The 110,943-nt window shown below is 43.8% G+C and overlaps 5 protein-coding genes across 19 annotated transcripts; 3 read left to right on the top strand and 2 right to left on the bottom strand.

The window, feature by feature from the left end:
* Nucleotides 1-11,106: 11,106 nt before the first annotated feature.
* GFRA3 (GDNF family receptor alpha 3) lies at nucleotides 11,107-29,230 on the bottom strand. Of its 2 annotated transcripts, none has more exons than XM_081181055.1 (8): nucleotides 28,967-29,230; nucleotides 21,863-22,141; nucleotides 20,579-20,671; nucleotides 19,419-19,746; nucleotides 18,066-18,175; nucleotides 17,256-17,390; nucleotides 14,989-15,128; nucleotides 11,107-14,524 (listed from the first exon to the last, which is right to left on the bottom strand). In XM_081181055.1, exons 1-8 carry the CDS (start codon nucleotides 29,010-29,012, stop codon nucleotides 14,384-14,386), a joined length of 1,272 nt encoding a protein of 423 aa, XP_081037181.1. In that variant the 5' UTR covers nucleotides 29,013-29,230; the 3' UTR covers nucleotides 11,107-14,383. The 2 variants fall into 2 exon arrangements, with proteins under 2 accessions (XP_081037181.1, XP_081037180.1); XM_081181054.1 differs by lacking the exon at nucleotides 28,967-29,230 and adding an exon at nucleotides 23,540-25,047.
* A 14,074-nt stretch (nucleotides 29,231-43,304) lies between these two features.
* On the bottom strand, nucleotides 43,305-69,710 carry CDC25C (cell division cycle 25C). Of its 5 annotated transcripts, XM_081181083.1 has the most exons (17): nucleotides 69,639-69,710; nucleotides 66,576-66,675; nucleotides 63,848-64,059; nucleotides 61,718-61,800; nucleotides 59,493-59,526; nucleotides 55,991-56,024; nucleotides 55,754-55,843; nucleotides 55,431-55,529; nucleotides 54,543-54,671; nucleotides 53,437-53,517; nucleotides 51,952-52,107; nucleotides 50,453-50,554; nucleotides 48,040-48,102; nucleotides 45,704-45,802; nucleotides 45,350-45,483; nucleotides 45,104-45,215; nucleotides 43,305-43,727 (listed from the first exon to the last, which is right to left on the bottom strand). In XM_081181083.1, the coding sequence occupies exons 1-17, from the start codon at nucleotides 69,641-69,643 to the stop codon at nucleotides 43,587-43,589; spliced, it is 1,674 nt and encodes a 557-aa protein (XP_081037209.1). In that variant the 5' UTR covers nucleotides 69,644-69,710; the 3' UTR covers nucleotides 43,305-43,586. The 5 variants fall into 5 exon arrangements, with proteins under 5 accessions (XP_081037209.1, XP_081037210.1, XP_081037213.1 ...); XM_081181084.1 differs by lacking the exons at nucleotides 66,576-66,675; nucleotides 69,639-69,710 and adding an exon at nucleotides 66,075-66,228 and having other exon boundaries at nucleotides 55,991-56,027; XM_081181087.1 differs by lacking the exons at nucleotides 66,576-66,675; nucleotides 69,639-69,710 and adding an exon at nucleotides 66,075-66,202 and having other exon boundaries at nucleotides 55,991-56,027; nucleotides 63,848-64,053.
* On the top strand, nucleotides 66,378-72,594 carry LOC308579981 (oocyte-specific histone RNA stem-loop-binding protein 2-like). 4 transcript variants are annotated; one of them, XM_081181090.1, is made up of 6 exons: nucleotides 66,378-66,619; nucleotides 67,269-67,346; nucleotides 68,663-68,740; nucleotides 69,710-69,814; nucleotides 70,068-71,152; nucleotides 72,319-72,594. In XM_081181090.1, the coding sequence occupies exons 1-5, from the start codon at nucleotides 66,570-66,572 to the stop codon at nucleotides 70,228-70,230; spliced, it is 474 nt and encodes a 157-aa protein (XP_081037216.1). In that variant the 5' UTR covers nucleotides 66,378-66,569; the 3' UTR covers nucleotides 70,231-71,152; nucleotides 72,319-72,594. The 4 variants fall into 4 exon arrangements, with proteins under 4 accessions (XP_081037216.1, XP_081037215.1, XP_081037214.1 ...); XM_081181089.1 differs by having other exon boundaries at nucleotides 66,379-66,619; nucleotides 69,707-69,814; nucleotides 70,068-71,148; XM_081181088.1 differs by having other exon boundaries at nucleotides 66,379-66,619; nucleotides 69,707-69,814.
* Nucleotides 72,595-74,230: 1,636 nt separating this feature from the next.
* FAM53C (family with sequence similarity 53 member C) lies at nucleotides 74,231-93,019 on the top strand. Of its 6 annotated transcripts, none has more exons than XM_081181627.1 (5): nucleotides 74,231-74,251; nucleotides 78,315-78,562; nucleotides 87,169-87,226; nucleotides 90,471-91,207; nucleotides 92,585-93,019. In XM_081181627.1, the coding sequence occupies exons 2-5, from the start codon at nucleotides 78,485-78,487 to the stop codon at nucleotides 92,855-92,857; spliced, it is 1,146 nt and encodes a 381-aa protein (XP_081037753.1). In that variant the 5' UTR covers nucleotides 74,231-74,251; nucleotides 78,315-78,484; the 3' UTR covers nucleotides 92,858-93,019. The 6 variants fall into 6 exon arrangements, with proteins under 6 accessions (XP_081037753.1, XP_081037752.1, XP_081037751.1 ...); XM_081181626.1 differs by lacking the exon at nucleotides 74,231-74,251 and adding an exon at nucleotides 74,321-74,341; XM_081181625.1 differs by lacking the exon at nucleotides 74,231-74,251 and adding an exon at nucleotides 74,401-74,537.
* Nucleotides 93,020-95,316: 2,297 nt separating this feature from the next.
* Nucleotides 95,317-110,249, top strand: LOC308581434 (C-terminal-binding protein 2-like). Of its 2 annotated transcripts, none has more exons than XM_081183804.1 (9): nucleotides 95,317-95,591; nucleotides 98,645-98,799; nucleotides 99,348-99,492; nucleotides 101,138-101,344; nucleotides 103,212-103,426; nucleotides 104,327-104,457; nucleotides 104,574-104,701; nucleotides 105,320-105,440; nucleotides 105,954-110,249. In XM_081183804.1, the coding sequence occupies exons 1-9, from the start codon at nucleotides 95,543-95,545 to the stop codon at nucleotides 106,120-106,122; spliced, it is 1,320 nt and encodes a 439-aa protein (XP_081039930.1). In that variant the 5' UTR covers nucleotides 95,317-95,542; the 3' UTR covers nucleotides 106,123-110,249. The 2 variants fall into 2 exon arrangements, with proteins under 2 accessions (XP_081039930.1, XP_081039931.1); XM_081183805.1 differs by lacking the exon at nucleotides 95,317-95,591 and adding an exon at nucleotides 96,310-96,538.
* The last annotated feature ends 694 nt before the right edge of the window (nucleotides 110,250-110,943 follow it).

Below are 110,943 nucleotides of genomic sequence, written 5' to 3'. Positions count from 1 at the left end.
TCCTGCAGGCTTGAACAATCTAAGATTTCCCCCCTCTTCTCCTGCTTCCAAGAGGGGTTTTGATGGTTATAACTGAAGGAAACTTAGTCCTTTATATACGACTTTCCTGACTTTAGCTTGCAAAGTTTTGCTTCAGTCTATTTACAAAAGCGGAAGGGGGACTTCCTGTTTAAAGCCTTCCCGCTTCGGTGCCAAATTAAAATGTTTCGTTGTCCAATTTTCCGTTCTACTCACGGGTACTTGTTTAGAGTCCAATTGTCCACAGGAAAAAAGTCAGCGCTCTCCGGCAACGGCTGTGCGGCTTCACTCCGTAAAAGTAGCGGCCGATTCAAAACACTGCGCCGCTCACCCCACGCCGCTTCGGATCCCCGAAAAAGGGTTTCCCTGCGAGTAGGGGAGGCGCTCTTGGTGTCAGCCGAATCCCACGTTCCCAGGCTTGTGTTGGATAAGTTTCAGTTAAAATAAAAAAATTCCTTCCGGTAGCACCTTAAAGACCAACTAAGTTAGTTCTTGGTATGAGCTTTCGTGTGCATGCACACTTCTTCAGATACTTCTTCATGCACACGAAAGCTCATACCAAGAACTAAGTTGGTCTTTAAGGTGCTACCGGAAGGATTTTTTTTATTTTGACTATGGCAGACCAACACGGCTACCTATCTGTAACAAGTTTCAGTTAGTAAGACTCAAGGATGTGGACAAGTTGCTTGTATCAGGGCAACTACTTGCCCCTCTTGGCCGAGGCTTATAAAACTAAGAGTGAGGGGGCCAGGGAGGTGATTAATGCCTCATTGTGAGAGGGTGTGGTTCATGCCTGCTTGAAGGAGGCAGTGATAAAACCACTCCTCCAGAAACCCTCCCTGGATTTGGAAAATCTAAGTAATTTCTGGCCATCTGTCAATCACCCCTTCTTGGGCAAGATCATGGACCAGATGCAGGTGCTTTTGGAGGAAACTGAGTTTGGAGCAGCTATTTTTCTACATTTTGGCAATATCCAGTTATTGTTTATTAGAAAGAAATTCTGGATAAAACAAAGGATTTATCCAGAAGTGAACCATATTGCACTATTTGGAATTATTGTTTTGCTGCCCGTCATCTACAATGTGATTAGTGGAAAGTTGGAAATCAACAACAACAAAATTTACCCTTGGAGTGTTATGGATATGGATAAAAGCTTTACTTAAGAAATTCAATTATTTTAAAATTGATAATATAGGTAGATCATCAAATAAGGTTGAAGAACGCTGAGTTTTGTTTTCAAACCATTGGAACCCAACTTTTCAAAGTAATCTTTGTTACAGTGCAACATTTTGGTAAGCATCACTGCCCCTCAAAAAAGAAAGGCAAGTAGGATATTGAACCTGGCTCCCACAGCACACAGTGCTGTATTTGCTGCGCAATAGTAGCCACAGATAAGGTACAACTGCCAGACATCTCAGATGTTTGGCATCATACCATCAAAAAATGCTTTTCTCATCACTACTGAGATGTGATCCATTTGTCTTCTCCCTGCTCTGCCTCCTGCTACGTGGCAAACGCCATATATCTCCACAATTCAAGGTTGAAATGCAGGGGGCGGGATTTGCCAATGCAGACAAAACCCAACCGCCACTGCAAAACCAGAGCTTTGTACAGGAACACTGTGATAAAACAAATGGAAAGCAGCGCCAAAAAATTTGTTAACTTTTATTTTGCTTACAGATAACTAGTGATTTGTCAGACGAGCCCTTCATTATAATTTTATCTCCATGCTAGGAAATGCATGACGTGCTAGATTTCTGCATGCTATGTAGCTGCTACAAGTACAGTACCAGCAAAGGGTAAAACCATCACAAAGGATAGGGCAGGAGACCCAGTGGCGTAGCGTGGGTTGTCAGCACCCGGGGCAAGGCAAGTAATTTGCGCCCCCTAACCCATGGATTTGCGCGAGGATTCCTAATTCAACAAAATTCAATAAAAAAGAGAAAACAAAATGAGAAGAAGGATAAGATTTTGGAAAAGATAAAAGAAGGAGAGAAGAAATTGAGATCTAAACCAAAGTCCCAGGAGATTCTGAGAGAGATTAAGTTATATCAGACACAATATATGGAATTGATGAACCAAGAGATTGAATGGAAGATAAAGCAAATGAGACAAAAGACATTTGAATCTGCGGACAAATGCGGTAAACTTCTGGCCTGGCAATTGAAGAAAAGACAGAAACTAAATACAGTTACAAACCTAGAAGTGGATGGAAAGAATATATGTAAACCTAATGAGATTAGAAACTGTTTTTTGAGTTATTTCAAAAAATTATATTCACAAGGACCACAGAAGGAGGAGGATATAGATAAATTCCTTAAAAAATATGGATTACAAAAAATCTCTCATCAAAGTAAAGTGGATCTAAATCAGAGAATAACAGAACAAGAGATAGAAGGTGCCATCCAAAATATGCAACTGGGCAAATCTCCAGGACCAGATGGACTGACTTCCAGATATTATAAAGCTTTGAAGGAGTGGCTGATACAACCGTTAAAGGAAGTCTGTAATGAGATCTTAGAGGGGAAAAGGGCACCAGAATCGTGGAAAGAAGCGTATATTACACTCATACCAAAAACAGAGACAGAAAAGACTCAACTTAAGAACTACCGCCCAATATCATTACTTACTTGTGGATTACAAAATCTTTGCAGACATTTTGGCAAAAAGATTGAAAAGAGTGTTGATGGAGAAGATTCATAAGGACCAAGCAGGCTTTCTCCCAAAAAGGCATTTATCAGACAATGTGAGGAATATAATAGACATTTTGGAATTACTAGAAGTGAATATAAACACTAAAGCGGTTCTGATTTTTGTGGACGCGGAGAAAGCCTTTGACAATATTTATTGGAGTTTTATGAAAAAGAATCTTCATGGGATGGGGGTAGGTCAAGGATTTGAGAATGGTATGGGTGCTATATACTCTGAACAAAAAGCTAAGTTGATTGTAAATAATGTGATAACTGAAGAATTTAAAATAGAAAAAGGGACACGACAGGGGTGCCCAATTTCCCCATTACTTTTTATCTCTGTTCTGGAGGTGTTGCTTAATATGATTAGAGATGACCAGCAGGTTAAAGGTGTACAGGTCGGAGCTAAACATTATAAGTTAAGGGCCTTTGCAGACGACTTAGTACTTACTCTACAAGAGCCAGACACTAGTACAAAAAGGGTGTTGGAGTTAATTCAAGAATTTGGTCAAGTGGCCAGATTTAAACTGAACAAACAAAAGACTAAGGTTTTGGGAAAAAATCTAACAGTCATGGAGAGGGAGAAGTTCCAGAACGAAACAGGTTTGACAGTGGTTAAGAAGGTGAAATACCTAGGGGTTCATTTGACATCTAAGAATTTGAATTTGTATAAAGATAACTATGAGAAATGTTGGTCAGAAGTTAAAAAAGATCTAGAAATATGGTCAAATTTGAAATTGTCAATGTTAGGCCGAATTGCAGTTATTAAGATGAATGTATTGCCTAGAATGTTATTTTTGTTTCAAACATTGCAAATTCTTGACAAGATGGACTGTTTCAAGAGGTGGCAGAAGGATATTTCAAAATTTGTCTGGCAGGGCAAAAAGCCCAGAATAAAATTTAAAATATTAACAGATGCAAAGGAAAGAGGGGGATTTGCCCTGCCGGACTTAAAACTGTATTATGAATCAGCAGCGTTTTGCTGGTTGAAAGAGTGGATGCTCCTCGAGAATACAGATATCTTGGATCTAGAAGGTTTTAACAATGCATTTGGATGGCATGCATATCTATGGTATGACAAAGTTAAGGTGCATAGGGCCTTCAAAAACCATATTGTCAGAAAAGCATTATATAATGTCTGGATAAGATACAAAGATTTGTTGGAAAACAAAACCCCTAGATGGTTGTCACCTTTGGAGGCTAAAGCGTTGAAAAAACTCAATATGGAAGCCGAATGGCCAAAGTATTGGGAAATTTTGGAACAAGAGGGAGATAAGTTGAAGCTACAGAGTCACGAGAAATTGAAAACCAAAGTACGAGATTGGCTCCATTATTATCAAATAATGGAGGTTTACAAACAAGACAGGAAAATTGGATTCCAGGTGGAGAAATCAAAATTAGAAACTGAACTGTTAGAACCCAATACTAAGAACTTGTCGAGAATGTATAACTTGCTGCTGAAATGGAATACACAAGACGAAACAGTTAAATCAGCTATGATTAAGTGGGCACAGGACATTGGTCATAACATTATGTTTGCTGACTGGGAATGGTTGTGGAACACCGGGATAAAATTTACGGCATGTAATGCCTTAAAGGAAAATATTATGAAAATGATCTATAGGTGGTACATGACCCCAGTCAAGCTAGCAAAAATCTATCATTTGCCTGATAATAAGTGTTGGAAATGTAAAGAAACTGAAGGTACTTTCTATCACCTTTGGTGGACGTGCCCAAAGATTAAGGCTTTTTGGGAGATGATATATAATGAAATGAAAAAGGTACTTAAATGTACCTTCCCTAAGAAACCAGAGGCCTTTCTCCTGGGCATTGTCGGCCAATTGGTGCCAAAGAAGGACAGAACTTTTTTTATGTATGCAACAACAGCAGCAAGAATACTCATCACAAAGTATTGGAAGACACAAGATCTACCCACCCTGGAAGAGTGGCAGATGAAGGTGATGGACTATATGACATTGGCTGAGATGACTGGCAGAATCCGCGATCAGGGGAAAGAGACGGCAGAAGAAGATTGGAAGAAATTTAAAATCTATCTTAAGAACTACTATAAAATGGATGAATGTTAAAATGTCGAGGTTTTGAGAAAGAAAAGGAGATTACAGCGACATAAGATTAAGTTAAAGAAAAGAATAAGAAGAAATATATTTGATAAAATTATTTAGGATTTGCTGAAATAATTTTGGAAATTGGGATGTAGGAAGGGGAGGTTTGGGGGAGTCCGAGAAGTGAGGGATATGAAAAAAAGGTTATGAAATTATACATGTTTGTATGTCTGTTTATTTGTTTGTATTGTTAAAAAATGTTGTAAAACCAATAAAAAATTTATTTAAAAAAAATAACCCATGGATTTGCGCCCCCTAACCCATGGATTTGCACCCCCTAGCCCTAACCCCCAGATGTTGCGCCCGGTGCGGCCGGCCCCCCCTGCACCCCCCACGCTACGCCACTGAGGAGACCCAGTTCCCTCTGCACTGATCATCTGAGCCACGGCTGCACTTTTCTGGACTCTGTTTATATTGATGGGATGTAGCCGACGCACAACGCTGCTGAAGGTTAACTTACTAATTAACTTTGATTCAGTTGCAAAATCAATATAACATCCCTTAGTTTATCCATCTCTGCATGTGCTTCAAACTGAGTATCGTTGGCTTTCCTGTTTCCTGCTCGCACACAGCCTCTGAACTTGACACTGTGTTTTTCTGTGGTGTGGAGCTTCTACTTTCCTCAAGGCAGAAGCAACCGGTGCATCTTCCCACCCAAAGCCCCTTTTGCTAAGTCATAAATTCCTGCCAGCAGATGCGTACTATAAAAATTTAGAACCACATCTGACTTTTATTATATCACCTTTTACCAACGGTATGCTTTTAAAAAGCCACTTGGAAGAAGACTGAAGCCAGGAATTATCTTGTTTAGACTTTGATGGATAACGTCATCTTGCGCCAATTCTTTTGCCCATAGGTAAAGGCCTAGTTATCTTTATCATTTATCAGGTACACCATTTTAGTACAACTGTTTAAAAAGTAGGACAGAAACCCCTTTCCACCTTAATCAGACAATAACTCATTGACTCCAAGTGAGCCTTCATCTTCTAATTATTTAGTACACAATTTAATGTCATTAAACATCTTTTGAGTGGATGGAATTGCTCTAAAAGCCTTCACTCCAGAGTTCTAATATTAGGTTCTTGGCAACCATCCCTGTGTGTGAAAAGCAGCCAGTTTGTTTACCAGGAATTCAGACTTGCATTACAGGGCAAATTAGCAGCCAGCTATTAGTCTCTGATTCAAGCACTTAACAATTACTGATCATCTCCTCCCGGTCTGTGGATAATGGAAGAGATCAGCTGCAAATGGAAAAGATGAAGGACTGTTTGCTTGTGGGCACTGGAGAGAGAAAGCATGGCACAGAGTAACCTTCCTTGACCCTAAGGCCCAAACAGGAAAAGGCATTCTGGAGGACCGTCTCCATTAGTATCCCAACCAAGTGGTCACTAAAACAGACTCTCCTTTACCAGTGTAAAAGTTCAACCACAGCACCCAAGAGGCAGGCCTGATTCATTGCTCCTGCTGTCAAACTATGGGACTAGGTAAAGGTAAAGGGACCCCTGACCATTAGGTCCAGTCGTGACCGACTCTGGGGTTGTGGCGCTCATCTCGCTTTATTGGTTGAGGGAGCCGGTGTACAGCTTCCGGGTCATGTGGCCAGCATGACTAAGCCGCTTCTGGCGAACCAGAGCAGCGCACGGAAACGCCGTTTACCTTCCCGCTGGAGTGGTACCTATTTATCTACTCGCACTTTGATGTGCTTTCGAACTGCTAGGTTGGCAGGAGCAGGGACCGAGCAACGGGAGCTCACCCCGTCACGGGGATTCGAACTGCCGACCATCTGATCGGCAAGTCCTAGGCTCTGTGCTTTAACCCACAGCACCACCCGCGTCCCTAACTATGGGACTACTTCCCTGAAAATAACTGCAAAGCTACAGTAACCATATGTTAGTCCATCTGCATCTCTGTAAGGTCCTTACAGAGTGTCATATTGTGTCGGTTTCATAAAGCTGCACAGAATAAATTACGGATGTGGAGACCACCTCTTCAATATCACCTCCACATCTCTGAAAAAGTTATTAGTGGGGTAGTCACCTCTGTCTCAGGAGGACCCAGTTAGGACACACAGCTGGGGGCCAGGGGAAAGCCAAGGCTGCACCTGGCAGCTCTCCATCTATATCTGCAGAGGCCTGCCTCAAACTTACTTGAAACAAATTACTGGGAAATAGTAGAAAACTGCAGGTTGGTGTTTGACTAAAAAATAGGTTTAGTCCCTTATGAATACTACGGAGTGCGTGGGCGCTCTTAGGTTTAAATAATTGAGAACTTCCACATTCCATAATAGGACTGTTTTGGTGGGTCAGCAGATAACTCCTTAATTGCTTATGGATCAACAGTTCACCTACAGAGCCCAAAGGGTTGTCTCTGGTAGTTTTTGCTGATAGTTATCAATAATGAATAATAAAGGGGCATTAAAAAACAAACCAATTATGGAACAATCTGCTTGTAAGTAGCTTCCGGAAGAGATTTAGAAAAAAATTAATCGGCCATCTGCCCTTCTACATAATGACCATTACCTGACCTATTTGAAAAGAAAGTCAAAATATTTCTAGATCCTCATGACCACGTGACACATCATGTAGCCAGATACCATCATGCACCGCTCAGGATTAGGGATGTAAGGAGGCATAGTTTTCCTTTCTTCCCTGTGTTCATCACACGCAGCAGTGTTTCCGTTCTGCTGCAGTTTATCTTCTGTCGAAAACTATGTTACACCTCTCACTGCGATGAAATCTTATAACTTACATAAGTTATGTTGCCATCACATTATTCCACCCCATTCATTTCAACGCAAAGGAAATGCAATGCAGATTATCGTTTGCAGAGTGAAACCAACAACAATCAATGCCAATCATATTCACTGGACATGAGATGAATAAATGAACACTGGCAATTTCTGCTTTAATTTCTGTTTTCATAAGAATTCTCCTTACTTGGCATAAACTAGACAGGGAGCTGCTTCCAATCTGGGCTCATTAGTGAGTGCACTTGTGTCATGAAACATGTAATTGTGAACATATTTATATTAGATTATAGCTAAGTCTGTGTCCAAGCCTGTATCTAATTGTATTTTATTAATATGATGTATTTATATCCTGCGTTTTTTAATAAAGTCTTCACAAGGTGTCATACAGTAATTAACAAATGAAGCGAAGTATTAATTCTTATTAATAAGTTGAGCAATTAAGTATTGATTTATAAAGCACTCCAAAGCAAGTATACGTTTTAAAAAGTACATTTAAAAGCATATTGGATCAATTGGATACACAACCAAAAGCATTGTGTGACATAACAACAACAACAACAACAACAACAACAACAACAACAACAACACCCTGCCCTGGGTTGCCCAGATACTGGGTGGCTTCCAGCATATATAAAAACATAATAAAACTAATGTTTTAACATAAAAACTTCCCTCTACAGGGTTGCATCCAGATGTCTTTAAAAAGCTTTATAGTTACTTGTCTCCTTGGCTTGGGGGTCGCATAACTCCACACCCTCCAACATTTCTCTGATGAAAATAGGGACGTCCTAAGGAAAAGTAGGGCATTCTGAGATCAAAGAAGAAACTGGGACGGTTTCTGTAAACCTGTGACTGTCCCTGGAAAATAGGGACACTTGGAGTGTTGGGGGTGGGGGCTTAGTGAACTTTGGTTGCTTGCTGCCTTGTATTGTCATTGGATTATTAAGAATAATTTTAGAGAATTTAATTTCTTTCATTAAAGCATTTGCATTCTGCATTGAAGCTTTTCAAGCAACCAAGGCAGCTTATCAAGTAATAAAAACAAACAATAAAAAAATCAATCGCTGAAAAGAAAAAGCAGATAAGGGAAGCATAAAAGGGAGTAATAAGTAAGCAATAAGCAATCATCCGCTAAATGCATGGTCAAATAAGACAGTTTTAATCTGGCGCCTGAAGGATATAGAATGTTTGTGCCAGGCAACTGTGGGGACTCTGACCACAGCCCTCTTGAGGCCCCCCCCCCGGTCCCCAGCTGTTCAGGACTTTACAAGTTACAAAACCAACCCTTTGAACCACACCTGGAAACAAGCTAGCCAGCAAATATATTTTAGCACCCGTAAAATGGGTGCAGTGTAGTAGATCCCTGTTAGCAACCTGGCCACTGGAATCTGAGCCTACCGAAGTTTCCAAATGTTCTTCAAAGGAAAGTCCATGTGCAAACACCACAGCAATAATTCTTGCGTGTTACCAAAGTATGGAAAGTTGTGAGAAGGCTCTCTCAAAGATGAGGTGCAGCTGGCAAAGCAGTTGAAGAATGGGACTGTGTGCCACAGATGCTATTTGTCACACAAAGCCATTATCACTCGCTGTTGACTTAAATAGGACTTGCCAAGCCCTACTCATCAGCACTACTTCCATCTTGTCTGGGTTTAGCTTATTAGCCAACCTATTGTTTTAAGTGAAGGCATCTGTTCAGGACATCCACTGCTACATCTAAAGTATAAGAAAAGCAGAACTGGGTGTCATTGATACGCCAACAACACCTAGCTCCAAACTTCTCCTAGAAGTTTGCTCCATAGCCACAGATACCACTGCACAAAGCCAAAGTCCTCGCCCACCACTTTATGAGACCTGTGTGTTATATAGGAGTGGAACAACAGAAGCATAGTACAGTATATCTAATTCCCAATCCATATTGTCCCAAATACTAGGACTGATGGTATTGAAAGTTGCTGAGAGGTTAAGAAGACTCAACATCACATTTTCTCCTGATGTAGGTCATCTACCAGGGCAATCTGCTATGTCATGTCATCCAGAAACATCTGGAACGTAACCACCAGCAATGGTTAAGACTTTAGCAAGGAAGAGGTTAATTAGCAGATTCCCCTTTCCTGCCAATTCAATTTGCATTTTAAAAAACAACACAGAAAACCTGCATGTAGAAGATGCATGTCAGGTGCAGTTTGGAATGAATGTCGAGTTCTATGTTCCACAAAGTGCTTAGCAAATAAGACACAATGAACTATCTGTAACCTGTTGGTGTTCACACTGGGAATTAACACTCTGCAGACTCCTTGCTACCTAAACAGTTCCACTGGACTGCAGTGTATGGATGCAGTAGTGGTGGGGAGACTTCTTTCTTTGCAACTATCACCACCAAGTATGATCTAAAGTGAGATCTAGCCTGTGTTTGATCACATTTAGAACGTGCCTTTCTCCACTTACATTCTACTAATTATCCCTGCTGCTATTACTCCAAGTTCCCTGGGGTACCAGAAAGCCATTCAAGAGTGTGTACTTAGAAGAGATCACATCCGTTATCTGGTTTATCTCATTTTTTCCACAGATCAACCAGGGCTTTAACAGGAACACATGCCAAATCAACTCTCCCAAGGCTATGATGAAACAACCAACCTAACCTTTCCCCATCTCCAGAGGAATAGCGAACCTATGGAATAGTATCTGTTTAACAAAATTGGCACACTGATGAACCTATTTCTTCACCAAGTTCTTAGACTGGTCTTTGTTGGCAAGTGTGATGGAAGCATTATAGATACAGGTTATTGCCGAAATCCTGAATCACAAGAAATTGTATTTTCATAGCATGGCCTTGAGCAAGTGATTGCCTGGTCCCTCTCCTGCATCACCAGGGCAGTTTCTGCATGTGCTGTAGAGGGAAGTGAGGGGCAGATGGGGCTTGTCAACCTGAGAAGGTAGCCAGTCTAGAAGGAAAACTCTTATCCTAAACCTTTGCTGCCTTGCGGGCTATCTTTAGGAGAAGAAAAGGCTAAGGCGTAAACCCTACACAAATCTGGAGTGGAGTCCCTAAAAGGGCTGGATGCCATCTTGCATGCCTCCTTCTGGCAACTCCTGCAGCCAAGCTGGTGCTGAACATATTGCTCTGCTTGTCTTTGGACTATGTCTGTGAAGCCAAGAGGGGGTCGTTGTCTGGGAAGCCCAGGATCTCCATATACACCACCACGACTTGCACCCTGGGGAGGTTACTGGTGCTGCTAGCACAGCGGTTTGACTTCACCCCCGGAGGCACACTCCATTGTCTCTCGAGGCAGATGAATGCCAACACATAGAGAAGTTGAGGCTTGAGGATCAATGCTTCCTGTGTCAAGTTATATAAACATAATTGAATTCTAACACCATAGGTTGCCAGGAGAGACTAGACATCTCTCTCTGGTTTGGTTTCATTTTCAAACCTGTTGTGCGAGAGCTGCCTGCACTGTGCCATCACTAGATAGAACTGACATTTTGTGCATTTTTTGCTGAACGTAAAGGAAAGGAACTCCCAGAGTTGTAAGATAAACTTTATTTTGGATATTATAGTCTGAACCACATTTGTAAGATACTGCAATGTACATTACAGCAGCTCTCAATGCTCCTGCTTCCTCTGTTTGCCAAGAGACCCCAATTGTATTTTGAAGACAGATAACATTTTAGAGATTTCTATTGCCCTGAAGCTTTAACAAAGGCATGAGAGTTGCTGGTGTATTCAATAGAGACAAATTAACACTGTTACTATGTTAATTAGCAGGAAATAACGTCACAACATTGAAAAGTCAACAGAGACTCAATACTGTGTCACTTCAGCCAGATACGGAAAATGAAATTTCAGTGGAATGTACTAGAAATAAAAGCAGTTGGGGTGTGATCCAGTCCACTGCAGATCCAGCAAGCAGTTTTGCCCCTTCTCCCACTTACCCATGTAAGAGGAGAAAGGGACCACACTTCTCTACGACCATACAGCCTCTCTCCCTCCACAGAGCAAGTAGTTTATGTTCTGGAGCACAAGTAATTTATAGCAAAGTGACAGGGGGAAGCGGGGCTGAAAGAGGATGGTGAGACAGGTACGTGGACCTAAGAAGGCACCCACTTACTCTAACCAGGGAGAGCAAGAAAACAAAGCTCAAGCAAGGGTTGCCAGCATGCCTGCAAGCACCTCCTATGGTTCCCATGTAAGGTCTCCGTAAATAATCCCCTTAAAAATCCAATGCACAATATTTTGCTCAACTGCTGCTTGCACTGAGCCCCCCAGTCTAAAAACATGCCCACATTTCCATGGATGCCAGGACTGGACACCCTCCCTTACATTCTGAACAGAGAGAAGGTGCAAAGAGCTTCCCTCTTTGAATACCCAAGAGGCTGAGGTTTCCCCCCCCCCCCCCATTGATGGCAGGGCTGTGTGCACTGTTGTGGGCCACTCCCACGCCATTTTGTGGCCCTGTCTCTTTTTCTGTTCTTTTAGATGTGGCAGCCATTATATATTCTGCCATGCCCCAAGGTAGCCATTTTGTGTAATTTAAACACCTCTGGAGCCATCATTTTATGACTGGTGCTCACAGCAGTTTTTCAAAATTTCACAAGCATGCCCTGGCCTAAAAAGGTTGGTGACCCCTGCTCTACTGGGACCAATCCCACTGCACATGGGTACTGGACCTATTGCGGACTGGGTTGTGGACTTGAAATCTTACAATAAGTATGCTTCTTAGCTGGATAAAATTGCTGAATTTATTTTTGTAACTTGCTATGCTGTATAAGTAAGCCTGATTTGGAAACTGAACTAGAATAGAGAACAGTGTAGTGAAATGCAAATTGGCTTATGAGAAAGCATTTACAAATGAAGTTTAAGACTTCCCATGATTTTCCACTCAGGGCTTGCTTACCCTAAGGAATGCTGTAAAAACATTTGCACTGTTGCGAAAGCTTTCAGCTTATATGGATACTAAGCCTGTTCCAAGGTCTGGGTTCCCACAACACTTGAGGTGCCTGGATCCAATACATATTCTGTGCCAGTATTACACTGCCAAACCCAATATTTATTTTTTTCCTTGTTTTCTTTTTCTTAAAAAAAACCCAATAAACTTTTATTGTAACCCTTTCACATTCCTTGCCTTGTTTTTCAGAAGAAATGTTTTCAAAGTTATTTGTACAGCTACAACCAGCTACAAACATTTTAAAAACGCTAGTCATACTTCATGTTACGTTTGCTTCAGGTTGCACATTTTCAGGTTGTGTCCCGCGGCGACCCGGAAGTACCGGAAAGGGTTACTTCCAGGTTTCCCCGCGAACGCATGCACAGACGCGCAAAATGACGTCATGCGCATGTGGAGAAGCGGGAAATCACAAACTGTGTGTGCGCAGATGCGGGTTGCGTTCTTTTCAGGTTGCGAATGGGCCTCCGGAACGGATCCCATTCGCAACCAAAGGTACCACTGTACAAGCAAATCCTTTTTTGCCTTCAGTAAAGAGCTGGAATAATAACAAACACCATTACTACTGCAGAATGGATTGGCAGGCCTTTCCAAATGATACCTCAATGTTTGAGACAAAATCTACCAGTAAATGTACACAGAAACAGAGCCTATGCTGGTGGGCAGTACAGAGACCCCTTCACTGGACACAAATAAGTAACTCATACCTGGATGAGAAAAACATGAAATTCACAGAGGCATTATCGTCACTGGTTGATGTGGTAGAACATTCACAGAAAGATGGATTGTGCCCTTGTTCCCCACCCACTCCCAAATATAGGGCAGGAAACTTTGGCAACCACAACATTGTCTATTTTTCTTGGGGAGTAGGAGAGAAACAAGATGCAATACTGACTGCATCTTTCACAGCCACCAAACAGCAACACAGGGAGGTTGTAGCAGTTAGCTTGCTACCTCTTCCAAAAATTTAAGCCAGCCAACAAGGAAGTGGAGACACAATGGGGGTGTGAATTATTAATGTGTGCCTAAAAATGGACAACATTCCACTGCAGCACAAATGAACAGCAGTTTACACCACACAAATCTTTACATCTGGAATTATTACATTATGGATAAATGTCTGGTGCTACAGAATGTAAAGAAACACATGTGGAGGGATGCTTGGTAGCCACATATGGAAAAAAATATTTGCTCTGCAGCTCAGGGGAGAGACTTCATTGCTCTGAGGAAACTCTGGTGGGTAAAATCTTAGTAAGCCTGCATGCAAATTCCTATGAAAGCCTAGAAGGCTCATATAATACCAGACAGGAAAGTTACTGAGATGAATACAGAAGCCCAGCCAAGCTCTGAGGTGTTAAATGTCTCATGAGTCACAACAAAGGGGCAGAAAGGGTTAAGTGCAGAGGATACAATTTAGCATCACTGTCAAGTTTTGTTTTGTATGTCTAAAGAAATGGACATGCGTACACACATGGCCCTGAACACCACCAAAAAGTAGAGAATCCAGATTTGGGGGCAGAAGCCTGAAGCCAGAAATAGCATTTCATTTGCTAGTCTAGAGGCAATGGGTGCCTTCCTCTTAAAATAAAAAAAATTGGAAGGCAATAGGTCTCTAGAATCTCCAAGCTGCCTGCTTTCTTTTCCTTGTGGGCACTGGAAAGAGAACCAGCACCCCTGCTCCTTTCACAGGCATGCCAACATTGCATAGAACAGCGAGTGAAAGTGGCAGAGTTCTAGGCAGAAGGGGGTGAGCACTGGGAAGAGGCTTGCGGTGGTCAGTGCTTCCTCTTTGGCATGAAACAATGTCCAGTTTCACTTCTCATGGAAATACAAGCCAGGAGCAATGCCAGATGTATGATGTTATGGCGGACAAAGTAACAGAAGGAGCAGCGTGAAGGTCAAAGTGAGTGAAGAAAGATGAGCTCCAGAGTAGACAGAGTTAGGAAACGATCTTCCGTCTTGCATGAGGACCTCTGGCTGCATCTTACTTTTCTCAGCTTCCTAGAAAGGCAGAGAGAGAGAGAGAGAACTCATGACTGGATACATCTGCTGTCCGTCACAACATCTCATTTGAATCCCTCCTTTCCACACCAGCACCATTTCCACTTGCATGGTGTCCCCTGCTCTACTCAGAAGACCTGAGGACATCCCTGGGAACAAAGGTGCCAGCTTCTTTGCTCAACCTTCTCTCACAATAGAACACACTTAACTAAAGCAACCCTGTTATGCCAACCATTTGCTTTACAGGCGCATAACAACATACCTGATTCCACTTACGCTACAGATCAGGAATGGGAAACCTGTGGTCCTCCAGATGTTGCTGGACTGCAGCTGCATCGTCCCTCATTACTGGATGGATGGGAGCTTGGAGACCAGCAACTTCTGTGGGGCCACAGGTTCCCCATATCCCTGCTACGGATTCAGAAGAAGCTGGCTTTGTGTCAAACAGAAGGAACGGTTCGTACCCAACGCATTTCTGAAGTGAAAACTGTGCCATCTGTGCTGGTGGCATCTCCCTGGAAATTCAGGGAAGGTGTGAACTGCAGCTGCTCCTGAACCTCCATATTCCTCTGGTTTAAGATCATCTGAGACTGGATTGCACTTCCTGTAAAGCAGAGAACACGCAGGAGATTGTGTGAGGACCTGAATGCATGTATACAGAGTCAGGTTACACATTCAGGATAAATTATTGTAAGACAGCCATGCATTGGTGCCTGGAAATGGCCTGAGAGGGAGCCAGCAGACCTTTTCTGCTCAGCTTTGGCTATGCATGCATCTACTGCGGGGGGGGGGGGAGAGAACATCAGACCCAGGGGCCAAATGTGGCCCTCCAGGGGCCCTTCCAAACCCCATGAATCACCCCAAGCCATGCCCCCTTCCCAGGCCACACTCTCAACAGCCCTGCTCTGTGCTCTTGAGTGCTTTTCTCTGACTCAAATATGTCCTTGAACTGCACCATCGCCTCTTGCTTGCCTGAATGACAGAGAGAAGTGTTTGTGTAGTCATGTACAGTGGTACCTCGCAAGACGAATGCCTCGCAAGATGAAAAACGCGCAAGACAAAAGAGTTTTCCGTTTTTTGAGTCGTTCCGCAAGACGAATTTCCCTATGGGCTTGCTTCGCAAGACGAAACGTCTTGCGAGTTCTTGCGAGTTTGTTTCCTTTTTCTTAAAGCCGCTAATAGCCGCTAATAGCCGTGCTTCGCAAGACGAAAAAACCGCAAGACGAAGAGACTTGCGGAACGGGTTAATTTCGTCTTGCGAGGCACCACTGTATGGAATTCTCTGACTTTTTGCATGGCTTGAATACAGCCTGCTGAACCAAGTTAGGAGCCACTTTTATTAATCCACTCATTTTTGCCCCTGGCCCCACCCACTTATTGGCATGTGTGCCCCCCTCCCCCAAAGTTGCCTACGAGGGGATATGGCTCTTGAGCAAGAAAACACTGCACACTCCTTGTGTGATTGATTTTAGTGAATCAACAATTTTTTTTAATTGATTTTTGATTGCTGAAGCATGTGGCAATTAACCCACTGCAAGTCTACTCCGGAATTTGCCACTGTGCTTTAGGTGTCGTGATTTAGCTGGGCTGCTGTTTCCATGCTGTAGGGGAGCATACAGGGAACACAGACCAGCCAATGTCTGCAGGGGCATGGCTTATCTTCCTTCCAAAGGGGAGCAGCACGTTTGGTCAAAGAAGAGCCCAAATCTTAAGGGGGGGGGCATGAAAAACTTTTCCATAAATATAATCAACAGATAAGAAGCCGAGGTATTAAATGTTTAACAAGCAAGCTTTGGTTCTGTTTTACGTCCTCTGTGAGCTTTTACAGTCATAAAATATTTAAATCTTAGCAAGACCAAACATTTTAAGAGATGTGTTGACAATAATAGACAGAGAGGAGGACATGGACAAAGTTAGGGCCAATATCTGATTTTATGCTCAAGCAGCAGGATCAATGAGCTGATGTAAAGTCCATTGGACTAGTTAGAACAAATGAATTTGTAAATGCCGGAGTGATTAATTAACAGGGGTGGGGAGCCTCTGGTCTTCCAGATGCTGTTAGATTCCAACACTTGACCAGTCAACATGGTCAATAGTCAGGAGATATAGGAGCTGTAGCCCAATAATAACAAGTTTCCCATCCCTTGCTTGATGAGCAACAAGAACCCTAGAAGTACCCTAAAGGATCAGAAGAAAGGACCTTTGTTTCCAAAAGAGGCTGACTAGATGCCTCTGGTAAATTTGTATGTAGGCAAGAGGCCAGTAGCTAGATGGGAAGGGGTAACTATTGCTAGACTCCAACTCCCATCAGACCCAGACAATTTGCCCTCAGGGATGATGGGAACAACAGCTGGAAGGCCAAAGGTTTCCCACCCCGGAACAAGATGTCTCTGTTTGTAGCCAACTTCTGACATACAACCTCTAATATTATGGATGTTTCTAAACAACGAATAAGTTGACAGATCTTTCTTTTATGAACTTCTCTGATCCTTTATAAAACACATTATCTTGAGCGCCTTCAATGAAAAGGTGGATTTAAATTTAATATATGCATAAAATCCAGTGGCAGTGAATTCTCTGGATAGAGAAGTACTTTGTTTTGCCTGTCCTGAATCTGCTGCCAAATTAAATTAATCAGAGAAAAGTTGACTTCTAGTATTATTATGAAAAGGGGATAACAATTAATAGGGGTAGATGGACTAAATGTCTGGCATATGTTTGGATGACTTACTGAGGCATCTGTTGCTGGCAAAGGAGCTGAGGACTTGCTCACAATCCTCCTTCTGATTGCCACTGTCCTTGCAGGAGCACCACAGTGTGACGTCAGTACTGGAATTGCTGGCATAATTGGGGGTCATAGGTGTACCTATTTCAAGACCGAAAAAAACAAAGAGTCAGAATTTTCCCATATGGAATACCAATGAGTCAAAAGATACAGACCCACCAGTCTAGGCATGCTTTCCATAACCCCAGAATGTGCTATCTCAATCTGCTCAATTCAACATCCTGCCAATCTCAAACTCTTTCTAAGGATTTCTGATGTGAAGTAGCTCTGTGCTCCAGATTGGCGGGAGGGAAAGGTATAAAAATATATCTAATTTTAAAAATTGTAATTAACTAAAGCATAACCACACTGTTGCTGTGGTCAGCCAAATGCTTCATAGGCAGGGCATGAAGTGATCCTGTTTCTGGCATCAGTATATCAAAATCAGAGGTGTAGTGCTTCCAGACATGGATACTCCATTTCGTTACCATGACTAATAACCACCTAACATAAGAAACTGATGGTTAATGTTCCTCCTCCAACTTCAGAGTGAACGTGAAAGTGGAATAGTATTCAGCTGTAAGGGGAAGGAAGATGGACCAAGTCTTCAGAAGAGGGAGTTTCCTACAGCTCAGAGAACTTACGCTCCTTTCTCACTCTCTGTTCCATAGACAGGGAAGGCAGGACCTTACATTGCACACACACACACACCCAGGTATGTCTAATGGTATAACCCTCATCAAGCTCCCAGTGAATTCCTCTGGGCCCAGCACATACCAACCATCCCCATGTAAGCCTCCAGGCATGCAGCGTGGTTGTGCGGAGAGCAGCCATCTGAAGATGTGCCTGAAGGCTTGCATTGCTCTTGGAAGTCTGCCAGCCGGGATCTGGTGGAAGATAACAACTATCAGAACGAGGGCTTTCTTTACCACCACAGAGATTGCTTTATTCATTTGTCCTGTAGTTTATAAACCAAAGTCACTTTATATGCAAAGCCAAGCAACATCATAGATCTTCATCTTAAAAGTAATACAGTGGTACCTCAGGTTACATACGCTTCAGGTTACAGACTCCGCTAACCCAGAAATAGTGCTTCAGGTTAAGAACTTTGCTTCAGGATGAGAACAGAAATCATGCTCTGTCGGCGTGGCAGCAGCGGGAGGCCCCATTAGCTAAAGTGGTGCTTCAGGTTAAGAACAGTTTCAGGTTAAGTACAGACCTCCAGAACGAATTAAGTTCTTAACCTGAGGCACCACTGTAGCTACATTAGGAATGGGCAACTGATGGCTCATGGCTTACATGGCCCCTGAAGCAGTGTTTTCTGGCAACTGGCGGCTTAACCAAAAATACTTTATAGAACAGACATGTTAGTCCTACATCTCTCACATGTTTAATGTAATATACAAACGTAAAAGGGGACTGGGTGGCGCTGTGGTCTAAACTACTGAGCCTCTTGAGTTTGCTGATTGGAAGGTCAGTGGTTCGAATTCACGCAATGGGGTGAGCTCCTGTTGCTCTGTCCCAACTTCTGCCAACCTAGCAATTCAAAAGCCCACCACTGTAAGTAGATAAATAGGTACCGCTGTGGCAGGAAGGTAAATGGTTTAGTCATGCTGGCCACATGACCTGGAAAGCTGTCTGTGGACAAACACTGGCTCCCTTGGCCTGAAGCGAGATGAGCGCCACACCCCATAGTTGCCTTTGACTGGACTTAACTGTCCAGGGATCCTTTACCTTTTATAAACATACATATTGAGCATATGCTCTCCTTAAGAGCAAAGTCCTTCTTACTAGATGGTCTCCAATTTTATTATGAAACTGACCACCTCTGGCTCACAGACATCTGTCTGGAGAATAAAGTGGCTCTCAAGTATGTAGAAATTGTCCATCCCTGATTTAGGTGATGCTTTTCCTGATCTGCTGTTTCAAAAACATAAGATTGCATTTTAAAATTAAAATGTGTATAGACTGGTACTATCTAAATTGTTAGGCATTATGGAAACATATAGTTTTATTTCCTTCTTTTACTGTATCAAGTGTACAATCCGCCTGAGGATCCAGTTACTTGTGCCTCATACAACTAATAGCTTACTATGGCGGCCACCCCAACGCCCTTGGTGCCAGACCTACTTGCAGATATTGTCCTTCAGACAGGAGTCCAACAGGACGAGGCAGTTTGGCTTGCTGCTGCTGCTGCTCTGGAAAGAGCACTCCGGGACAATGGTATTCCAGCGCCGCTCACCACAGACCTCGTCTTGACAAGGGCAGAAGAGAAGGCTCTTGGTGAAATCCGCGCTGATCCTCTCAAAGAAGTGTCTCAGGTGTCGGTGGCATCTGCGCCGATCACAGGTGGTCTCTGTGCTGCAGGTCTGGGCATAGAGTGAGCGCAGACGCATGCACTTGTGGTTCAAGTGGCAAACGTTTGTGGCATGCAGGCAGGGATTTGTCCTATCCATAGCTATATGGGAGCCAACAAAAGTCACAGAAAGACAAGAATATGTAGTGGGTTCCAGAGATTATTTCCATGAAGATGTGGATTAAACACGAAGAAAATGTAGTCGAAGCAATTTCCAATATCACTTTGCAATTCAGAAATTCATTTATTTACACCTGCTTCCTTTTCCTTCATAGTTTGCCCTGTGTGAAGCTTTAGATTGTAGACTCCTTGGAGTAGGCACTTGTCCTTCTGTGCTCTGAAAAGCACCATGCACACTGGTGTTGCTGCCCTGGGTAATCTACCCAGATACTCTGTGCAGCATCAGAGTAGACTTGAAGGCTGGGGGAAGCAATCACATGGATGGGTTCTACCCTTATGCAGAACCTCATTTGGGAAGATTTTATACTAGGCCAGAGTTTTGGTGGGTGGCGCACTCCTATTCTCTGTGTACACACATCAAAAGGTGTGATACCTTCTACATACCCAGTGAGTTTTCTTTTGGCTGCTACTGCTGTTACCCCCCAGAAGATTCCTCTCAGACTAAAACTTTTTTTCTGTGGAAACTTTACCTCACAGGACTACTTTATCTTTGCGAGTCTTATACTTTCTGCTTTGTTACATTATAATAACAGTTATTTCTGCCTTTCAGATTTGAGTTTGTGTTTTATTTTTGGTCTATGCTGATATCCCTCACCTCTAGACCATATGTTTACCCTGGCATCCTAGCATTAGTCTGCTTGACGCTACCTTTAAATTGCTTATAAAACATTTCCTTTCTCCCTAAAAAAACTCAGCTGTAGTATGTAGGTCCTGAGGAAAAGAAAAGACAACCAAATGTTAGCATAGGTTCTACCTGAAATCCTAGTTGACAGTTTGTTGTAATTGGTCTTTGAAGAGTCTTCATTGTCTGCATCTTCATAGGGTGACACCTCTAAATGAAAGTCATCTGTGCAAAATAAATTTATTTACTTAGGAGTCACACTATAAGTTATGTGTGTAATGAATAAAACAGAAAATCACAAAATATGAATTCTTAAAAAAAGGTAACCAAGGCAGCAGAATGCAACTCTAAACATATCCATTTACATAAAAGCACAAGAGCAATACAAAGCTAAAACACATGTCAATCTAGCACAGATTAAAATTCTTTCAGAGCTAAATTAAAAACAATGATACAGCATTAAAAAATAATTTCATAAAAAACTGGGTGAATTGAAAACTATTTGCCTGGTACCAACATTTATTAATGTAGGTGCAAGGAAAACTTTGGAAAACCAATAAAAATAATTAGCAAAAAAGTGAAAATGCCCCAAGGGACAGCATGCCCTGTTCAGGGAAGTTTTTAATGTTTGAAGTTTTATTCTGTTTTTAATGTTCTGTTGAAAGCCATCCAGACTGGCTAGGGAAACCCAACCAGATGGGCAGGGTAGAAATAATAAATTGTTGTTGTTGATGATGATGTTATGCCATAAAGGAGAGGCCACAACAGAGAAGGCCCTCCACCTTCAGCGTGGGAGAGCACTTGCAGGCAGCTGCATGTGGAAAAGAAGTCTATCTACATGTTCCCAGTTGGCTCCTTAATGCGGGGGCCGGGGCACATAAAACTAAGCAGGAAATGCTTAAGATTTTAATTAACAGAAAGAGAAGAACCACACCTTAATATCCTGCTCAGTCTAAAAAACAATTATGAGGGATCTTTTTTGATTTTGACATCTATTTTAGAATATTGTCAATGTAAACATTCAAATATATATGTTTTTATTCTTTCTGTAAACCATCGTGGAAAATAAAATTTCAAGGTAGCAAAAATTAAGCAATGGGTTTCTAATAGCTTTCTATTCTTTGGGAGGAGCCATAGCAGAAGATCCAAAAATCAACCCCCAGCATCTCTGGTTAAAAAGAATTTCAAGAAACAAGGCTAGAGTAGGAAGCCTGAGACCCTGGGGAGACGCTTTCTAGTCAGCCAGACAATTGCTAGTCTTGACTTGGTGCAAATATTCTTGTTTTGTTTTTGCAATCAGGTCCAAGGGTCTTCTCCCAGATATTCAGGTATTGCTCTGGAGTGGGGCACACAATTCTTATCCTCCCGCCACCAGTGATAATACAAAATGAAAAGTGAGCAAAGCTTCTGTCTCACCAAAATGAACAGTCCAGTAGATGCGCAGGCACAGCTGCTCCAACTTTCGTGTGCGCCGGTGACACTTGCATTCCTGAAAATAACTGTTTCTTACAAATGTTCCTGCCGCGAAGCATCTGTTCCTGGTTTCTTGGTCAGGGAGGAAACTGCTCTTGGAAACAGACTGGGAACAGTTTTGCAAGGTCTGATAAGCGGCGCTGCAGGCAGGCTCAGCCAAGCAAAGGGTCTCTGCTGTTATACAGGTGTGCGGCTGATCAAGAGAGAGAACAAGGAGGCCTCCTGTTCAAGTAGAGAGAGTGTGTGTTAGCATTTCATAAATTCACATACTGCAGCCACTTTCTCATCCCTTCAAGGGCACAAGCATAAGCTCCTGCTTTTTGCTGAATTAAGCAATCTGGAATGTTTATACTGCCACAATCACTAATGTGGATTAGCACACATGTATGCTTTGCCTATCCTGTTGTTCATATTATCAAGGTGGTGGTGGTGGTGGGGAGATGTGTGGGATTCAAGTAACAAGTCCTACTGGAGGAAGCAAAGACAAGGACTCCAGCTAGTGCAACAGGACTTCCCTCACTGTCCCCCCCCCATTGGCTTTTTTTGGGGGGGGTGAGTTCAGTCAGAGCTGTAACTACGGGGAGGGGGGTAGTCTTTCTCTTCCCCTATGTTAAGCCTCCAGAGGACTCCCACTGAGGCTCCGTGTGTGTGTGTGTGTGTGTGTGTGTGTGTGTGTGTGTGTGTGTGTGTAAATGTAGGGGTGGGGGTGTGCCAAACTGGGCCTTTGACCCGGGTGAAATAAAGCCTAGTTTTGTCCCCGATTTGGAAGAAGTCTCAAAACAGTGTAAAGCAGGAAGAGAAAGGGTGTTGTTCCATCTGGCAAGCTGAAAAGCTTGTTGTGACAAAACAAACGCCATAGTGCTACACTTAATTCCTCCCATTGCTATAGTATGGTTTTTATTTTGATATTCCAACGGATGTGTATGAGAGTTCTTTTTACAAATCTACATTTATCTACCTCTTGCTGTTGGCAACTGATAATTGCTAGCATGTAAAGATCACCACTCCTTGAATTAAATGCTTTTTAGAAGAAAGGAAGATCTCCATACTTTAATCTATTCTTCTGACATAAAATCAAGAGTTTCTAAAGCCTTTTTTTAAAAAAGCAGCAGTGTCCAGTTGGGCAGGATTATACTTTGGTGTTGAATTTTGGTGGAAATCTACATTTTGGTAAAATAGATGGGCCCAGTCTTTGACAGCAGTGCTGTTTGAACCTCCAGTCCACTTCAGCAATTTGGCACCAGCTCCAAACTCACGTCCTGATATTTACATAAGTGACAGAAATGACAGCTACAGACAGACTTCCTGGTATCACGTTTGGCATCTTACTATAACCACTAATAAATAGACTCATTTCAGGTCCAACCAGTTACTGCAGTGGTTTCTATATTTGAATGTGAGCCAAATGGAGAACAGCGCAGACTGAACCATGCTTGAAGGGCAGATGTTCTTGTCCTTGAAAAATGGCAGTTGCAGAAATGAAACGCTCCTCAAATTTCTATCACATACAACAGGGGTGGGGGAACTCAGGCCCAGGGTCCAAATGTGGCCCACTAGATCTATCTGGCCCTTGGGGCTCCCTTGAGGTCTGAACTCCTCTAGCTTGGCCTTGTCCCTCACCAGCCTTGCACGGTGCTCTCCTCAAGTGCTTTTGTCTGTCTGGAATGTATCCCTGGATTGTGGTAAAGCTTCTTCCTTGCCTGGATGGAAAATGGAAAGATACGTGTGCATGAGGGCCTTTAGAAATCTCTGGCATGTGTGTGGCTGGGAATGGAGCTTTCGGTAGAAAAATAAGAGCCCCATCCACTTTTGTCTCCGGCTTTTCCCACCCCTCTCAGGTGTGTCATGAGGGAATGTGGCCCTCAAACTGAAAAGGTTCCCCACCCCAACATAGAAATATGGCCCCATTCTAAAACATTCATATTCCTGTCCACCATCTCTCATTTCCCCCAGTGTGCTTTTGATTTACATTCAGTGTTTCTCTTCGCATATTGATTTTCAATTTTTATTATGGCTTGGTTAACATCTATTGAATCCCAAGCATTCTTACTATACACTTAACAACAGACTTTATGAAATTCGGACAGATCACTTCCACAGCATACACTTAAAGCACATGGGCTTCCCACATAGAATTGTGAGAATTGTGACTCTGTGATGGGTAGATAACAGTTTCCAGAATTTTTTAGAGAGCCATGTGCTTTAGATGTATTTTAAATGTATGGCAGGGATTTGGCTATAGAGCATCCCACAGAGATATGCAGGGGAAAGGGGGCACCTGTCTTACAAAGTATAGCTGCTGCAACCATCTTCCATGTCTCTCCCACCACCACACCTCGTATGGCAGGAGGAACACAACCATCTGCAGGGATGCCACAACCATTCGTGTAGGGAAGGGAGGAAGGGCCAGGCAACTGTCTAATCAGGGCAATCACAGCCCACAATCCAAAGAGCAGCCAGGTGGATGGAAGTGTTGTGCCAGTGATAGGCTTACCCCTGGGTGTGGGGGAGCACTACCAACCACCAACCTTGTCCTACCTGGGCAGGAAGTCCCCTAAACCTTGGGGATGGGAGTACAGCCAACAGGAGTACAGCCCACTACAGAAACAGAAGCTGGCTGCAAATGAGACATGCACCAGGGAGGAGAAGCAGAAGTAGAGGAAGGGAAGTGGGGCCAGGATGGATAGCTGGCTGCCCAGGGAAAAAAGAGAAATAACAAGCAACAAGGGGTCAGGCAACAGGTCCTCTTTGCCCAGTGTGCCCAACAAGGACTGCAAAAGAGCTTCCAACACCAGCTGCTGGTGCACAACCAGTTTCAGCTATAGCACTCTCTGAAGCTGAAGTGGGACAGTTGTTCTACTGCAGGGTTGGCTCCTCACCTGTCATCTGGTGCCCAAGGCCCACAGCAGCTCTAATGAACCTTTGCAGTCTGGCATTAAGCGTAATGTCTTGGATCTGACAATGCTCGGCCTAGATCCTCTGTCGCTGCCTGGAATTTTAGGGTGCCACTTGCAGAAGCAAGGATGCAAGGAGGTAATGAGCGCCAGCACAGATCACCCTTTCTGGATCAATTAAGCCCAGGGGAACAGCTCAAAGGCAGGTAAGCAGATGAACTGGGGCAGGCATGGCCAAACTTAGCCCTCCAGATGTTTTGGGACTACAACTCCCATCATCCCTAGCTAACAGTAGGAATTGTAGTCCCAAAACATTTGGAGGGCCAAGTTTGGTCATGCATGAACTAGGGGTTTAAACCACAAAAAAGAAACTGAGCAGTTTCTCTAGAGAAAATAATAACCTTCACCATTTTTACATGGTGATTAAAATGCTACATGCTGCTAACTACCATACTGTTTACCAATGCCCTGTGAGATGCAAAAGGGAGAAGCAAGGGATATAGGGTCATTAGCTATGATGTTCTGCATAATTTCAATAGAGAAGTAAATGCTGACAAATATAATGCCACCAAATGCTGTTTCAATACACACAGAAAGTCAGTGATATAGCAGATGGGTAGTGCTAAACATCACATTTCACTACTAAATTACTCTTTATTACTCAATCAAGAATATTATCCATGCTGGCTATATACTACCTCCAGAATCAGATTCCCTCTGAATACCAGCTAAAGGGGAACAACATCAGGAGAGTGCTGTTGTGTTCATGTGCTACTAGCGGAGTTGCCAGAGACAGCTGGCTTGTAGATATGGGAAATGAGATGCTAGACTAGATGTACTTTCAATCTGATCTATCAGGACTCTTATTGTGTTTCTTACCGCTTGTGATGGATACTGATTCAACATCTCTCAGTACAGGTGGTCACACATATCTCCCAGGTCATTAAAAGTAGCCAGTGGTAATAAGGTAAAGGACCCCTGACAGTTAAGTCCAGTCGCGAACGACTCTGGGGTTGCAGTGCTCATCTCGCTTTACTGGCCAAGGGAGCCGACGTTTGTCCACAGACAGTTTTCCAGGTCATGTGGCCAGGATGACTAAGCAACTTCTGGTGAAACCAGAGCAGCGCATGGAAACGCCGTTTACCTTCCCGCTGGAGCAGTACCTATTTATCTACTTGCACTATAGGAGCCTGCATTCACTCCATAGGACGCACACACATTTCCCCTTCATTTTTGGAGGGGGAAAAGTGTGTCCTATAGAGCGAAAAATACGGTATTTATCTACTTGCACTTTGACGTATTTTTGAACTGCTAGGTTGGCAGGAGCTCGGACTGAGCAACGAGAATCTCCGTCGTGGGGATTCGAACCGCCAACCTTCCAATCGGCAAGCCCTAGGTTCAGTGCTTTAGACCACAGTGCCACCAGCATCCAGCCAGTGGTACAGCCAGTGGTATATCTATCTAAAATTAATATAATCGTCATTGTGTTATGTTTCTAGATTAAAGTTTGTGAACCAATTCTGTGGGGGATCCAAGGAAGGAAATTTGGTTTCCCTGCAAGTGAACAATGCATGTGGTTCCATAAAGGCTGACCCTACTCCTGTTTACCAAGCAGTATATTTTCATTTACTTGTTAAATTTCTTTATTGCCCTTCATCTAAGGATCACAGGGTGGTTTACAATATAAAAAACAAAAATGCATAACATAGTAAAACAAAAATAATAAACACCCATAAACACACACAGTTTAAAAGGCCATAGGTTGTTTAATAAGCCAAAGGCCTGAGAGAAAAGGCATGTTTTTTCCTGGCATCTAAAGATATGCAAAAAAGCAGCAGGTGAGCCTCCCTGGAGAGAGCATCTCACAAGCAGGGAGCCACCACAGAAAGGGCTCACTGTATCCTTTCTGTTGAGTAAATGTGCATAGGATTGTAGCCTTAAAACTCTATATTGCCTTATCCCAAAGGTAAGAGTTCAATTCTACCACGCAAACTAAAGATGAATACAAGTTTCAAAAATAAAAGAAGTCTTCATATTAGTTTAGTCTGGAATGAGTCACTTGTGAATTATGTTAATACAGGGTAGAAAGCAGAATAGTGTTTTCATGTTTGACAAAGCATTTTGACTCACTCCCATGCAATCTGTGCATGTGTTAATGTTGTTAATGCAGGAAAGTGAGCAGATTAGAGCTATTCTAACAAAAGCATGTTTTATATTTTCAGATCACAGATACAGTAAACACAACAGCCCTTTCTGTGATATTTTCATTCATGATACAAAAAAACCAACCCCATTACCAGTATTTCCCTAGTTTACAATGTCCTGTTCCAGGTGATTCAAGGACAGAGCAGCTGACAGTTAACCATGGACAGTACTGGACTCAGTTTGGTATTAGTTGCATGTTCAAACCCAGGGGCAGGTTAAGAAGCAAGGTCAAAGGCAATCTGAAGTCAAAATGTGAGATGTGGGGGAGGTCTTGAATTGAACAGCTAGGTAGACAGGGATGCGGTCATCAGGGCAATGGAGCAAATTTACGGCTACAGCACTTTGTGCCATGAATTGAATGATTTTTAGTCTGAGCACAGCAGCATCTGGGTTGCCTGAGGATTTGGTCTACTCGTGAATAGTTTTTTTCACACAAGTATCACTTTAATCTGGTGTAGTGCTTGTTCCTCAGGCTTGCACTCCAGTGCCTAACTAAGCCTGCACCTTCAGGTGCCTGTGCTTCCTAGGGCTCAGTGGCTGTCCAACATCCCCCGGCGCCTCACTGCCCCATGGCATGAGCTGCTTTGGAGAGCTCTAGGTCATCCTTGGAAGATTCCACCCGCAGCAGCATGACAGATAATGGCATGCTAAAATTCACATCAGATGGAATGTGCATTTCATTTTAAAATGGTCCTCTTCATCTTTCCTTCCTGCATTAGCAACCCAAGAGCTGTCCATGTTTGATTAGACCTTTCTATGTTATATTAGACCAAGGCTCCACCTAACAGTACTCTGTATCAAACAAATCTGTCTGGGAAGCTCACAGAGCTAGACGGAGATAGCTGTCCCCTGATGTTGCCCCTGACAAGTGTGAAACGCAATTTAAAAACCAATATAGCCAGTGTAGGATATGCAAATTAAATGCAGACCATACATATGCATATATTTAAAATATATATAAACGTCATGTGAAAAACCCTTCTGATCGTATTCCACAATCGGAACATACACAGATCTAATTTCGGGCCAATTTATAAGAACACGACCCCATCGAGCAGGCGAGTTGCACATTGCAAACTGCTCCTACAGCGCGCTGCGGAGCGGCTCTAACTCTACGGCTGAGGAAAGGGTCACAGCCCTTCTCTGTCCAGCAAACAGCTTGGCAGTCACTTGCCGAAAGTTTCTCCGACAGAGAAAGCAGCCTGGCACTCGAAATGGAAATCTGCGATCAAATCTTTATTCCGGCAGATCAGCTACCCCGTAAGCAACAGGCACTTTCTCCCCTCCGTTAGCAAGCGGCGGAATGGGGACTGCGCTGTTCCTCCGTAGCCTATTATATGATCGTACATCCCTCTTTCCTTTCTCTCCCAGCACCCATCAATAACGCCATCGGGGATCTGCCTAGCCTGAACACACCCAAAGTGATTAGCAAACAGGGTGGTCAGACAGTCCTCCCCGTCGCCGCCTGCAAATCCGAGACGCCGAGCGCGCGCTGGATCAGAAACCTGGACGACTGTCCAGACACCGCCCCGCCGAGAGACACGCGCAGCCCGATCCTGAACGGGCTTACATGGAAGCAAAGTCCGCTCAGGGGGCTCGCCTCGCAGCAAGACGGACATAGGATTCCAGACCCTCTTTGCCTTGGGACAGGAAAAAAAAACACAGAGAAAGGATGGTCCTATTAGAGACAGCGGGCTCAAAACAAAAGCTAAAAGGCGCGGATGGACACACAACTTCTCCCTTGACCCGCCCCAGAGTGTCCAATTCTCTATGCCCGCAACCCCAGAGCCAGCCCCGCACGACGGCGAGGGGCGCCAAGCAAGCCCCCCATGAACGGAGGTGGGGTAGGGTGGGATAGGGTAGAAAACATACAGCAGATCCAACACCGCCTTTTACCCGCACCGGACCCCTTTCTTAACGGCGCCCGCCGCCCACGACGCCCCATTACCGGTTCGGGAGAGCAGCAGCAGCCCCAGCAGCAAAGGGAGGCCCATGGCGGAGGGAAGCGCAGCAGGCGCAGCACGCGCGGTCACTCCACTCCGAGCCGGTCTTGCGAGGGAAGGGCTCACATGCTCCGCTAGTTCAGCGGGGACTGGGCAGCCTCGCGTGGCCACCTGCTGCCAGCCTGCCCTCGTCGTCCCGCCTTCGCGGGGACTCGCCTTCTCAGCTCGCGCTGGGCAGGTGCGCGCGCGGAGCTACAGCGGGAGGCGGGAACTCGCCGCCGGCGCGCGAGGGGAGGGGAGGGGCGCAGGAGTAGCGCCCTGGTGGAGCGCGGCAGGAATGGCCCGCCTCGCGCTAGGGCGCTTGCTATCACTGGGTGGGGTAGCGGTATGGATTGGGAGTAGGGGACGGGGTCAGCCCCGTCGTGGCCCTGGGGTTTGGTTTTTGGCGCTGGGAGGACGCTTCCCCTCACACAAGGAGGAGGAGCGGCCCCTGTTGCCTTTGAATTTTGTGAGCTGTGGAACCTCGTCCGGAAAAGCAGAGAGGACGGGTCTATTCCCCCCCCCCCAAGGTCTGAAAACGCCGCCCGGGAAAACGGGCGTGTCGCCTTCGCTTTTGTCGCCGCTCCGGCGTTCTTCTGGCGCGCGCACATTTCCTCGCGCCGTGTTGCTCTCGCGCTCGTGAGGGGTGCAAACAAATAAACGAGCTCAAAACCAACACTGTTTGAACTGTTTGCAAATATTGCTCATGCCGCACGCCATTTTAAAACATAAAGGAAGCATATAAATTTCACCCAGTCTTCCTTCAACACTTCAGTTAAATCTGAGAGGAGGGAGGAGGCAGATTTAGCACACAGCGTTATTGGTCCATCTAGACAAGTGTGGCTGCAAGTGTGGTTTGCCTCACAACAGGTTTACTTGAATTTCCAAAATGTTTGGGCATCCTTGAGAGGCTGGTGTAGGGATAAAATGATTTTCACTATCAACAGTATTCCACACCAATTTTCTATATGCACTAGTGTTCTGAAGTCAAGAATGAGCAGTGAGATAGCTAGGCTTAACAATGAAATCCTGTTTATCATGGAGAAAAACCAGGTATCTCCAAAAGAATCTCCCAGAACTGAAGGATTGGACAACAGAATGGACTATGAGGGCATGGGAAGTCCATACACAGTTCTACTGCAACAATACTACAATAAGCTTGATATTTCAACTGATCCATTATTCTTATTCACAAATATAATTTCAGCTCAGACTTATATTTAAGGTCCTTCATGGCTCAGGCTCCTCAGAAGTGACTTTATATCTTTAAAGCATTTTTATATACTTTCATTGAAAACCAGTTTTGAGTTTCCATTTTCGGCATCCTGCAGGTGTTACAATGTCTGAACATACAATGTCTGAACAGAAACTTTAAATACTGTGTGGGACATTGCCTCCCATCCTTTAACAAAGGCTTGTCCCCCAGGTATGTCACCAAAGTCAGTCCCTTAAGACATCTGCCGCCGCCACCCACTAAATAGTAGGACTCTCCCTTTATATTTTATGGGATGCTGGTGGCGCTGTGGGTTAAACCACAGAGCCTAGGGCTTGCCGTTCAGAAGGTCGGCAGTTTGAATCCTCATGACAGAGTGAGCTCCCGTTTCTCAGTAGAACATGGACAGCATGGCTCTGCCATTCACTTACCTAGTAGAGCAATTGGAGAGGTAAACTTAAGACTGTAATTCCACATAGCTGAGGGAACATTGCATTGAATTTAGTGGGACTTGCTTGTAAACATGCTTTGGATCATCTGCTGCAGACTGGGTCAACGTCTTCATTAACCTGTCCACTATGATTCCCAAAGTCTCACACTTCTAAATCCAGAGTTTCCCTATGCCAGAGCTTTTCAACCTTTTTGAGTCCATGGCTCCCTTGACCAATTACGTTCTTCCTGCGGCACCCCTGTGGGGCTCAGGAGCCCAGTTATGTCATCCATTGCCTGCAGAGCTGGCAGCCTCTTAGCCTTTTTCGAACACCCTCCCTTGTGGAGCATTCCCTCAGCCTCCTCTCATTTTCCCTCTCCTTGGGAGTCCTCAGGGCAGCAGTCTGCCTCAGCTCCTGGCAGTCAGCACCCCCTGGCCAGCCACAGAGGCACCATTTGCCTGGGGAGTTTGTAGCCAGGGATCCTGCAACAAACAGCCACAAAAGCCTTTGGGAGGCAGAGACAAGAGAGGACACCAGAGAAGGAAGGGAAGGAAAGAGGGACAGAGGCCTGTGTTGCCTGCAGCACCCTTGGACATCCTTCAATGCACTCCAGAGTGCCACGGCACACTGGTTGAAAACCCCTGCCCTATGCAATTGATGTAGATCTGGATTTTCAGGGCACAGGGAATCTGGATTTAGGGAGGAGAAAGAGTGGGACAGCAGTAGCTGGGAGGAGGACACTGCAAGGATGAGGGAGAATTAAAGGAAACACAAGTGGGTTCACAATCCACATTAAGCCAAGGTATGGACAGGCTCTTAATGGTCAAAACAGATCACTAACTGCTTGTTCTGTACTATTATTGTTCATCATCTTGTTTGTATTATTGTGCATTGCCCTTTTCATCTTTTTGCTCATTAGAGTACATTAATGGTATATTTGTGGGTCTTATTGCTCTTTGTCTTTGATACATAGAGACCCTTATTGCTTAGTGTACTGTCTGAATTGGCACTGGTTGTACTAATGCTTTCTCGTTTTAAGATCAGACTGATCAGATCAGAAATTCCACAAAAAACCATTTCTGTTTGTAGCAACTGTTTGCTCACCATTTCAACCTCTGTCCATATCATGTTGAGCTTACAGGCCTCCATTTCCTTCCAATGGCAGTGTAGTTTTAAAGGTTCTTATGTTTATGCATTGCCATCTTCCATGGAGCACAGGTTTACCTCCCCAAACACTTATTTGTGTCAGGAGATTCAGCCAGATTCTGATCAGGAGGAGTTCAGCCTTCGGCCTTATCAAGGTGATCCCTGCCTCCAAATCTGAAATGTGTTAGAACTGGATAGGCCACAGATCCTTGTAAGGAAAAGGCTATTTTAAATAAGCTAGCAGGCACCTTTCTTTTAACTTTACATTTTCTAGAATTCAGCCCTGCTGTTGAAAACAGATCCTGGGGCTCAGCCCTGGCACAAATGAAGCCCTGGAGGAACATGCGTTAACTTGGCTCCTGTTGCAGCCAAATAAAACTAAGTGTTCTTTAGCAACTTCTAGGTTCCACAAGTCTTATGAAGTGACATAACAGCTGCTGAAAGAAATTTGGAGCTCTTGTCAGCTACTCTTTCCTTGTTCCTAGTCTATTTATTATTATTGCTTAATATTTACCGTATATCTTGGCAACTCAAATAATTAGACAACTCTTTGAGAAGAAATAGCTTTAGACAGGGCATGTGCAGTTTCCTAACCCTGCTTCACGTGTTTCTTTGTCTACAGTGGACTGTCAAGAACAGAAACTTCTCATATTTTCTAACCGGCATGTGGCCAGCAGCTTGTGAAAAAGTTGATTCACCACCTGGCATGAGGCCTTTCTTGGATTAGGAGAAAGCACCTCTGAAGAAAATTCAGGAACTGAATTTGGGTAACTTCCCAGTATATACTTCTCATGACCTTTGAAACATGCACTACAGTGTCAGAGTGAGAAAGAGAAAACATACTACCGAAAGAAGAGGAGAAGCTTCATCATTTGTTAAGGTTTGTAAGAACACACTTTGAAAATCCATCAAATAGGAAAACTTGCATATGACTGCAGGGGTTTCTTCACAGAAGGCCAAGCTTTGCATGCAGTTCTTTTATAATATTGGAATGCTTCAAGATGCAAAGCTTCTTGCCCATAAGGCTTTTGTTTTCCCATTGTTTGTTGGCTGTGGAACTGCAATGGGCCATCCAGACAGTTGTTAACTTTTCATTCTTTATAAGTTTGGTCATGCTGTTTCACCAGTGGGTGAATCATGTTTTTGGAAAGAAAAGAGTTTATTCCCTGCCATTGGTTCCCTCATAATTCCCACCACTTCCCTCGACCCTCCCACATAGCTATTTGTGTTTGCTTAGCATTCATACACATGCTTAATACACATCCTCCTCTTCCTTCTTCATCATAAAGCATTTTCCAACCAGTATTCCAAAACCTTTAAATTCTGATTAGCCACAGCCTTTCTTCCTCTCCCCTTTTCTGTTTCCTTCTCTAATCACTTTGGCTCTAGCAAGTGGTATAAATGAGGCTTTTTTCTAACTTTGCACATGTACAAGAATGGAGCAAGGTATGGGAGGGATACCTACTGGAGAACTGAGGAGGTAGAAGGTTCATAACATAGAACCTCACTCTAGTATGTGGGAAGTGTTGCCTCTCCACATGAAGCTCCCTTTTTCAATTTAAAAATTGAGACACATCAGAATTCTGCAAGCCCCATTCCCACTGCCTGCCTTTTTATAAATATTTCAGTTTCCTGTGAAAAATAGTAAGTTTTCTGTTGACATATACACACTGCAATTTGCATTACACAATGGAAAACGTGGCCTGCTATCGTGTTTCATAAAGTGATGAATGTAAAATGTAAGTGGCAGATACTTCCTTATATTAAAGGTCAGGAATATTTACTATGGTGGGACCACTTGTCCACATTCACTCTTTGGGATTCTTGAGCAAAGAGTTCCTCAAAACCATTATTTGTAAAAGTAAAAAATGCCTGGCGCAAAACAGAATGGCTCTGGTATCAGGTGAGATGCAGCTAAAAGAGAAGAGGTGCAATCGGTGTTTAGCCTCCCAAAATACCCACATCAAAACCACACCCACTAAATCTGAGAAGTTAAAGTGTAAAGAAACATCTATATCTAAGGTCTGTCTAGAAACAGGAAAAAGGCTTTGGGGAAAAAATATAGAATTCCTGGAACCTTCTGCCACTGTGTCTTTTGGTGATGTAAAGCCTCTCTTTTGGCAATGCATAACTGGCCACCCGAGCTTTGACTGTGGTGTCTGGACCTTAGGATGAAAACACCGCTGGCAGCATGAAGCTGTTTGAACACTTCTCAACTTGAGCTAATACGATTTAGGACAATGTGGTTCTCTCATTATAGGGACAGGGACAGGCAGAAACACAAACACATACACACTGCAGTCAGGTATGCACTAGCATCTGTGCCACACAGTATTATTAACCTCCAGCAAACACCCCAGCCCAAGCAAATGTCAACATTCAAAGGACACAAACACAAGCACTCTTGTTTCTTAACATCTGTTCATTATATACCCCATAAAGCACACTCTAGAATTTAGTGCAAGATGTTAAGAAGGAGCATCTGCATTTTGGGCTTGAAATCCCTTTGCTTTTATCTTCAGATGGAAATAGATTAACCCCATGGTGCTAAATCTCTGGGACTAATATGCTGTTGTCTATTATGATTAAGTACCAGTTCCCTCCTTTCCCTAAACTTGCTTTCTCTTAGGAAGACACAGTATGAGTGAGACACAACTACACAAACAAAATTACAGTGCTTCCACAACGTATCACTGGACCCTTTTGGGAAGAAGTGCTGGATAAAAATCTAATAAATCACTGCCGCCGCCACTGTAAAACTGCAGAGAGCCATTACCAGTACAAACCCACAGTCTGTTGGTCAGGCTGCCACCAAATGTTTTTATTAATGCTAAGGCCACTCTGGATAAAACATAGGGCTTATGTGATGCTATGGAGTCTGGACAGTCCCTTGTCTTTTCTCTTTAGACAGTGGAACTGCTTATATGAGCCTGGACATCCTTTAACAAGACTGCTTCCTAAAAGAGTGGATGCTGTTTCTTTAAATCCAAAGGCAAAAGAAAAAAATATATTTTGGAAGTAAATAAGAAACACTTAGCATTAAATAAGTAAGACAATAATTAAAAACAAGTACTTTTCTCCAGCTGTGTCAGATGGTGGTACTACTGACAAGTAATAATATTTACACCCCGCTCATCTTGCTGGGTTTCCCCAGCCACTCTGGGAGGCATAGAGCATAGCTAAAAACAAAATGAAAACATCAAGCATTATCTTACAGTGTTTAAGCTAGAAATACTGAACCTATGGCCCTCCCAATGTATACCATAAGATTATTGTAGAAAGCTCTTATTCTCCCAGAGTTTTGACACATAGGCAGTATACACACCATACATTTAAAGTACATACATTTCCTCCCCAAATCCTGGGAGCTTTAGCTTGTTAAAGGTTTTGGGAATTGTAGCTCTGTGAGGCGTGAACTACAGTTCACAGGATGATTGAGGGAGGGATGTGCTTAAAATGTTGTAGGACTAGGGGATTGGTTTGAATTATGCCCATTTGTCCCAACCAAGTCTGTGTTTTAGGATCTCTTAGATGGGAGTTTGTAGCAAAAGGGAACCACTGACCTGGTCAAATCAGCCACTTTGTTAAGATAACAGCCCCACCTAGGTCTATAAGCACCTGCTATTTGCATGACTAATGAGTGGCCATGTTGCCATGGAGACAACAGGGTGATGATGTGCTTTCGGGAGAGGGAAATGCCTCCATAGACCAGGGAGCCAGCTTTTGTTCTTAGCCTGCTCTGAAACCGGAACTCACAGATGCTTGACTAGCTTGTTCTTGGTGCTGAATTCAAAGCTGTGGTTTTGAGGAATGCCCCCCCCCGAAACATAATAAGGAAGCAAGATCTGTGGGTGTGTTAATGCTGTGTGAGCCCTTCCGTCTTATGCTAGCTTGTACAATGTGTAAATAAAACCATATATCCTAAAGACACCACAGTCTCCATTGATCTTAATCCAAGGAAACTGAACCCTAAGTGCTAGCACCCCTGGAGTCTCTTGGCGCCTGGATATTGCATTGTGCGTATGCAGCCACAGCCTTTTATAAGTCCCTTGCCTTAGCCTCTCTTGTCACAAACCCAGAGAAACAGTACTGTAGTCAAGTCTTCTGAAATGGTAAAGGGCCATCTCAGTCACTGTGAACTCTTCCAGATGGCAACAGACAACAGACCCATCTATCTTGGAACAACTATCAATATATTTGAGCTCAGCAAATATAAACTTTAAGTTCCCTGGAACAAAAATGCAGTTAACAACAGAGGTCTAGAGGGATTAGTAATTGACTCCTGGATAACTAGGAGATATCTAGACTGTAGATAGCCAGAACAAACAGAGAGGAAAAGCAATTAGCATTCGAAAGGAACAATATTTTGCTTGAATCCCAGGGTGAATTGTCCACATGAAATCCCAGGAAGGATTTTATAAAACTAGCACAAGGGTGCTTCCTCACAGCGATTTATTCTAGGCTTGATGCTTGCAACTTTTGTGTAGCATCTACACAACATTGTCATTGTCAAAATGCCATCTCGTTTCTCTCCGCATTTAATACAGATTTACTGTTTCTGCAGGTAATCAGGTAATCCTCCAGATTTAATGGGAGGAAAATACAGGCTGCCATTTTGATAAGGATGGGATCCTGCAGACAGTGCAGAAAACTTGCATCCATGAGCCACACCAATAAACTGTCGTGTGGAAACACTCACATATATTAAAAAAATGTGAAGCTCAAATAATTATCACACGTGGACAAGGGGCATTTATAACCCACCTTTTTATCCAAGGAGATCAAGTTGGTGTACATGGTTCTCCCCTTCTTCATTCAACCCCCTTAACACCCCTGTGAGGTAGGTAAGGCTGAGAGGCAGTGACTAGCCCAGGGTCACCCAGTAAGCTTCATAGCCAAGTGGAGATTAAACACTGGTCTTCCAGGTACTAGTCTGGCACTCTAACCACTGCACCATACCGGCTCTTCAAAGGAAGAGTAGATCTGCCACCCCGCACCCCCCACCTCTTCTCTTTTGAACTAAATGACCTTTGTGGTCCCTTCCAACTCTACAGTTACTTGAAGCACTGCCCCCACCTATCTGAATTACACTTCTGCCGGTTTTACTTAAGAACAACCCTGCTTCTCTAAGCAAAGTGGGCTCCAAGTTAGCATTCAGGACTGTCAGGAGCAAGACTTGGGGTACTTCCAGACAGAGACCTGATATCACAAATGTAGCACTGGCAACAGGCTTTTTAAAAAGAAAAAGTTATCTAAGTTTTAGTGGAAAGGGTTAATTTGGATTAAATGATTAGAAATTGCAAGATGGCATTCTGATGCATGTGGACACTGCAAAAACAAACAAAAAAACTGCTTCAATGAGCGGCACCCATCTCAAAGCATCCTTAGAATAGATATTATCTAGGATGACTGTTCTGCTGATTTGTGAATTAGTTGTGTGTTGCAGGACAGTTTCAAAATGGCACAGCCAAGCCGTTTCCCGTAAGCCTCAGTGTTGGAACATAGTGTGTAAACATTCTGCATATGTTTCAGTTAGTTGACATTTGCCATTCGCAATGAGCAGAGCATGGCATTTTACTCGGAGCCATCGTTGGCTCAATTTTGAGGGTTTTTTGGCCAACTGACACTGGCACACTCAGAAAGAATTAGAGCAGACTCAGCAGAGTTAAGTTTGAATAAGTAGAATGCTTTTTGTATTGTTAACGGAAATTTCGAGGGTCCTCTTGGACAAAACAAAGACACCAACCAGGATAACTTGGAGCAAAACAGCAGCCTGTAGGCTTGGCCTTTATTGAACTGATGCATCAGGGTGTTCCCCTCACTTGCAGGAGAGAGGAAAGACCCAGAACAATGGGCTGCAAGACCTTATAAAAACTTTTGAAATTCCCCTCCTCTAGGTCAAGCCCACCCCCAGAAACATCATGCATACATTACAGAAAGGAGGGGTTGACATCATGCATACGTTACAGAAAGGAGGGGTTGAGGGAGGAGCTGTGGTGGTAACCTGAGTGTCCTGTCACCCAGCTGGTTCCTCCTTTCCCCCTCCCCATGAGTACTTTCCAGGTGACAATGGGGAGTTTGCAGTTTCCTGCCCCCAGAGGGAAGATCTGATCGTTGTCCATTGTTTCAGCCTGTGGTGAATCCACTGTTCTTTGTGATTTTGATTGTCTTCTGTCTGGGATTATCAGGGTTGACATAGCAACTGGGCAGGGCTCCTGTGGATGTGCTGGGATGGTGAAGGGATTATGGCTGACCAGAAACCAAGCACCCCCCTTTGATAGTCCTTGTCACATGGAGTAAAAAATGGAACAGTGCAAATCCGATGTATGGTTGATTTTCTATGAATTTATAACAGAAATGTGGCGTATGTAGTGTGTGAGTGTGAGTGTGTGTGAAGTTTGTGCAAACAGAATGATTGGGGTGGGGGGGTTCCTGCTACAGTATAGAACGGAGAAGCACCTGTGTTTCAGTATGCTCTTCTCTCCCTTGTTTTGCCTTCCCTCATCATATGCCCAAGTTTGCAGATGTGCCGTAAGTTTAGTGGCAACAGAGTGTCTTCCTTTGCCCAAGGAAATCCTGGGTGAGTGTGCACTGGGAGAGATAGAAAGTAGGGCCAGGGCTTCAGGACCAGCAGCTGTTGAGAGGGCTAGCGTTCTGTGCTGCCACTGACAATGAGCAGAAAGCTTAGAAGAAAAAGCCATCCTTGGCAGAACCAATGAAATTTTGGAAGCATTATAGAGTGCCATAAATTTATTCCCTATGGACATTTAGAAGTACAGTGGTATCTCTGGTTACAAACTTAATTCATTCCGGAGGTCCGTTCTTAACCTGAAACCGTGTTCTCTCTCTCTCTCTAATTTTTTATAACAATTAATGATACAAATCTCATTCATCATGTTATTTACAATTATTCTCCCTCCCCTCCTCTGGACTTCCCTCAACTCCCCCTCTGCTGAGTTATTTAGTTTTATTTATCGTATCCTGATTTTCCTGCACAACAATAAAATCCGTTATCATTTCTCTAAAATATCTGTTACTCAAATGAAGTTGTGAAAGTTTATTCAAATCCTGCCAGTGAATCCAGTCCATTCTGTTGTTTCTGCAGATAAACTGTAAATGGTTCCGAGACTCTTTAGAAGTCCTTTTTGTCCTTCTCTCATAGTTTGTCTGTTAGCTTAGCCAATTCTGCATAGTTCACCAGCTTTACTTGTCATTGTTCCTTTGATGATATTTCTTCCAATATTGTACAATCAAGATTCTTGCCACTGTTGTAGCATACATAAATAATGTCAGTTTTTCTTTTGGTAGCTTTTGGTTTGAGATACCTAACAAAAAGGCTTCAGGGTGTTTGACAAAATTTATTTTAAACATTTTTTCCAATTCATTGTATATCATTTACCAATATTTTTTAATGCATTTGCATTCCCACCACATATGATAAATTTTTTCTTCCTTTTCCTTACATCTCCAACACCTGCTATTTCCTTTCCTAATTGCCATTTTCACTGGTGTGATATATCATCTATACATCATTTTCATGTAATTCTCTCAATTGTATGCAATCTGTGAATTTTATATCAACTTTCCATAATTTTTCCCAACTTTCAAATTGGATGTTGTGTCCCACATCCTGAGCCCATTTATTCATAACTGAATTAACATCTTCATCTTTGGTTTCCCACTCTAATAAAATACTATATGCTTTTTTTAACAATTAACATTCTCTTCCACTATTTCTTTTTGAAATCTGGAGATTGTATAACTAAACCCCTTTTTATTGTCTTCCTTAAAAATTTCATTTAATTGCCTGTGGTGTAACCAACTTTGTAAATAGTCTTTCAGCTCATCATACTCTTTTAGTCTGAGTTTACCTTCTTCTTCTGTTAACTCTCTATATGTCAACCGGGTTACTTTTTTGGTCGACTTAAGTGAAAATGCTTCAGTGGGTGACAGCCACCATAGTGTTTTCCGCTCTAACAGATCTTTATATTTTCCCCACATGCTTATTAATGAAACCTGAAATTGTTCTTAACCTGAGGTACCACTTTAGCAAATGGGGCCTCCCGCTGCTGCCACCCCACCACCAGCGTGCAATTTCTGTTCTCATCCTGAGATAAAGTTCTTAACCCGAGGTACTACTTCCGGGTTAGTGGAGTCTGTAACCTGAAGTGTTTGTTACCCGATGGTACCATTGTAATCTGGTGGCTGTTATCAAACAGGATCACTGTTCCATGCAAACACAGAAAAGGAGAAAAGTCAAGAGCAGGTGATGCTGGGCTAATCTCTCTCTCTCTCATTCACACACCTGAACCAGATTATCACCTGACAACAGTGCTGTTTTTTGATCAGATGAGAACACCCCCTTGCTTACAATTAGCATGGACACCTGGAAAGGCAGCCGCGTAGAGGCAGCTGTTTTCCCATTTTCTTTATCAGCATAGCCAGATGCTGCAGTGACTTTAGCCAGAGACTGAGTAGAGGGCTTTCCCTTCCAACGGGACTTTGACCCTCAGCAGTGAAACTGCTGTGCACAGACGGGTTGTTGGCATGACTTCTGAAGCCCCCCCCCCCCGCTCCAGCCCCTAGCAACAGAGGGGCACTTTTGTTTTGTTATTTTTATTAAGCCCCCAGGCACACAGAACCAGCCTCCAAGAAGATGATTCTAGGTTCCAGTCACTATACAATATGTACTGAGCCAAAACAGATGGGACTTCACAGCCACTACCCCAAAAGACTTTGGAAACAGATACAGGCTAGAACCTTGGGAGATGGGACACTATCTGAGGACTCCGTTTGGAAGCATTCTTTCAGTTCGTGGGTTGGGTTACTGCTGGTGGGCTTCAGGAAACAAGAGTATTAGAGAAAGCAGACAGTTACTTCTTAGCGCCAAAGTAGTGCATGAGCACCAGGATTAAATGTTGCCTTGGGAGAAGAGCAGAGTAAGCAGGAGGAAAGAAACAGAGGACCAAATGGCGATGCCATTCTGCACAGCACTGAGTTTTGTCTCAGGTGCCAACATGTCTTGGGCCAGCCCCATCTTTAGTTGTGTGGCCACAGCAAAAGCAACAGAATGTATGGGGTGGCTGGCATGACTGACTACATCACAGTGATAGCCCCAGGCATTTTGCTGCCTGAAGCAAAGTCCCAATGCCCCCTCCACCCTGCATTGCTTTAAAAAGCCTTACCACCCCATGCCAACATTAATTCCTGCCTTTCACCGTTGCCAGTACTGCCTGAAGTAGGTTCCTTTGTCCTGATGTATGGCAAGGACCAGCCTTGCATATACCAAATTGGTGGAGAACGTTTCTGGTGGGCAGGCAACCCGCGTATCAATCACATGACATAATTATGACATCACACACTTGTCCCACCCACCCGTCAAATTCCCTTGTGCAGGTTTCCAAGGTGCCCAACAGCCAGCTGGCTGATGGGCATGTGGGATCCACAGTGCAGGGACTGTTGCCCCAAGCTCAGTGTTTTGTGAAGTGCTGAGCATAGGGGCCAGCAAAGCATTAGGAGTTTTTCTGCACTATCAATTTAATGAGCACCCAAAACATTAATTTGTGATTTGTATGCCTGCAGGGAGATGCTCCCAGATGTTGGAGGTGGTTTTCGCCCCTACAATAATGCACCAGTGATTATGTGAGCATATGAGTGCCTTTTGAAGAGCTTATCCATATGTTTGTTAAGCTTATACGAGCACAAATTAGAAGACAGCACATAAGGTAATTGATGTCTGCAGTGCCATCTGATTTGCGACTTCAATTTTGTGCTTGCTATTCATTTTGTTTCAGTTAGTTTTATATCAGGTGAATGGGTTAGGACATTATAGTTCCCATTAAATGCCAACTGCAGGACTAAAGGTACCAAGCAAAAGCAGAGTCAGAATATCCCTTTCTGCACCAATAACAGAAATAACTGTTGCAGCAAAACCAATAAAGAGCCTTGTGGCACCTTTAAAACAAACAGACTTATTGTAGCATAAGCTTCTTCCAGAGCCCATCAGATGCAGTGGGACCCTAGCCCACCCACAGCTTATGCTCTGATAAACCTGCTCACCTCTTAAGGTGTCTCAAGGCCATTTGTTGGCTTTTCTGCTACAGTTCTGTGCATCCCGACCCTTTACCAGTTTGCTTCTTGCTGTCATCATTTCATTCTGCCTAGAAGTTGCCACCCAGAGCTGACAAAGGATTTTCCCCCTCACTCAAATTTGGGCTTAAGCGTTGCAGTGGCGCCATCTGGTGGCACATCTCTTTTGTAGCAGGCAATTTTAAAAATCTGCAGTAGGGACCTTTCAACTGAAGCCTTCAAATCAAGGAGATGCCACTGCTTCATGAGGTTGCTCTTTAAAATTCCGTTAGACATTTAGGGAGCCCCCACCACACACTTAGGCTTTAAAGCTGCCTTAAACCCATTATCTTCATGTTGGCAATTGTCATAGATATATTAAGAGTCTCATGCTCTACCAAATGAGCTAAGGGTTGTGGGGTTTGAGCTACACATTGGGAAAAAGATCCCTGCATTGCAGGGAGTTGGACTAGGTGACCCTTGCGGTCCCTTCAGATTCTATGAGGGACGTGGGTGGCACTGTGGTCTAAACCACTGAGCTTCTTGGGCCTACCAATCAGAACGTCGACGGTTCGAATCCCCGTGACGTGGTAAGCTCCCATTGCTCTGTCCCTGCTTCTGCCAACCTAGCAGTTCAAAAGCACACCAGTGCAAGTAGATAAATAGGTACCGCTGTGGCGGGAAGGTAAACAGGGTTTCCGTGTGCTCTGGCTTCCGTCATAGTGTTCTGTTGCACCACATGACCCGGAAAGCTGACTGTGGACAATGTCGGCTCCCTCGGCCTGAAAGCGAGATGAGCGCTGCAACCACATAGCTGCCTTTGACTGGACTAGGGGTCCTTTACCTTTATTTATCTTATCTTCTTCCCTCAATGTCAGTAAATAAATAATATTCTAAGCAAACATGCCTATACAGTATATTAAAATACAGGGTTATAGCCAAGTACTCAGATTAGACCCACTGAAATTAATAGACCTAGCTTAGTCATGTCCACCAATTTCAAGGACTAACACTGGAGACAACCCACATGCTTCATCTCCCAGGTTTGTGTGGATCAGTTGCAACAGAGATGTGGTTTAAACTTAAAAGTTACAAAGAAACCCACCCACTCTTTGCATCCCTCTCAAACAACTTGCGTGCCTCTTATGTTTATATGCTATACAGAGCAACATCGACACCTTCACACGTTATGTATCCATACCCTTTCAAAATGTGGCTCTTTCGGGGGGGGGGGGTATTATTGGGTTATTGCTTTTGTTTTTATTTTATATACTGTGATCTTTTTATGTAAACTGCCCTGAGACCTCTGGGTATAGGGCGGTATATAAATTCAATAAATAAATAAGAAATAAATCTAGGAGATATTAGTTATATTTCCCCAAAATTGTAATATATTGGCCACTACACTGCACAGGAAGAAATGCATATGCAAAGGAGTAACAGATATTATGTTCCAGTACAGTTTATTCTTCCATTAAAACCAGACGCTTAAGTGCCAGTTCCCACTGAGCTCCTTTCCTAAATGAAAACTTGTGGAAACACAAATGACGCTTCCCTAACATTTCTGAGCTCTCCTTATTGCAACAACTGACACGCACTCCTAAGTGCTGGCTCCCTCACTTTCTGAGCCTCTGTGTGGCGCAGTCAATTATAGAGACCTCAGGTTATCCCTTTGTCAGGGAAGAGGCCTCTTAGAGCAGAATCCCTTCTCCAAGACTGCCTTTGTCCTCACGGCTTCATGAGACGTGCAACTTGACCCCTCCACCTCCGCTCTCCTGCCCATGTCTTGCTTCTGGTGCGGAACTTAAGCATCTCTGCCTTGAAGTCCTGGTGGCGCATGGGGCAGTAGCTCTGGGGCTCACACAGCTCCTAAGGGGAAGGGAGATGCAGAATGCAGCAGAATGCAAGGTCTGGAGCTTTTCTTTTAAAGCCAAAGACCCAGTGAATTCATCACAAACATATCAAGCTACAACTTAAGAAACCCCATACAGCACATTTCCAGCTCTTTGGCACATAGGAGGAGGAAAACTGAAGTCTTGTGGACTTTTTCAGTTAAAGGATGAGAAACCAAGAAAGGGTCTGGATGGGACTCAAGCAGATTCTTATATGGTTTCCTTTCCCTTCCATATTCTCCTGCTTCTATGAACAATTAGCCACTCAACATTGTTCCCTAGAGGAAACGGATTCTTTCCCCATCTAATTTCTTATGTCACATCAAAGGATTTCAAGTTCTACACAGGAAACATTACATCTATGTCCCAGGCCTCCTCCAAGGAGCTTAGGTTGAGTTGACCAGATTCTAGTTTAACATTCCTTCAGATTTGGTGCATTCCTGCCCCGTGATTTTAATGTGTGCAATATAGATTTCCCCAAGCTTCTTTAAGCACAGAATTCCAGGATTCCTGCACATCACTCAACAACGACAGTTTACCCACCTACATCCTCAGTGATGAGGCCGGGCATAATCATAATAGGCAGATTTTTTTTTTTACCAACCTGCTGACCAGCATCTAGTAAGAGAAAGCCCTGACAGTCTGCCCACAACACAAACATGGGAGCTATAATTTTTGAGTTCCAAGCAAGGCTACGACAAATGCATTGAAGACTGCTTTGTATTCTCATTTTGTATTTTCCTGTTGTGAACCGCCCTGGGATCTTCAGATGAAGAGCAGTATACAAATTGAACAAACAATGAACTTCAACTGGTCCAAAATACTGCAGCTACATGTGCTTTCAGTTGTAATTCAAAGTGCTGGTTTATACCTATAGAGATCTATGTTTGGATCAAGGAATCCAAAGGACTGACTGTGCCCATATTTGTTAAGCTTATTAAGGTGATCTTCCTCTGGTGTTCCTCTTTCAGAGGTAGAAGAGTGGAGACAGGACCTTCACTGAGGTGGCACCACAACTGCGCAACACCCTCGCCCAGGTTGTTAGTCTGGTGTATTTGTTACCTAATTTTAGGGGCCTGGTTACAAGCATTTCATTTGCCTGAGCTTTTTAAATGAACAATAATTGATTCTTGATTGCTTCTTGCTATCTCAGGAATTCAATTTGCTGCATTATAGAGACATTTTATACTGATCTTTTTAGGATTTGTTTTTAGTTATTGTTTTCTTGTCCCTCAAAACATGCACAAGAGGGTTGACAAGACATCATTATTTTCCTTTTGCTAGGAGAACCCAAATCTTGGAATGAGATGTTCCTGCATGGTAGGATTATGAAGTCAAAGTCTTGGCTGTTACCTTGTATTCTACGAAGAAGTCCTTATAGCCACCCTGAAGGACATACAGTTCAGGATAGTGCAGCGCAGGATACTCATTCATGGCTCTGTCTTCTTCCCTCAGATAGCGACACCTTCCAGTAACAGCAAGGCAGGAAGAGTAAGCAGAGAAAGGCAAGACAAAAGCCACCCTATCAAGCAAAGGACCTCCCAAACCCCACCTGTTTATCCTGCTCCCAAGAGCTGCCTCACTGAGACCCACACTCACATCTTTGGGCCCCTCTCTGAGGAATATTCACAGTGGAAAACAAGGATGAGGCGCTTCTGAGGCATTGATGAGAGAAGAGGCTTCCTCAGGAAGGATTCAAATAGATCATCTTCCCTGGGGATATTCAGAGCCCCCTGTAGTTAGAAACAGAAAACCAATTCTCAGAATGAGGTCTAAGGCATCAACATCAGCTGGTCTCGGTTGTCTAGCATTGATATGCAGAAGCCCCACCTGGAGGTGTGGGGGATTTAACCGTGACGTTTTGCATATGCCTTGCCCCTGAGCTAAGGCCATCCCATCATGCAGCCCACGAAAACCAATCACCACCCTTACTTAAGTGCATGATTCTCTCACCTTGATGTGTCCCCCATCATATTCATAGGGGTAGCGACAGTCAATAATGCAGAACTTCTCTATAAGGCTTTGGAACTGGCCTTGGAGCAGAGCAGCCATCTAAAAGAATAGCAGAACAAGACCCAAGTTCAACTCATCGCTATCTCTCAAGCCTTACCTACATCACAGGGCGGTTGTCAGGATAAAATGCAGCTAGAAATGGTGGAAGCATCATCTCTACCACCACCTTGAGCTCCTGGGAGGGAAGATGGGCTAAAAATGAAGTACCGTATTTTTCGCCCCATAAGACGCACTTTTTCCCCTCCAAAAATGAAGGGGAAATGTGCCTGCGTCTTATGGGGCGAATGCAGGCTTTCGCTGAAGCCTGGAGAGCGAGGGGGGTCGGTGCGTACCGACCCCTCTCGCTCTCCAGGCTTCAGGAAGCTCTGCGCAACCCTCGGGAGACCGGCTCCGAGGGTTGCGCAGAGCTGCCTGCAATCCCGGGACCAGCGCAGCTCTGCCCGGCCACCGGGAGCCGGGGGAGAAGCTCCGCCCCGCTCCCGGTGGCCCTGCAGAGCTGCCTGCGCTCCTGGGACCAGCGCAGCTCTGCCCGGCCACCGGGAGCCGGGGGAGAAGCTCCGCCCCGCTCCCGGTGGCCGTGCACAGCTGCCTGCGCTCCTGGGACCAGCGCAGCTCTGCCCGGCCACCGGGAGCCGGGGGAGAAGCTCCGCCCCGCTCCCGGTGGCCCTGCAGAGCTGCCTGCGCTCCTGGGACCAGCGCAGCTCTGCCCGGCCACCGGGAGCCGGGGGAGAAGCTCCGCCCCGCTCCCGGTGGCCCTGCAGAGCTGCCTGCGCTCCTGGGACCAGCGCAGCTCTGCCCGGCCACCGGGAGCCGGGGGAGAAGCTCCGCCCCGCTCCCGGTGGCCCTGCAGAGCTGCCTGCGCTCCTGGGACCAGCGCAGCTCTGCCCGGCCACCGGGAGCCGGGGGAGAAGCTCCGCCCCGCTCCCGGTGGCCCTGCAGAGCTGCCTGCGCTCCTGGGACCAGCGCAGCTCTGCCCGGCCACCGGGAGCCGGGGGAGAAGCTCCGCCCCGCTCCCGGTGGCCCTGCAGAGCTGCCTGCGCTCCTGGGACCAGCGCAGCTCTGCCCGGCCACCGGGAGCCGGGGGAGAAGCTCCGCCCCGCTCCCGGTGGCCCTGCAGAGCTGCCTGCGCTCCTGGGACCAGCGCAGCTCTGCCCGGCCACCGGGAGCCGGGGGAGAAGCTCCGCCCCGCTCCCGGTGGCCCTGCAGAGCTGCCTGCGCTCCTGGGACCAGCGCAGCTCTGCGCCGCCATCCCGAGCGGGGCGCTAAGTCCCGCCCCGCTCGGGATAGCGGCACAGAGCTGCCTGCCGTCGCGGGACTGCAGGCAGGTCTACGCCGCCATCCCGAGCGGTGCGCTAAGTCCCGCCCCGCTCGGGATGGCGGCAGAGATCTGCCTGCCGTCGCGGGACCGCAGGCAGGTCTACGCCGCCATCCCGAGCGGTGCGCTAAGTCCCGCCCCGCTCGGGATGGCGGCAGAGATCTGCCTGCCGTCGCGGGACCGCAGGCAGGTCTACGCCGCCATCCCGAGCGGTGCGCTAAGTCCCGCCCCGCTCGGGATGGCGGCAGAGATCTGCCTGCCGTCGCGGGACCGCAGGCAGGTCTACGCCACCATCCCGAGCGGTGCGCTAAGTCCCGCCCCGCTCGGGATGGCGGCAGAGATCTGCCTACCGTCGCGGGACCGCAGGCAGGTCTACGCCGCCATCCCGAGCGGGGCGCTAAGTCCCGCCCTGCTCGGGATGGCGGCACAGAGCTGCCTGCCATCGCGGGACTGGTGCACTTCTCCCCATCGCCAGCCCCACAAGCTCGGGGGACAGCGGGGAGGCAGAGCGTGCCTTCCCACTGTTCCCCGACCTGGTTCTTCCAGCCCCGCACCTGGGGGGGAAATAAAATTTTTTTTCTTTATTTCCCCCCCCAAAAAACTAGGTGCGTCTTATGGGCCGGAGCGTCTTATGGGGCGCAAAATACGGTAAACAAAACTACAAGCTCTACTATTTCTTCCCTGTCATTACATGGTTACCTATTATATCCTAAGGTGGAGGATAGCTCTAGCAGGTAACACTAAAGGTAGACTGAGGTATAGCTGGGGTCCTTCAGTTAGTGCACAAAACACAAATCTGTATTGGGGTGAGAAGGACAGCTATATCCCCCCCCCCCAAGTACCTTCTGGGATTTTTATAGAACCAAGTGTGGGTCAAGGAGCCAAAATTCAGCTGATGTGGAGGAAACCAAAGGGCCAAAGACACAGACGCACACAGATAACAGAAGAGGTGATTGCTCACGGTCTCTGAAGTGATGTATTTCAGGTCCTGATGCCTTCCTGCTACTGTTGGCAGTGAATACACCTAGAGACAATGCAGCCACATTCCACTTCAGGCTTTGCAATAGCTCCCAAACCCCCCAGATCTCCTAAGCCTCAGCAAGATAAATTCTAAAACCAAAGCTGTGATCCTAAGTGCACTTAATTGGAACGAAGCCCCAGTGAACTCCATAATCAGACCTACTTCTTAGAAAACATGCAGACATTTGGGCTGCAAGCACTGAATGTATCATTTGATTCCTGGTTCAAAAGCACTCCTTATGCTCTGAAAAGCAAAGTAACCACCTGATTGATCTTTATTTGCTAGGCTGCATTTTCCGCAAGATTACAAGGCAGCGTTGAGAGTTCTACAAGAAAAATCCTTTATAGTCTGAAAACTCATACCCTATTGGCAGAATTACACAAATTGGGGGGAAGTATACATTTTATTGGAATTGTCAGGGGCAGATTAACATGGGTGATGCCACAAAGGGATAACAACATAGGGAAGATGCCTGGAGTGTAGCCCTATACAACCTTGTAAAGAGCAAAACACAGCAGATTGTGAATGAAGGGAGATTATTTTTGTTCTTTTCATTTTCCAGTTGGTTTCTTGATAGTATGATTAATGGCATTTTATTCCACTTTTGCATTGGAGAAATGTACAGTACTGCTGTTTAACTCTTAAACACCAGAGCTATATTCAGCTTATGTGCAAGTAACGTTCCAGCAACTAGTTAAAGACGTAACGAAGGACAGCTATTTTGGCAACACTGAGAGGTTGCAAATAGGCTTTTGGGGTAATATGCAAACACTTTTTCTGAGGAGTGATGTTGCACTCCTGTTTGTAAAATGAATCAGGATGATGCCGCAAGAGACAAATGGGATAACCCATTCAGAACTTTCAGCAGACAGCCCCCATATTCTAAAGCTTCCCTGCAATAAGAATAAAAAGTGCCCCCCCCCCGTGACATATAATTCTTATTATTCAAAAAGAGAACTCCTATTCATGTGAAGGAAGCCTAAAAGGCCATTAACTGTTATAACTCATTATCGAATTGCCCCCCTTAAAAATCAAATTGCCCCCCTGTGAGGCATGTGCCCCACATTGGGAACCATGTCCTTAGAGTCAACGGATTGTGAAATTTTTTTTATCTGATTCTGTGCTACAACAGAAGTACTGTGTCCAGTTCTGGGCACCACAATTCAAGAAGGACACTGACAAACTGGAACGTGTCCAGAGGAGGGCAACCAAAATGGTCAAAGGCCTGGAAATGATGCCTTATGAAGAACGGCTAAGGGAGCTGGGCATGTTTAGCCTGGAGAAGAGGAGGTTAAGGGGTGATATGATAGCCATGTTCAAATATATAAAAGGGTGTCACATAGAGGAGGGAGAAAGGTTGTTTTCTGCTGCTCCAGAGAAGCGGACACGGAGCAATGGATCCAAACTACAAGAAAGAAGATTCCACCTAAACATTAGGAAGAACTTCCTGACAGTAAGAGCTGTTCGACAGTGGAATTTGCTGCCAAGGAGTGTGGTGGAGTCTCCTACTTTGGAGGTCTTTAAGCAGAGGCTTGACAACCATATGTCAGGAGTGCTCTGATGGTGTTTCCTGCTTGGCAGGGGGTTGGACTCGATGGCCCTTGTGGTCTCTTCCAACTCTATGATTCTATGATTCTATGATTCTATGAACAATTGGTAAAACAAGACTTGAGGGAATGAACGGCACAGTGGCATCTAGGCCATATTGTACTATAACATTCAATTCTCATTAATTAGTACAGAACAGTTTAACATGAAGAACTGTTTCTCCCATCCTTTTAAAGATAGCTGCTGAAGTTTTGATGGGATTGTAGGAACTGAAAGGCATTTTGACACATGGGCAGGGCAACCCATATGTCAGTCATGCGGCATCAGTTATGCCATGTGACTTACAGGTAGATTCGCCCACCCCATCTATCAAAGTTGGTGCACAGGGTGGAGCCGCCAGGGCCGCAAAAGTTCCCCACCCTTGAACTACCCCAATACAATTCTCACACATATGTGTACCAATCTGGTTAAGATCTTCTTGACTCATGTAGGGAGCTGCTTATAGAAATGCATTATTAGTTGGAACCCCACCCAAAACATGCAAGTGGTCTTATAGCTAGGTCACAAAATCAGGCGTGTGTGTGTGTTTGTGTGGTATATCAATATACACCCCAAGTCCACTTGTAACTCTGTGCCTGCCCTGCTTTGCCCCCAAAAGAGGATAAACTATCAACAGGCAGTTTAAATATGTAGAAAGCTTGCATCTCCCAGCATTGGTCAACAATCAAGGTAAGAAATTCAGCATCATTGGAGAGTGAAAGACAAAAGCCAGCCTTCCTGCCCCACAAAGGTTGAAGAAACCTACACAGGAGAAATCTCCAATTAGCTGCCTGAAGCTGTGGTCTTGATCCAGTGCTCTGACAATCTCCATGTCAGAGAGGGAGGCTGCCTTCTTCAAATGCATTACCTATATAAACAAAGCAGGCAGTCATCAGCAACATGTAAGCAAATGAATCCCTGCCCATCTACCTTGCTAGTTTCTCGCTGGTCACACAAGTGCGATAGTAGAAATTACATGTTACCACAAGATTGAGTGATGGCCTCCAATTTGGATGACTTTAAAAGGGTTGTGGAGAAATTCATGGCTATCAATGGCTTCTAGGGCTCCGTCTAGGCATCCTTTCTACAGTGGTACCTCGGGTTAAGTACTTAATGCGTTCCGGAGGTCTGTACTTAACCTGAAACAGTTCTTAACCTGAAGCACCACTTTAGCTAATGGGGCCTCCTGCTGCCGCCGCGCCGCCAGAGCCCAATTTCTGTTCTTAACCTGAAGCACTATTTCTGGGTTAGCGGAGTCTGTAACCTGAAGCATATGTAACCTGAAGCGTATGTAACCTGAAGCATATGTAACCCGAAGTACCACTGTACTGTGCATGCATCATGGTTTGTGCTCATGATGCTATCAGGACAATTGTATGCAATCAAACTTTCAATACCATTTGCGCACGCAAAAGTTCTGCTGATACTGCCTTGGCTGCAATCAGTGCACATCCTCAAGTTTCCAGCTAAAACCCCATAACTTTTTACACTACAAATGTTACGGTTCATCCTTTCACTCTTGCTGTTAATGTACTATCACACAAAAGTGCCCTGGCAATGTGCCAAAATGCATCTGCTCCTTTGTGACGTAGCCACTCTCATATCCCTCCTGTTAACGCCCAAAATTGGCATTCCTGTGGGTGTTTTCTTTTTAATGGAAATGAGCAAAACGTTTAGCACAGCAATCGCAGCCCGAATATAAAAACTGAAAAGGTGTTGAAATGAAAGTGTAGTGGCATGGCGTCATGGCATGACTAATTTGCACAGCTGGGAATTACGGGTAGCCGGAACACGAACAATGGAACGGGCAGAGTTGAAGTGTGGATGCAATGACGCAGGTGTGTTGGGGAAGCATCGCAAAACAACTGAGAAAACAGGGTGATGTTTGGATGGCTCAGTACAAATCCATTTCAAATGCACTATGAATCAGAAACACTTTGCTGCATATGTCCACAACTAAACAGTAGTCTGATGGCTATATGCTGCCTCAAGGAACAAAGAAATAACTGGTTGCTGGGGAAAGTAAGTGGGGAAGGTGTTGCAATACTCAGGTCCTGCATGTAACACCCCGCCTCCCTGGCATCTGGTGGACCACTGCAAGAGGAGAATGCTGGACTAGATGGGCTTATTATCTGCATCATCAGGTATGCTCTCATGACAGCAGCTATGCCCCGATAGCTACCTGTTGATATAGCACATGGGACTGCCATTCTGCTGTCACCACTTAGACCCAGGAACTCATACTTGAACCAAGCAGGATCTTACCCCATCTGGCTCCTCTTGGGTTGGGCTGTGCTTCTGTTTCACCTTGATGGGTGCTTTGTCTTCATCTTGGCTCTTTGCTGCCTTCTTCAGCACGGGGCTGTTCAGTTTCTCTGGCAGTGATGGGGATCGGAAGAGTCGAGTCTTGTTCATAGAGACCTGCTCAGAGTGGCACATAGGCAGTGATGAAAGTTGGAGAGCAGTGGGGAACTCCCTTGCTTCATTGACAAAGTTTCAGGGCTCCTACAAAAAAGGCTGATGGTGAGCAGCACCAGCCTCATCATCAGGTTTTAATTTTTGGTAATTACTAGAAAGATCAGGGATGGGGAGCTGAAAGAGCAGATTCTTATTTCCCCTATTCCCACCCCGGGCCCAAATTTGACAAGTAGGAATCCACCTGATGCCACAATGATGTCAGGTGATATAACATTCTAAAGCACAAAGGTCAGCTGTTTGGGGCGACTTCAAAGCACCTATCTTTTTACCTGTGCACACCTTGTGCCATTATTGTCAGATTGTATTGTCAAAAAGTATTGATCTGATGTGTAGAGATCTTTCCTGTTCTGCTTAGTTCAAGAGGGTTCTGGAAGGTTTCTTCTCTGTGTGAGAGAAGGTTCTTGTTTGGGTTATTTCTTCTGAAAAGCTGAGTACAGCTGGTTTAAACTGGTTCTATTAACTTTCTGTCAAGTTCATGCTGACTATAATAGTCAGGCCAGAAGGAGCCTGGGTTTCACTTACTTTCTACCTCTTTGTTTTGGTGTGGTGTTCTGTATATAGTGTTAAGTTTAGTCTTATTACCGTATTTTTCCACGTATAACACGCCCCTGTGTATAAGACAAATTAGCCAAGACACCTATTTTGGGGGACTCAAAATTAAGAAAATGGGAAAGATTGCCCCTGTGTATAAGACTACCCCCCTTTTAACATTTTTTAGTAAAAAAAACCTAGTCTTGTACATGGAAAAGTTTGGTATAAGTTATTATTAAGTTTAAGTTAAGTCTGCTGCAACTGGATTTCTGATGAACTGTGTCAATCCTGAATGTATTGGATTTGTGACCATTATGCTCAATTTCCTTCAGTAGCAGTAAAGCTCTGCTGGATGAAGTAAAATTGCCTCTGGTCTATTTTGGGGGACTCTGCAACGTGTTTAAGTCTTTCCTTCACACGCATGACAATTATGACATCAGGTGGTTGGCAGATAGGTGTGACTTGGCTAATCTGGCCTGGCAGGCCTGATTAAGCATGCAAGCTAGAGGTTCGCCATCTCTAACTTCATCTGAAGGAACATCACAGCTTGGAGAGGAGGGCTAAACCTCTGCTCCCTATGCGCTGTATCCTGAATTACCTATTCAGCCTAAGATTAAACGTTAAGAAATTGTTTAATAAACCCTGATGCAGTTTCTAATTACATTTTCAGGGTTCCCTCTAGTCTGAATCTTACTTGCCATGGGCAACCAAGGAAGGCTAGGTTTGCTATATGCTACTTGCCTCACTGACACTGATGTCCTGAGTAAGAAGTGGTCCCGAGAGCAAAATCGCCATGCTGGAGAGATGCCCAGAAAGTGGCTTCTAAGAGAAACATAAAAGAAGAATGCAGAACCCAAGCAGTATTTCACAGTATGAAGACAGGAGAACTTAAAACGGTTTCCTCTGCCCATAGGAAGAAACAACATGACCCTCCCCATAATTCAACTGACATAGTGTTTTTGTACAGAAAAAAACAGCTTATTAGTACTACAGATGCCCGAAAGCTTTACATACAAGCTTGCCACAGGGAGGAATAAATGCATATGGTGGTTCAGCTTTGGGGACAGATGACCAATAACAGTAGATGGAATAAGGGAACCTTGAGTTTTAGGGGTGGACAAGGAGTGTAATTCTGGTATGATAGAACAAAAATGGGACAAATAATCAGAACCTATTTTTGACAACCTTGCCTATAACTCCCATTAAGCATAATGTATGAAACCACTGTGTGATGTTTTGAGCCTTCCTCCATATAAAAACTACTGCACTTGGATCAAATATCCCTGTTGAGATCTCACAAGGAACTTTCGCATTTCATCATTTTCCTACTCTTAACCATTTACTGCAGACGGTTGGATGACTCTTGCGGAAATGACAATGGATGGAAAATAAACTGAATTGCATGTAGGTTTTCAGAAGTCACGATGCTGAAATCAAGACTAGATCATCTTTAGGGTAGCGGGTGAAATACAGAAGCTGCTCAGCACAGCTATGGCAACAGTGTGAAAAAATTCAGTGCCCATTGTGAACGCTTTACTATTACAGGTGTTGGGACACTTAAACATATACTTTTGAGCAAAATACCTACAAGTCTTCTACTGTTTCATGATGTTTCAGTGCAATAATACACAAGTCCATGATTTAGCCATTACCAAACCACACTTCTCAAAAGGCTCTAAGCTCTCTCTCCAACCACATTGGCAGCTTTGTAGTAGGAACAGATCCAAGACCACTGTGTTCTGGCAGCCCTGAGAATCATAACTGGTAAGATCTACTTTTCCATCTTCTAAGATTTCTTGCTTTTCACAAATGCCAATAATGGAGTGAACATATCACATTTGTCTCACCTCAGTCTCTTCCTGTTCAGGGCAGAGTTCTGGAAAGCCACCCAAGGACTCTGGTATTCCTGGTGGTGTCACTGCAGAAATTGGGCTGCCAAGATCTTTCATCTCATACTCCTCTAGATCACCTGCTTCCTGTCAAGAGAAGAAGCTCACAGCTGGCACCTATAGCTTCTCCGGCATGATATATGTGTGTGTATATATCTTTCCCCTAGAACTTTTATATATCTGTGGTTGGGTAATTTGGGTTTTATATTAGTTTTCTGTACTAGGAAATATTTGATTGTCCTTAACTGTTGAGAGGAAAGCACTTGTTCTGTTGGTATGCCTTTTTGACTCGATACTTGAATATTCCTGTAAGTGCACGTGCTATTTGTTAGTTTTGGCAATTCAAAATGTAACCATATATATAATTGCACATAAACTGATTCCCTTGGTGAGCCGCACCTCCCTTGTAAAGAAGGGACAAACGATGCACCCCACAATGATAACTGGCACCTAAAAATGACCAGCATATGGAGGCCAGCATCCATCACCATTACATGCCTTGCTGCTGGGAGATTAATTCTGAGTTCCCTAACCAAATGCTTTATCCCCATTCATGTCCAATGGAGAAGTTCCCTGCATCGTGAAGCCTGAAAGACTGGCCTGAACTGGACATTTAAGTGGAGTACTCTGTTAGACTAACACTCCCAATGAACAATGATTTTTGTAGAGGAGAAAAAATATGTAAACCCGCAATGCATGGATTCCCATGTATCAGTAAATCAAATTATAGTGTTGGCATACTGATAAGTGGTAGGTCTGACTACTACTTAATATCTATACCCACACATAGCTGAAAAGGTCCAAACCTAGTTCTATTTGAACAGCAAGTAAGCAGTATTAACTTACCAGCATAGTAGCATAGGTCTGCTGTGCATCTCGTGGTTTTTTCCAGAACAGCAGGGATTTGGGCATGCTCCACCCTGGGCGCTTAAAAGGGCTACCCTCCTGGAAGGAGATAAAGAAAGGAGGTGGCTTTTAGAGTTGAGAACTCTCTGGAATCAAGAACCTGGGGAAGTTTCAGGGAAGTTAAGCTAAGTATTATCACCATGAAGTGAAAAGAAGGGCCTAGCTTTGGTAAGCAAAGACTTCTGCCTGCCTGAAAACCTGGCCTGCAGCTTACTAATATGGCTGGAAACCCCAGCTTGCTGCAAAAATAAATAAATACTCACATTCTCTTTGTTCATGGAAGGACTGCTGATCACCCTGCTAATGTGTCGGAAGCAGCTCGGAGTGTCCGGTGTGCTACACAGTACCCGGGACTGGAAGACCATGCAGAGAAACACATTTTCAGTAAATTAATGTTGGTTGTGAATCTTAGGGCCCCTAGACCTCTGACTCACAGTTCTCTGGCAGCAGAATATTACAAAGAGGTGAATGAATTCCCTCACCAGACAGGAAATACTCACCTGGAGCAATTGTGAACACTGCCTCCCTGAAAGTCTGCTGGGAGAAAGAGACAACTAGTCAGAAAGCCTTCTCATTGAAAAAGAGCGGTCAATCTGTCAATCCCAATCTGCCTTGCATACACTTCCTAGAAGTCCACTAGGATGGTAACATTTGTCCAGCAGGAGGAGATTTCAGCCAATTTTTCAGTCTGAAGATTTGAGGCAAGGTCTCCTGGTCTTCCTGGAAATCACTTTAGAGTTCACCACCTGGTTTATTCACAGTTCCATATTTTATAAACTTGGTGTTAAGTTCATGCTACCCACTCACTTTTCATATTTCCAACATCTGGGGTCAACTTTCAGATGACACACAAAACTAAACCCCAACGTTCTCTTTATTCTCACAATAAACTAACCTAGCAAAGACCAAATCTTAAGAATGCTGGTGTACAAAAGAAAAAGCAGTGTAAGTCCTTTGTACAGCCATTTTGCTTATGAATCCTGATGGGCAAAAGATCATCAGTTGGACCAGCATCTTATAGATTCAGCACCCTCAGCTCAGGGACAGGGACTTACTGATGTGGGTGCATGAAAATTAAGCAATGGACCAACCACTCTCCACCTGCACTTGGGTTGGAATTTTCCAACAGAGAGAGACAGACATTTAGAGGGTAATGCACCCTTTCCCTCTACTGATAAAAACCCACATTCTAATCATGTAAATGAATCCGGCTACAGTAGTTCACCTGTACTGTGAATAAATCCATCTAAGGCTGAAAAGGTCTGGCTTGTATATCACTACAGTTTGGGTCAAACTATTGATATGAATGTTTGGGACTGCAAATATCAAGAGCTTTGGCAACTCAATTTGCCTGGTAGACCCAGATGGTGAAACAGGCACATATGCTCTACCTGTGTCCACCAGGCATGAAAGTTACGTCATATGCAACTAAAGCATGCAAATTAGTAGCAAGCTGTTCCCCAGTTTACAAGGCACTTCCAATGCATCTTCTTTAGCAATGAACAAATAAGTTGTCTTAAGGAAAGTGAGAAGAAAGGAATCTAGGGCCTGCCAGACTGTTTGGTAGAAAAGAAAAAAAAAAAAAAGCACAAAAGCCTCCGCAAGCATCTCTACAGTTTTCTAAATAAACTTTGGCAAACCCTAGAAAAAGACAATAGTGGTAAGCTATAAAACATACTAGGGACGTGGGTGGCACGGTGGTCTAAACCACTGAGCCTAGGGCTTGCCGATCGGAAGGTCGGTGGTTCGAATTCCCGCGACGGGGTGAGCTCCCGTTGCTCAGTCCCTGCTCCTGCCAACCTAGCAGTTCAAAAGCACATCAAAGTGCAAGTAGATAAATAGGCACCTCTCCGGCAGGAAAGTAATGGCGTTTCCGTGAGCTGCTCTGATTTCATCATAAGCGGCTTAGTCATGCTGGCCACATGCCCTGGAAAAACTGTCTGCAGACAAACGTCGGTTCCCTCGGCCAGTAAAGCGAGATGAGTGCCGCAACCCCAGAGACGTTCGTGACTGGACTTAACTGTCAGGGGTCCTTTACCTTTTTATAAAACGTACTTGCTGCCAAAGAACCCAAATATGAATTTGTATAAGGATAACTATGAAAAATGTTGGTCAGAGATTAAAAAAGATCTAGAAATATGGTCAAATTTGAAATTGTCAATGTTAGGCCGAATTGCAGTGATTAAAATGAATGTATTGCCTAGAATGTTATTTTTGTTTCAGACCTTGCAGATTCTTGATAAGATGGAATGTTTCAAGAGGTGGCAGAAAGATATCTCGAAATTTGTCTGGCAGGGCAAAAAGCCCAGAATTAAATTTAAAATATTGACAGACGCTAAAGAAAGAGGGGGTTTTGCCCTGCCGGACTTAAAATTGTACTATGAGGCAGCAGCTTTTTGCTGGCTGAAAGAATGGATGCTCCTCGGGAACACAGACATTTTGGATCTGGAAGGTTTTAACAATGCTTTCGGTTGGCATGCATATCTATGGTATGACAAAATCAAGCTGCATAGTGCCTTTAAAAATCACATTGTTAGAAAAGCATTGTTCAATGTTTGGATAAGATATAAAGATCTGTTGGAAAACAAAACCCCTAGATGGGTGTCACCAGTGGAGGCCAAGGCAGTGAAGAAACTCAATATGGAGGTCGGATGGCCGAAGTATTGGGAAATTTTGGAACAGGATGGAGATAAGTTGAAATTACAAAGTCATGAGAAATTGAAACATAAAGTACAAAATTGGTTTCAATATCATCAAATAATGGAGTTTTTCAAACAGGACAGGAAAATTGGCTTTCAGGTGGAAAAATCAAAACTAGAGACTGAATTGTTAGAACCCAATACTAAGAATTTATCCAGAATGTATAACTTGTTGCTGAAATGGAATACACAGGACGAAACAGTCAAATCGGCTATGATTAAGTGGGCACAGGATGTTGGTCATAACATTATGTCAGCTGACTGGGAATGGTTATGGAACACCGGTATTAAATTCACGGCATGTAATGCCTTAAAGGAAAACATTATGAAAATGGTCTATAGGTGGTACATGATCCCAGTCAAGCTGGCAAAAATTTATCATTTGCCCGATAACAAGTGTTGGAAATGTAAAGAGACTGAAGGTACCTTCTACCACCTTTGGTGGACATGCCCGAAGATTAAGGCTTTCTGGGAAATGATCTATAATGAAATGAAAAAGGTACTTAAATGTACTTTTCCTAAAAAACCAGAGGCCTTTCTCTTGGGCATTGTCGGCCAATTGGTGTCAAAGAGGGATAGAACTTTTTTTATGTACGCTACAACAGCAGCAAGAATACTCATCGCAAAGTATTGGAAGACACAAGATCTACCCACTCTGGAAGAATGGCAGATGAAAGTGATGGACTATATGACATTGGCCGAGATGACAGGCAGAATCCGTGACCAAGGAAAAGAGACGGCGGAAGAAGAATGGAGAAAATTCAAAAGCTATCTTAAGGACTATTATAAACTTAATGAATGTTAGAGTGTTGTGGTTCTCAGGAACAAAGGGATACAGTGATATAAGGTCAGAATACAGAGATGACTAAGATGACAGAGGTTGGAAAGTAACAATTGGGAGTTGCTATAAAATTATGGACATTGGGATGCAGAAAGGGGGGGTATGGGGAAGTCCCAGAAAAGAGGTTTATGAAAATATGTTTTGAAATTATACGTGTATGTTTGTCTTTTTAAGTGTTTGTTTGTTCTCTAAAATTTTGTAAAACCAATAAAAATTTTATAAAAAAAAAAAAACAAAGAACCCAAATATGTCTGTGCTTTGCTCAGGTTCACAGATTTCTAGCACTCGGGACTCAAAAAAGGAAACCACCTAATTGGGAAAGCATCTTCCCTCTCTCCTTCTATCATTCTCAGCTTTATCCCCCATTATTCTCAGCTTTGAAAGCAGATCAACATTTTAAACGAATGGTGGGGGTGGGGAGCTAATACTAATATGCTATAAGAATGTGATGGCATAACTTACAGCTTATTCTGGAGTCCCATTGAACCCTTCTGACCTGTAAAAGAATAAAGAAAAATCAGCAAAGACCAGAAAAGATCAAGGCTTGAAGTGTAAGTGACAAGATAAAAGCCAGAAGTTGTTCTTACCTGTAAAAATGGCTTAACCACTGGTTCCCAAACTTGCCAGACCACTTACCGTATTTTTCGCACTATAGGACGCACTTTTTCCCCTCCAAAAATGAAGGGGAAATGTGTGTGCGTCCTATGGTGCGAATGCAGGCTTTTGCTGAAGCCTGGAGAGCGAGAGGGGTCCGTGCGCACCGACCCCTCTCGCTCTCCAGGCTTCAGGAAGCTATCCCAAGTCTTGCAAGCCCGGCGGGATGTCCCGCGGGCTTGCAAGGCTTGCGGGCAGCAGCCTGCACCCAAAAGCTGGGGACAGTGGGGAGGTGCAGAGCCGCCACCCCGCTATTCCCCGACCTGATCTGGAGGCTGGCGGGGGGAGAAGCAAGCCTGCTTCTCCCCCCCCCAGCCCCACAAGCTCGGGGGATAGGGGGATGGCGAAGCGCCGCCATCCCGCTATTCCCCGACCTGATCTGGAGGCTGGGGGTGGGAGAAGCAAGCCTGCTTCTCCCCCCCCCATCCCCACAACCTCCAGATCAGGTCGGGGAATCGCGAGATGGCAGCGCTCTGCCATCCCGCTATTCCACGACCTGATCTGGAGGCTGGGGGTGGGAGAAGCAAGCCTGCTTCTCCCCCCCACCATCCCCACAACCTCCAGATCAGGTCGGGGAATCGCGGGATGGCAGCGCTCTGCCATCCCGCTATTCCACGACCTGATCTGGAGGCTGGGGGTGCGAGAAGCAAGCCTGCTTCTCCCCCCCACCATCCCCACAACCTCCAGATCAGGTCGGGGAATCGCGGGATGGCAGCGCTCCGCCATCCCGCTATTCCACGACCTGATCTGGAGGCTGGGGGTGGGAGAAGCAAGCCTGCTTCTCTCCCCCCACCATCCCCACAACCTCCAGATCAGGTCGGGGAATCGCGAGATGGCAGCGCTCCGCCATCCCGCTATTCCGCGACCTGATCTGGAGGCTGGGGGTGGGAGAAGCAAGCCTGCTTCTCCCCCCCCCAGCCCCACAACCTCCAGGCTTCAGGAGAGCCCCACCGCCAGCCCCACAAGCTCGGGGGACAGCGGGAGAGGCGCAGCGCGCCCTTCCCGCTGTCCCCCGACTTGGTTAGAAGGCTGGCGGGGGGAGAAGCCTGCTCCTCCCCGTCGCCAGCCCCGCAAACTCGGGGGACAGCGGGAGAGGCGCAGCGCGCCATTCCCGCTGTCCCCCGACTTGGTTTGGAGGCTGGCGGAAGGCTTCCTCCTCCCCCAGCCCCGCAAGCTCCCAGAGCGATGCCAAAGCTGCGCGCAGCTTCGGCATGGCTCTGGGTCCCGTTCTGGGGGAGGGGGAAGCTCAGGCTTCCCCGCCCCAGCCCCGCGCCTGGCGGGGGGGGGGGATAAATTTTTTTCCCTTTATTTCCCCCCCCAATCTAGGTGCGTCCTATGGACCGGTGCGTCCAATAGTCCGAAAAATACGGTAATGGATTTTTCTTCCTTTTGTAGCAATTGTAACAGCTGTGCTAGATGGTGACTTTTAATTGCATTTTTAAATTGCTTATTTTATTTAGTATATTGTATTTTATTGTATTACAATTTGCATTCCATATAATTAAAGTTGGAATACAATAAAATACAACCTAAGAAATAAAAGAAGCAATGAAAATACAACTAAAAACCAATATTAATATTTATTGCAATCATGCCACAGACCACCTGAATGAAGCTTGTGAACCACTGGTGGACAACAGGCCAGTTTGGAACCCCTGCCCTAGACTAACCAGAAAACAAATCACAAAAGCTTACTGAAAGCACACAATGAGGGGTGCGGCTTGGGAAGAGAGCTTTCCCAGGGTTCTAATAAAATGGCAGTGGGAGAGTCCAGGGCACTTGTTTCCACAAGTTACCTGGCATGTTAACATGTAATCAAATTATCTGAGGGGGCTTGGTTTACTGACAATTTTATGCTGCATTTCTTATGGTTATTTTATTTTAGTGAGCCATTCAGAGAATGTTGTCATTGGGCAGCCAATATAAATGCCCTATCACATTAGCCATTTGAACAGAGCTACAGGAATAAAGACAAGCAACAGCATGCAGAGAATTGTGCTGCTGGCAACAACTATTACCAGTTTCCAATGTACCTGGGGACTGGCTGAAGTTGAAGGCAGTTTCCTCTTCACCATTGCTGAGATTGGACAGATCTAGGCAGCGTCTTGGTGTATCCCTGCATGAACAAAGTAACAGGAATGCTTGGGAGAAACACACACATCTTATACAAATTAATACAGGACATAAAAGACTGAATTTCTGATTGAAATATAAAGTTTGTGAGTGTTTTCTGGTCTGTGTGCTTCTCTCCTAAGACAGTAATCACAATTAGTAGACAAATTGCATTCAGCTGCCATTTCATCAGTTTCTACTACACATGATCAGGGGATGACAACCACCTTAGAATGCTGCACCAGAGAAATAATTACTAAGGACTTAAATCAGATTAGCATTTAGATTAAGCGAGATGCATTTAAGACTCACTGACTACCTTAAGCCCCATTTGCCAACTTCCAACAGGAGCTTAACCATGTCTACTCAAAAGTAAGTCCTATTGAACTCATTGAGGCTTAATTCCAGGTAACTGGGTTACGTTTGCAGCCACAGTCTGGCTCCAGCACTACATCACTGCCATAGGGACACCATTTAGAGAGCACTTAAGTTGTTTTTATTATGATCTGCTTTTTGATCTAATTTTTATTATGATCTGCTTTAGAATTAGCTGCTGTGTTTTGATTAATTGCAGCCGCTATTTTTTTTTAAGTGGCTATCACCTGTGATTTTATATACTATTGCTTTGCTATGAATATTTTGGGTGGTATTCAATGCACTCATTCTGTCACCACAAGGACTCAATGGATTTTTCCTCTTCCTTTCCTCATATGCCCCCAAAATCTGGTCCAGGTCCCCCACCCAAATCTCCAAAGCAAATTTGGGGATGGTGTGGGACACACACAAAGAAGAAGAGGGCGTGTTCTGTTGCACCAACAGAACAAGTGCATTGGATGAATTTTCTCCACATTGTCGGTGTCATTGCCACCATTTGTACTTTTCATGTACAGAGCAAAACAGCATGTTTCAATGCAAATAATATTTTATAAATAATGAAAGAAAATTTGTGACTAATTAGCACAAGCCAGATTTAATTATGGAAGGGGGGGAAATCACAATGTATGCTCCTCAGCACTAAATACAAACTAGGTCAAATGCAATATGGTTATGCTGTCAGTTCTCAATACAGTGGTACCTCAGGTTACATATGCTTCAGGTTACAGACTCTGCTAACCCAGAAATACTACCTCAGGTTAAGAACTTTGCTTCAGGATGAGAACAGAAATTGTGCTCTGGCGGTGCGGCAGCAGCAGCGGGAGGCCCCATTAGCTAAAGTGGTGCTTCAGTTTAAGAACAGTTTCAGGTTAAGAACGGACCTCCGGAACGAATTAAGTACTTAACCTGAGGTACCACTGTAATTATTTCACCAGTATCCATGAAAAAGACAGCCACCCAAAGTACAAGAGATGAAAATTGACATTTGTTTTTATGCCTTTACCACAGCTTTCAAATAATCATAGTTGTTTGGGCTGTAGCCTATTTACCTGTTATTTCCCTAACAAATGACATTCTTGCCAAGGCCATTAAATTTCCAGCAGTTCAACTGATTTAGCCCTCTCCTTTTCAAACCCGTCTTACAATAATAAATGCAGGTCCCGCTATACAAAAATTCACTTATGTTCATGTTAATACTCAAACCTTACTATACATACTGCAGATTCAGATTTCCAAACAGAACAGTGTGTAGTACTGTAAACAAATAAAGCCTTAAACAAGCCTTGTGTTTTGCTGGTCCCCACTGGCCATTTTGCCAGAGACAACAGTGGTAGAAGAGATTGGACAAACAAAGCGTTTTTCCTTCCTTGTTTGCCTTTTGCAAGGTTTCAGAGTTTTTTGTCATTTAGGATTCAAAATTCTGTGGTGGGGAACACATTTTCCCATAGGAATTAATGGAAATTGTTGACTCATTCTGCAAACATTCACCTAAAGAATGATTTCCTGTGACTGCATTGTGTTTGGATAGCGATAGTGTGTAAGTTATATGTGCATGCATACTTCGCAGAGATAGTCATCTGAAAAATTAATTACACATTTGGAACTACCTAACGTGAACCAGATTGTATCCACTCATTATGCTGCTAAATTAAGGAAATTTGAAAAGAGAAACTTACCCGGTTAATGCGCTAAAGGTCCTGAAACCCTGAGTTAGGCTAGAGATTGGGGTAAGAGGTGCCTCTGGAGTAAAGGGTAGTGAGAACTCAGCATCCTGGAACATAATCATCCGGCATCTGGATCGGAACCCAAGACACAAATGAGAAGCATCAGCTTCTATGGGGGGAAAGTTCTCAGACATGGTTTGACACAGAATCCACTGAGCAGCTGCCTGTGGAGAACAACAATTACTATTTACATCCTGCTTTTTATTATAACCAGACTATCTTTCAACATAAACACAAAAACTGCAATATAAACAGTACAGTAAATTATAACATACATAAAACAAACTTGACAGCAGTGAGGTTCAAAAGAACCACTCAAAACTGGTAGTGATAGGATTAAAATAAAATACATAGTAAGCCTGCAATTTATGCACATTTAACTTGTGTGCATTCAGCTTTATGCATTTGGCAATTAAAAATAAATAAGGAAGGAGTAGAATGCAGGTGGGCATCCAGGAAAAGCCTTTGGCAGTCCCACTTGCCATTTCACTCAATGTGTTTTGACAATACACAATTTTGGCTTTGGGAGTGAACCCTGGAACATAACCCTCATGCAAATTAAGGTGTTATAAAATTAAAAGATTATAAACCCATCAATATACAGTGGTACCTCGGATTAAGCACCGTATTTTTCGCTCTATAAGACGCACCAGACCACAAGACGCACCTAGTTTTTGGAGGAGGAAAACAAGAAAAAAAATATTCTGAATCTCAGAAGCCAGAACAGCAAGAGAGATCGCTGCGCAGTGAAAGCAGCAATCCCTCTTGCTGTTCTGGCTTCTGTGATAGCTGCGCAGCCTGCATTCACTCACACACATTTCCCCTTACTTTTTAGGAGGGAAAAGTGAGTCTTATAGAGCAAAAAATACGGTACTTAATTTGTTCCGGAGGTCCGTTCTTAACCTGAAACTGTTCTTAACCTGAAGCACCACTTTAGCTAATGGGGCCTCCTGCTGCCGCCGGAACACGATTTCTGTTCTTATCCTGAAGCAAAGTTCTTAACCTGAGGTAGTATTTCTGGGTTAGCAGAGTCTGTAACCTGAAGCGTATGTAACCCGGGGTACCACTGTACGCATCTTCCATTTCCAAAGCTAAGCAAAGGTCAAATTCTGGCAATTTATGATTAAAGCCAATTCTGTCATACATGGCTTGAATCAAGCTTATGGGTTTGCGGAGGAAAGCATCCTGCTGTTGGTAAATTATCACCAACGCAGCCGTGTGTTCCTGTTGCAGTTTGTCACCCAGCGACCTCACCCTTCCCTGGCCCCATGCATGTAGGAATATCTGCTAGTTTCCTGCACCCATCTGTCCATGGAAGTTTAATCCCTCACAAAGCTGCATTTCTTCAGGTTGTCTGAAGACTCTTTCCTCCAGTGCCAGATTTACGTATAAACTAAACAAGCTATAGCTTAGGGCCCCACTGTCTTGGGGGCCCCCAAAAGATTTAAAGGGGAAAAAATTGGATGTACATTTCAAAAATATAAGATAAATAAAATAGAACCTACATACAGCAACAGTGTTTTGTGTTGTGTAGGCTCCTATGATGTAAGTAATGGGCCCTGCCTGCTAGCCTGCTCCCTAAAATATCACTGGTTTGCTATTATTATTTCATGTTATAGCATGTTTCTAGAGACTAGATAATGAGTCTTTGTAAATTGTGTTTCTAAAGGAACTTTTGTTATTGCCAAATGCCAATGTGTTTGCATTATTAAGTTTGTTATGAATAAAAAATCATTTTAAGTTAGAGCTTAATAATTATTTCACTATTAATATACTTCTTAATTGTATTTCAGTTCAACAATTACGTTGATAAAATACATACTTTTGTTATGTGCAAATGGCTTCAGATACCTATTAGGTCCATAAATTACCATAATAGCATATATTCAACACAAAAAACAGCGACAATTTGCTGTTGACAAAGGAGAGCTGGACATATAAAGGGCCCCATTACGTACCTTCAGTAGCTTAGGGCCTTATCACACCTAAATCTGGCTCTCCTCTCCTCCAGACTCCCTTGACCCCATACTGCAAACATACAAGGGCAGCCAAAACCTGCAGCCGCAGGCAGAGACAGCCTCGACTGCTCCCCACCAAGGGAATCTCTCCGTCCCCTCGAGATTCCGCCACTCCGAGCAGAGCTCATCCCACCGCACCGCTCCCATTCCCCCAAACTCACCTGCTGCCCATCGACGCAGCCGCGCCGCTGGCCCAGCCCTTCCCTCGCCAGTCTGAAGGGACAGGCTCGAAAGCGGACAGCAGTCTGGGAACTTAAACTTGCCGCCCGAGCAGCCAGCGAATCACAAACGCCGTCTTCTTCGTCAACCAACCACCGAAGCGCGGAGGAAGAGGAGCCCTAGCTACGGCTTGAACAGCTTTTCAATTGGTCAACATAGCCACGGGCGTCAAAGGCGCTCCGGAGCACCTATTGGGAGAGCGTAGTGGGGGTAGGCGGGGCTTTGCTTACCACGCTTGTTATTGTTCCGCAGCGGCTTTCCGCCTTCCTTTGTGCTTTTCCTGCAGCCAATCGCTTAAGGAGGGCCCGCCCCCACTACCACGCGATAGGTCAGGAGTGTGCTGCAAGCCCCGCCCTTCTGAGCTACTGGAGGGCGATTTAAATCCCGGGAAGATTCTGCTCTGCACCTGACAGACACGCTGCTGTTCCATTTGAGTCATGCACTTTGGGAGTGCTGTGGGTGATGGGTGGGCTCCCGTGAGCGACAGGTGCTTGTTCCTGGATTTCTGGAGTGGGTGGAATGCGAAGCTCAGTTTTCTTCCTCCTGAAATGTAACGAGAAGGAAGCTGCTGTTAGTTGGCTGCTTCGTTCTGTTCTGTTTCTTTCCACCCGAGTATTGGTTACCAAAGCTGGTAGGAAGAGTGCTGCAGAGCCACGGAATAAATGGTTTCCTTGTAGCACAACATTTTAAAAAATATTGTTTTAAATTTAGCTGACCACTCAGTAAAAAAAAACTAGGCTCAGCACCATGTCAATTTGTCTCCCGCCCCCCATTTCCCGGGCTCAGTTTTATTTTGTGTTAGGACTAACTAACAGCTCTGATCCTCCTATTTTCTGAACTCGTATGGAAAGGCTAAATGCGGATAACTAAAAACCTCTTATGCAAACGTGTTATGTTTTGCTTTGCTCTGCAAATGTGGCTTCATGCTGCAGGGGTTTTGCTGTTTGCGTGTTATGAATGAGATGAGAACTGATAAGAGCGTAAGTGCCTGGAAACAGTTTTCAGTCCACTCTCGTTAGCTAGAATATCCGTATAGGCTAAGATCTGTTGCTCCCCTCTGGGAGGTTTTTGGGATTGGTAATAGTCTCGTCTGTAGAATATTTATAACAAATTACTGTCTTTTAATCTGCCCTCAGTTCTCTGTACTATGGGTCATTGGTTTTCAATCATGGGGCACTTGCTGCTGGGATGTCGCCTGTGTTTCAAAGAAACAGGTAGGTAACAATTCAGTGGGGGATGGGATGAAGTAAGATATACCTTATTAGCAGCAATGAAGAAACTTTTTCCAAATAATAAGAGTCAATTCATTAGTTACGTGGATTATGATTCACAGAGGAAATCAATTGGGAATTCTGGTGTAATGAAGGCACCAGTTTGTGATACAAATCAGTAACAAATGTCTTTGAAGAGGGTTAATTGTTTGATCTCAGCCAATGTCTGATGCTTTAGAATGGAGCTTGAGAGCAGGATGAATGTAATATTGAAGGGAATGAACCAGAAACCTTTTTCAGCCTCTAGTGGTCATATTAAAGCATTTAAATACAAATGAAACAAAGATAAAAGCAGCAGATACTGCATTTGCTTAAGCATTTAAGATTTGTTTAAATTAAATCAGTTTAAATGCCTCGATTTTTTAAAATTTTGCCTGGTGCTCCAAAAGATAAGTGTTGGTCTCTGGCAAGGAATGTGAGGGACCATTGGGGACCACATTCCCTTGAATGAGTATTACTATGAGAAGCATAAGATACTTAACAAAGAATAAAATAGTTAATGTTTTCCAAGGCATTGAAAACTGTCCAAGATTTTTGTGTTATGCCTTATTTTTATTTTCTTTTGTCATTCATGGTCATGGGTTTACTCATTACAATAGTGAACAGGTTCCTTCTGAGAGCAATTAATGACTGCTGAGTTGGAAATAAACACAGTAAGGAGACTACCTTGTATATACTGTAGTACATGAATTGGGGAATGAAGCTGGCAGCAACTTGTACCTCCTCTAATTATAGACTGCTTGAATGATCTTCAACTGGCTATGAAAGTTGTATGGTTGCCTTGCTATTGAGTTTCAACCATTAGTTCCTGGAGACAGAAACCTTTTGCAGAAACCATTTATTAAAGGAATCCTGATGCGTCAGCTCTATTTTCCAAGAAATAACTGCTATTTGTACATTGAGACATCCTGTTATGCAGCTCTTAGTTGGAAAAGTGTGCCCTTTAGGCTGCTTTTGTGGCTTCAGATGGCAGTAACTACAATACTTAAAGGTACACTTTACTGAATAAAAGATCCTACTGATTTTCAGAGGCATGTTTTAACCCAAGAATACCTTTCAGTAGTGACCATGGTAGATTGGGGGTTGTGGGATCTTGCCATAGCTGGCTCTAGCCTATTTTTCATGCTTTGTAATCAAAACAGATGATAAACAGTGAAGTCATATTTGAAGGAGACGCACTTAAGTCAATAGATTTAAGTAACTCGGCCTACTCCGAGTATGACTACCATTGGATATCGCCTCTCATTTTCCTGGAACAGGCCTTCATCCCAAGTCTTTCCTGTTGGAATGGTGAGCGTGGGTGTGGGCACGAGTCCAGAAAGGACAACAGAAACCAGGTAAGTTTTAGTAGGAGTGCAGCTATATGTTTTGAGGATGTTTTAATTGCATTTAATTGGGGGGTAGAGAAAGGACAACCAAATCCAGGTAAGTTTTAGTAGGAGTGCAGCTATATATTTTTGAGGATGTTTTAATTGCATTTAATTGGGGGGGTGGGGCAGCTTTTATGTCATAAACACACTTACTACAAACTTATGCCTATATGTACATTCATTGATATAGTTTACATGTTGTTCACATTCTATTTTGTTCACATGTTCATATCCTGATTTCTTTCTGTCTTTTAGAAGACATCTGAAAGCAGATGTTTAGGGAAGTTTTTAATCTTTGATATTTTATTGTGTTTTAATGTTCTGTTTGGAGCTGCCCAGAGTGACTGGGGAAACCCAGCCAGATGAGTGGGGTATAAATAATAAATTATTATTTTAATTATTTTATTATCATTATTATTTTATTTCCTAGTTCATATTGATTTCATATTAACATATATACATCTCTGTTCCCCTAACCATCTAATAATTTCTACCTTATCTCATATTCTTTGTAATAATTCTACTTTATAAAGCTTCCACTTTCCCTACGATGTGCACTCATTTAAAACCAATTTTCCCTATATTGAGCTGCCATTGAGAAACAAGACCCACGAACCTCTCGTGATAAATAATTTCAAAATGTCATCTGGGACCTCTCTCTGTCAATCTCTGCACCACTTTCTCATAGGCACTTTTCTTTATCTTTTCTTACTAATCAGTAGCATCCCATATAGTTAGCTTTTGCTTATTTGCTGCTGCTAATTTTTCAATTTAAATAAAAAACAAAATTTGCTTTGATTCCTCAAAAAATGTTTATTTGGATATGCTGAAAACACGGCATTCTTAACTACATCAACTCATTCACCTCATGTGTTCTAATATTGTTTATTACTGATGAAGAATTTGCATTTAGCATTACATCTCTTCTCTCAGCAGGTCTGGCGTGGAAACAGATGTGGCTGTCTTGCAAAGGAGGCAGAAGCAGATAGACTATGGGAAAAACACCATTGGTTACCAGTGCTTTATCCAGCAGGTGCCCAAGTGAGCAAAGCTAGTTGTTTATCTACCAAATCTTTATCTTCACATAGCAGGGGCTTGGAGTCCACAGCTTTCCTTTCCAAACGGTGGCTGGCAGCAGTTCTCTAAACCTACTTCAAGGGACTGGCATTTGAGACATTCACTTTGGCATCTGCTCCTGATGAACCATTGGGAAAGGTTACTACTTTTTTGGGAGGTGGGGGCTTAATGTGGTCTTAAACGGTAGAACCCAACAAGTGTTAATGCTTTGTTCTAGGGCTGCTCGGCAGCCAGGTGTTCACCCAAGAACTCCAAATAAATATAAGAAGTACAGTCGCCGCTCCTGGGACACGCAGATCAAACTGTGGCGACGGGCACTCCATGGCTGGGACCCTCCTGGACTTGAGTTTGCGGGAACTGGACAGGGAAGTATTTGCTAGTTTCTCTTAGCTATTCCTGGATAATCTGGGGAAATAAGCTTTTGGAGATGAAATATGGACATGTATGTCCAGTTTTCCCTGCCCAAATCTTTTGCTCTAGAGAACTTGCTAATGGAATTCATTCTTTGACATACTCCTGTTGAACCTTGGTTCCATATTAGAAAGTAACTACCTTTTCATTATGGAGCATTCACTGCCAGCAGCCCTGTGACCCATTTATAAAGCAATCTTAACACACTCTTCAGGAATTGCGGGCCTAGTCTATGTAGGCTCTCTCCCTGGTATTCCTTATCACCATGGAGACAGGGTTAATTGTCAACACAGCTCTTGTGCTCCTTGCTGAGAGCAAATGGCTCTTGGGCTTATCAAAGTCTGGGAGTATTTTTGTACACTGTTGTGTGAATGCCTATGTGGTGGTGGTCACATGTGCATTGATAAGAGGGAGAAATACTGCTGTGGTATAGAAGTGAGAAAGATGCAGCCAACTTTATATTTTAGTGGATTTCAATCATTGCCTATATTTTGGCAGTTGGTGATCTCCCCAGAAGTGTATGTAGTGAAGAAGAATTTAGTCATTTGAGTTCAGTTACCATCAGTGATGAAAAGAGAAGCCATACACTTCTCTTTCAGTATGGTTATCATGGGGGGGAGATTTCATCCTTGGCGTCCAGGGCAACGTGGGACTTCTAGGTCTTTAAATGTTACTTCTTATCAACCATGGTTCGAGAATTGTACACAGGTTCCTTATGCCTGGTCTGGGATCTAAAGACATCTAATGCTATCTGCTGCCTGGTTCAGTGTGAATGAAATTCTGTTTGCTTGCAAGGCAGGAGCTGGTGGGTCTCTGCCTGCTCTTTCAAATGACTGGCTTGTTGCCCAAGGGACTCTGGAAAAACTTTGTAAAGAAGTCTTGCATGGGCAGGTATTTAACATTATTCAGTTGTGCTCCTTATAGCTTTATTTTGCCATAGTTAAAAACAGTGCTTTTTTCCCCTGGGGGGATGTAGGGATAAGCATATCCCTAATCATTTTGTGAATCTAAGTTTGGCCTCAATGAGGGGCAGTATTTCAATATGAGTAGGAAAATGAAGTACCCCTAAACATTTTTTTGGAAAAAAGCACTGGTTAAAAGAACAAAATATTTTGACTTGTATTACAAAAATCATTCATAGGCTTGGGGGGAAAGCATAATTTCCTTAAACTACAAGTTCTCCATCACAGTTCTGTACAAAATCTTCACTACCGTTGAAAACCCTTTGGGAATGGGATATTATTGGTGACTCTGTAGACAAGATCTCTTGGAATAAAATATTGGACATGTTCTCCAATTGCTCTTCCTCTGCTAGAGTTCACTAAAAGGCCCTCAAATTAATTTACTGGTGGTGCATGTATTCTTCACTACTAATAAATGCAACTCGCCCAGCTACCTGCTGCAGGACCTGTGGCCAGCCTCCTTTTTCCACATATGATAGATAGGCTCCTTAGTGTCCTCCTTTTGGGAACTGGTCTTTCACAACCAAACAACAAATAGCTATAGCACCTGATAGCCTTATAACTGTTGGCTTACCTTTTTAAGAACTTACTATACAGCTTATGATAGCAGCTAAAAACTGGAGGACATTGAACATGGACTTGTATGAAATGTGACTGGCACAGCTGTGGGAATTAGCCCTAATGGACAAGTTAACTAACAGAATGAGAGAACGCAGGAGTAACAAGAAAAAAAGACACTTTTAAGAAAAAACGGTTTGGCTTTATGTCATGCACTCTCAAGGAAGGATGGATTAGACAACATGACCATTTATGGACTGATACACTTATATGAAGTTATAGTTAAGATGGAATTTACATTTCTTCTTCCTATCCAATAAGTGCAACTGTTCTGTTTTACTGATAAAATACAAATAAACTTGGTGGTTGTTGTTGTTTTTTAAAAAAAGAAACATAAATTGTAGAGTTCTAGATGTTCATGTGCGATTCAATGACAGATGGGGTGGGGAAAATAACTTTAAAGGGGGGAAAAGGTTTGTTACTACGAAATCTCATTTTATTAGACTACTCATTTAACACTGTCTCTTCTGGTTTTAGTTTGCTGGTTTGTCATCTTCTGACCACTCTTCTGCTTTGCTGCGTCATGATGATAACTTTATGGAAGATACAGAAGATCATCCATACTGCTTCTGGGTGTGAATCATATCTTCTGGAAACCCAAAGCACCTGGTGCCCTAGAAGAGGCAGCATCTTTAATATAAAATAAGAAGTGGAGAGTGGGAACCTGAGCTATCTTCAAGCTTTTTTCCACTGTGGCCAACTCTTGCTTCCCTAGATTGCTGCAATATTTTGTAATACATTAATCTATTTCCATTCTTGAGTAATTTGCTCTATGCAGTTTTCACACAGAGAGCACTTGTTACTGCCTCTGCTTCACCCACTTACTTTGAAGAAGCCCTGTTTGTATCATTGACATTTCTATTGTTGAAGCATGGGTGGAGGATGTAAAGTCAGTAAAGTATGTTCCAGAAGTGGAATACTTGGTGACAGTACCTTGCATTGGAGGGGAAAAGGGGGGAGATGATAACCAAAGATGAAAAGTTTGAGCATGAATTACTTTAGAAGGTAAGCACCCAGGATCAGCTTATCACTGAGTTCCTCATTGGCCTGGCTTGTTTAGATCTACTTGACACAAGAAGAGAAGAAGAAGAGTTTGGATTTGATATCCCGCCTTTCACTCCCTTTAAGAGTCTCAAAGCGGCTAACATTCTCTTTTCCCTTCCTCCCCCACAACAAACACTCTGTGAGGTGAGTGGTGCTGAGAGACTTCAAAGAAGTGTGACTGGCCCAAGGTCACCCAGCAGCTGCATGTGGAGGAGCGGAGACGCGAACCCGATCCACCAGATTACGAGACTACTGCTCTTAACCACTACACCATACTGGCTCTCACAAGTACAGTGGTGTGAGGAAAGCCTCTTTTGTACTTGTTCTCAGTTAAGATCCTTCTGTTGCTTAGGTGAGAACATCATCCCCAAACCTTGGGTTGGAGGTAGAGAATTCATAAGCATGAAGCTTAGTAAGGGACTAAGGGTTGTTTTTTTGTTTGGGTTTCTTGGAGGGGGTCCTATCAAATGCATAAACCTTGGCCTCTTTCTGTTTAAAATGGGGGGAAAGGTGCACCACGAAGCGCTACCTGCTTCCCCCCTGCCCCACAGCAGGGAAAAGCTGTAGAGTAGGGATGGAAACCTTGTGGCTCCTCATATATTGTTCGTCTCTGACCATTGCTGAAGCTGCTTGGAGCTGGGAGTCCAGCAGCATCTCATGAGCCACAGGTTACACATGCCTGCTTGTGACCTAAGTATATGACTGTTCCTATTCATTTATCATTTAGTCATGAGTGTGGCTTGGTTACGAAAACATGACCTTTACTTTTCTGATTATGCACCTCCAGCTGGTCACTCTCTCAGTATATGCCATTCTCTTCTCTATATGTGTTGCAGCTTATGAATCAGGGCACAAAACATGTTTCATAGGTTTTATCATTGATCTTCTGCAGCTACAACCTGTCAAACTTTGCCAAAAGTTGTTCATGCATTCATACTTAGGTCTAGTAGTACCAGAAATACTGCTTGTGTTATGAGGGGCCAGGGCTCAATGCAAGCAGTGGCTGTCCAGGTTGGCTAATAAAGAGCTCAGGTGGAGAAAGAAAGGGACTGTTGACATCATTATGGTATATATATGTTTAGTAACAATATATTTCACATTTCATGAGGCGGAGCCCTCTCGCTGAAAGGTATTTATTCTGTAACCGAGGCTGGCTTAAATTAAGCAGTGGAAAATGCCTCTGGGCCATAGAAGGAATGAGCCAGAGGAAGGGGTAAAACGCTATTCTCCCAGAGCCTCACTTCGAACTACATATCCCGTCATGCTTTGCCACTTGGTACGGTCCGTAGAAGGGGGAGAAGAGGAGGCTAGCGTTGGGGCAACCCAGGACGACAGCAAGCCAAGTCCCTGCCGTGCTGCAAGAGGGGTTCGTAGTGGGTGGTTGTGGAGAGGCGAGCCCCTTCCTGAAATTCCCCTGTGGGTCGCAGCTGATCTATGGGGCTTCACCGCCCCCCTTGTGAGTTGGGTGGTTTGTCCTGAGCAGGTCGATCCACTCCCGACCGAAGGGGGAGCAGAGGCTCCTGGCGGGGTGGTGGTGGTGGGGCTGGGAGCCCTGTCCGCCGGGTTGGGGGTGGCAGCTGGACCAGGGAGGGCCGGTGGATGCTGGCGTGTCGGGGGAGCCCTGGAACGAGGTCTCCCCCCACACACGGCGGGTGGGTGGTCTCGGTGCTGTTCAGAATCGGGGGTGGGGGGCGCGAGAGAGAAGGGGGGGAGCACAACTGCCTGGCTGCGGGCCCCGCGAGGAGGTGCTGTAGCCGCCGCCGCCGCTGCCGCCGCCTTCAGCTGGCGCGGTGGGTATCGCGAAAGGTGGCAAAGCGGGGGGGGGGGGCTGCGGAGCTCGGGCGGGTGTAATGCTGAAATTTGTGGGGTGTGTGTGCGCGCGGTGGGGGATTTTGGTGGTTCCAGGTGTGTGTGTGTTTATGGGGTGGGAATCTTGGGAGTCTCCGGCGAGGGAGGGGGGTTGTCTTTGTGAGGTGCCTTGGTTACAGACGTCTCCTGTTGTCATAAAAGAAAAAAGGGGGAAAAGGAACCCTGCAAGGCAGAGGTTGTTTTGTTTTGCTACATTATGGGCGCTTGCTTCACTGGATTGGATAACGTTGGGGTTTCGGCGGAAGATGTGGGTTCAGGGGCTTGCCTGGGCGTGCAAGGGAGCGCGTGAATCTATGGGAATTTGGGGTGGAATGGAGGGCCTTGGTGGAGAAAGGGGGGGGGAGTGGTTCCCTCCGCGGAGGCTGGGATGGTTCTGCTTTGTTAGGTATTGCGTCCCCTGTGGATGCATTCCTAAAACTAGGTTGACGGGACCCATTCTTAAAAACAGCAGAATCGCACTGCATGGCACAATCCTGTCATGGAGTCTCGCGCTGTCTCCCTATCGCACAGGCTCGAGGTTGCTTAAGGCCTGCTTGTGTTTGGGTGTTTTTTTTAAATAATTAGATCGCTATATAAACGAAGGAATCAAGTATTGGGCGCATCGTGTAGGACTGGAGGAGGGGAAGCAGCTGCAATGAAAACCCAACACTTTGCTAAGCTGTTGGAATTTTTTCTACACTAGTTTTAAGGTGTCTGGTAATGGGGCTTGGTGGATCAGTGTTTTCTAAAGGCTTGTGGCCTGAAGCTATTAGAATAAGTAGGCGTGGAGGAAGATGCATAGCAAAGTATTATAACTAATTGCCTGAGGACAATACATGAAGGATAAAAATAATTCTAGCACGTCCTTTACAGTGAAAAACAGCCACAAGATTTTGGGCACATCTTAGGAGACTTGTTCTTAGTTATTCTTGCAGACTTCCCCCACCCTATCCTTGAGGCCCAGGGTTGATTACAGTTCATCTTTTTATCTTTTCTCATCACAACAGTCCTGCAGTTAGGTTGTTACTGAGAGATACTGACTTATCCAAGGCCACCCAGTAGGCTTCATGACTGAGCAGGGGCTTGAACTTCCGTCTTTCAGATGCAAATCTATTGCATGCTATCAGCTGCTAAATTAACCAGGATTAACGTGGGGAAAGAAATTGTTCCTGGCAGAAGCTCTCTAGAACAGAGTCTATGGAGTATTTTAAGTTCAGAGAAAGTTATGTGGAGCCTTCAATGTATGCAGTGTATGCCAGGGGAAATATTAATTGTTGACTAAGTTGCTTGTGTAAATTGGAAGTGGCAAAATTAAGCTATTTCTCTGTGTGCAGCGTGGTCCTATGCACATTCACTTAATCCCTAGCAAAATGCATAGGACTGCATCCTTACTAGATTTATGGTCAGAAAGTGCTCTGGCATCTGTAAAAAGCAGTAGAGGAAAAAAGTACACCCCACCTTATCAAGAACATATAGAAAATAATATTGTGAAGTTTTGAAAATGTATTTGTTATTTTGCTCAGAGAGCACCACTGGAGTATATTTTAGTTTACTGAGTTCCATAAGCAAAAATGTAGATAGGCCCCAGCTCCTGCCCTGAAGAATCTTGCAGTCTAGAGCAGATAATGGAGAGGACAATAACTGATGAAGAGGCAGAGACAGGACTAGAAATGGATGAATGTGTGTGCGCAGCTTGGTAAATCCATGGAGCCTCACTCTTTCCCCCAATTATTGTAAATTGTGTTTTAATGCTTAATGTATGATTTCAGAAAGGTTAGTGTGGAAGACAAAGGTGCAGCAAGGAGGACCTAGAGAGGCAATTTTAAAATGAATTTCTATTTTGAGGTAACAAAGAAGGGATGTAGTACAGTACTTAGAAAAACTAACGTTTTCAAGGAAGGAAGCCACGTGACTTTTCTCAGCTTGGTTCTTTCTGGACTAAACTAAGAAATGGACTGCTAGTTCCTTTCACCTGAAACAAATACAGCATAGTTTTTGGTGAACTACTCCCCCCCCCAGCAAGTCCATCTTGTTGTACTAATCATTTTCACACATCGTCTTTGGAGTCTTCTTTTCCCTTCAATTTTAGGACTAGTTAGTTCTACTATTTTTGGAAAAAGTAAGATTCATTTGTATGTGTTTGTGTATATGTATAAATATGCATTGAGACTGCAATCCTATACCCACATAACTGAGTGTAAACCCCTTTGAACTAGGTGGGAATTACCACACTGTGAAGATTGTAACCACTTACACTGTATTCCTATACATATCTATTCAGAAGTAATTTGGACAGTTTAATGAGTTACTTCCAGCTAAAGTGTGTGTAGAATTTCAGTCATACCAAAAAGTGCTATATAAATTGGTATGCATATTAATTTGCCTTTCCTAGATGAAGAATGAATATCATAAGTAGCCTTGGTTGTAGTCAACATTAGTCATACTCAAAACAGAGAGATGACTAACTTAGGTGCATTAATTTCAGTGGGTCAGCTCTCTGTAGAACTTATTATGCTATAACCTCTTATCTTTGTTGCCTTATTTTACTCTATAGTAGAGCTTCTAGGCTGCTGATCTTGGTTTTGTAAAGCACATTGTGACAGTGTTTAGCAGAGGTATAAGTATTAACTTGTACAGAATAAGAGGTGTTCAGTGAAGTACTGTAGTTAATTTGCCTTATCTATTTCTAGTAAGCTATTTACAATACAACCATCACTTCAGCATTCTGTGATAAGTTAGCAAAGTTTGAACATTAGGGATTGGTTATCCACATGAAGAGGGAAAGTTCACGCTGGGAGAAAGGTGGCAGTGGCAAATGATCAAGCTTGCTCAGAGTAGATGTTGACTTTTAATGTACTGAGCGCTGATAATGAGAGATTAAATTAGGTAGGCTTCACATCTGATTTAGATTTTGCTCACAGTACTAAGCTCACAATACTAAGTTCTGTTTCCTTATTATGGAACATTGCATGTTTTACTATAATACTTTTAAGAATCCCAGACACTAGCCTTTAAGTATTGTAGATAATTTGAAGAATAAGGTAAGGCATCAATTTATTCAAGGAACCAGAAGGAAAAACTGAGGATGGAGTCCTGACTCTGTACTACAGAAATAAGATATCACATGGTTGGGACTTTCTGAGAGTGTTGAAATAAAATCAACATGTAGAAAATAAAAGTTGGACAGCCAGTGTGATGATATAGTCTCCTTGGCTTAAGTTACAGAGTTCGAATTAGATCCGCACACAGCTAAGAAGCTCACTGGCTGACATTTGGTCCATCCTTATCTTGCTGCTTTCACCTACCTCACTGGGTAGAGTAGGGGGAACAGACCCTATATGCTGCTTGGTGTTCCTGGTAGCAAAAACCAGGGTAAAGATGTAATATTTTAATATATGAAGCTAGCTATGGAGGCTGGGAGCCTTCTCTATACTCTAGGCTTAAGCTTGTTTGTGTCTTGGTCATACACGTATATTGCACACATATGCATGTTTGTTTTTGAACAGCAGCTCTGGAGAGAGTAGGGTGGTTGTATGATATGATGTAAGATGCCTTCCTTAATTAATGTCTGTCTTTTGCAGGATTCCCGAGTATGAGATGGAGTATGGCTAGCATGTATGAAGGCAACCACTTAGCAGATGTGATGGTGATGCTTGAATGCGGCTGGACTTGCTGAGGGAGGCGAAAGGGTGGCAGGTGGCAGGAGCTGGAGTCTCTCAAGGGTTCTGGTGCCTGGCCTCTGTAAGAAGCCATGATCACCTTGATAACTGAACAGCTACAGAAACAAAGCCTGGAGGAATTGAAATGCACATCCTTCAGCATCAGCCTGGTAAGATTTGCCCTGCCTTGCCCTGCATCTTGATAATTTTCAAATCAGTTGAAGAAATACTGTTTGCTTTTATCTTGAACCATAGGGCCAGATTCAACTAATTAGTTCTGTTGGTGGAAACCAATTCAAGAACTCCTGCCAGTGCAGCGGGGCTCCCCTTCCGCCACGCCTCTTCCAAATCCACTTTGGAGGTTGGGAGAACCCCCAGAACAGTACACAGGGTGGAAGAGAGGGAAGATTGTTCTGCTGGGCAAGCAAAAATGCTTGCAGTGGTGGAATGATTTCCTCAGTGACCTTGAATTCACCCGTTGCCTCATTTTAATAGATGAAAGATTGGAGAGATCGCTATGCTGTGATTCAAGCTGCTGCTGCTGCCTATGACCAGGAGTCAAATAACTAATTCTGATTGCCTAAGTATACTTTGGGTCTTCCCTGCCCACAACAGTCTTCTGCCCATACTGCATGCCAAACTGCTTTTGAAAGTAAGGGGAGGTTCCAACAGAGCTTTTGATATGGCATGAGGATCTGCTATTTAAAGACTGGTTTTATTAAATCTGTTGGGCTAGTACAAGCACTTTGTGGCAGTCTAAGCCGGGGTAACCAACATGGTCTCCCCCAGATCTTCTTGAACAACAGCTCCCATTATCCGTGATCATTGACTATGTTGGCAAGGGTGAATGGAAGTTGTAGTCCCAACAGCATTATTTTTGTTGTGAACCAGCAGCCTGCTATATTGGCTTGGGAGAAAGGGGTGTTCTGCACAGCTAGCACTGCCAGTAGTACGTATATTTTGTTTAGTGCCCTATCGCCAATCACTCTTACAGATTTTCTGTTTTGATCTATACCCTGGCAAAGCTAAAAGCAGCCCTTGGGGACATGGCTAACACTTCTACAATAAGTAGGAACACTTATTCTGGTGATTGTTATGGGCACCTCTTGTTATGGCCATGGTTGTGACCCATGAAACAGCTTATATTCCCCACCCCCACTCCCAAGTTTCCTTGCTTCTCCCATGGCCAGATGAGATTTGGAATTTTTAAAAAAGTTCTTAAGCAGATGAAAAGATGAGTGAGTACCTGTGCAAATATGAATGTGGTGGGTTGGGGTAGACATCTCAAAGTGAGGGTTCTGCTTCTTTCAGCAGTACCCTGGCATTCAAGAATATCATCTTTTCCTTAGCAGTAAAACCGAGTAGACCAAAAGCAGCTTCTATTTTCCTCAAAGTCAATTTCACTATTCCAGTGATGTGTTTGGGGTTAAAGAAAAGGGCTGTGATTTTACACTTATAAGAATTGATAAAAATAAGGATAATTGCTTCCTTCCCCCTCTTACCCATTACTTTTCTACAATTGTTGAGCTACTGTTGCTGAGTTGGAGTTATTGCCATGGTAGTAGCTAGTAGGCAGTCTTCTCAGAGATTATTATCTATACACTGCTTAAGAAGAGAAATTCCATTCTACGTTTACATGTAATTAACCTATGGAACTGATCTCCACATGATAATGTCTATGAAGGTAAATTGGTAGGCTGTCATTGGCTAATAGTTTCGTTAGGCAGGAGTGAAGTCTCCATATTTATAGAGATGTTACAGTAGAACTGAGTACCTGACACCAAGTACCTTAAGGGGAAGATACTGCTTTTGGCATGATCCATGTGTTCACCACACCTGGTTTGGGACTTTAAAGGTGATTGCTGGGTCTTTAAATTGAGCCCAGAAATGCACTATTAATCAGTGTAATTGGTGCAATATAGTTGTTGCTTGCTCTAACCACCTGACCTTCATCAATACTTGGGCAGTTGCATTTTGCACCATTTGAAGTTTCTAAACTGCCTTTAAAGGCAGCCCAATCTAGAGTGTATTACAGTAGTCCATCGTGCAACCTTCTGAATTTCATACTTCAGGGTGAGTGCAACCCTCTTAAATTCTCCATCCAGATTATTCAGGTTCCAGGATCAAGTTGTATCTTTCTTACTCTCATCTAGCCCACAATTGCCTCCAGATATTGCCTCAGGAGTTTAGTAGTTCTAAACGTGGCTTTTTAAATAGTGGCCTCAACGTGGCCTATTTCAAGGTAGCAGTGACCACAGTATTCCCTGATAAAGGTGTTATTCACGTCCAAGGTTCAGATTGCATAGCCAAGCCTTGGCAGATTTCACTAGCTAAAATGGGCAAGGGTTAAGGGAATATGTGGTGGGCCTCAACTCTCCAAGCAGCTTGTATATGTCTTCAGTTTGGTGCGAGGTGGTGATAATCATAGTATGACTCTCATAGAGGCTCATAGTCTTGGACTCTATCGCAGTTATTACACCCAAGTTGGCACAGGCGCAAGTTACTTTATCTACAAAATAAACAGCAAGCTCAGGCTCTAGATCTTGCATCACTGAGCCTTCTCTGAGGAGTCTGCTCATCACCAGAAACAGCTGTGGTGGATGATGTTGAACAAATGCAGTGGTGGCAGAGAATTAACTCTCACTTGTGTTTGGTCATATTTGTTGAATGTTTTCTGTCACTTACACACCAATTGTTGGTTCAGATGATTCATCACCATTAGCTTCTTGGAATACCACAGAGCTGACATGCTTCTACAATCAGGTCAAGGATATTTGGGAGCTATCCCATCAGTTGCTATTGTGATCTCCTCATTCCAAGCAGATACCAGAGCCTTGGCAGGACCATCAGCTAGACCTTTAAGAAAATCTCCAGTGATGACAGAAAACCATTGAAATTAATCAGGTTCTGTGGAGATTACAGACAGCCTGAATGTCAAATGCCAACGCAACAGAACCAAGAACGACTCCCTCACCTGCAGATGTTTCCCTCTTGGTTTTGTACAGAAGACTAGCTTCCAAATTTGTCATCCTATGTGTGCTGAATCAGCCTCAATTAGGTTTGGTGGGGCTATTAAAGTTCCCCCAAACCATAAACCGTGCAGTTCTCAGTGCCACACTGACCACATCTGTCAGCTCAAACGGGGAGAGTGTTGGGCAGCTAGGTGTCTGGTACATGGACAGAATCCCAATTTGTTATTGGGTCTTCAATACCAGATATAGACATTCAACTCTGGCCAACTTTTCCCATCCCAAATTGAACTTTGTGCTGTACTGCGAAGTTTGGTTGGACATATTTGGGAGATGGTAACTCTCCTCCCCTCACCCGGTCAGATTTTGGTGATGCAAGCCAAGTTGCATATATGGCATGCGTTGTCTTTTAGTGTTCAGAAGGTTACTGTTTAATGCTAGAAGAGTGAGAGCCTTGGCACCCCATCATGCAATTAGGTGCTACAGTAAAGTGATTTGTGAGTAGTGCGCCAAGTTATACCTTTTCCACAGGCCCTTTACTTCCTGGGTGCTCACCTGGAGTTGTTGAGCAACATGTTTTATCCTCAGAACAATCCTATGAGGTAGGTTAGGCTAAGAGAAAGTGACTGACTCAAGATCACCCAGTGAGCTTCATGACTAAGTGGGGGTTTGAACCCTGGTCTCTCTAGTCCAGTACTCTAACCACTACATCACATTGCCTATCTGGCGTATTCTTTTTTTATATTATATTTTTATTGGTTTTCAAATAAAAAAACAAAATTATACATTCCACACATCTTGATTACATCTTGCTTCTCTTTTTTGACTTCCCTCAATCTGTCTGCAGTTCCTTCACTTTATTACTTTTTCCACATTTCTACCCATTATTGTTAATACTGTTAACTTCAGTTCCTTTTTAAAACTTATTTTCACATTTTCCCTTCACAGAGCTTCCTTAAAACTTACAAACGTAATCTGATTATCACTCAGTTTTTGCAAATATTGAATAAATTTTTCCCAATCTTCTATAAATCTTTGATCTCGCCGATTCCGGATCCTTCCTGTCATTCTATCCAGTTCTGCATAGTCCATCATTTTGGTTCTCCATTCTTCTATCGTAGGTAGCTCCTCCTGTTTCCATTTCTGGGCCATCAATAGTCTTGCTGCTGTCACTGCATATAAAAATAACTTCTTTTCTTTCTTATTTATCTCATTACCTGTAATGCCTAGTAAGAATGCTTCTGGTTTCTTAGCAAATGTATATTTCAACATTTTCTTCAATTCATTATAAATCATCTCCCAAAAGCATTTTACCTTCTTACATTCCCACCACATATGAAAAAAGTACCTTCTTTTTCCTTGCATTTCCAACATTTGTTACTTGTCTTATACATTTTTTGCTAGCTTCACAGGTGTTACATACCATCTATACATCATTTTCATAACATTTTCTTTTATGACTGTACATGCAGTAAATCTTAGACCATCTTTCCAAAGTCTTTCCCAGTCCTCCATTTGTATATTATGCCCTATATCTTTGGCCCAATCAATCATAACTGATTTTACCTCCTCATCCTTCGTGCACCATTCCAATAATGTCTTTGGATCCCTTCCAGTCGGGATTCAGGCCTCATCATGGGACTGAAACTGCCTTGGTCGCACTGGTTGATGATCTCCGACGGGCTAGGGACAAAGGTGAGAGCTGTTTCCTAGTTCTGCTGGATCTCTCAGCGGCGTTTGATACCATCGACCATAGCATCCTTCTGGAACGTCTTGAGGGGCTGGGAGCTGGGGGCACTGTTATACAGTGGTTCCGCTCCTTCCTCCTGGGCCGTGTTCAGAAAGTGGTTGTGGGGGATGAGTGTTCAGACCCCTGGGCTCTCATTTGTGGGGTGCCTCAGGGTTCTGTCCTCTCCCCCATGCTTTTCAACATTTACATGCAGCCGCTGGGAGAGATCATCAGGAGGTTTGGGCTGGGTGTTCATCAGTATGCGGATGATACCCAGCTCTACCTCTCTTTTAAATCAGAACCAGTGAAGGCGGTGAAGGTCCTGCGTGAGTGTCTGGAGGCGGTTGGAGGATGGATGGCGGCTAACAGATTGAGGTTGAATCCTGACAAGACAGAAGTACTGTTTTTGGGGGACAGGAGGCGGGCAGGTGTGGAGGATTCCCTGGTCCTGAATGGGGTAACTGTGCCCCTGAAGGACCAGGTGTGCAGCCTGGGAGTCATTTTGGACTCACAGCTGTCCATGGAGGCACAGGTCAAATCTGTGTCCAGGGCAGCTGTTTACCAGCTCCATCTGGTACGTAGGCTGAGACCCTATCTGCCTGCGGACTGTCTCACCAGAGTGGTGCATGCTCTGGTTATCTCCCGCTTGGACTACTGCAATGCGCTCTACATGGGGCTACCTTTGAAGGTGACTCGGAAACTACAACTAATCCAGAATGCGGCAGCTAGACTGGTGACTGGGGGCGGCCGCCGAGACCATATAACACCGGTCTTGAAAGACCTACATTGGCTCCCAGTACGTTTCCGAGCACAATTCAAAGTGTTGGTGCTGACCTTTAAAGCCCTAAACGGCCTCGGTCCAGTATACCTGAAGGAGCGTCTCCACCCCCATCATTCTGCCCGGACGCTGAGGTCCAGCGCCGAGGGCCTTCTGGCGGTTCCCTCATTGCGAGAAGCAAAGCTACAGGGAACCAGGCAGAGGGCCTTCTCGGTAGTGGCGCCCGCCCTGTGGAACGCCCTTCCAGCAGATGTCAAAGCGATAAACAACTACCTGACATTCAGAAGACATCTTAAGGCAGCCCTGTTCAGGGAAGTTTTTAACGTGTGATATTTTACTGTATTTCTGTTTTCTATGGAAGCCGCCCAGAGTGGCTGGGGAGGCCCAGCCAGATGGGCGGGGTATAAATAATAAATTATTATTATTATTATTATTATTATTATTATTATTATTATACATTTTTGCTAGAATCTTATAATCATTGTTCAATATTTCTGTCTGAAATTTTGATTCTTTATCAGCAAAACCCCTCTGGTTTAAATCTTTTCTAAACATCTCATTAATTTGAAAAAAATTCAGCCAATCATTCACATAGTTCTTAACTTCTTCAAATGGTTTCATTTTCCATTTTCCTTCACTTTTACGTATTAACTTCTCATATGTCACCCATCCCCCTGTCATATTGACTTTCTTCACACTCATCGCCTCTAGCGGCGACAACCAATATGGAGTTTTTTGTTCCAACAATTTTTTATATCTTTCCCACACTTCAATCAAAGACCTTCTTATAATGTGATTTTCAAATCCTTTATGTACCCGTTTCTTGTCATACCACAAATACGCGTGCCACCCAAATCTATTGTCAAAACCTTCAAGATCTAACACATCCGTGTCTTCTAGTTTCATCCATTCCTTCAACCAACAGAGGCAAGATGCTTCATAGTACAATTTCAAGTCTGGCAGGGCGAAGCCTCTTTCTTTAGCATCTGTCAATATCTTAAGCCTATTTGGTGTTTTCAAGGGGCTTATCAAAATTACCCACATATTGATTTTTCTTTCTTTCTTTCTGTGAGAGCAAGAGAATGGGTTTTTGTTTTTCCCATGCTAGTTCCATAATTTCCTGTTTTCAAGGACAAGTGAGGGACAGGTATGGTCTGAAGTTATTGCTCAGGTTAGCATTATATCTGTTGCTGCTCTGAACAGGTAAAGGTCAAAGGCTCGTTTGCCATTGAATGACTGAGGGTAAAGGTCACTCCTTTGGAAGGTGATTTATTTATTTACTTACTGAATTTCTATGCAGCCCTTCATCTGAGGATCACAGGTTGGTTTACAATACATCAAAGGCAGTGATGGAAAGAGTAAGAGTATTGGGGAGGAATCAAGAAGATACTGGCGTATTTCTTTGCTTTATAGAATATTACTCAAGCATTCTACTGTGCTGGGAGCTTGCCTTTTTTTTTTACTATTATCTCTAAATCCCATATTATTTTCTTCTTTTTAGTGTGTTACTGTTTGAGGACTGTGGAATACCACGCAGTTTCCAAGTTCCCCCACCAGTTTCTCACTCATGTGCATGTGTTCTATCGTCCTTGTTTTCCAATCACCCCAGTCCTTATTAAATGTAAAGTGTTTCCCAGTACACTTTCTCCATATTTTTTCTTAATGGGGATAAGATAAACTGTACCAAGGGATCCTCTCTCTAACCTATCCCTGTAATCTAAGGAGAGTTGGCCTGACTTGGAAAATGAAAGGCAATGTGCTGCTGTAGCAAAAATTAATTAAAAAGAGAATGACATGGTGGAATATGAAGCATGCGTTTCCTGATTTATCTTGGATCTGGAGTCCATGGAAATAAGTTTTTTTGCCTCAAAATGAGTTAAAGATGCACTAATCTGTTGCCTAGAAATATTGCCCAGAAGAAAAGTTAAAACTGCACAAAGTTGCAGCCAGTTACAGAACTCGACTTTTCTGCAGCATTGAGGTGTAGACTTCTAAGAATGGGATGTGTGGCCTAATGAAGCTTTTGCAGGGGAAGGCACAGTCCAAAAGCATAATGATGTTTGAGCAGAGGAAGCTCTGTAGCAGAGAGTCAATGGTTTGGAGAACAAAGGGACTTCAGCCTTTCAAGTTTTAAACATGGATAATGTGCAGAGGCATGGTACTCTATCGACATTTGGAAATAACCCATGGAGGCAAAGATGACAAGAATTAATCCTTCCATAACTCTTTGCTGTGGTGTTTTGTTAGGTATGTTTAATGGGTTCTTGTCAAGCAAGAGATTTGGGAAGATCGCTCATTGCTATAGGTAGAAGTGGTGCATCTTAATTTATGGTGGCCTATGCTATTTAGTGTCTGGCTCTCCTTATATTAAGGGAGCTGACATACAGACAAATACTACATTGTCCTTGTCTCAGAGGGCTTCCAGTCACCAAAGAACAGTGAAGTGATAGAATGAAAGAGGAAAATAGTGGTAAGTGCAAATTTAGATTATTTCTGTGGCCATAATCTTAAACATTAATTTATTAGTGTGTCTTCTCACATTCTTTCTAATGAGAGTGAAGTATCCTCGGGCTTTTGATAATGAATAGTTTAGGCATGGTATAAAGGGAGCAGTTTAAATCTGTGTAGAACAGGCATAGGCAAACTCCAGCCCTCTAGATGTTTGGGACTACAATTCCCATCATCCCAAGCTAACAGGACCAGTGGTCAGGGATGATGGGAATTGTAGTCCCAAACATCTGGAGGGCCGGAGTTTGCCTATGCCTGGTGTAGAACCTCTGTAGCATAGTAGCTTGTGGATGACTGTAAGAGCAGCACCATGGAAAGGACTGGTAGTTAAGCTTGAGCAAATCAGAGTTTCCATGTGGTTATTTTGCCCCTCTGAACTTTGATTTCAACATTCAGATTAAAGCAAGTTTTGGAAGCTTTCCTTGGGGAAAGCTTGAAGATTTGCTACTAATAATGGCAGGGGGTGGGTGGGGGTCATAGGATCCAAGGAATTCAGATAGGTCCAGGAGTGGGAGACCTGTAGTCCTCTAGATGTTGTTGGTCTCCAACTAGTATCAACCCTAGCCAGTATGAGTAATGGTGGGAAGTGAATGGCATCATGGTCCACCAATATCTGAAGAGCCACGAGTTCTCCAATCCTGAGATACAGCAAGATATCTGAATGTTGGTAGAATTCCACAGCTGGTACCACTCTTCTGTTGTAGGCCACATGTTGGGAATTAGAAATCCAGAGGTGCTTATGAGATGCTGGTCCTTGCTGTGATGTGGTGACTCCTTGTGTTTCCTCCCTAGCCTTTGCCTGATCATGCTGATGTGGCCAGCTGTGGCAGCCCCTTCCAGATAGCACCTGGTAAGAGCGTCTGGCTGGACTTCCACCTTTTGTGCCTACATCCATTTCTCCTTTGTCTGTCCTTTTTATCGTCTGATGTCCTTTATATGCAGCTCACAGTTAATAAGATTAGCTTGCTTTCCAGGTCTCCTAGAGCTCATGTATTTTGTGATACCATCTCTACTTTTAAGTGAAAGCTTGGTGCAAATAAAGGGCCAGCTGTGGTTTAGTTTTAATAACAAGAATTCAACAGAGTTAAATGCAGGAGGATATCCCAATAAATAACAGGAATGGCTGTTTTCAGTAAAGAAATGTCATTGTGCTTCTGACGAATGGAAGGAAAGAGATCCAATGAAGAAGTGGTGTTATATTTAGTAGTTTTAAAAATTAATCCTGCTATTGCTCCCATTTCATTTTTCTGTCTTTATTTTTGAACTGGCAACCATCACCGTTTTATCTAAGATGTTGCAAACCACTAATATTCTTTTATCTAAGATATAAATTGTCTAAACAATAAAATAAAATCTAATACAGCTTAATATTGCTATATGCATACTGGGTGCTGCCTATATTAAAAAGTTATTTATTTATTTATTTATTTAAAAATGTATATACTGCTTGATCAAAGCAGTTTGCGTATGTGGCCAAGTACCACCACTGGTATTCTGGTCATGTAAACACTTCAGGATAGATAGCGGCGCTAATAATTAACTCTTGATACAAACTATGTTGTAGCATAGTTACACTGGCAGTATACATACTCTGATAAATAACTTGATTTTGGCACTTGAATTATAGATGTGCTTGATTATGCATGGAGGAAGAATGGATGCCAGGTGGATAAGAGAATAAAACCCATAATTTTAATTTTAAAAAAATACTAGCTGCTGTCTTCATCAGTTCTGTTGACTCTTACTGCAATTGGCCCATATAGAATTTTGGTACTTAATTAATCTCAGCTGTATGTCATAAAACTAAGCTATCAAAGTGTATTCCTCGATCCTTTGTAGCTCTTAAAACAAAGAACTGTGTTTCCGATCAATGTAGGAAACCTACATTGTACAATCAGTGTACTGAGCCTTGAGTAGAATAGCTTCTAGTCACTTATTTTAAAATAGCATTTTTGTTTGCACCACGTTTTCTTTGCAAGGCACATTAAAGAAAGCGTGTGTTCCCTGCCAAAGTGAGTCATTCCTGTGACTGTTCTGGTCACTTGTACTAGAACCATATTGTACAGCAATCTGACTGTGACTCCTTTGTAGGCTTTGAATTAGAATATTTTCCACATAATAATGACTTTGTGGGTGTTGGTGGCAAGTGTGTTTTCTTGGTTCAGCTATAGCATGATGGGCCATTTTATTTATCTGATTTATTTATTACAGAAGTTTCCACCTTATCCTTTAAGCAAGTTTCCAGGCTGGCTTACAAAACAAAGTACCTTGGCTTTAAACTTGTTAGCTTATACCTGCTTGATACGGGACAATATTAGGCTGTCATGATTTTCAGGTGGATAACCTGAGTTAAAAGAGCTTTATCTTCTACATAATAATTACTCTAATGGAGTGTCTGAAGAAGGCCATTTCAGAGGCTACAGACTTCTAACATATGTATCGTGGCATGAGTCTACTTCATCAGGTGCATCAAGTGGAGGATAAAGATTTAAACACACACACACACACACACACACACACACACACGGAGATCTGCCTCAATGAGGTAGAATTGGTTCCAATAAAAGGTACTGCTCACCTGTAGATATTGGGAGTCCTAATGGACCGGCATGGTTATCTTTGCTTTTTGTTCTACACAATATATCAGCGCGCTGTAGCCTAAAACTTGATGCCATGATAAATTTGTTGGTATTTAAGATTCAACAGGACTCCATATTGCTGCTACAGACTAGTATGGTTATGCTTTTGGAGCTCAGATTGGCTATGTGAGTGACTTCGTGTGGGATTTACAGAATATTTAAACTTCTTTCTGTCTTGTTGGAAAGCATGGTTTGTGTTTCTCAAGGTTCCTGTCATGTGCCTGCTCCTTTCTCTTCTTTGTGCAGCATGTTTGGTTCTAGCTTTTGCATATTAGTCCTCTTATTTCAGTTTGCAATCAGTATGCTTTTGAATGAAATGAGCCATATTAGCTCCTTGTCGTTTAAAAAACACCACCTTCTATATATAGGCAACTTGGGGTTTCTTCTCTGGATTTACTTCAAGACAGCTTGGATTTTGACTTGGAGGCTAACTCATTTGATTATTGTTGCTACCAGCTTTGACCACCTCTAAGAGACAAATGAGTCTTATAAGAACAATGTCATTAAATGAACACAGCCTTTCTGGAGGGATTGCAGTTGTGAAACACAGGACTGCTTCTTGCTTTTCATAAGGCGTGACTAAGAAGGGAAGTGGCTGGAAGATCTTACTATGTGCTGATGTTGGAGAGCGAAATATTCCAGCCATTTTATTATATGTGTGTTAAATATGAATGGGGGTGGGGCTGTGGACATGAAAAGAACCCCAAATTCATCAGTTTTACGAAACATGGAAGAACTTGGAAAAAAGCAGGAATTGTTTTCTCCAACTGTTCTTCAGTTTGAATTAAATTCCTTTAATTGGTTCCCACAGTTGAACTGCCCCAACTGTAGTAATCAAACAATGAATAAATTGTAGATTCTTTTAAGGTAGGATATCTTAATCTGGCTCCCCGCCAACATCTTGCTCCAACTGTAAAAGGGGTGTAAGTATTAAATAAAATTTATGTTGTCCCTCACTCGTTTTACTCCCTTTCTCTGATCCACAAGTGCCTCCTGTCTAACACTGAAAGAAGAGAATTGCTTCTTCAATATGAAGACCTCATGCATCACAGGAGAAGGGAAACCAGGGGCATCATAATCAGGGAACTAAGGGGAGTAAATGGGGAATGTTATCCTGGAGAACATTTCCCCATCTTGTTGTCATTGTGGGTTCCTTTTTAATCGAGAGTGAAGCACAACAAAGATGATCAGACCAGATCTTCAATCTTAATCAGGTATAGTAGAATAGTTAGGGCCGTTTCTGATCTAACAATTGCTTGGAATAGTTGTTTGTTCTACAACTGTTGTTGTAGAAGGTTCTGAAACTTTGTATGTGTGATGGTGCTAATAAAAAGTAAAAATAAGACAACAAAGGGTGCTGATTGCTCACATGCCAAATGATAAATTGGCTATCTGGCTTGTGGCGCTAATTAGAGCCTTCATCTTTAAAATTCTGTCTTGTGATATTTCTTGCAGAGGGAACTTCATGGAGGGACCTAGCTCCCTGTCCAAAGATCCATCTTCAGGACAGCACAGGTCTTTACCAACACTCCAGCTTGAGCCTTCCCCTGCCCCCCTGCAGCTCAGACAACCGTCCTCAGAACAGCCTCACATCCCAAACACTGGCCACCAACTCAGTAGTCTCAGAAAAGGCTTCTGTGCCCCCCACCAAAAGACACTGCCGTTCACTATCAGTGCCTGAAGACCTCTCCCGTTGGCAGGCTGTCTGGAGGCCCCTGGGCTCCAAAGTCTGGACGCACGTCAAACGCCGGGACAACAGTGGAGGGGACACTTTGGCAGTACAAGCCCAGAACCTGGCCCAGGGAGCCAACAGACCTTGCTTCAACCCTGCCCCCAGTGCCTCTCACCAGTGTGTTCAAGATGGTGCTGGTGGTAGCGGCGGCGGCAGGAGCCCCCCTTTCTTCAGCCTGGCCCTATCCCGAGAATCGCCAGCAAGCACATCATGGGAGACGGGAGAGACTTTGCAGCCCTACCCTCTGCAACGACGTTTCTCCCTGTCACCTGTCAGATTCCTTCCCTCCCCGCGAAGCTCCACCACCTCCACTCCAGAGTTGCTTCGACACCAGCACAGCCTCCCTCGCAGCCGCTCACAACCATGTGACTTGGACACCAGGAAATCTGGTCTCAAGCGGCGCCACGATGAGGATGTGAGGTGGCATAGGCCCTCGCTTGATTTCTACAAGATGAACCAGGTAGGGAAGGAAGCAAGCACTGTTCCCATCTGAGTGCCTTAAGGATACATATGAAAGGGAAAATGTTGGGGTGCAGTGAGATTAAAAGGGTAATCTACTGAAGTAAAGAACAGAATTTGGCTGTTCTTTACTTCAGAGTGTCTCTTGCCTATGTCCTTAACCTCTGACAACAATTTGCTGTTATGAGATAGTTGAGATGAGATTACAAGCACTGGGCAAGAGGGAAAGCTGGGAGCCACACCGAGATTTCTCTGAAGGATGCCAACGAAACATGTTACTCTGTGTTTATTTATTGGTAATGTTGGGTCAGCTGCTGCACAAAATACAGAAGTGATAATAGACCCTGCTCCATGGGCTCCTCCATTTACATTACCGGTTTCCAGCTGAAACTACTGTTGTTTTATGTCCCAATTTCTACAGAGTTCACATTTGACCAGCAGTAATTGGTTGTTCAATTATTGCTGGAAAATCCAGCAACCATTCCATGTTTTTTTTCAGATTCAAAACATAGAGTTAGGGCAGAAATGTTTGGGTAGAGCACCCATTCCTATTATAGCATCCTCCATACGCAGTGTGGGGTATTCAGTTATGGCCACTGCTTTCCCACTCCCTCTGCCTTGGGCAAAGCAAATATGAAAACTGGTAGCTTAATTATTATTAAAGTGTAGTTTGAATAGCATTCGGGACTTTAGCCCCATTAACTTCAACAGTAGTCTACTATTGTCTGAGAAGACATAGATTAAATTAATAATTATATTGTGGGGAAAGTAAGGTGGCTACCAGAAATACATATGTGAAGCTAGTGCTTCAGGAAGGCTTTGTTAGAATAGCATTGTCTGTCTCACACTCGTCAGCTTAGGTCAGCAATGAGAGCAGTTAGTTTTTCAAAATTCAAGTCTGTGTCCCATCTGCTCAGATCCATAGCCAACGGTGAGCCTTCAGAAGCTCGCGTCATCTTCAGTTTATTATTTGTTTATGACAATTATTTATGTCCTGCCTTTCAGGATACAAATAACTTCCAAGGCAGCTTTCACAAGAAACATTAAACTACATTTAAAAAAATAAAAAATACAGTACTAACAACATAAGGATCCTTTGCATGTGGTAGTAGATGGCACTGCAGGTGGGACACTGCATTGTGCAGCCCGGAACAGGCTTTGAAGTGGCTTTTCATGCCATATTTGGAATCTGGCCCACAGGTAGATGACCCAGAGCGGGGGGGGGGGGAGTGGTGTTTTTCTTTGGCAAGTTATGACTTAAAAGAGCTCTAGTGCAAGTGATTATTAATATGGTTATAAATTGTCAGTATTAGAATAATGTAATCTAAGTATGGAAGGTGCATTGGTATATAAAAACTTCTTTTGTTACATTTGACAGAAACCATTTGCAGGAGGCGTCTGTCAGCTGGACAAATCTGAAGAAGGTGGCTATTCATCATGGCTCTTGGGCTGCAGCCCACAAGCTCCTTCAGCTCCATGTAGTCCCCTCAGCAACTGTGTCCAGGTTCTTAGTGAAAGTGAGGAAGAGGAGGAGGAAGAGGAAGCAGCAGTACAAGCGGCACGGCGACTAAATTGGAATTTAGCAAGCAAAAGGACACTCTTCCAACCAGACTTTAGCGATCTGGATCTAACTTTGATTGAGGAGAACTAGGGGTTGGATGTCTCCACAAGAAACTGACTCTGGGATCAGCCACAAAGGGAGGCTGCACTCCTTGATGAGGGAAGTGGGGTGGGTGCAGAGGGGAAAGTGGCGGTGGGACTGGTGGGGTTTTGTCTGCTTGTTTCTTTTTTATTAAAAAAGAAAAAGGAAAAATGGCTGTATAGATGCTGTATGTCTCTGGGATGAAGTGATGGAGTCCTGCCAGAGGGGTGTGTCCATATGTGAGAAAAACAGAGAACTTTGCCAATAATCCTTCTCCCTATTCACATATCAGTTTTTTAGCAAGTCCCTTGGGCACCCACGTTTCAGAATGGACTCCATTACCCCAAAGGGAGATAATAACATTAGTCTCTAATACCGTAAAACTATTGGGGGGGGGGTGAGTTCTACTGTGACCTCATTCCAGTGAAATTATTCCACAAATTTGGTGTGGAAAATAGGAATCTCTATAAAAATGCTGGACGAAACAAGCAGAGTTGGAAATTAAATTTTGTTGTAGTGCTTTGTAATACTCATTCCCTCCACCCCCACTGGTAGTACCTACTTCCTTTCTGGTGGTAAGTATAGAACTCGAGGCTTTTGCTGCTGTCCTCCTTCCCCATATCAGCCAATCCAAAAGTCAAGACTTCAGTTTAATTTTAGTTTTGTTTCTTTATGAAGATTAACAAGGAAATAATAATAATAATAATAATAATAATAATAATAATAATAATAATAATAATAATAATTTATTTATACCCCACCCATCTGGCTGGCTTTCCCTAGCCACTCTGGGCGGCTCCCAACAGAACACTAAAAGCAGAATAAAACTTCAAACATTAAAAACTTCCCTAAACAGGGCTGCCTTCAGATGTCTTCTAAAGGTCAGATAGTTGTTTATTTCCTTGACATCGGATGGAGGGGGTTCCACAGGGCAGGCGCCACTACCAAGAAGGCCCTCTGTCTGTTTCCCTGTAACCTCACTTCTCGCAGTAAGGGAACTGCCAGAAGGCCTTCGGAGCTGAACCTCAGTGTCCAGGCTGATTGATGGGGGTGGAGACACTCCTTCAGGTATACTGGGCCAAGGCCATTTAGGGCTTTAAAGGTCAGCACCAACACTCTGAGTTGTGCTTGGAAGCGTACTGGGAGCAAATATAGGTCTTTCAGGACCGGTGTAATATGGTCTCGGCGGCCACTCCCAGTCACCAGTCTAACTGTCGCATTCTGGATTAGTTGTAGTTTCCGGGTCACTTTCAAAGGTAGCCCCACGTAGAGCACATTGCAGTAATCCAAGTGGGAGATAACTAGAGCATGCACCACTCTGGTGAGACAAGTCTGTATCTTGGACTTGTCTCAACTCAAGTAATGCTATCCTTCTAGCAGAATCTAAATTTCTTACACTGTAAAGATTGTATGTTTTGCCTGACTGTCGGAAAAGCAGACCATATGTGAGTAACTGGAAAACATGCCCAAAGGAGAAGTGTATAGAGAAAAGGGAACTATTGAACAGCTGAGACTGGATTCATGTTTTATAGTGAAGGGAAGGTTTTACACACAAAAACACATAAACTTTTTATGTAAGTTATTTTGAGACACTACAAAAAGTGAGAGTAATAATTTTTAAAAACAGCTTTTGGACAGGGGCAGAACTAGGTCAAAGACCCAGTTTGGTGCCCCCCCTGCACATGTGTGTGTGCAAACACACACACACACAGGCTGGGAGCCTTAATGGCACCCCTTGGGCGGCTTCATTGGGATAAAAAAGATTTTATTAGAATATATGGAGCTGAGCTTCAGGATGGGAAACCTGTGCCTTTAAAAGGCTACATAAGCAGAAATTCAACAAAATGCCCACTGCCATAGCTTTATTGCGATAGGATTGTTTTTGTTTGAATTCCTGTATGGTACCCATTATGAGCACTGGTGACCTGGCTAATGTTTTCATGCTACATACAGCTTGAAGAAAGGCGGGAAGTGAACACACCTAATAATAAACTGCTATAGCTGTGGTGGTTCTTTATAGCTGAAACAAACCCAACGGGAGCTTTTCTCATTGCTGCACCTCAGTAATTTCTGCTTTGCACTAGGCACCTAAAGAGGCGGAGAGGGTGAGGGAAACACATCCTTGTATCACTGCTTCAAAGTACATACTGCCGCGACCAGAACCTTTAACCACGCCTCGCTTTTACTTTTAAATTTTTCTGCCTCGCCGCCCCTGAATCTCTGCTGCTCTAGCCTTGCGCCTGGCTCCACAGGACTGTGGCCGGCGCCGCTGGAGAGCCCCGAGGACCGGAAGTAATCGGTGGTTTCCGGGGGCCGCTCTGGGCGCGCTACTCTATGGCTGCGCAGCCCGTTGCGCTCCGGCTTCGACGGGGATCTTGCCCTCCGCGGACTCAGCCGAGGCCTTCCGCTTCCCTTTTGGAGGCCGGTGGCGAGCGACGTGCGGTGGGAGGAGGGCCGCGGCAGGCGAGAGGCAGGAGGACGGCGCCCGGAGCGCATCCGCTGAGCTGGCCTGGCCTTTCCTCCCCGCCCTTTTCTCCTCCGGCTGTAGGCGGGCTGCTCGCCGCCGCCGCCGCCTCTGCGAGTCTTTGGGCGGGGGCGAGGCCGCCGCCGCCTCCTCCGGTCCCGGAGCTTGCGCCTCCCTAGCGCCCGCCTCTCCCGGGCTCAGAGTCGCGCGGGCCTGCCTCGGTGTGTCCCATGGACAGGCACAAAGTGAAGCGCCAGAGGCTCGACCGCATTTGCGAAGGTAACGCCCTGGGCGGAGGGAGGGAGGCGTTGGCTGGGCGGCGGCGGGGAAGGGGAAGGGGCCTGGCCCCGGGGCCAGCGAGCGCCTTCCTTTCCGCCAAGCGGCGGAGGATCTCGTCGCCCTTCCGCGTCAGTGACAGGCGACTTCAGGCGGAGGGTTTATTCGCGCCCCCCACGCCCCTTTCAGTTAACGGGGTCTTGGACCCTTTCCCCACTCAAAGCTTAGCTCCTGGTAACCTTGCCAGATCCGTCCAGAGACTGAAGGTGTACACGAGCAGGATTAGCCCAAGTGCAAATGCTTCCCTGCCCTTTAGGGAGACATGAGCAAGGCAGCCACATCCCGTTTCCGGTCTTGCAGAGCGGTTCAGGTGGCTACACATGCTCCCGCCTCAAGAAATCTTAACGGTGTTCTGATCAGGTAGCCCAACAGCATTATCCCTGTATTGTAGATGGGAGAAAGAGCCAAGGCCAAGAGAACGGGGGCTTTCCTTTTCTGGTCATGAACTCTTAACAAGTTCATGACCAGAAACCGAAAGGGCTCTTAATACTGCTGTTTTTATTATCTGCATTTTAATAGATTTGTTTCTTATAATGTTTTAATCCTATTAGAGCTTAATTGCTTTTTAACAATTACCCTTTATATGTTTTTAGCATTTTATAGTTTATCTGTGTTAATTTACATAAGCCACTGAGTTCCTGTCTGGGGAAAAGATGGGATACTACTACTACTAGCAGTTTTACTCCCATGGTGTGCTAGACTCGGAGTAAAGTGGATTCAAACTTGTAGGAGAAATAGAACTATAAGGTGACATAGTGTAGCTTGAATTTTCAGACAAAGTAATTCCATAAAAGCAGGGTGTGGAAACAGCTGTCTAATGCTTCAAAGTGGAGCAGAAGAGATTGACAGCTTTTATCTTGGCAGAATCTGGCAAAAGCTGTGCTGTGGTGGTAGGTCATTAGAAGCTCTGGCAGCTGGGTTGTGCCTCATAGGAGAGTCCAAGTAAACCTCTCCCAAGTAAACTGTTGATGCTTCTGACAGGTGCTTCCTGAGTCTTCTCGCATTGTGTGGGAGATTGGGGGGCTAGTCTAACTGAAAAGTACAGAAAATTGTATTGGATCTGGATTAGGTTAGTTGAAGTGAAGTCTCATTTATTCAATGGGACTTAAGTTGGACTAAGTCTGGAATCAGTCCATTATTCACAGCCCCCTTTTAAGACTCTGTGTCATTGCCCCTTTTTTCTTAATTGGAGTACTGTTAATATGGTCTCTGGAGCCACCGCCCACTTCCCCAGACTTCCATATAAATTTTCAGCTTGTCTGCTTGCCAAAGTAACCCAGTCTGATCTAAGTAGTGAGGCTGGAAGGTATTGTTTTTTCCCTGAGTCAAGAGGCCATCTGCAAGACTGTTCTACAGTAAAGTTAGAAAAGAGAGTAAGGAACTTCATCTGTTCAGCAGCAGATGTGTGGTTACTTGAAAGTAAAGAGAATTGCGAAGAAATGGGTTGTGTTACTGGCTCAGCTGTTATTTGACATTATGCTTTCTTAATTCTTATGCAGTGGTTGCCTCATCTTGTGACTAATTCCTTTAATTGCCTGACAATGGTTTCTTATCAGGATGCTTTAATGTGTGAGCTGGACCATTGTTAGGTGACACTCTGTGTATAATGCCCTATTGCACAAATAATCCTGTATCTGTGTAGCACCCTAAAGAGACATGGGAAGATGCTGATGCAAGTGCAAATGTCTCATTTCCTCCTTGATATTGTGATTTATCAAAGCAGAGTGCTTAGCTCTTCACTCACTTCTTCATTATCTTAGATTTTTACTGACTAGACTCAGGCATCAACTGTACTGTCTCCGTACCCCCTGGACACACACACATACACACACACAATGTCTTAACTAGGGAGCGTGGGTCCAGTTTTTCAAAAGGTTTTTGGATTCACCCTCAAAACATATTGTCAGTTCCCTCCCCTTCAACTAGTTGCATGCATGGTTGAAGTTTGAGCTCTGTTAGATAAACGGTCCTTGTTTTGTATTGCAGCACGATTCTGTGCATGGTGTTCGGCAATGTCTCTCTATTGAATTTACTCCTTTGTAAGGCTTGATTATCATTATCCCTGTGGATAGCAAGATGAGCCTGAGGCGGCTTCTGTTCACCAGAACAAGCAGATACACTTTTCAATCTCTGGACTGAGAGTCTGGAAGCTTAGCCACAGCTTGTGCCATCCTAACAGACAAACTGTGGTTAACTATGGTTTGTTTCAGACTAAATTTTTGGTTTTAAGTTTGCATGTTTCAAACAACTGCATGCTTCCTGAAATGAGCACAAAGTACAAAGCGTCATTTTTGTGGGTTGTAATCACTTTGTATAGGTTACCTAGAGACACTGCTTCTGTTTAAGAATACCTGTTTGCCTTTTCTCCACACTCCTCTCAGATTGCTTTTACACCTATTTCCTTCAAAGTAACTTGTGAAAAATAGAGCTCTTCTAATTTTATTTTTCTACAGATAACTCCCAAATTGCATACTTTTGTGAATGAGTTATCAGTATCTGTTATATGATCATTGACTTTATAAAAGGTCTGTGAATAGCCAAACTTCAGAACTGGTTACATAGTTTGCAAGTATCTATGGGCCCTCCGGGCGCTGCATGCATCATGAATTCAGGCAATGTTTGCATGCTGGTATGACACAAGTGATTCATGGGAGCCTTTGCATGTAAGAAACACATACTACTAAAAACAACCCAGAAAGCTGCCTGTGCCAGATCAGACCACTGGCATACTAACTTTATAATGTCTACAGTGGTTGGCAGCAGCTCTCTAGGGTTCTAGACAGGTGTGTTTTTCAGTTCTGGAAATATTTGGGATTGAGTCTGTGACCTTCTGCATGCAAAGCATGTGCTTTAGCACTGAGCTATGACTCTTCTCTGATTCCCCCAACCCTTACATTTGTTTTCACTACAAATTCTTGGTGATGTTTGCTTAGGACTGACATAAGAATCTTGTCATGCTCACATTTGCAGCTCATTAAGATGCTTTTTCCCTGTAGGTATAAGGCCTCCTATTGGTAATGGCCCAATGCAAGCCCGTCCGCTGGTTGCCCTCCTGGATGGCAGAGATTGCACTGTAGAGATGCCCATCCTGAAGGATGTTGCCACAGTGGCTTTCTGTGATGCACAGTCAACTCAGGAAATCCATGAAAAGGTAAACACACTTAAACAAGAATATCTTTCATTTTGTTATTGCTTTAATAACTAGCTACTATTTGTAGTTGCTTCCAACCCCCTCCCCCCAAATTCTGCAGAAGCCCAATGAATTTGCAAATAATTTAGCAGAGATTTTGTGGGAGGGTGATGCATTTTCTTAGACTTCACACTGAGCTTGTGCAGAAGCCACACTCTATGGCTTGTTGTTTCTGTCTACTTCAGAACGCCATGGGGGAGGGAGAGAAACAACTCCTCCCTTGAATTCACTGGGAACTCAAGACAAGTTGAGGGAAAGTGAGTGGTTTCTCTTCTTCTGTAAAAGCCCTGAGATGCTGCTTGTGTCTTCTGCAAAAACCACTGCTTCACAGAACTTAGGGAAAGGGATCCTTATGCTGGGTGTGTGGGGTGGGGCAGGGCTGCTCACCATGGGGCAGGGAGGGGCATTGCTGCTGGCAATCAAGTAAGTAAGTGGGTTTGCAGAATCCTGATCTGACTAGTTCGAATGCTGTGGAGCAAGCATTATTCTGTTGTTCTGTCTTCCCATAGGTGCTAAATGAAGCTGTTGGGGCTCTGATGTACCACACCATTACCTTGTCGCGCCAGGACCTGGAGAAGTTCAAAGCTCTCCGGGTCATTGTGCGAATTGGCAGTGGCTATGACAATGTGGATATCAAGTCAGCTGCAGAATTAGGTATGGTGATCCCAGTGCAATATTTTCTAAAAAATAAATGAATACATAGAGTGAAAACATGTGCACTGCCTCTTTGTGTTCAGTTTACTGGGTCTAAATTGGGGGCTAGCAAAAATCATAATCTCCTAAGAAGCGATGAAGTGCTCGCTATTGCAGAGAGAGAGAAATTTGCAAAGCGTGCCACTGTTTTATTTAAAAACATCTTGTTGCATGTAGTGGCAGACCTATGAGGACATGCACTAACAACACAGTACTTGTGTTTGCTTTGAGCAACAGTTTTTGCAGGCTGCTAATGTTCTGGTTGCTATGTTGGCTAAGGCTGTAATTTTCTAATTTTCTGGTCCTAAGCCGATTTATGGGGAGATAATTTACTGATTTCAGTGGGCCTTTTTTCACACGAGGATGCTTTGGTTCAAGATGTAAACCATTTTAATAAGTAGTCTTCTTCTTTCTTTGGCAATCACTCGTAGCCAAGTAAGATTGTCTTCCATGAACACGGTCTTAACAGTGAGTCCATAAGTGACTGTGGAGGCCAATTCTGGATCCACACGTCCTTTCACAGTGAGGACATAGGTTTCTGGGTGGGAGTTGATCACGGTGAGAGTTTGCCAAATGTGCCTTCCACTTAGCACGTTTATCCCTTTCATCCTGAGTTCAAGCGTCTTCAAAGTCCATGACACCTAATTACTAATTAAGCAAACGCAATACAAAAGTATAGTATAGACGTACTCTAGGTGTACGTCTAGCTTAAAAGCAGTAAGTGTTCTGCTACTGATCTCAACACCTGTGTGAGAGCCATCTAATGGAGTTCCTATAGATTCTGCAGTCCTAGCCTTAAACTCTTGTCATTCTGAATAACCTAAATTCTCTTGAGTTTTGGTGGTGGTCTGTCTGTATAGTCTTCTTGAAGTGTTGAAATTTAATGCCAAACTGAGTGTTGTTGCGCTTTTAGACTATAGCGTCTCCTGAGCTATGATTTCCACAAGGACAAGTGTTTTCAAGAAAAAACATTACCGTATTTTTCCATCTATAAGACTCCCCCATGTATAAGATGGCCCCTATTCTTGGGGACTTCGGTTTAAGAAAATGGTGTGTGCAGGGGTGTATCCGTGTATAAGACGCCCCCAAATTTTTGACATTATTTTTTAGGAAAAAAACCTAGTCTTATACACGGAAAAATGTGGTATATAATCGAGTCCCTTGTGGATAGATCATAGCTAAATAGTAAGTGACATATGTTGTGAATCGAAGGTTCTCTCAGGTTTAGTCACTGATATATACCGTTTAAAATCTTTTAGGTAGCAGGGCTGGGGAGAACCTCTGCCTCAGAAGTTGGACAGCTAATATCAGATAAAAACAGGACTAAATTAGATAGCCTACTTACCTGATTTGGTGCAATGCAGCTTCTTCTCTCCTTCATCCAACTGCCTGATTGTGACAGAGAGTTTTCCTGTCCCCCAAAATTATCATGGTGTTGATAGTGGGAACAGGATTTTGCTGTACATTAAAATGTTGGGCAATGTGCTTGTGTCAGTATCAAATATATTGCCTTGTTTGTAGCTCTGGAGTGTTGGGGAATCCCTTCTTTTCTTCATCTGTATTGAGATTGTTTGGGAATTGTACTAGCCTCTTCCTATTTCCGTAGGCATTGCAGTGTGCAACGTCCCTTCTTCTTCTGTGGAAGAGACAGCTGATTCTACCCTTTGCCACATTCTAAACCTTTATCGTCGGGTTACTTGGCTCCACCAGGCCATGCGAGAAGGAAACAGAGCCTCAAGTATGGAGCAAATCAGAGAGGTGGCTGGAGGTGCTGTGCGTATCCGTGGGGAGACATTGGGCATCATTGGCCTTGGTAAGAAATTGGCTGCTCCTAGAGATACAGACATAGTTTAGACCAAACTGCTCAGAGTTATATGATCAGACATTCATTTATTCATTTTATTTGTATACCGCCTTCCCACAAAAACTAATGCTCAAAGTGGCTTGCAGCAATGAAAACAGGAATGCATTTCAAAAGCAAAGAGTGCAAAAACTATTTCATAATAACATAGCAAAACAATACAATACAGTAGCAAATATAATTGATCATCATCATCATCTTTGTGTGCCTCCTCCATGAGAGGGTGGCAACACAAGAATGGACCTTTTTTGCAGTGGCTCCTCTGTTGTGGAATGCTTTCCCCAGGGAAGCTTGCCTGTTGACTTCATTACATATCTTCAGGCGCCAGGTGAAAATGTTTCTCTATAACTAGGCCTTATGGCCTTTAAATGTTTTTGTGGGAGGAGTGGCATTATGTATTTTGTGTTCTCATTTTGTATTATTCTCGGTAGTGGTGCCCTCCCTGTGGAACGCCCCTCCTTCAGATGTCAAGGAGATAAAGAATTACGTAACTTTTAGAAAACATCTGAAGGCGGCCCTGTATTGGGAGGTTTTTATTGCTTTGATATTTTTATTATGTTTTTAGATATACTGTAAGCCGCCCAGATGGGCGGGGTATAAAAAATAAAATAAAATTAATTAATAATGTTGTCAACCACCCTGTGATCTGGATGAAGGGCAGTATACAAATTTAATAAATAATAACAACAGCTAATAAACTTTTCAGTACTATTAATATACCAAGATTACATAAACAACATCAAGCATCCAATAGCAAAAATAACAAGGGAGCTTTACAGTTTCACTTTGGTCCTAGAGTCATGCCTCCCATGATGTTGCTCACAGTCCCTCTCCTGTAGTGAAGGAGCCTTGCAGTGTGGCAGCTCTCTCCCTCTTTTCATAGCTTGAGGCAAACCATTGCTATGGTTTGTGCTTCTACTGCAAACCAGGATCGGAGAGGCAAAAGACAGGAGGTGAGGTGAGGAGGGAATGTCTAAACCCAAAACATCCTTTACTGCTTCTTATGTCCTCTTCGGGCTTTGGGGTGGGTCTCCTTGCAAGCCCCATGGACTCTCCAGGGTGCTCCCCATTTATACGTGTTTCACTGACGTGCATGGAAGTCTGGAATATAACCCCGGGGAAAATGGGGAGTTACCTGTATGGAAAATTTACTAGATGTGGAGAGACTTATCTAATCGTTAAATTGAAAGTTTGCAGAAATGGGTGTCACGTGTTGAATGACGCTCCTGTTGATTCACCCTTTCTGCCTTGTTGGTAGTGTAGTTCAACTTTGTTGCTCCTAGTGAGAATGGGAGGTTCCCACTGATAGATTTGGGGTGGCATTGGTATCTGCCTTATATTTAGTTAGGCCAGTAGTTCATCTGGTAGAGCAGCCCTCCCCAATTTGGGGCTGTCCAAGTGTTTTGGCCTATAACTCCGAACATTCCTGACTATTATCCATGCTGGCTGGGGCTGATGGGAATTGCAGTCCGAAACATGGAAGGCCCCAAGTTAGGAAAGACGCTAGTGAACAATCAGGTAAAATCGAAACTTCAGTTGCTTTCTGCAAGTCTTATTCGGACTCTCTCAGCAGCGCTTGCAAAGAAGCTCAACTAGTCCATTGATCACAGCTGTTGCATATATGTGGGGTCTGTTTCCTTGGAGAGAATACACAGAAGACCTCAGCGCCCACCGTCAGTCTTTCCTCCCCTTCTCCCTATCCCTAAAAAAAGAGTATAGTGTTTCTTAGGCCATTCCAAGTCTCCTCCCAATGACTTAGCTCTTTGGGAAGAATGTGTTTTGCTGTTATTCAGGTGAAAACATGTTCCTTTTTTTCAAGGTCGAGTTGGGCAAGCAGTTGCTCTGCGAGCAAAACCCTTTGGCTTCAATGTGATTTTCTACGATCCATATCTGCCTCATGGAGTGGAGCGTTCCCTGGGGTTACAGCGGATGAGCACCCTGCAAGATCTGCTCATGCACAGTGACTGCATCACATTGCACTGCAGCCTCAACGAACATAATCACCACCTCATCAATGACTTTGCCATTAAACAGGTGCAACATTGCATTGTGCTGGGAGTATAGGTTGCTGCTCTAGGGTGGTTTCATGAAAGCTTGAAATGTGTGGATCTGGTGCTTGCATTTCTGCTGAGCATGGCTTCTTTTGTTGTGAATAGATTGATTCTGTGATTAGAAACTGCCTGTAACAAATGTTTGGCTTCAGTCTATATATAATAAACTCTGTAACTGGCAGTGCTGAGTAAGCAAAGAACAGTGACAGCACTGAACTGTTTCAAACAACTCTAGATTCTTTTAATGTCATGTTCTTCCCGGTTTGCCCACTCAATGTTCTTTTTAGAGCGAGAGTGGTTTTATACTATAGTGACTCAACGCTTGTTTCATTTGAGGTCTAATTTTTGTACTTCTGTTATATGAGTTTGCAGTAATGGTTCTTCCCAATTGTTGTCATCCCATGATCCAAATGTTGGCTGTTCTCTTCAACTACTACTTTAAAAAACCTTGAGAGGGATCCCAACAGGACCTGAAAGCAGTTGTTCTGGTTGGTGATGAAGGACTGGTTGGGGGAGGGAGGAGAGAGTGCAGAGAATGGACAGATGATGAACCTCTCAGGCCCTATTTTCAATGTCTGTCCCCCCACCTCCAAGTTTCTGTTGTTAGATTTCCCTTCTTTTCTCTTTTTCCTGCTCCCTGGGCACCTTTTGAAGAGTTATGCTAATTTTTGTGTGATGTTGTGCTGAGCCCTAGGTGTGTTTTTAAGTAGGAAAATTGTGTATTTCAGAATGTGTGTGAGGGAAATACTTCAAATCTATTCTGTCCTGATTGTCCCATACTCCTTTTAAAGTGTGCTCCATTTAAATTTTACTAACAATAATGTAATTTGGACTCAATAGTAGGTTATTCAAGCTCAGCAGTAGCCTATATATTTTTTTGCAGATGCGCCAAGGCTGCTTTCTGGTGAATACAGCTCGGGGAGGACTGGTTGAAGAGAGAGCCCTGGCTCAAGCCCTAAAGGAAGGGAGAATCAGAGGGGCAGCGCTGGATGTGCATGAGTCGGAACCCTTCAGGTAACAACTCCACTATTGCCTTGTACTGCTGCCAGCCTATACCGCTTTTCACCTCTCCTTCTCCAAGTGTTAGGGCTGCCAGAGACCATAATAAAAAAAATTTCTCTACATCACAGCTTTGCGAATGGACCCCTCAAAGATGCTCCTAACGTGATATGTACTCCTCACACAGCCTGGTATAGTGAACAGGCCTCCATTGAATCTAGAGAGGATGCAGCTAAGGAGATCCGAAGAGCCATCACAGGTAGCTCTGCTTTTGCTTCAGAGATTGTTTCACTGGGAGAGGTCTATACAACTGTTGTGATGGAGCTCCTTGCCTAATTGGTGAAGGTGAAAATCAAGTCACTGGATTAGTTATTTAGCTTTTTAGACCACTTAGGCCTGGCATCCCCATACTTCAGCCCTCCAGATGTTTTGGCCTACAACTCCCATGATCCCTAGCTAACAGGACCAGTGGTCAGGGATGATGGGAATTGTAGTTCAAAACATCTGGAGGGCTGAAGGATGGGGATGCCTGACTTAGACTGTTTTCCTACCCTGGTGTTTGGGAGATGTTTGGTGCTGTTTCAACATGGAGTGATGCCTTGGTGGATTTTCTTGACAGCAGTCGTGTCTAACGGCATTGGTGCACCTAGAAACCGCAGTTGAGGGAATCGTTTCTCGTGAACACTGTGGAAGAAACAAGCAATTTTTTTCTTGTACTACACCATTCTTATTTTTCATATTATATTTGTGGATCTATCTTTCATCCTATATACAAAGTAGAGAAGCAGTTAGGGTATCTTTCCCCTGTGACATTTGGGTGTAAATAACTTTGGCATTAGCATCTAATACACCTCTGTGTATTTTGACTTTGTTTTAGGTGTCATACCTGATCATTTGAGGAACTGTGTTAATAAGGAGTACTTGCTTTTAGCAGCTCAGTGGTCCAGTATTGACCCTGCGGCTGTGCATCCAGAGCTTAACGGAGCTGCAGCTTACAGGTGAGATGTGCATGCATTTTTACCAATAGCTTTTTGCACAGGTCACTTATACATCAGGTCTCAAAAGGATTGTATTCAGAAAAGTTATCTAGCTTTGTGAGACTGACCCAGCCTCCCTGTCCACCTTCTTTCTGGCAGCAAACTCCTTTGAAATAAAGCTGCATTGCTTTGTAGATTGTAGCTCTTGAACAAAGAGCACCAACCCAGGTTAGCCAGAGGGCTTCAGGACCTTTGTTCAGATGGGTTACTGGCTAGGCACCCTAGTAATGATTTTAATATGTAGCTCTACCCCTGCAGCAATTAAGACAAACCTGCTTCGGAGGATAGTGGCCAGAGGATTGTGGCCTGATAAATGCCAAGTTAAAGCTGTAATAGAATTTACTGTAATGCCATTTCCTACCAACCTTCACTTAATTGCTTAATTTCTGAATGCCTTTTATATAATGCCGGTGAAACCTTGAAGGATTGTAATCCCTGGGTTGTAATCACCCTGTGCTTTCTTTTTTGTGGCAGGTTTCCTCCAGGAGTAGTGGGAGTAGCAGCCACAGGGCTCCCAGAGCCACCAGTAGAGGGGATTGTACCTCACGGTATTCCCTCTGTGTCTCACTCTGCACCCCATACCCCTTCTCCAGGAGAGTCAAGCAAATTGGAGCCAGACAGAGAAATCTCCACTGACCAGTAGCATCTCTGTTCTCTTTATCCCCCCATGAGAAAGCAGGGAATGCCTCCATTTTTTTTTTAGGACATATTGTGATCCCTGTGGACTGTTTCCTGTTCGCACCGGACAGGAGAATGCATTTCATTGTTGGCAAATTCTAGCTCTTGCCTTTAAACAGATATTTTATATCAGATTTAGTTTAAATCTTTTGGTGAATCTTTTTCCTTATCTGGGGCAATGAAGCAGTGACTTTTCACCCTCTTGGTAATGTTTAGTTTTAACATGCAGGTTTCCTTGCCCCTGCCTTCCACTGTGTGATATACGGGAAAACAGTACCTGAGTAGAATACTGAGAATTCCAGTGATTCCAGAACAAGACTGTTGTGAATTTAAGGTGGTTTCTTAGGTTGAAGGTCAGCAGAGTTTCAGGTACAAGGGGCAAAGTACACTGTAATGGGGAGGGAAGGTGCGCATGTAGGTTTGCTTGGTAGGAAGGGGAGCCCTGGCTCAGTTGTGGGCATTTACTGCTTTGGCCTGCCTGTATGCTGTTAACTGATGTGCTTGGTGGGTGATTTGCTCCTAGGATGCTGGGGGTAAGTAATTATACGAACCAGAGTGAATTGGAAATTCTGCTTGGAATCTTATTTGTGTTTCAAGACGTGCAGAGAATTTGCATCGACAGCCAAGATGCTTGTGAAGTTACAGGGAGGAAGATTCAACTGAGATTTGGGCCCAGCTCAGGGAATGAGGAGTCAGCTCCATATAGGGAGGCAGGAGGTGTTTCAGAACTCAAGGTGTCAGGTTACATAAATGCCTGCTCTTTGCACGCTTATTAGTGCAACTTTGCTACAATAAGATGATTATGCTGAAATCCTAGAACTTAACTTGGGACCTAAGTCTCGTTGACCTGTCTCTTAACAGGCATCAAAGGCCAAGCCAGGATTGTTCCCTCTTATTTTTGTTTAGTATGAAATGTCCCAGGTGTGTGCGTGCTGAATTTTCAAGTTCTTTACTTCAACCCCTTTCTCTGAATTGAGTCCTTGTCTTGCAAAAAAACCAACCAACAGAATTCATTCTCAAAACCTACAGGTGGCCACACAGATTCTTCTTGGGGAGAAATAGTTGGTCTGTGGCAAACTATGGCAGTTGCCTTTTAAAAAACAACAGGGGTATGCTTTAACCAAGGCATTTAAACCAGATTTAAAGGCAGAACTAGTGCTGTACATTGTCTCTTATGAGGTGAATAAATTCTTATTCCCTGGCACTGTCCACACAGCATATAGTTCATAATGAAACAAAGTATTTATTATTGTTGGAGGATAGCCTTGTCATGTTGCTCGGACTTTACAGAACTCTTTGACTAGGAAAATGTTATGGCTTATCATCAGACCGCCTAAGTATTAAGCTCAGAAAACAATTGGGGGTGAAGAATAGGAATGTTTTGTTGTAATCAGAATTCAACTTCCCCTTGTCTTCTTCCAAACAAAATGCCAGCCAGGTAACCTGGGAACTGGGTGGAGTAGAAACCTCATCTTAGATCTTGCTTACAACTGAACATTGGTAATGGGCTAGCATGTCCCCAAGCATCCCAATTTTCCAAGACTGTCTGCAGATATTGGCAGGATTTCTTCAATGCCAAGTGCTAACTGACAGGTGTACAGAGAATCCCTTTCAAGTGAGGGAAGCGCCGAGCAAGAAAAATCTTACTTTTGTATTGTGAGATGGTATATGGTGCCCTTGTAGTGTGTGCTTTGTTAGAATGTGAGTTGGAAGTGTTTGGTGTAATGTAGGCTCTGGTAGTGGGGGAGGCACAATAGCTTTATAATCTCTTGGATGATTATGACTTCATGTTTAAAATTCACATACCTCTTGGGTCGCTCAGGGTTTTTAGCAGTCTGTGCACGGGGGGGCATGCTAACAGATGTTAGTGCTACGTGTGTGGCAGTAAATGTGGGGAACCTTTGAGTGAAGCCTTCACCTCTGAAGAGATTTAACTTGGGGCAAAAATAACAGTTTCAGCTTTTTATTTGATCTGCATACTAATCTGCTCTAACCAACCTGAAAACTGGAATGCATTGCCATTTGGGTTGTTGCAAATATAACACAATGCTGGCCTTTAACTTGGGTTAAAGAAAATGGGAGTAGCCTGTGTGACAAGACACTTCCTCACCCCTTCCTTTCTTCTGTGTAAATTTCCTGTGCCCGCACCATTCCCCAACTTCAGTTCCAAAATCTAGGTTCACATCTGTGTTAATCAAGATTAACATTGCTCAGAGCTAACTCTAAACAAGGGCAAAGAGAGCTAAAGGAATGTATCTGTGAGAGGAGACGGAGATGTGATCTTATTGTTTGCTGTTGATCTGTTGGCCTGAGCCAAGGGCCAGAATTGTGTCCGCACCAGCCCTTGAAAAACTCTGCTCTCTGTAGTGGGCAAACTAGCCAGCTGTGAGGTGGGCTGCATGTATTACATTTCACAATCTGTTGAGGAGAAATCCCAATCTACAAAACATTCACACATTGCTGATGTGCCTCAGATAGCCATAACATTAGGTGCTACTCCAGAGGGCAGTTCGGGGTTGTGTGTATTCTCCGCCAACCTCCCCATTACACAGCACTCAAAATTCTGATTCATAATAATATAAATGTGCATATTTCTGCTTCCAATAGACCATCATGTTTAGGGTATTTTTACAGAAACGGCAGGGAATTGTAGAGAAATTGGGATTAGTGAGAAAGACGGTAGGAAATAGCCATTGAGGAAGAGCAGAGAATTGCAGGGCTCTGGTGCCCTGCCACTCTGCCTGTTAGTTTTTCTTGTACTTTACTCAACATTAGTTGTGCATTGTCAAGCTGTTGGCTACAACCATAAGAGCAGGAATGTGCTTTAAAAAATGAAAGCTGAAATTCTCAGGATACCAAGCTTGATTAGATTTCATACTTGGATAGGAGATACTGATGTATTTCACTGTCCTGTTGCAACCCAACTAATAAGTTCTGTCAACCCATGGGTTGAGCATTCCTGCAGTGGAGAATAGGATGCCTATTGCCCCAATGTCACATTGTATTACAAGCAGAGAAAATCAGCAACGTCTTCTGCTCAGCTTGCTGCTGGCAATTCCTAAATTCTGTTTGTAATATTTTCTGATCAAGGTCCCCAGTTGTGGGATTGCCCAGAGTCTGTTCATCTTGCCTGTTTCAGGGAGTAGTGTAAGATACACTTAATTAAAAGTGGCAACCATATATTAGTAAGCAAAATTATTTTTTACACATGAATACCTCTAAAGACTTATCAGGTAAAAACCTCCATAAGGAGAGAAATTGGGAATATCCCAGCTGGCTAGCACTGAGCCTTTTGTTTTGTAGAAACCGTGCTGATTGGCATACTAGAAATACATAAATGATAAGGTTGTGTCAGTCTCTGAATGCTGGTGAACATTGTATAAGCCTTAAGCCCTCAAAGATAGCCAGTATTACCTAGACCTACATTTGGGAATTAAAACAACTTTGAAACTGCCAGAGTGGCATCGCTTGAGGATCCAGATCAGGTTTGAGACTCCTTAGCTAATCAAGGGGTTTTTCCCCAGAAAGCAGGATGGGCCAGGTGCTGATGAAAGTGCTCCAGTTGCACATCATGGTATATTTTTGGTTCAGACTAGCAGTTGCCACAAGAAAGGGTAATGCTAAAGTGCAGTCTCTCTCCTGACACTAAACATTGGTTCAGTGACCCCTTCTCACATGTATAGATGTGAAACTCCTTGCTCCAAGTTTTATGCATGCTGGAGGAAGAAGAGACTTCCTTCAGAATTAATGTGGAGCTTAATCCCAAAGAACATTTGTTCCTAACATTGAGGCAGGAGTGCCCTGGGTCATGCCAAGCTTATCTGCAGGAGGAGCTCACTCTGTCCTAAGGTATATTCTGCTTGTCAGGTTTGCTGTTGCTGACCAGCTTTTTTTATAGAGGACTCAGAGTTTCAGAAATATATTTTTGTAGCCAATAACTAAACTGTGAAACTTAAACAATAAAGCATGTAAAAGCATTTCCAATGATGTTTCCTGTACAGATGTTTCTCCCTTCAACTCTCTCCTGGCTTTTGTTAGAAGTTTGACAGTTTCTTTGATTATATTTTAATAAATATTTCCTTTATGGTCAAATGGGTTTTCTCATTTCACTGTGTTGCTCCCTTTACAATGTATTTGACTAACCATTTAGTGTCTGCATTACAACTTTTGCAAATCTGTGCAATTGGTAAACTTGATGGGTTGGCTCTAGAGATTAACCTGCAGAAGTGGGGTGGGGTGCAAAGTGACTAAGTGGGGCATTATGGGGAAAGGGAGAAATAACACATAGTGAAGTAACTTCTGTAAGTATAGTTTCTGCTCACAGGAGATGCATCTGCACAGTTTTACACTATATCCCTGCACATCACAGTCTACCCTATTCAGAAATGTCTCTTGACCTTTGGAATAGCTGGGAAGAAAAGGGGATTGGGAAAGTTACCTTTGACCTGCCTCCTTCCATAGGCAGATCCGGATCCTGGGCACTTCGTATGTGGTCTCTTAAAATTTTAAGATAAGAGAAATATGGTAAGTCTAAAATGGTAATAAAAAGTTGATGTGTCAATGGAAGGCAACTTCCCTGTAGCTGCTGAGGTCCTCTCACAAATCCCACAAAAACAAATTGGAGATGAGCTTGCAGTATGTCCAAATCTGGGCGAGTTGTGTACAGCTATTAACCAAATGAAAAGCAACAAAGCCAGCAGACCTGATGGGATACCTGCTGAAGTCTTCAAAGTGGGCGGAATTGAACTTACACAACAACTTCAAGAGCTCATGAAAAAAATCTGGG

This window comes from Podarcis bocagei, assembly GCF_964188305.1.
Source record: "Podarcis bocagei genome assembly, chromosome: 2".
Classification (NCBI taxonomy): domain Eukaryota; kingdom Metazoa; phylum Chordata; class Lepidosauria; order Squamata; family Lacertidae; genus Podarcis; species Podarcis bocagei.
The sequence above is the reverse complement of the archived record's forward strand: the minus strand, read 5'-3'. Positions and strand labels throughout refer to the sequence as shown.

Bases quoted from the DNA above. Each gene is read 5' to 3' on its own strand.
- GFRA3 (XM_081181054.1), bottom strand. From the start codon at position 23,675: ATGCCAGAGATTTCTAAAGGCCCTCATGCACACGTATCTTTCCATTTT. The intron at 20,672-21,862 runs GTGAGACAGAAG...TATTTTGCACAG, and splicing joins CTACTGGACTGTTCATTTTG to ATGACTTTCATTTAGAGGTG. The intron at 15,129-17,255 runs GTAAGTCATCCA...TCTGCTTTACAG, and splicing joins TGCCAGCAACAGATGCCTCA to GAAGTGCAATCCAGTCTCAG.
- LOC308579981 (XM_081181089.1), top strand. From the start codon at position 66,570: ATGCACTTTGGGAGTGCTGTGGGTGATGGGTGGGCTCCCGTGAGCGAC. The intron at 68,741-69,706 runs GTAAGTTTTAGT...CTCTTCTCTCAG, and splicing joins GAAAGGACAACAGAAACCAG to CAGGTCTGGCGTGGAAACAG. The intron at 69,815-70,067 runs GTGAGCAAAGCT...GCTTTGTTCTAG, and splicing joins TTTATCCAGCAGGTGCCCAA to GGCTGCTCGGCAGCCAGGTG.
- CDC25C (XM_081181083.1), bottom strand. The intron at 53,518-54,542 runs GTGAGACAAATG...TGTTTCTCTTAG, and splicing joins CTGAACAGGAAGAGACTGAG to AAGCCACTTTCTGGGCATCT. The intron at 45,803-48,039 runs GTGAGCAATCAC...CTATTCTTTTAG, and splicing joins AATACATCACTTCAGAGACC to ATGGCTGCTCTGCTCCAAGG.
- FAM53C (XM_081181627.1), top strand. From the start codon at position 78,485: ATGATCACCTTGATAACTGAACAGCTACAGAAACAAAGCCTGGAGGAA. The intron at 78,563-87,168 runs GTAAGATTTGCC...TTTCCTCCCTAG, and splicing joins CATCCTTCAGCATCAGCCTG to CCTTTGCCTGATCATGCTGA. The intron at 87,227-90,470 runs GTAAGAGCGTCT...TATTTCTTGCAG, and splicing joins CCCCTTCCAGATAGCACCTG to AGGGAACTTCATGGAGGGAC.
- LOC308581434 (XM_081183805.1), top strand. From the start codon at position 96,466: ATGCTTCAAAGTGGAGCAGAAGAGATTGACAGCTTTTATCTTGGCAGA. The intron at 96,539-98,644 runs GTAGGTCATTAG...TTTTCCCTGTAG, and splicing joins GCAAAAGCTGTGCTGTGGTG to GTATAAGGCCTCCTATTGGT. The intron at 104,702-105,319 runs GTAGCTCTGCTT...ACTTTGTTTTAG, and splicing joins GATCCGAAGAGCCATCACAG to GTGTCATACCTGATCATTTG.